Genomic DNA, 122,831 nt, shown 5'->3' on the forward strand with positions numbered 1-122,831 from the left:
TTATTTGAGCCTGTTTGTAGCATGGCTCCACAAATAGTTGTGTCAATGCAGTAAGGGCATATTGTGCTGCTGCTCAGGAGTGGAAATAAGAGGCCAGGAAAGGCACCTATTTAAGCCAGTATTGTCACTAAAGCTTCCATTCCATCAAACCTTGGCCTGAGAATAAAAGAAAATTATTTTACACTATAGCCTACTCCTAGCCAAGATTCAGACACTTCGGAGTGAAAAGTTACGTGTTCCTGCTTCTCATTTCCTCTCTCTCCTTTTATTCAGACATTTATTTATCATCCAAGAACAGAAACCTGAGGATTAACTTATTCCTTACATTGTGTTTTTTCCTTCCAGATCTTCCATACTCCTAGAGGAGAATATTTGTCAGCTATTAATTTGTCCCCATTCTATTTATATTTGCATTCTTCCTGTGATAGCTACTTCACTTCACCCTCATGATATTTTTTTAGTCCAAAATGGGAAACTCTGGCCCCACTGACATCAACAGGACTTTAGCTATTGATTTCACTAAAAATGCAATTTCAAACAGTGACCTGACAGACTGCAAAAAGCTATGCCCAGGCTTTCTGTGTGCAGGGGGCTGTCACCCCCATCACACATCACTTTCGTATTCCTCTTATCCACCTCTAGATCCAGCTCAGAAATTCTCATAAGAATCAGTAACAGACTGGAAAGATGTGAGCCTTGATATTAACTATCTGCTTATATAGTTTCTCTGATGTTGGCTTCAGTTACCCGTAACTGGGGGTCATGCTTTGCTGCCAAGTCACTGAGCAACTTCCTCTGTTTAAATAGAATATATAAGCCTTACTCTTTTCCAGAGTTCATGACTCTTTTGTAGAGTGTTTTATGATACAGTTGTTATAGAATCCACCATCACAGTAACAGCTACAGACAAGGCTTCACTGTGGGTCTGGCTACAAGCCCATTTAATTGAATGGAAGTTTTTCCATTGCTATCAGTGGATACGTACATCAAACTGCACCACACATTCCACTGTAATAACAATGCCACAGTGTTTTAAGGGACGTGTCTGGTCACTGTTTTTCTAGGGAAAAATCAGAGATCATGAAACTAATGCCATGCAGAGGATCCACAAAAGGCTCATGCACCTCTGAGGCCCTTAGAATACATTTTGGGTGCATTTTCAGAGAGTCTTTGTGCTGGTACTCAGCACAGGAGCCGTGTTTAATCATTATGCATTAATTCATACAAAAGGCCCCAATTTCTTCTCTTGCCCTTTGATTTACCATTTTCAGAGACACTGTTCATTTGAAATTCAATACTGAGTGTTCAATATTGAAAGGCGGAGCAAACGTGGAATGTGATACATCTTCTTACCACAGTGTTAGGTCAGGTCAGCTCATTAAGTCATGGCCATGGAGTAGTAAAGTTGGGTGGTGGATTCCAAAGGGCTCAGGACTGCAGGTACTTCTGCCCTTTGAAGTAAGTAGGGGGACACATCCCCAGCATGTCTGTGTCCTAAGGGTGACCATGGGCTTTAGCTGTTGCCTTTCTGCAGAGAAAACATTTCACTGTACTTCATGCTGAAAGAAATACTGTATTTTTGCATGGCATTGGTTTGCATATGCACACCGTTTCCTTTGACATTATGTTGGGTGGCATTTAACTCAGCAAGTGAAGCAACAACTGTGTGCAAGAGCATTTGGGAGATGGTACCATTGGAGGCAAGTAAGGAAAAGACTAAATCAGCACATTGTATCATATTTAGTGATTTCACATTAAAATCACAGTACTTTGTGAGGGATGTTGGAATTCAGAGTAGGGTTTTGCTGTCATATTTTTAAATCTCACAGAATACATTTATTATTAGAGGAAAGCATAATCTTGGTCTTAGATACTTGAGATGACTTAGCTGTTGTGTGACCAGATGAATCAAAGTACATTCATAGTGTTGTTGTGCATGCAGCTTAAGCTGAACACCTACAGGCACTCAGATGAAACTTTTACTGCACTGTAGAGATTACATTTTATAGAAACAATATATCCTCATACTAGCAGAGCTCATTTTCCCATTCCTTAAAGTTCAGATTCATCCTTTGTAGCCTGACTCCAAGAAGTGACCAATGCCAGATGCTGCAGAAAAAGGACTGGACAATTTTAGAGCATGCTGGACAAGACGAAACCTTTTTCCTAGTATTAGTTTGAAGCACCAGTTGGCCTAACTTCTGAAGCATGTGGGGGAAGAAAAGGGGAAAGGCTGCACTTCCATAAATTCCCCTTAATGTAGATCTGAAATGGTGATTTTTGTTTCCCATGTGAGTTATTTTCTCTCCTATTAAAAAATGATCATGAAATAAACATTCTGAACCAAAGGTTTTAGGTCATTAAAAGGGTAGAAAAATCTCTCTTGTGACTGGGGAAACTGGACTGCAGCTTGTGTGGAGTAATCAGTGCCCAGTTACCCTGGTCATCTGCTCTCCTAAAGCTGCTTGGAGTGCTCCTCATATGGGAGTATCTGGTTTTTCAGTGGTAACTGTTTTGCCTGGGCCTGAGGGAGCTTAGCAAATTTATTCAACTGCTCTATTTTATTTGCTCTGTTTCTGTTTTTAAAACAAAACAGCCTGTATTTCAAAATCCCCTCGTAATGGATAAAAAAAGTAGAGTCCCTCGAAGTCCATATTAACATGCCAATTCAATTAGAGCGTAATTAGCCAGAACTGTTACTTGTTGAAATCCTGTCAACAAAAATAACTCACCCTTCCCCTTCAGATTACTCCAGCACCTCCATCTTCTTGACAAGGATTTTGAAAGAGAGACCACCATCCCCCCGCCCCTTTCATGCTGAAGGCAGGGAATGAAACACAGATGTGTTAACCATTATAAAGCAAGACATGGTGGGAAAAAGAGGAGGCCAAAGCTGGCCTGGCCAACCCACAGTTGTTCTTCCAGGGTGGGATGGGACCCTTGGGCAGGCTGGACCCTACTTTCCCTGGTGTAACACTGCAGGCTGCTGCCTCCCTGATTTACACCAGCCCAGACAGACGGAGGCCCACTCCTGGCACGCTTTATCTGCAATTCATTTAGAAAAGAGGCAGGTCCCCCTCCTCTGACCTAATTGAAAACAGGCGGCCTCCTCCTAATTGTGTGCTCTAGCTGGTTTGTGTGCATTAATGGAGGAAATTGGAGAGGAACAGTGTTCTGAGTTGTCATTAATTTCCTGCACTCAAAGGTCCGTATATCGGGAACACCGTCTGTTTATCCATATATTTATCATTCACATTATTCTCCTCCTCTGTGTAGAAACTTGACCTCAAGTAAAATACAAGCATCAGGGTTTTTTTCTGGCCTAATACTAGGCAAGTATGTAGAAGGATACTGATATTCCAAAAGGCACCTCATAACACATTTTTAATTTGTTTGTTTGTTTGTTTTGGTTTCCTTTTTGTTTTGTTTGTTTGCTGTTTTGGTTTGATTTTTAAATATAAAAAACCTCGTGATGCCAAAAGACGACTGCAGAGTTAATGTCGCCATAATGTTGCTCTTTTTCCTCAAAAGACCCTTTCTGTGTTCAGTTCTGTCCACCTGCAAGGAAGTGGTCTGGTTTGGTTAAAACAGTGCAAAGCCAAAGCAGAAAGCGGTTGTTTGGGGGCACAACTTTCTTCCAGGCAGGGTGGCTGAGGACACGTGGAGACCCAGCAAAGTGTCATGGGAGAACCCTGCAGAGACATCCAGTCTCTGGTACAGCGGGGGTCTGCGGTGTTGGGGGGGAGCAGAGCGTCTCGCAGAGCCTGGAAAGCATCTGGCAAGTCACAAAAATCAGATACTGGGAGCAGGAGATGTCCTCACCGTGCCAGTCACCACCCTTGTCTGGGGAAGGTGTTGGTCACTGGTGGCTGTCCCCAAACCTGGGGCAGGTGGTAGGGTTCTATGCATCTCACCGTCTCGCTGTGTCCCAGCAAGCAAATATTTCAGTGGGGCTTCTGCCTTTGTGTCTGTTGGTGGGACCACCCTGCCCATCTCTTGTGCTCCACCGCCAAGGGCTTGCTCAGGCAGCGGCTGCGCTGGCCCCGTGGCAGCTGTCTCAGACAAAGACACCCTGGTGTTTCTGTTGGTGGTCCACTTGGTCACACTTTTAAGGAGAAGAAGGCTTTATTGTCCTTGCACTGTGAAAACACCATCACAGCTTCTCTGCTTTTTTTCTTATTCTCTTTTTTTTTTTTTTTTTTTTTAATATTTTTTTATACTGTTACTCCTTCTTTGTTCAAACTTGGGACACTTGTAACCACTTGAATATGTATGTAAAATGCTGCTCTTCTTAATTTGTCTTGTACCTTCTTTAAAATGAACCCTCTCTTAATTTAAGCCTGGAAGGGGCCTCAAACATTGCTCTGTTTGAACCCGAACTCCACACCATTGGATAACTGGCTCCATTCAAGCCAGAACCTTCAGCTCCTTCAGGACTGAGATGGTCCTGGTGCAGCCCGTCTGGATATGCTCACGGGGAGCCCAGTCCCAGTGGCTCCTGTGCACAGCCCTGCGTCACAGTGTCTGGCGTATGGGATCCATACGGGGTCTGCATGTGTCTCTCTGATAGCAGCCTGTGCCTGCCCCCCCACCACATTTCCCGGTTTTCCACCAAGGAAGGCACCAGAGCTGGGTGCAGCATATGGAGCTAAGCTGTGTTTGTTTATATACCTACGCAATAAAACCCGTGATTTGGAACCCAGCTGTGTCTTTATGATTTCCTCACGCTACTAATGAGAAAGGCTCCTTTAACAGTGTGCTGTTAATCGTTATCAAGGCTGAACAAAAAATAAAGTCACAGGCCATAGATAGACATTACATGCACCTGATTTAAGGAGATGACAACATGTCCCGTCCTTCAGACTTAAATTCACAGCTGAATAAAGATATGTGACTTTATCAAATTCCTCCCAGTCACTGCTAGTATGGAAAAGAAAGGAGGTTGAAGTACGAGAGGTCGGACTGACATGGAAATTTTTCTGCAGTACCTCTAGCCTGAAATTGCATATGCTCATTTTAATAAGTGAATATCCAGTAGAAAAGTTGATTTTAATTTCAGTGAAGCTCTGAATAACTTTGGTCCAGATCTCTTCTGTGTACAAATTAAACACTTCAATAAATAGCCAACAAAATGAGGATGAGAAATCCCCTCTTTAGTCAGCAGCTTCAGGAGGTTTATATCCTACAAAGTCATAAGTGCTCTGAATATAGATTTACATTAAAGTGATACAAAAACAGCAATAAAACTTCCAGACAGTATTTTAAAAGTCTGTGTTTGTATTTTCAGTTTCTGCACCTATACAGGTCTCAGTCGTGGGAACTCTCACACAGTCAAAGAACTTAAGAGTTGTTTGAAAGTCACCATAGGATTTGGAATCTTGATTGTGTATGCCTGGTCATATATTTAATGTGCTTAAGCAGAAATAGAAATTACTTTTAATTGCAATCAGGCGACTTACATACCAAGGTCACCACAATATGCTAAGGAGTATGCTAATGTCCCCCAGCATATGCTGCTGCAGTGACACCAAAATGGAGAAAAAGAGAGAAAGATTATTTGAGTGGGAGGTAAACCACAAAAGATGAAATCCTGAAGTTCACTGAAGGAGCAGAAAGTTAAAATCCAGCTTCTTGCCCAGTCTCGCACTATCTACCATGTAGCATCCAGACCCTGGGAACTGTGGCCATGGTCCCTCTGAAGCTTGCTCACAGCTTTCTGCTGTAAGTGGGGTGTGCAGGAGCTACCAGCTACACGAAAGCTCTGCTACAGCAATGGAGGACATCTCACAGCTCCTCACATGGACTCTGCCATAGTGTCTCTTCTAGGATTTTATCCACCAAACAGGGCCGTTTTGCAATGTGCATACCAAGGCAGAGTCTTTTGGAAAATTGCTGCTTATCAGGTGGCATTTCTGGAAAACAGTGAACCTAGGGGCCTCCCTCCAAGTTTGGCATGGGCCACTGAAGCGGACGACACTTGAATTATTACTTGTGCTCTTTGCAGGTCCACTAATGCATGTGAAAAAGGGAACCTGCCTTCACTGTTATTGTTAACTGTGAAGTTATTGATGGGAATTTTAAAGCTATTTGTCAGGTGGAGGTTTGGGGAACCAAAAGTGGCAAAAGATTTAAAGCAAGTCTGCTGGGTGCTGGCCAGTCATGTAGACCAAGAGTTGAAAGTGGGTGGTCTTGGAAAAGAGCCAGTTGCAATAGGGCCAGGAGATGGTGTCATCCTTGACTCCAACACATTCATATTTTGGCTTTCTAGCAAGGGTTATTTCTGCTCTTTATTCTGCAGTTCAGCACAAGCATCTCTCTCACTTTCTCAAATCTGTAGGATGATGTGTTCCACCTGCCAGGTGCAACACAGAAAAATCACAGCAAATTACTAGAAAGAATAGATTAAGAGCAGGCCTGAGAGAAAGCATCACACCTGCTAAGTCATCCAACTAGGAAAAAACTTGGCATTAGAGTCTCAGAAAGGTGCACAAAAGAATCTTGAAAATTACAAAATAAAGCAGCTGGATGTCAGTAGGACCTGCCTACACACTGAGCTTTGAAAGTTACCTTAAAATATTTGCAGGACTGGTGTATAGTGGGTGTAAGGTTTTAGTACCATCCCCTTAGCTGCCGCCAAAGTTTTAAGCAGAGCAGCCTGACATCTTCCTAGTGGTAAGAGGGATTTTTTAAATTTTAAATTTGTATTTCTTTTTCTTGTTTTCAGTAGGGGTTGGGTAAGTGCATACAGGTTTTGTAGCACTTTTGAACCACTGCCAAAATTTGATGCCAGCTGAATTGAGATGTGCCCTGCATCACCATGTGGCACTGCAGGGCTCTTCCCAGGCCACCGAGTTCCAGATGCGCCTCACACTACTCAATTCTGCCCTGGGTTACAAACACATTTTAAAGATTTTAAATTATGGAGACAATCTAAGCCACACTGTAGTTCTCATAAGCATAGTTGCTTGCTCCGCCTTGCCTGACTTCACTTGGAAATCAGAGTTTTGCATTTCTGGGACTACAATTAACTAACCAAAAGGGCAAGCATATGGCTCTGACCTCACATTTATTCCATAAATGGTCTCATTCTTAACATATGTCACCTTGAAAGTCGCAGTGTTTCATTTATGTTAGAGCATGATGGAAATTTTGATTTGTTCCCATAACTGATGCCACTTCAGTTTTTTGTTATTTTACTACTGCCATGTGACAAAAATTTCGTGGTAGACACCCAGGTTAATTGTAGTGGTGATTTGGATTCCATGTGATCCTTTTGCAGGAAAACATTACACAGTATATTAGATGTTATCTCTGTATCTTTCAGAATGGTGCAGCTACAGCTGTACCACATACAAATAGGCAGAGCTGTCAAAGTCAGAGGTTTTGCAATTAAAGTGTAAATACAATTGAAAGAGAAAAATATTATTTTTCCTTTGTAGTTCTTCAAATTCACCATTAAATGACAAGACTAGATACAGAGCGTTTCAGAAGAGCTTACTGGATGCTGCTTAGAGCTAAGAAAATAAAAGTGATTTTTTCAGTACATCAGCCAAACAAAGCAAATCAGCTCAAAATCCCTCTGGAGTGAACTAAGTTATGAAAGATTTCAAATTCATTTCTTCTGGGAGGAAAAAAAAAATCAAAACAAAAAGAAAGCATTCTTTTCTGCACAAAGTAACCCCTTCAACCTGAACAAAATGCTGATTTCTGGGCTTTCAGGGAAAAAAAAAAAAGCAACTGAAAAGGAAAGATAGGATATTAAAAACTACGAGAAGAAATGTCCCTCTTTTCTCACTGTTTCAGGCTGAAAGAACTCACTCAGATGTGGGTAAATCTCCCAACCTCCAGGCAGTTTTATGAATCTCTTCCCAAAATAAATGTATTTCCAGCCTAGACAGTTCTAAAGCCACTGATGATTCCAGAAAGACCAAGGCCATATTCTTCAATGAATTTACTATCTGTAAATATCTATTCATGGCTCTGTTTCGGTCTAGCACAGAGCCTTATAAATATCACTCATCCAATGTGTTAAATGTCTATTTTTAAGTTGCCTTCCAGTGCTCTAGAGAATGAAAAAGCAAGTAAGTTCAACTGCACTGTGAAGTTGGGTTTAAATTTTCTTTATTTAACCATTGAAGGTTTCCAGTGGGACTGGAAGAGACATGGCCACCTCAGGAGCTCACATGAAAAGTACCAAAGGGGGTCAAATGTCCTGAGGCCACAAAGCATGCAGGCTTCCTCATTGTACTGCTCTGGGAAAGGCAAAAAACCTTCCTGTTCCCTTCCTTGCTTTGCTTGAGGTTTCCATCACACTTGCAGAGGGCAGAGAGCAAGAGGGAAGACATTTGGTAGTCACCCTGCTTCCAACACCAAAATGTCTCCCTGTGGCCCAGGTTTTCAGCAATAAACTCTTGAAATCATTCCTGACGGGACAGAACAACTTCTGCCCAAGCCTGAGCCCAACAAGTCGGTGCATCCAGCTGTGCAGGGATGGGGATGGGCAGTACCCCAGGTACTGGGACAAAACCAAGCACACCCCGTGCAACAGCAAGGGACAACCTACCCAGAGAGAATCGTTCCTCTTGGCTGAGCTGGCTAGCAGTTGACCAAGGTGGCGAATCCTAAATGTTTTGCAGTCTTTACAAAAACCTCTTCCAGCGTAACAGTGGCTATTTTCCACATCTGACCATTTTTAGGCTGATAGTCATACTTGTGGCATTGCGTTCTTTGGCTAAAGTGTGTGTAAATGGGAAAGTATTTCATTTTGCTATCTTAAAAGCTGTGTGATCCTTGTCCAATTGCCTCTTGTTCTTCGGTGACCAAGAACAACACTGCGAGGTCTCTGTGTGTTATGCCCTCATTTTGTGTGCAGCATAGCATACCAGATGGAAGTGATGATAGACTGAAGCCAGTGAGGAGAACAGAGGGTTGGATGGAGAAAATCTTCAATCTCTACCTTCACCTGCCTTGGAGGACCTTTGTCTGACACCTTGGAAGAGCAAGATGGAGCCATGGCTATGTCTGCAAGGCAAGATATTCAGCCCAGAAAACACCAACCAAAGAAAGGACCTGACATTTATGGGCTCCTAGAGGCAAAACACAGACATAAACAGGATCTCCTTTAGCAGAAGAGAAAGCAAAGCCCAGTCTGTGTGAAAAGACAGTTTTAGCTATCGGCAGCTAAATTGGTCCTTAGATGTTGCTGAGGTATTTATAGAGCTTCTGGAAAGGGATTTGAAAATATGCTATAATTAAGCTTTTGAACAGGAATAATGTTATGATAAATGATCATATGGAGGTCCCGAACACCTTAAATAGTCACTCTGTGCTCCTAAAGCAGAATGTTATTGGTTCTGATCTTGATTTAATGTCCTCAAAAGGGGCTTTAAAAACAAACGTGGGACAGAGAAGTCAAGCATCAAGTTTTTCTTTCAGAAGTCAAAAGCCTAATGAAGTAAGGAAGCTATCAAGAGAACTATAAAAAGAAAGGCAAAAGGTTGAACAGTCAACAAACTTAAATAGGAGGTGGTTGCAGATGTGCATGATATACAACACAGGGCAAATGCCAAACTTTTTATTTAAATATTAATCAAATCCTTTCAAAATAGAAGCAAGGAAAAAAGGACAACTCCTTTTCCTGTACTTCATCAGTTTGCAGTGGAGAGCCTGTCAAATGTATAGAGGCTGATGGCTGCTGGGTGCTGGCCTTCTGTTCTGGTAATAAGGATTGGATGAAGAGTGAGCTTTTTACCAAAACAGTTGTATTACTGTCATCCCTAACACAGATGTTGCTGAACAGGCATAAAGGTATCTTTTACCACCAATGCATCAGTCCCTAGTGTACATTTTTCGGTAGCCATAAAATACGTTTTCATCAATATAACTTCAGTCATACTAAGGAGACCATGCCAGTATCCAGACATCTCAGTTCTTAGCTAAACTGAGAGGGCTTTACCACCACAGGAAAACCTTAGAAAAAGCAGCAAAGGTCACTCTGTGAAAACATAGGATGGGAACAATTTCATGAAAGTTTCTCCGAACTGCATTTGGGTCAGATGGCAAAATAGTGGAAATTTCTGGCACATGTCATGCCCTTGAAAATTTCAAAATGCAGAAAGCAAAGGCAGAAACACTCCAGTAGTAACCTGGTGCATCTGAATACTTTACACAGATTCTCATGTGTATGGTCAAAGCAATTTCTGCATTACGTGGCTGTACAAGTACAAACCAGCAAGGTTAGCAAAAATACACCAGTCAGAAGTATGCTAGAGCTACCACTTGAGCCTTGGTCTTTTAGGAAATCCTTCCATAGATATATGTTAACTTTTAGAATGATTGGGCAAGTTTTGGAACAGCAAAGAATCCAAAATGGAACTGGCAATGGACAGTTAAATCTTTAACATTTTGGCACATCCTTACTTGGCATGACTGCTTGTCAGTGCTGAACTACAACAATTTACATCTCCTGAGGGACTTCATAGACATTCCCTCTTTACTGTATGACTATAAATAACACAGCGTTTTGACTTAAACTGTTTTTAGGGTTGGGATAGCTGGCAGGCCTTTTGGAGTCCAATGTGAAGAGTGACAAGAAATGCCATGGTGAAAATGCCAGTGAATTTTCCATGGGCAGCCTTTTCTCTCTTCTTGCCTGCTGACTTTTCTGACAAATTCAGGATGCTATTTTTTGAAGTGTCCTTCGAGTTACAGTTTTTCTCTCTCCATAATAAAAACTGGAGCTCAGGCAGGTTTCTCTGTCCTCCAAAGAGACACTCAAAAGGAAACCAGTTGGTGAATCCAAACAATTCCAATAGCAAGGCATAAGCAATCTGTCTTCCCTCAATAGACATGCCAAACAAATACCTTGACATCATCATCATTCACCACACAAAATCTATAGCAAGTGCAAACACCCTTTTCCTTCCTTTCAGTTCAGCTTTAACTATGCAGAAAGTAACCCTACCTCGCCATAGGAGAGACGATCTCTTTTATTTGTATTTTCCTCTTCCTTTTCTTCTATAAATAAACTTGAGTTTTGCATCATTATCTATTAAACCAACACTGTTTTCTTTAACCTCTTTGACAGAAAAACTGGACAGGATGTAGCATGTGATCATGGGGTGAGCCTGTGACACTGTTATTTACAGGTAAGTCCCAAATTCTACCAGCAAAGTTTTGCTGACTTCAGTGAGTTGAATCCTGGCATGAAGTCTTGAGCTGAGCAAAGGAAGACATCAAAGTGTGGATCCTAAGGAGACCTACACCTTAAGAATATTAATACCCCTGTAAGAATATTAAATCTGAATTCTCCTGACTTCTGTATATAGCATGATTAGTTGGTTTAGCATTACATTCATGGCATTTTCATACTGTCATTCAGATGCATAAACCAAACATGCCAACATGCACATACAAATGTTAAGAGTATTTGAAGATTCTCTAAGACTTTGTAAGCACAAGGGATAAAGCCAAATGGAACAATTACTCTAGCATAGTATAATATACAGTAATGTCCTGAATATTTCCAGATGTATGCTGTCTCAAAGAAGTGAAATCAATCAGTCAAAAGCAATTGGTCCATTGAAATTATGAATGTGTGTGTGGAAATAATAAGACATGAGAGTCTTTGAATACTTCTGTGATTTTTCAAGAGCTGCTAGATGTTCTTTGTTTGGGGTGAGTTGGTCAGTTAGCATTCTGGCTTTGCTTAAACAACCAGAAGACTTCTATGTGAATTAACACATCTTATTGCAAGAAGCTGACACGGCATGTTTTCATTTCCCCTTTATTTGTCTGTGTATATATGCTATATATATATATATATATATATATATGTATCAAATAAATATATACATGTCAAATGAATTTGACTGTTAAATGCCTTCTTGTACAGAGTCATGACTAGGTTTCAGAGCCTGGCAGGGTCTTAATCCAATCTGCAGCACAGCAATGACAGGGTATGCCCTGAGCTGTGGCCCAAAGCAGCTGTGCAGTTCTTCCCCCTCGTACAGAGGGACAAAATTACTTACCTGCATTTCCTAATGGAATCAGTTAAAAGAAAGTTGTGTCCAGCTGAGACCACCACCTCATCTCAGCTCTCTGACGGATGAAAAAGCAGTGAGCTCGGATCTGGTATTGATGTAGCTGCTGCTTTGCTGTTTCTTCTCTCTCCTCTCCTCAAGGCAAAGCGGGTTGCAGGGCCATTGGAGGCTGGTCTTCCCTCCACTCCTGAAAGCTCCTGCACACGCAGTAATTCACCCCAGCCGACCTAACTGTGTGTCTTCTCTCTGCAGCACCAACCCTCAGGGCACAGGAACGTCTCCCTCCCTTCCCTGTCTTCACATCTGCCCGCATGGACGGGGCCTTCATCCCACGCCTTAGTGTCTGCAAGGGACACCAGCCCACTCCATGATGCAGCCAAGCACCTGCAATCACTTAACACTGTGTCATCCCTCACTCTTCTGCCTTGGTACCTCACGCAGGGCCTCCCTCCGGGAGAAAGCTTACAGCCCCCTGACATTTACTTTTTGGAGTCTGCAGTCTCTTTTTTGTGGAGTTGGGTTCAGACCCTCAGCCTGAATAAGAGAACGCCTGTGGAGAGCTCAAGTCCAGATTCACAATGTATGTCTATTTCTTGTTTATGTACAGAGAAGCTGAGAGGACGATTGCCTCTGTAGATACAAATATATTCAGACTCCAGGGAAATTCAGGGTTTAGACTTGCCGCTGGCCTCTCTTTTCTACTGTGAGCCAAAGGGAAAACCACACACCCCACAGAGCAGCTCTGGGTCTTGGTCTGGATCTCACAGCTGGCTGTATTTATAACACGCTTAGGAGTAACTAAATCTCAATCTGTGACTAAGATGGTCATCACGATAACAGGAACGTGCTCCAACTTTCCTGAGCAGTCAAGTTCGTAACTCTGGGTGTCGTGCAGCAGTTGCATGAGAGAAAATACAATTTATGGGTTGTATGTGTGTCATCTACGAGAGTAAGGCTTCATAAATAATTCTAATACTTTAAATCAACAGAATCATGATTTTTCCTTTTAGAGTGAGTAGCTACTTCTTCAGATGGCAATAAACACTGTCTGCACAGTAGACCTTACTAATTAGACAAAGGAGACCCTCAGAGATCATCACCAGTGTGGGGAAACTCTTCTTTGGTTTAACCACCAGGTTCTCAGTTTTACAGTTAACCATAATGTCAGACATTAAAAATTAGCTGGTGAATAAAAGCTTTAACTAAGACTGGCTATGAGCATAATAAAGAAAACAATATTAATCAGGATGAATTATTGCAAATTCACCAGATTTGTTCCACATAATTCTAGGGCTCTCTGAGGACAAAGCTTGAAGTAACTCAATAGCTGTTGGCAAATCTGAACCGCCAGCTTGCTGCAGGTAAGCCATGGCAGCACCCCTCCAGCTTTCGCCTTTGTCTCCCCACCTCTCATGTGAGAGCTTCCTGGCCAAGCTGGCCAACCTTGAGCAATGTGTGGTGCTGCTCCAGGCCCGTACGCTCTGTCTTGGCTGTATCTCATGCTGCCAAAAGGAGCTGGAAAGAGTCCAGCTGCCTCACAAGCTTTCTTCCCTGCAAATTACCGCAGTGTGAGGTTAGTGACGATGCAGCCAGGTGGACAGTATGTTGCTTCTCACTTTTGGAAGACGAGCAAAGGACTTGACTGACTTCCAGCTAGTGCTGCAGCACATAAATTATGTTGGTGTGTGGAGTATTTGGCAGGAGGAATCCCCCATAGCAAGAATACAAATGCATTGGCCCGAAGCCTCAGTATTTATCAGAACCAGAGGAGCCGTTCAGCGCACGCAGGAGCTCCTGCCAGGACAACCCGACTGGAGTAAGCTCAACCTCCAGCCCCTGTGGATGGGCAGCCCTAAGAGGGGCTGGAGTGTGGAGAGGTTAATCCTGCCAGATGGTTTCTAGAAAGACTCACGCATTTTCGGTAGCCTTTAGTCACGGGGGATTATGGTGGACAGGAACAGCATAGGAATGCCGTGGCTGCTATTTAATAAGGAAGGAGATTTTGCTTTTGCTGTGCTTATAAAACTAATCAGAGTGTGTTTGTCTTCGGGTTTCTGTAGCATTTCTGAGGGAGCTGGGCTCCCAGGTGAGGGAACAAGGACTTTGTGTAATTGCACTCTTATCTGCAGTGCTGGGGACGTTTTCTGAGTAAGAATCATGTCCTGCCAGAAGAGGGTAAGGCGATGGCGAAACGGTCGGTGGTAACTTTGGCAGTTGCTGTACCATTCATCTGAGAGATAAGTGGATTTTAGATGCATTGAAAGCTTCCTCTGTATTGTTAATCCTGCCAAACAGTATCTGTGCCAGTGACAATGAGAAGATAATGAACAGTTTTCTGTACTCACTGGGTTACACATCTTCACCTGGGGGTGATTTTTCCCTCCTCTTTAGTGACCTGTTGGAAAAGTGGAAGCATGTTTGTAAGTGAATGAACAGAAGGGAAGGAAAACTGAAAAACCGAAGACCAGCTCTCCCAATGAATTTTCAAGACCAAACAAACCGTGCTAAAACATGAAATTCTTCTCTTTTGATCCCTCCAGGTAGTCCATTGCGTGAACCAGGACTTGGGGGGCAGCAGTGGGTACCAGTGACCTGTGAGGCAGCCTGAGACAGGCCTTGGGAGCTGCAACGGGGCTCCTATGGGCAGGGGAGTGCATAGAGGTCCTGAGCGAGGCTGCTCAGGACCATCTGGGACTGTGCACCCAATGCCCTGATTAAGGCTAAGTTGGCTTTTGTAGCAAGGAAAATCAAAGGCGGGGGGACCAGAGAAGACAGGTTGCAAACATACAACCTGAGCCTCCAAAGGAGGGTCTGCATCTCCGGGAAGGCACTGGGACTGGACCTGAGAGTGGAGATGGACAGCACATCTCGTAGCTCAAGCACATGCTACAGGAGTCCAAAGGCAGAGTTTTCCAGTCCTGTGCTTAGTCTCTGGTGCATTGTGCATGCCTCCACGAAGGCTTCAAAATCTGCCACCTCTCCAGCAGCCCAGGAAGAAGCAGAGGCAACTTGCAGGACCAGTGGGATGGCTGTAGTGGCCAGGGAAAGTCAGAGCTCACCTTTCCTTATGGCAAGCTTTTCTCCTGCTGACATGGGAGAAATTATTTCCATGTAGTTATGCTCTGCAGCTGAGTATTTTAATGGGACTGTCACCATCATCCTGTCTTCATGACCAGATTAAGTTGGTTTTAAGGCATTTTCAAAGCAGCAGCCACAGGATATTTTTAACTGACTTGTGCTTGCAAGAAAAATATAGTCACTTTTATTTAAATACAAGCTGAAATTACTCAGCCCACGTTCACAGGGCATGTCAAGTGGGATGTGTAATGCCAACATGTCCTACAATCATCATGACATAGCTATATACGGTGGAGTATGCATTTTATATAAAAATCCCTGCACTGAGCACAAAGTGAATGGCTTTTCCACACCTGATGCTTAGAGAGGGAACACCATAAAATCAGCTGCTAAAGAGGCTTCTGTTTGTTTTGCTGCCATAACGTGTTGTCCAAAATAACACTCTCCCTCTGCATGCAGCAGTTCAACATCTCCTTGTCATGAAGGTGACGTCTTGCACAACACAGAGGCCCTTCCACTTGGAGGCTTTGGGAAAGAATCCTTTACTAGCATTAACAATTGATAAACAGGGCTGCCTCCACTCAGGCCCTGGTCATCTACACTGAGGCCATCCAAAATTTTATCATTATTGATTTGGCTGTCACTGAAAGTTTTTGCCCTAGTTGCAAGGGTAATGGAGAAGGTGGAGTGCCATTTGGTCTGATGGCAACTCATGTCACTGGTGACAAAGGAGTGACAAACCACCCAGGCCACTGCCCCTGCTCTGAAGTGTTTGACAGGCAAACAGCACTACAAGCAGGGGCAGTAAATTAACTAAGCCTGGCTCACAGGAGCTCAGCCAGACATGTCTCTGTGACCAGACCCCCTCACAGCAATTCATTCTTTATGCTTGTACAGGGAAACCAGCTCTTGTGGGCCAAATAGGAAGAGCAGAGACCCCATAGTCTCAACAAGTAAACACCTTACAGACTGAGGGTTGTCCTAGGACCACCCAGCACTTGGACCATGTTCCTACTCAATGCCAACAATGGTAACTCTGTTGAGGTGGTTTATATCAGCCATGGGGCTGGCCCTCAGTCTTTTCACAAGCCTCGAAGTGATTTTAACTGGATCGTGGCACATGGCATGTGACACATCGAAGGTTTCTCCGTGAAGATTTCACATTATCCACTGTTGACAAATCAGGAAGGCTCCATCCAGTTTAATCACCTCATTGGCACTGAGCTGCTCCACTGACAAAACTGCAAATTAATATGAACGTGGTCTGTAAAAGTAGGACAGTGTAGTATCAGAACCCCGCCTTCATTTATGATAAAAAAAACCCAATGAAACCAACAATGAATTAGAGTAAGCCATTAGAATTGCCATCCTTCCTCTTCCAAAGAAAAAGTTACCATCATAAATAACAATAACCCAACCCATAAATAAATAACCCAACCTGTACAAAGCAATATTGCATCCTCCTGTGAAGTGCAGAATTAACAGAAGATATCATTATGCCTGTGTTATACCTATCAAATTCAGGAAAACAGGAGGATCTGAAACAGAAGTAATAAACAGATAGGAGAAATCAGCCAGGAGCACATACAGACACGATGTATCATGGAGGGATTTCTCAGGCTTTGGTGACAGAAGACATTTGGATTCAGAAGCATTTGCTGGGGGCCATCACTTGCTGGGAAAGCTGAGACGAGGACGCCTTTCAGTTCTCTTTCAAAGCAGCCTGGTGCACATGTGGCCATGCAAGGCTAACACAAGTTAATGAAACAAGTGGCAGCATTTTATAAACGATGCAATCACTGAAATGATTTTTTCAGCATATCCTTTATTGCTGTAGTATTGCTATATGGACTCTTTTGTACTAGGGCAGATCTGGACCTACTGCATCATTATTTACTAAGACAGCACGTTCATCTGATTGTAGGTAATTTTACTGCATGAATGCTCGTTTAATAAATGAATGTTGGTTGATAAAGAAAGAAACCAAGGAGATGGGGAGGAAGAATGGCTCAGTCTTTCGTCAGCTGTGAAGGTTATTGTGGGACAGCGGAGGAACCACGGATGCTGAGCCGTGTGACGTGACAGTCTGCAGAGCCTCTGACAAATGGACTTTGACAAGAGCAATTGACAAAAGCAAGAGACAGTGCCTGAATTTTAAGGACTCTGCTTCTTTTACTTTTTTTTTCTTTCAGGAAGGCTGTTGTCAGACAGCTGTTTGATGCAACGCAGACTGATATATCACAGGGTCCCTGTGGGGATCTGAGGGAGACAAACGTATGGTCCAGCCCACCCTTTGATTGCCCGTCTTCACTGTGTCACACACAAGGTGCCTGGTGGCCCCTACCCAGCCTCCCACCTCACTTCAGTGCTGGTGGGTCATCTCCCACCTCTGAGGGGCCTGTGAGGAGAGCTACCTGCATTGAATTAACAAACAGGCCTTGCCTGATTTCCCCAAGGTACCTGAGGGGAAATTCCCTTCAAGCATCTGTAAAACTAATTTAGACTTCTCCTCCTAACCCACACATAAATGCTCCTGCAAAAAATAGACACGACTTCTGGATATGGATAAGAAAGTTTATCATGCTAGCCAGAATTAACTCCTTGTTATACTGTCCTCCATTTGTTTGCTATACACTGCAGTATCCTTGGGAGAGGAACAATCTTCATTGTGGGTGTTTGCACAGCACTTGGTATAAATTCCTTGCTGGTCCTTCACAAAGTCCTCCAGGCATTCCAGTTACCCACATAATACATTAAAGCAAGAAGCAGCAATCTCATAGGGCTTTGGCTGGGACAGGCATGCATTGTTCCTTCCTCTAAAATCCAGTTCTCTTTGTTTCCTTCTAAATATTTAAACAAACAGCATCTTAACTTCAGGCTCTTTAACTCTTTCCTACACCTTGTGGGATCTTCCCAAAGAAAATTTCCAGGATTCCCAAATCCTGCTGATCCTGGTTAACAGACATGTGCATGTGGAGGACACCCAACCAGAGCTTCATCTGTGCCTCAAGGGCTCTATAAAATCCTACCCCTGCCTCTGTTTTCCCAGTAGATACTTATCTCCTGCCTCTGTTTTCACAGCAGATTCAAGGAACAAGCTTGGAACTCAATCAACACTTGTAGGCTACACTAGCTTCAAGGTTGCTTTACACACATGGAGCTGCATAGAGGAAGAGCTAGTCCTATACTTTCATTTCAGTGGTTTCACCTTAAAATAGAATTTATAGTTTTGCCTTGAAAAATTAGCAACTTCAGAGTGATCTGGTGACTGATACACATTTCAGTCAAAATACTAGAAATGCAGGATGGGAAGGGACAGATTGAGTCAAGGTGCCCAAACCCTGAGTGGTATGGACAAACAAACCCTACCTGAGAGTTCAGAAAGACAGGTAGCTAGTTCAACCTTCATGTGGAACTGTGCTCAACATCTATGAAAAGAAATGAATATCAAGGAGTTAAAAATCCCCAGACCATGACTGCAGTATGCCACAGGGAGAAAACAAGAGTCAGGGAGAAAACCAAGCCCTTAGTAAAGCTGGAGAGACAAAGAAAGCCTGGAGGTGCAGCTGGTGAGAAAGGAAGGGAATTGTGGGCTGCAAAGAGGGCTTGGCTGTGCAGCATCTAGGCTGTGTCTGCAGTGCCTTGCACAAAGCCTGCCCATCAATTATCGTTAGAGTTAGGCTAAGGTTTTGGGTTTAGGAAGGCTGACAGAAAAAGCCTGGAGGTGCGATTAGAGCATGGATGGAAAGGGAAGTGTGGGTTGACAGAAGAGGTTGACTGTGAGATATGTTCAACTTGGGCAAAGCCTTTCTCTAGAGTTTGATTTTCAGTTAGGACTACATTTACAAAAGAAAGAAATCAAGGACTTGCAGTTGGAATTAGGAAAGAAGGGGGCTGGTCATGGATATTATGCATTGCTCAGAGAATTTGGCTATGTGATACGTTTCCTTATGGTAATACCTAGACCACCTTATCTGAAGGTAAATCTTCATGTTACCATTGGGTTGGCCATTAACAGTCCATTGGGTTGGCCACGAACAGTATAGTTGAAAGAGGGAGAGGATCTGGATGTTGAGCTTTCATATGGATGGAAAGGAGCTGCCCAAGGGAACTGATGGCTGCCAAGAGAGCCTGGTTGCAAGATTTTTGGAGGGGTTATGTCTGTGTGACCTGTCCAAAGGTCAGCCTTCACGGAGGGTTACAGTTAGGGTTAAGGTTGAGGGATAAAGGTAGCACAGAACTACAATCATTGTGTGCAACAGGAAAACTGTCTACAAGAGAACTTGGCTATGAAATGCTTTTTGTATGGGATATCTGGAAGGCCATGTCCAAAGGCCTCAAGTAAGGTTAGGGGCAAGGCTAGGGTTAAGGAAGGAAGGCAACCTGGGGTTGCAGTTGACTTGAGTATAGAAAGAGACTGCCCGGAGGAAGTGTGGTGCCAAGAGAACTTGACTGTGAGTTATTTTTCAATGTAGTCTATGTCTATGGTACCTTGTCCAAACATTGATCATCAGTTAGTCTTAGGTTTGAGGTTTGGGTTTGGGTTAAGAAAGTGAGACATCTGGAGTTGCTCTTATCTTGGAATGGAGAAGGCACTTGCAAAAGGGAAGTGTGGGCTACAAAGAGAGCTTGGATGCAAGGTTTTTATTATGAGTAATGCCTTGGGCTCCTTGCCCATAAGTCAATTGTCAGTGTGCATAAGAGTTAGGGCTAAGGGAGACATCATGGAACTGCAATTGACACCAGGATGGAAAGGGAAGTGAGGATTGCTGAGAGAGCTTGGCAGTGAGATATATTTTGTCTGGTTGCCCTCTCCAAAGGCCATTACTGTTTAAGTGAGGTTAGGATTAGGTTTAGGATTCAAAGTGAGCCTGAGGTTACTTTTGGAGAGGGACTTGAAGGATGCCGCCAAAGAGAAGGCTAATCTGTGGAGAGAGAGAGCTTGGCTGTGAAACAGATTTATCCGGGACCTATCTGCAGGCCCTTGTGTAGCTGTCTGCCTTCCACCAGGGCTGTAACTGAGAGGGAAAGCCCAGTGCTGCTTTTTAAAAGGGGCCACCTGAGAAAAGTCTTGGCTGCAAGTCAAAGGCAAATACTTCAGGTCCTCCTTACTCATCTGCAGAAATAGTCCAGACACCTAATTGAGCAACTGGTATAAACCTGGAGCAATTCTGAACAGCAATCTGAGCCTACTGGTTTTTATCCCTATTTGGAGCACAATAGAAAGTAGTAGTATAAGCTTAAGGATATTTTTACTGCTTAACTTCCTCCTAGTGTCCTAAATGTAAATTTGTTCCCCTGTGTTGCACAGACCCCTTATCTGGATTGCAGGGTTGGTTTGAAAATAAGCGTTGTTTCTCTTAGTCATTATTTGGGAGAGAAGGTGTGGGAGTTCTATTATTACGGATTAGCCCAGCTGCCAAGTTTTAAACAATTGTGTCTAAGATCAGCTCGTTCAGCCTCCCTCCTGCTACACATCATTCCTGCATCCAGCCCCTTTGCAGGGCTATTTGGCTGCTTCTGTCCCCTCTGACACCTCACGGGAGAGCTCAGGGGCTGGGCCTGGCCCATGGGACATGGTCATGGAGTCCCAGCACGGAACTGCTGCCGGGGACAAGCATTTCTGGAAAGACTCCCTGAGGAACCTTGCAAGAAGGTATTCTCCCAGCTGCAATCTGAGAGGGAGAAGTGACTGTTCACAGTATCACAGTATCACAGTATGTTCTGGATTGGAAGGGACCTCAAAAGATCATCTAGTCCAATCCCCCTGCTGGAGCAGGAACGCCTAAGTGAGGTTGCACAGGAACATGTCCAGGTGGGTCTTGAATGTCTCCAGAGAAGGAGACTCCACAACCCCCCTGGGCAGCCTGTTCCAGTGCTCTGTCACCCTTACTGAGAAGAAGTTTCTTCTCAAATTTAAGTGGAACCTCTTGTGTTCCAGCTTGATCCCATTGCCCCTTGTCCTATCATTGTTTGCCAACGAGAAGAGCCTGGCTCCATCCTCATGGCACTCACCTTTTATATATTTATAAACATTAATAAGGTCACCCCTCAGTCTCCTCTTCTCCAAACTAAAGAGACCCAGCTCCCTCAGCCTTTCCTCATAAGGGAGGTGCTCCACTCCCTTAATCATCTTGGTTGCCCTACGCTGGACCCTCTCCAGCAGTTCCTTGTCCTTCTTGAACTGAGGGGCCCAGAACTGGACACAATATTCCAGATGGGGTCTCACCAGGGCAGAGTAGAGGGGAAGGAGGACCTCTCTTGATCTACTAACCACCCCCCTTCTAATACATCCCAGGATGCCATTGGCCTTCCTGGCCACAAGGGCACAGTGCTGGCTCATGGTCATCCTGTTGTCCACCAGGATCCCCAGGTCCCTTTCCCCTACACTGCTCTCTAATATGTAATTTCCCAACCGATACTGGAACCTGGGGTTGTTCCTGCCCAGATGCAGGACTCTACACTTTTCCTTGTTAAATTTCATTAGGTTATTCCCCGCCCAACTCTCCAGCCTGTCTAGGTCTCGCTGGATGGCAGCACAGCCTTCTGGCGTGTCAGCCACTCCTCCCAGCTTAGTGTCATCAGCAAACTTGCTGATAGTACACTCTATTCCCTCGTCTAAGTCGTTAATGAATATATTGAATAATACTGGCCCCAGTACTGACCCCTGAGGCACTCCACTAGATACTGGTCTCCAACTAGACTTCGCACCATTGACTACCACTCTCTGGCTTCTCTCCTTAAGCCAGTTTGTAACCCACCTCACTACTCTATTGTCTAGACCACACCTCTGCAACTTAGCAACTAGGATGCTGTGGGAGACTGTGTCAAAGGCTTTACTGAAGTCAAGGTAGACCACATCCACGGCTCTGCCATCATCCATCCACCTTGTAACATTCTCATAAAAGGCTATGAGGTTGGTCAAGCATGACTTACCCTCGGTAAAGCCATGCTGACTGCCCCTAATAACCTTCTTATCCTTGATATGCCTTGAGATAGCACCAAGGATAAGTTGTTCCATTACTTTCCCAGGGACAGAGGTGAGGCTGACCGGTCTATAGTTACCCGGGTCCTCCTTCTTGCCCTTTTTGAAGATTGGAGTGACATTTGCTTTCCTCCAATCCTCGAGCACCTTTCCCGTTTCCCAAGACTTGGCAAAGATGATGGAGAGCGGTCCAGCAATGACCTCAGCCAGCTCCCTCAGCACCCGCGGATGCATCCCATCTGGACCCATGGATTTATGGATGTCCAGTCGATTTAATTGCTCCTTAACCCAGTCCTCATCAACTAAAGCAAGCTCCTCCATTGACCTGGCTTCATCTGGGGTCTCAGGGGTACAGGGCTCCCCAGGACAGCCTCCGGCAGAGTAGACAGAGACAAAGAAGGCATTCAGTAATTCTGCCTTCTCTGTATCTTCCGCCACCAGGGCACCCACCCCATTCATCAGTGGGCCTACATTGCCTCTGGTATTAGTTTTATCCGCTATGTATTTGAAAAAGTTCTTTTTGCTGTTGTATCTCAGCAAATACATTGATTAAAACACTACCTGCTTAAGCCTTGCTGCCGTCATCCTCTCCATTGGGACAGGTCCTTGATGCTTAGGGGAGAAAGAGAGGATGAGGCTCACCAAAGACACTACATCTCTTTGCAGCTGCTCTCTGTTATCACCTGCAGGTGAGCAGCACAGGGGATGTTTCAGAGTTCCCTGGGCAGAGTTAACTTTACCCATCCATCTGGCACCTCCACCTTTTAGAAGGAGTTAATCATGTGCAGAGCTTCCAGACTCCCCTGAAAGCCAGGCTCAAGCATAACATGAAGCCTAAGACCAGCACTTACACTGTGAGGCTGCCAATATGGTTTTCCTTCTCTGGCTTTACCCTGCTCCACTGTTCCTAGTATCCCTGCTTCCCAGTGTGTATACTCACCTTAAAAAAAAAAAAAAAGAAAAAGTGCCAGTTCACATTTCTGGGGTTTTGGTTTTATTTATTCATTTATGTATCTATTTATTTATTTATTTGTTGCCCCGTGTGAAGTGAAAACAGTCCCAATGCAGTAAAGCACACACTAACCTTAAATTCATGTCTCTAACATGTCTTTTTCAGGACTGGGGCTAATGTAGACTTTTTCTTAGCTGCTCAGTGGCAGCCTTACATCCATTAGGAGGATGTAGCAGTCCAGTATGATCTATTTTACAGACATGCCCTGAGGTTTTAAATTGTCTCGGTCTTTTACATAACTTGAACAAAAACCACAAAGCTGCTGTGTGGCTCCTGCACTTCAGTAGTTTTGGGGTTGTGTCCTCCTGTGATGAAATACATGAGACTGAAGAAACTTGCCAAGACTCTAAGAGGTAGGAAAAACAGGAGGGAAGAGTCATTAAAACACTTAGCACCTACTGCAAATGCAATTTGCATCTCTGTTTTATTGTAGAAAAACTAGCTAAATTTTCACAGTGACAGGCAGAGATAAATGAGATGTGTCCCCATTTTACAGGTAAAGAAAAGGAAACAAAGGTTGTAAAAGCCTGGTTTTCATGCCTATGAAGGGCCCAGTGCTCCTCTTAGAGATAGTGGGAGCTGCTGGGTTCGTGCCTTTGGAAGCACCATAGGAAACACCTGGTGGGATATACATTCAGCCCAGACCCTCCAGGGAAAGATGACTCAGAGTAAAACTGCTCATGTAGGCATCCCCGCTGTGTTCCCACCCTGTTGTCCTTGCTAGACTACACCAGCTCATCAAGAAATTGCAGGCTGCTCCTCATCATCATGGAAACTCTGTTCTGCAAATGGAAATCAGAAATGGTATTTTCTGACAAGCGCCAGGATTTAGGCCCGCCTGTGTTTCCCTCACGATCTCTAACAGGAAACAATGACAGAAAAAAATACGCCTGACTCATGCCTTTACTGATTCATGCCTGAGGAGCCCCAGTATTGGGAAGAGCCATGCGGATAGTCAGGGAGAGCTGTTAGTTGGCGGGTTAAGAAACATCAGCATTTCTCTTCACTCAGTCTCTTGGCGTTTCGCAGGCTGCGATGTGTGTAACTGTCCAACGTGAAGTTGTGGAGCACAACTTAGAAGCCCTTCACCCTAAAGTCACACAGCTCCTGTCAGTGAGGAGCTACTTGGGTTTTCCCTGGTCAAAGCATCCAGGAGAAACAGGTGCTTAGCACAACCTGCTGTCATAAGCCAGCGAGCAAGGGACAGCAAGCTAGTACCATCTTACGTGAAGATTTCAGGCCTATCCTGTTTTTGCTCCCCAGTGCAAGAGGGCAGGAAAGTGCCAGGTGTGTAGGACTCCTCACCCTATGTCCCATGCAAAAGCAACCCTGATCTTGGGGCAGCCCAAGAGCTTGGCAGATACCAGACCTGTCACCTGCAGATATCAACCCCCCCATTGTAAAGAAAGCTTGTACCAGAGTAAGGGCCTGTGCCCCAGGCTGCTGCTGCTGGAGCCACAGCCCAAGATCACAGCCCACCCAGGGACACCATGGGAGTCACAATGTAGTCCCATCCCCTATTTCACACCTCTATGTGCAGCTGGGGCCTCTGCTTTCTTCTTGCTCATGCAGACCCCAAACAGCTCAGCTTTTCCTCTGCTCTTTGCAAGCCTTAGTAAGCTACACTCCAGGGCCAGAGGAGCTTGTAACCCAAACAGGATGAGAAATACAAACAAGACAGGAAGATGTCCCCTCAGGAGAGAGGGACAGGGAGGTGATTGATGAGGAGATGGGGGAGGGATTGATTGCAAAGAAAGGTTTTGTGGCAATCATTGGCCTAATAGAACTAGAACAGGACAATTTCTTATTCTGAAATCTGTCAGTGCTGCTTTGGGTGACCTTTGGCAAATCAATTAATCTCTGTCTGTGCCTCTGGTAAATGGGAATAATACAGCCTCGCTGTCTCGATGTCTGGTAATTTTCAGATGAAAGATGCTTTATTGGTACCAGTATCATCCTTTATTGTCATTAGCATGATAACAGATCTATCACCTAGCAACAGAGCAGCGACTTTCCCTGCTCTGGTTGTCCATGTATTTTTCTTCAATTTTGGCTCTCTGGTAGTCTGCTTTTCATTTGGAGAGACTTCACAGCCTGTAACTGTTCTTCCCTTAACATTGCCTGCTATAGACAAGCACAGCTGCTACATCCCAAGTACCCCCACATCTCCTATCATTCACCCCTTTTATCTCTTCCTGGGCCCTGCTGTACATGCAAGTGGTGAGAGAGTATCACCATCGGCTGATACAACAAACAACATTTGCTTCTCTTTGCTAAGGCACCCCAGCAGAAGTATTGAACTTTATAAGTATAAACTTTAAGTAAACTTTAAAATAGAGTTATTTAGCAGATGATTAGCACAAATGACAGGGGGGGGGGGACGGTAATCAGGAAACTTTCTAATCTCTTGCAGAAGCAACCATTTTCACAGATATTTCATGCATCAGTTTTATGGACAAAGATGGTAAGTAACACTAGGCACTGAAGTTCTGGAGTCCTTCCAAGTCCTGTCATACCTTAGATGTGTGACAAGAGCAGTCCTTCCATCCTCCGGTGGACAGACCAACCAAAACCATTAAAACCAAGAAAAGCCATTCTTATTGTTTGTTTAAGCTAGTTTTCACATCATTACTCAAGGGAAACAGCTAAAAAAAACCAAACCAAACCACAACCAAAATCTCCAATGCTTGAACCTGGGTCAGAACCTGAATTTGAGATCAGATCTGTCAGTTCATTACTGTGGCAAGCAGCAAGTTACCTTACCCCCACTGAGTTCAGTGAGACATCACCTATTTCCTTCAGATGGGGATTTGGGCTAAAAATACTTTTATTTATTTTACTACTTTCTCTTTCTCTTTTTTTTTACTTTTTTCTTTTTTTTTAAAGTGCCCATCTCTCTGACTTGAGGGAAGATTGTCATGTAGCCTAAAACATGAAGACACACCAGTTCTGCTTGTACTGCAAGATACTTCAAGGACTGGTATCCCACTGCTCTTTGGGGGTGGAAGATCTGGCAGATTTAGCTCCTCTCCTTGGGAATGGCTGCTATAAAACAGTACTGCCCCCGGGTCATCCGTCTGACACTTCGCAGGAGGATAATGTGCCAGCGGGAGGTTTATTGCCCAGTAAACCCCATGCTGTTCCCTTGGGATGTTGCTGTAAGGCAGAGGGACTGCTGGCATTCAATACAAATGCAGCTCCTCTCTAGGGGAAGGGATGGGGGGAGTCTGGGCTTCAGATGTTTCTGGGCGCCAGTGCTGTGGGAGAACCCCCCCTTTCTGCCTCAGAAGATGCCTATCAGGAGGAGCACAGATGTTCACTCATGGAGCTGACGCATCCATCATCATTAGGTTTCCTTTCAGAGAAAACTCTTTTAGGACCATTGCTTTTTTTCCATAGCATTTGTGCTTTTGAGCGAGTTTATGTGTGTGTGTGTGTGTGTTTCTTTCTTAAAGGCACTCTGGTCTGATGTGTGAAAAGAATTGATGTGTTTGGTGTGTTAGTTGGCTGTCGGGATCCATTTCCCCAGCTTCGGTTTCTCCCAGTCTCTGCAGGTTGCTGCCGACAACAGCCTTTCTGAGTCCTGGCCACCTTCTTCCCTTTCTCTGTTCCCAAAGAAGTGAGGAAAAAAAACCAAACAAACAACACACTAGAAGAAAAGTAACATGGAATTAACAAGAACAACCTCTTTCCACCCCTTCCCGTTGCCCTCTGCTCGAGCACAGCAGCTTTGGAAAGGCTCCTCGCTGGAAGACAGGCTATTTTTGTACTGCTTATGCAGCAGTACATTGAGGAATAAAGGAGGAATAAAGCCACAGGAGGCCAGGCCTGGTGAATGAGAGCCTCAACACACTTGACTCAACTGTCACTAAAGAAGCAGATTTTACCAGGAGCTGCAACTCCTCCAAAGATAAATGCGGAGGCACTCAGCCGCCTCCCTCTGTCAGCAGAGACAGGTCGGTTCCTTCCCAGGGCAAAGGCAGATCATTCAGTCGTGCTCCTCCCTCGGCTGACTCAGAGCAGGAGCCTGACTCTCCCTGGTGCCTGGGAAGGAAGCTCCCCTGCCTAATTTAAGGAGCTGACTGCAGTGCAGGAGTTATGAATGTCTCCCGCAGCCCTTTGCTGGTCAACATCAGCACATGCATCTGAGTTATGGGTCTGATGAGCGACAGAGAAGGCATTAGATAGATTTGATCTTATCTCCCTTCCCGTGGCTGTCAGAAGCATGGCTTTCACTCACTGGAAAACGCACCTCCCTAGGATGCGTTTTATAGCCTCACAGCTATTTGCTCCCCAAGGAAGCTTATACAATAAACACAGACTATGGAGAAATATGGAGAAGTTGTGCACAAGGTTTTTTAGAACCTGAATTAAGAAGAAAAAGGAAAGCCCTTGGTGCTTGCTGGGGATTTGAGAAGGACTGAGATGACAAACTTAATAGTCAGCTGGAAGTAGTTGGCTGCATTTTAAAAGGAGAGAGGGGCATCACTGCATGACAGAAAGAATATTTGAGTGAGCGGAGGGAAAAGGTTCTTCCCCCAGAGGGTGGTGGAGCACTGGAACAGGCTCCCCAGAGAGGTGTCACAGCCCCAAGCCTGACAGTGTTCAATAAGAGACTGGACAACGCTCTCAGACACATGGTGTGAACTGTGGGGTTGTCATATGCAGGGACAGGAGTTGGACTCGATGATCCTTGTGGGTCCCTTCCAACTCAGGACATTCTGTGATTCTACGAGTAATTAAGCCACACCTCCCACACATCAGTCCCATAGCTGAGGTCTGTGGAGCCCATGGAGGACATTGGCTTTGACTGAAGCTTTCCCACAGCTGTGGTGGTGACAGCACCTATGCCCTGAGCAGGAACTCCCTGGCTTCTGTTGCAAGTTAGGTTCAGTCCATCCTCTATGGAAGTACAAGCTCTACCTTCTCTATCTCTCTATGTATTTTCATGAAACTTCTAGGAGCAATGTGATTTCTGCCACTGCTGCATCTCTGTGAACTGCAGCTGAGCTTGGGCAATAGTGCAGAAATGACTGGGGAAGACAGACATAGACACTGAGGGACAGAAAACGGCTAATAATGTTGTGAGCCTGCCTGCTCCCACTTACCTTGTGTGTGAATTAGATAGCAGACACTCATCTGTCAGTTATATGTTCATGTACAATAATACATCTGTATAGTAAAAATGCATGAATATGTGACTGTATTCCCCAGCTTATATTACTAGTTATTAAAAAATATGGTGTAGTCAGTAGCTCTTTAAAACTCTGAAGGCACAGCAGCCACATCGATGTATCAATAGCTTTTCCTTTCAAGGATGAAAAAAACCCCACACAGCTGTATCAAGTTTCCAGGTCAGATCTGGGCCTAAGCAGTGCTGTCATCATGGTGCTGCCTGGGACTGAGACCAAGAATGACAAGGGTAATTGCCAGCAATTTGCCTTTCTTGTCCTTAATCACCTGAGCACAAAATACAAAATTCAATGGTTTTAAGAAACTGAATTTTAAGATTTAATTTTACATGCCTGAAAGCATTTGAGGTGAGGATGCTCAGTGTAAAATGCTTGTAAAAATTGTTTCCAAGGTGTCAGCATCCCTTTAAATAGGCTGAGTCTGATCCTCTATAATTGCCATGTAATCCTATCCTTCTAACATGGGATGCACAGGTAACTAATCGCTTTTCTAATCTGGCTGCAAGCTAGGGATTTGGTGTCTTCATTCAAAGAGGATTGCAGGTAACTGAATAAAGATGAGACAGGACTCCCTAAAGATGACACTGTCCATGCAACCTGCTTTCTCAGCAACCACAATTTGTGAAGCAGAAAATATCCAGAGAAGAGGATGAGCTGTAAAGAGGAGCAGTTGCCCGAGTACACAGATGCTAGGGTCTCCCAGAATGCACCTGCAAAGGCAGAAAAAGTGGAGGATATTTGCCTCATGACAAATGTTTTTCCCCTGTAATGTTTGACCATCCTTAAATCATTCTCGTAAGAATTTTGCCCAACCGTCCCACAGACCAGGCAGTGAGTGGGCTCAGGTGGATGCCACATCCCCATTTCATGGAAGGATCATTCAGCACACGCATCAGTGAACACCACGAGTATTTTCAATCTCCGGCACTGTCAGCCTGTGCCTTCTCATTGTGCATTTGGATCAGGTGCGGTAGGCAGAAAAGTCTCATCTTCCATGAAACCGCTTGTTTGGGTTACAGGGGGAATTCCCCATCTCTGCCTCAGCCCCGTGCTGCCATCTGAGCATCTTCTACAGACCTGGAGGGGCTGGGGAATGGCAGCGGTAACACACAGCAGGTCTGCTGAACCAAATGTGTCTCTCCCCATTTTTTTACAAGCAAGGAGGCCTCCTGCTCTGCATTCGATTTCTCCTGCCAAGTCACGATGCCCTGTCTGTGAAGTTACAATTAATCACTATGGAGACTGTTGCAAAGTCACCAATTTGGGCTTAGTGTTTCAGCTGAGCACTAAGCAACAGGTCCTGGGCAGCTTTTTGGAAAGTGGGGGTTTTTCACACTGCGGTGCAGTGCCTGAAGGCAAAAAGAGGTTTTTCCCCTCCCAGCTATCAGTAGGTGCACTGGCCAGGTGCTTAGGTGGGATTTCCCCTCATGCTAAGGGAGGGTTTTAACCTCACAGAAAACTCTGCACTGTATGTAAAGCCTTGCAACGGCTCAAAAGGCAGAGAAATCAGTGGGAGCTGCAGGTATGCAGGTTCTCAAGGTGGATCTATGGGGACGGACGCAGGCAAACCTCAAGTCAGGTCTCCCAGTTGTGTCTGGACCAGAGGCCAGATGGCTCTAATAGCCCAGGAATATAAAACTTGCTGAGGGAAACTGCGCCTTTCAGCAGCTGCAGCGTGCCTGGATGTGCAGCCCTTGGGAAGCAGCACGTCCCCCTTGATCCCAGCACACAGTCTGAAATGCAAGAACATGACCCAGGAAAATCTTGAGCAGAGGGCTCGGGGGGAGGGAGCATTTAGCTGTCACTTACAGACACGGTAAGTGTGTTACATGCTTTAATCACAGCCCCAGGCCATCTGCCAGCCCAGCTCCTCTCTCAGAGGCTGGTACAGGAGCATCTCTCAGCACCTCTCATAGCTCTACCTGTCGCTGCAGGCAGGAGTGGTACACGGTCAAACACTACTCTGCCAGGCCCTGCACGGACACGTCTTAAAGCTGAGACTAGCACATACCTTAGACACCTGAGTCCTTTCCTGGTGCCTCAGCACAGGCAAACTGGGAGACTGCACTCAGCTGTAGGGAGTTTAAAGCATCCTTCTGGAGAGCAGACCTAAATATGTAATCTTTTCCATTTGGAAAAGAAAGCACATCTCTGACAAGAAGAAAATTTGGAGCATCCACGGGATTTGCCAGATTAGAGACAAACTGCACTAAAACACTGACGGTTCCTTGCTGAATTTGCACAGGCAGCCCTGCCCTGTCTCTACCCCCTCAGCAAGTCCACCTGACATCAGACCCGGAGAAGAAGGGGAAGGGCAACTGTGGCTAACAACTGCACGGATTTATGCATTGACTGCTCTGTGCATTTCAGCAGCCTTGGAGCAGATGAATCTACAACCTGACAGGCACTCTGCGAAATAGCAGTGATGAATAACTGCGTCCAGAGGCACCCCGGGATAGCAAGGCAAGCATTTTTTAATCAGGTGCTGCTGATGCAGAGCCATCAGCACAGCTCCACGTGGAAGTCCCAGCACAACTGAAGGTTCACGCCCTCATCCAGCCGCTGGGAAAGGACGGAGGGGTCACATCCAGATGCATCCATGGATAAAATATTTAAATGAAATGCTGTGAAAAGGGCTCTTGGGGCATGGTAATATATTGTCCTTGTAATGCACAAGACAACTTGCCCTACTCCAGGCCTCTACTTTGCCCCAGTTCCGTTACTGTAGACATACAGTAAAGACGGCTGATGTAGACCCTGAATAATTGCCCCCCTTCCCTTTCCCAGTGGCTCCTTGATGGGACAGACACACTGAAATACCTGTCCACAGTGCAGTTTTGGCTTTAAGGTGTACTGAATACTTCACAAATGAGATGCTGCAGAGCCCACCCTCTCCTGCTTACACCCAGAGGCACCTAAGCCTTTAAGGACACACATGTCTACATGTGATTTAAAGCAGCTCTGCAGCAGCTCTCCCTGGGCTAGGCCTGAGTCAGTCTCCAGGCAGCCCTGCCTGGCAAAAACCCTCCATTTCAGCTTCCAGTCCATCCTTCCAGATGTTGCACCAGCCACCAAAACTGCAATGGAGAAACTCCAGCTGAACTGAGCATTGTGGAGCAAGTACTGAAAGGTTTGCTGGTTCAGCAGAGAAACCCAAAATACAGCTGCTGGAAAGGATAAGGCACACTTTTAAAAGCATCAGTTCCAGCTATTTTCCAGGCTCAGGAAGCGGAAAGGTTAGAACTTATTTCAGTTTGTGGAAAAGCACCAGATTCTCATTTTATCTCAATCCATGTTCTCAGACTTGGGCCATATGTCACCAATGCTGTGGTAGCCCCAGAAGATCACGGGTTTTTGCCCTGCTACATGTCCCTTCAAAATAAATAAGTTATTTAGTCATCAACAATGGCCTAACAGAGGTCTGGGACAGTAAGAGCCACTGGTGAGGCAGGAGTTGTCTTTCTTTAATGCTGCAATCAGCAACCCCCCCCTAGTTTCCCCTATTTCCATGCAGTTCATACTCAGCTTGCATTGCTTTATTATGAGGAAAAATAGTAATTGTTATTATTTAGCCCTATTCCTGCACATGAAATTCTCTTAGGTATGGAGCATCATTTTGTTTTGTCAGTTTCATATTCCTAAACGCTCTCACTGGCCCAGCATCAACATTTTTTACCTGGGGCTTTGAATCCATCTGCCCAGCCTAGCTGCAGTGTAGCCTCTGGCCGTCTCAAGGCTGCAGGAGGGTGGTGGGCACGAGAAGAAAGGGGTGGATGGTCCAGCCACAGCCTTGGTTTTGTGAGGTTCCAGCTGCAGGAGAGCTGCCCTTCATCTGCTCCTTCCGTCTGCCTGCCCTCTGGTTTTATTTGTCTGAGTTAATAATTGGTGTGTTGACTCCCAGAGAAAGCAACTCATGTCTGTCTTTGCTGAGATGGTTTCTGCCATGCTTTTGCTGCACATAGCCACGAGCATGGGACTTATCCATGAACATCAGTACACAGCAGAGTACAGGCTAAAGTGAGATTTTTCCCTCCTAACACACAAAATAAGGCCAAATGAGCTCACAGAGCTCAACCTGGCTCTGTGCTGATAAAGTGGGGATCCAGCAGATTTTTATCCTGAAGTGACTTGTGCTCTGCTGTAAATGAAATCTTTCCCGCTTCCTCTTCAGTACACCTGGCTCCAAGGGAGGTGTTACTTGCTAACATTTCCTTTGGGATTTCACAGTCTCTGTTCACCTCTGGTTCCCTCAAGGCAGCATCAATCGGCTCCACATCCCATTTAAGCCCGGCTGAGCTGCTTGCACACCCCGTGTATGCCCATGCTGCTCTGGACATCAGCTGGCACCAGCAGCACCTTTTCTCTGAGGAGATACCCTACCTTGAGCAAGCCAAGTCATGCTGATCTTGGTGGCCTAAGTCGCTGCTGTGTTTTTTCCCATTAAACTTGCAAGTCACACTTGCTGAAGCGTATCACACATGTCACCTCGTTTGTAGGCTCAGGCCGGTAACTGTGAGAAGGAAACTCCTCACAGGTAAGGCATGAATTTTGTGTCCAGTTCTGGGCCCCTCAGTTCAAGAAGGACAGGGAACTGCTGATGCTCTCTGGACCAGCTTCCTGCAGCTGCTGGTGTCACTTATCTGTGCCATGACAGAGATGCACAGGCAGCTCTGCCTGCCATCCAGGTGTTACCTTGCAGCTTCCCTCAGTTCCAGAAGGACAGGGAACTGCTGGAGAGAGTCCAGCACAGTGCAACAAAGATGATTGAGGGAGTGGAACATCTCCTCTATGAGGAAAGGCTGAGGGAGCTGGGTGTCTTTAGTTTGGAGAAGAGGAGGCTGAGGGGTGACCTTATTAATGTTTACAAATATATAAAGGGTGAGTGTCATGAGGATGGAGCCAGGATCTTCTCAGTGACAACCAAATACAAGTCAAGGGGCAAAGGGTATAAACTGGAACACAGGAGATTCCACTTAAATACGAGAAAAAACTTGGGGGATTGTGGAGTCTCCTTCTCTGGAGACATTCAAAACCCGCCTGGACGCCTTCCTGTGTAACCTCATCTGGGTGTTCCTGCTTCGGCGAGGTGATTGGACTAGATGATCTTTCAAGGTCCCTTCCAATCCCTAACATTCTGTGATTCTATGATGAGCTGCGTGGAGGGAAAGGGAAGCCCCATGGAGCTCTCGTTAACTGCTCTACAGGAACAGTGTGTTTTGGTGTCCTGCTTGCTCCAAGGACTATTTTAGCTGTGGCAAAGAGCAGGAGAGTCCCATCAGCTGCCCCACTGGGATCTTGCTGTCAGCCTGCTCCCCCGGACAGGTCTCCTCCACCTTCTCCCTTGCCCTCAGCCGGTGTCCAGAGCTGGCACCTGAAGGACCCAGCCCAAAGGCCACCTTCTCCTGCAGCAACTACCTGCTGAGCAGCAGGATGGAGGCTTGTTCTCTTTCCTTTCACTCCTCTTCACCGGTGTTTGACAAAACAGCTGTGTGCGTTAAAATGTTGGCTGCAACTCCTGCTACGCTGTTGTTTTCATAAATAAGGACTGGCTTTGTAACTCGCAATTTTGCTGCGTGCTCAAGTAACTAAATAAGAAGGTTTGCTTTGTGTGTGGTTGTTAGGAAGGTACGCCTTAAACCCATCAGTAAAAAGCCTGAAGTTTTTATCAATAGCCCTGGGGTTCAAAGTAAAATCAAATTAATCCATAAACCATCACAAATTGGCGGCCTCTGCAGCGACTGGAGAGTTAAGCACCGACTTAAGACATTTTCTGTTGGGATAGCTAACTCCTCCATTCAGAAGGCATACTGTGAAAATGGACTTTTTCACCCCGCTAAAACTGTTTTGCACTAACCTTTTACTTAATTGCTCTTTGGAAAGTGATAATCAATAAAGTGAAAGAGGAACTTTTGCTGGGGAAGTTATGGTCAATGCCCTGATTAAAATGTTAGGGCAGAAGATTCTCCCAGTTTTACAGATGTTGTCTGTGGGGGAGCTTCTGCTCTGTGTTGCCTTTGAGGGCGGCTTCCTGCTTCCCTGTGCAGGTGCTTGTGAGGTGCGATCTGATGGAGGCAGCACTCCCAAACTATGATGGTGGCCTTTCTGAGGATGAGCCTCAAGGCCTGCGGACACTGCTTGGAAGACTTCCCATGCTGATCACATGCAGCAAGATCACACCAGAAACTTGCCTAGTCCTTCACAACCTTCAGCAGCTCCATGTCCCATCTCCAGCTTTCACTTAGATGTTGTAGGCAGGTGGCTCTGCTGCCTGCCCGCCCCCTCCCTTAATTCCTTGCTCTTGTAGTGCCAAGGTCTTCAGGGCAGGGTCTTTGGGGAATCAATCTGCTAAAACAACCCAGCCTTGCCACAAAAATCTGCCCACCACCATTCTTCAAAGACTGATCTGATGTGAGTTGCTCCCATGGAGATGGGCCTATCACTCTCCAGCACTAAGCCCACCTGAAGGCTTTCTGGAGAAGGGTTTGTACTCTGAGAGCTGCTCAAAGACAGAAGCTGCAAGAGCTTGTGAGCCTGGCAAGTGCGAATCTGTATTTCCACTTCCAAACCCTGTCCTCTGAAGGGACAGAAACATTTTGCTTAATTAAAACAGTGTCTAAAAAGTGAAGCTACCAAAAAAATCCCAGTAATTTCAAATGGCCGGCCTGCCTGATAGTTGGGCATGTGGATGTCAGTTTGCTGTATGAGTGTGCTCAAGTAATATCTGCTGTCGGGTAAGTACCTCATGCATTGGATATAAGCACGTATCAGATACTCCCCTCAGTAACACTTGGGATGATGTAAGGTGAAAAAGATATTTTTTCTGTGGATCACAGATCAGTCTGCCCATCTCTTTGTCAGCCTCCTGAACAACATCTGAGGGCACCTGGCTGCTTTCAACAAAAGGAGGCCTCTGAAATCCAAAGTTTTCACAGATTTCATGAAGACTGGAGACTGGGTAGAGAAGGAGACTCAGATCAGCTGAGTGGGGTGCACAAGAAACATGAGTCCAAGTCTACACACAGGCAAGTCAGAAACAAATTGTCTGGGGGTAGGTAGAGATTAGAGGAAAAAACCTGGTTTTATCTAACAGCCATCCCTATGCTATAAGCACAGGACAATGCTTCTGTTTCCTCAGGTGAAACGGAAAAAGGGAAGCTATTTGAAATAAAGCCTCTGATGGCTTTTCTTTGTTTTAGTTTGAGTTTGTTTTTTCTGGTTGTAGGAGATACAAAGAACTGGGAGATTTTTACATTTATAGGCGGAAGAGTGCTATACATACAAACATTAATAAATATATTTCTTTATGATCTATTCCGCAAAAATGCACTAGTGCTGTTTTTAATTAAAATGTTATAACAAGTTTAGTACTTCACCCTTAATTAATAAACCGCTTCTGTTTTCTTCTCTCTTGGGCTTTCCACTGGTCTGGCATCAGCAGGCAGACAGCAGAGACGCTCAGGTGAACACCAAATCCCGCTCCAGGCTCTATCCTGACATCCTTTATTTCTAACAACAACTAATTGCCTGTACTCAGAAAGCATCAAATTACAGGCTTCTTTTGATATTAAATTTTGAAAGGACTCAAAATTATTTCACCTGTCTTCCACCCCCCCACATCCACCTGCAAGCCATCTTTGTGAAAGACAATTACACGCAATTCAAACATGCCCCAGGAAACACATGCCAATGTACGTGGTTTAGGAATCAATGCTCAAGCAGCTCCCTTAACAGAAAACCTGCTGCAAATGAGACACTCGCTCACTTCTGATGGAGCACATTTCTCTCAATGAGAAGCGATGACATGAAGTTGAAGCCTCTCCTGGTATTCCCCCATGCTACTCCTGCTTGAGACTGCCTCTGATGTAAAAAAGTCGTGTAAGCAGGAGGCAGGGAGCATGCTGAAGGACCATACAGTCACACCGAGTAATGAATTTGCCACACGGCTGTATTTCTGCACGTGAATGATTTGTAGGTCTCAGTCCACAGAGCTATTGCAACTTTTTAATATGAAAAACAGGCCCCAGCGCTATACCCAGCAGTTTTGTTTTGCTCCAGGGAAGGTATGTGGAGGGGGAAACAAAAGAGAAAATGGACAGTTTGTGACCACTGAGTACTAAAAAAGCAGGTAAGAGGCAGGCAAACTCCAAACTACTGCACACTGCAAGAGCATCCGTGAAACTTCTGCTCACTTATTGATAGGCGAGGCCTTTATGAGCTTGGCGTGCTTCAAACAGCAAAGTTTAAAACTTAATCACAAATGAGCAAATAAAAGGTCAGCTTCCCCTTGGTTTGGAGGTTTTTGTCACACCAGCTGTGGAGGGGGTTTGTCCGTGCCACCCTAAAACTCCTTTACCACTTGCAGCAGCCCAAGACCCACCAACAGGCTGAATCTACCCACCAGCCTCACACTCTACCATTGATACTCAGTCTGCCTGGCAGATGTACAGCAAAGCTATACTGACCACTGAGTCTTTCTCCACCCTCCTTCTTCCGTACATTAGCCACATCGCTGGCCTGGGCACATCCGTGCTGGGCTGTCTCAAGGGGGTGGCTGACAAACCATCTCACTGGTGCATTAGAGACTGAAAAGTCTCCTGCAAACCCAACCCAACCTTTTTGCAGCTGCACACTAAGGGATTTTGTTGCAAAGATCAAGTGAGGTCAAGTGAAAAAGTATGAAAGTAACTGTTATTTATTTTTAGGATTTGTAAACCTAGATACTTGGGAATTTTCATATTTGTAAGCCCATTTACCGCAGAAATACGAAGGCAAACACTTTTAACAGATACTGATATTTGGTTTTTGCCTTGCTGAATAAATTCAACACCTATTTTTCCAGGCAGAGGAGCCTGAATAAAATAACTTTTATCACTATGGATCCTGATCCAGAGATCAGTTAGTTTGCAAAACCTCTTTAAGTGCTTCACAGCTGCTCCATTGACTTCTGCACATGAACACTACCTGAAAAAGGCCCCAGAAAGCCATGGTGCCTCCACCTTGCATCCAAAGTTTGGCAGTGCTCTTTTTCCCAGTGCACGACCTGAAGTCAAAAGTGTATATTCACATCTAGCAAACAGGTTCATTACAGGCTCAGTGCCAAGCCTATTGCAAACACCAGAAAAAGACCAAAGCCGAGGTCTTTGGATCAGCTGTTGTAGGAAACACATCATTAAAATGGTAGGAGGATGAAGAAACAGTACTTAGAAGATCTGTGGGATCAAGGACAGAAATGTTCCAGCTGAAGCTGCAAGGCTGTTTGCCAGTTTGCATGATGGTGCTAAGCTTAGCAAAGATAGGACTAACCCCTACAACTTGAAGACACTACATCCAGAAGTGCAGAAAGCTGATCAGTAAATGCTTTTGTTTATATTGGCGTGATTTCTCTTGGCTGTCTAAAAGCTGGGTTCTCATCCAAACTGGCCAACCTGATTCCCTCCCTCATATCTGGGAACAGCTACATGCTGCTGAGGAGCAATTCATTCCCACCATTTTGGACCTCTGTTTTAAGGTGGAAAGAACTGGAGATACCTACCAGTCTTCACTGGTGACAAACAGAGTTTGGATGATGACTGGAGACCAGACGCACAACTTGCAGACGACTAGTATTAAGCACGGGAAATCCTACCTTGTGCCTTTTAGATCACTTGGGGTTTATAAACAAGTCAGCAGCCAGATAGTCTTTGATGGGTGAAGGTAAAGCTGCTGGCAATCCTCTTGTCACCTCACCATGTTGCTGGTTGTTTTTGTACTTAGATAATCCTTGCTACATTGTAACCTGGCAAACAAAGTCAGTAGTCCATGGCAATCTTGTTCAAAAAGTACATATATTTAATAATTATAATACATTTTTCCCCCTGGAATTTCCTCTACTGTATTTCAGTAAGTCCCTTCTATGGTCACTGAAGTTTGACTGTACATAGCTACTGTCTACGGTAGATACATGGGCACGTTTTAGCAGTGTAATACGCATATATTCTCTATAAATATAATAAAAGATTTAACATTTCTGTTTCCATTCTGATTCTTACACATATTTACTGGGTTTTCACAAAAATACGTCTCTTTACTGCCTCTCCCAACCTTATATTGGGTTGCAAATAAACCTGAGTTTGTAATTCAAGTCAGTATCTGCCATCTGTTCAGGTATGCAAGTCCAATGCACGCAAAAGATGGGATTTCAGTGGTCCCCGCTTGCCAGCTTTGCAGTGCAAACATGTTCTTAGCATGAAGAAAAGGAAAATGCTTTGATGTTTTTAAATGAAAAGAAGAGCTAAAATACACCCCGTGGATGCACAGGTGCTCTGTACAAACAGCAGATGACATTTTTCAATCTGAAAATGAGTAATATTATTTCAGGGTTGTTTCTTATCATATCAGGATTTTTATGTATACTATTTTCCAGGTAACTTAGCTACCTCAGAGGTGAGTGTCCTCACTACACCGAAGAGTAAAAGACTCATAGGGATTCCCTCATACTTAACTGATGGGCAGCTTCAGTGCCAAGATGAAGGTCCCATCTGCGGAGATAAGGTCGCTTTGGGCATTCACACTCTGCTGTTTTTTCCAGCAAGCATTCAAAATACTGAACTTTACCTATTCTGTCAGTATTTGGATTAACATCCAATTTTTCTATTTCAGATTTTGGTGTTAGACTGAGAATCTGGAACAAGCGTTCAGCTATGAGCTCTGCTGAGGACTTTCTCCCCTGCCTCTGCTGGCCCTCCCTCTCCATCAGTCCCTGTGTATCTCTCACATGAAACTGGAAGGAAACCTTTTGAAATGGGAAACTCTCAGCGTTTGCCCAGATACAAAAGCAATGGGGATACAAAAGCATTTGCAAAAATATTGATAAAAATAGGGCTTGGATTCCTACTGATGGTCTCGAGGTAAATCTCTGTCTTCCAGCAACAACCCCAAGAAGAAAACAAAGCCTCTGCTGCCTGGGTTTTGAAATGACATTGAGTGGGCAGCAGTGGGGCATACGTGGGCCAGGGCTGCCCGCTTGGGAACCATGCTGGAACAAGCTTTGTTGACATATCCCATACACACAAACACATATGCAAGCACGGTACAGATGAAAGAAAAGAGTAGTCTTTGGCTAAACCTTCTAATTTATAGGAAATGGTTTGAAGATAAAAACAGAACCAAAAAAACGCCACCAACCTCTCAGATGTATCATTTACTTAGAAAAACAAGACTGGTACACAGAACATGGTGCCTTTTAAGAAAGTTACCTTCACCACTCGTAACAATACCTAATTTTTGGTAACCACTGCATTACCAATCTTGCAGTATAAAATGGCATTGGTACAGGCTCATGTGTCCTTTATTAGTCTTTATTATTCACTGCAGCCTCTCAGAAAAGCCCTCAGGTGTGTCCAACGCTGCCTTGCTGTAACAGGGGCTCACGCAGCCCTGCACGTAGGTGTGCTCTGGAGCTAGTACGACTACAAAAATCAGAGGTGAATGGATTGTTTAAACACAGTGTGTTGCAATCTGGATTACTGTTTGAAGCATCTGCTTGCAGACCCATCATATGAAAGGAACGGGCCTCTAGTGCAGTGAATTTCCATGTGATGAAACTTGTTTTTAAAGAATAATGTTTCTTCTGAATGACATCATTAAATCACCATTTTATTTAGGAAAAAAATGATTCCATTATTAGCTACTCTATGTAATTAACAGTAAAATCTGCTTTGACTTCCAATACTCTCACTTCTGAATATTTAGATCACTTGTGCCTTTATTCAAGCTTCATCTTCTTGGCAGTACTTGTTAGCAAGTTGACTTTGGACACAGAATCTTGAGTTTTCCCATTTGTTTAGCCATGTGAAGAATACCTGTAGCGGTACCATGTACCATGTGGAACAGGCAGATGAAGCACAGCCAGTCTTACTACAGATCCTGAATGGGACTGGCAATCATGGCACCACGCAGCTTACCGTGGCGAATCAAACCATTAATGTTCACTGCTCTTCCAGTCAACCTTACTAGATGTGAGCAGTGAAAATACATATTCATGTAGCTCTTTCAAGACATGTTTTACAGTACAGTCAGATGCCAAATGCTAGTATTTAACAGCACAAGCAGAACCCTTTTCCTTCAACTTTATTAGGTAGGACAACACCTTCCTTTCAAGCAGACCTCTGATTTTCTACATTGGACCACTGTAGTGACAGTAACACGCCTGTGGCTTTCCCTTCTTGTTAAAAGTAAAAAAAAAAGGTCCCAGAGGACAGCAGTGCAAATCCTGGGATGTCACACTAACACTGGCCACTGACAGCATCTGCCGCATTGAAGGAAATCTGCGTGGGGCTCATCTGCTGCAGCTGAGGCATCCTCGCTTCCAGCGGCTTGTCTGTCGCCGACTGCATCGTCTGGTTCCGCTTCCGCAGCATCTGTCCAATCCCCATCATGGGGAATCTGCCTCTGCTTTTAACGCAGTTAGGGCTGCCCAAGGGGTTGTTGGAAACCAGCTGAGTAGGAGACACTGTTTCTTCCTTTGCTGGATACGCTTTTTCTTCGTATGTGAAAGAGACTTGGGTGGGGTGGACGGGAGATGTACTCCCCGGCTGAAACAGCGGGGACAGTGTCCTTTCACTTGAGCTTTTGTAAGGGAAATTCATCGGCGAGCCTAAAATCCTGTACTGATGAGAGGGGGAAACCTGGTCTATTTGGTCCTCTCTGTCAACCGACTCGAAGGAGTGCACGATATTCAGGATGAGAGGAGAGTCCTTTGCCCGGCCCCCGATCCGGGCTGGCTCCTGCTGCGGGGACTCCTGCCTCTTGAGGAGCCGAGGGGTTCTGGGGGGCGGCTGCTGGACTTCCAAGTACTCCAGGGAGTTGGAAGTGACGCAGCCCGTCTTGGTTGCCAGGGGTTCGTGGAAAGGGCTTACCCCACCGCTGGAGTCTGCAAAGCAATCAGAAAAGGAACCAGAAGACCAGATTGCATTTAATAGCACTGACTTCTCTGCCTTAGGGCAGACAGTGTCCGGCATCACCTTTAACAAATTTTAGATGAGCGTGACAAATGCACTAGCTAAAGCAAATGGTCTTATGGATACACCCAGGACCTAATTCCCTTACTTTCATTTGATACTTACATTGTTGTTTCATGGGTAATTTATCTGCCACTTTCCTCAAAGGCAGGAACAGTGCTTAAATTGAGCAAGGCAAGGACATGAAATAGAACCTCACAGATGTCTTCAGCTGTTTGTATTAATTATATCCTCTAAGGCCATGTCTGAGAAATCTCACATTTCTCCTTTCTTAGCACAACTTTGCATGGTTTTAACTGGGTCTGTGTACCGTATTCACCAACATACCTAGCGACATAGGGGACAAGAGTCTTCACTTGCACTTTGGAGGAAAATCTGTTCTTGGTTTCACACATGTAAATATGGAGTAGCTGCACTGGCCAGATTCAGGCTGTTACAGTTGGAACAGATTTACTGCATTGACTTCAGCAAGAATCATCCCCCAGCAAGGACCAAATATAAATGGAACAATCTTTGCAGGATTTAGCCCAGTAAAACGAAACAGCTCATAGAGAAGATCTGCTCAGTTTCTATCAGGATGCTGGCACTCACTTATGCCAAGTTAGTTGCAATAAAACATGTTTTGCTGTGTTTATGGAAAGCTGTCCAATAAGCCTGCTTTGCTAGGTTCCCCCTAATTGAAAGAACAGTGGACCACCAGTTAATCACTGTCCATACGTTCCCTGGGTCTCAAACCATCTAAAAGGGATATAAAATAATTCAGGTCTGTCAGGCCTCAGGACACAGCCACAAATCTCATGTATATTTCTTTTGAAAGGGTTGATCTTGGCAGGGGTTGAGACCTGCATGGATGTAGGGGATGAAATCACTCACAATGAGTTGGTTGGGCAAAGCAGACCAGGCTTAATCTGACTAGTTTCTTACCAAAACTAGTAAAAATTATTTGACCACTTCATTTAAGAGGTGTCAAAACATGGTTTCCATAAGCAGAGAAATGCTTTAGCTGAGATCTGAATGATTTTCAGGTTTCAGCTCAAAAAAGCAGGGAGAAACCTAAAGAGGAAAAAAAATGTCCCTCCCTCCCAGAAGAAATGATGAATTCTGAACAAAACAAGCATTTTAAAATATTTTTTACATTTTTCACAATAAGTATGCCCCATTTCTGACCAACTCTGTGGAGTACTGCTACCTTGCAGTAGAGGTGCCTGTGCTGCCTGCTGAACACTATTTCGACTTTTTATTAGGTAGAAAACATCAAACAATAAATTACCAAGTCACTAGAAAGAGTATAAAAACACCATAAGCCACCACTCTAAATAACCCCTTGATGCCATAGTCTATCTTTTACATCACCCTATTTCCCTCCTCTGCTCTGTAGTGACCTGCCCTTGTTTAATTCCCTCATCTAACAGCTGGCTACTTCGCCTTCCTGCTCCTCAGTGTCTCCCAGACAGGTGTGCACCACTGACACCCCGTTTTCCTTCTCCTCCACTCATTTATTCTGCCACCTTTTGCAAGCAGCTCTCACCCATCCCTCCCAGGCTGCCTCCTACCCTGTGTGACTACTGCTCTGCTCTCCTCTGGCTGTCTCCTCTTTTCCCACCTGCAGTCCTGCATCCAGCTTTGGGGTCACCAGCACAGGAAAGACATGGAGCTGTTCGAGAAGGTCCAGAGGAGGCCACAAAAATGATCAGAGGGCTGGAGCACTGCCCCTATGAGGACAGGCTGAGAGAGCTGGGGCTGTTCAGCCTGGAGAAGGCCCCAGGGAGACCTTATTGTGGCCTTTCAGTTCTTAAAAGGGGCTTATAAGAAAGATGGGGACAGACCCTTTAGCCCAGCCTGTTGCGACAGGACAAGGGGTGATAGTTTTAAACTAAAGGAGGGGAGAGTCAGGCTAGACATGAGGAAGAATTTTTCTATAATGAGTGGGGTAAAGCACTGGCCCAGGTTGCCCAGAGACGTGGTAGATGCCCCACCCCTGGAAACATTCCAGGCCAGGCTGGATGGGGCTCTGAGCACTCTGATCTAATTGAAGATGTTCCTGCTCAGTGCAGAGGGGTTGGATTAGATGACCTTTGAAGGTCCCTTCCAACCCAAACTGTTGTATGATTCTATTCTATTCTATTCTATTCTATTCTATTCTATTCTATTCTATTCTATTCTATTCTATTCTATTCTATTCTATTCCTTTCCTCATTAATGCTTTTCACCCTTTCTGCTGCCTGAAATTTACTGGGTTGGCAGTTCCACCTGCGTTTCCTCTCAGCTCCCTGTTTCCCCTTCCACCACCACCAGCTGCTTCTCACTACTTCTCCAGTCAGGGTTGTTTTCCTGTGCTGCCCCTTTTAGCCCTCTTAGCAAAAACACATTCACTCATAGGAAGAAGGGTTTCTGCCAGCTTTTGTTTGATAGTGGTCTGGGGTGAGCGTTGATGCTTTCAAAGCACCAGTGTGAAGCACAGATGAATTTGTATAAGTATGTATAACTAGAGAAAGAAAAGTTTTTAAAAAAAAACACTGTGGGAAATCTGTCAAATAAAAAGAGAAGTAAAAGTGAGGACTCATGACTGTTGAACATCATCACGGTTTGCTGAGGATGTTTTGTTCAATGTTTGATTGCATTATCCACATACCTCTTTCACATACCGGCTGTGGAGCAGACAGCAAATGCAAGACCACAACTGTTTACTACCAATTTACTAACAAACACACAACACAAGACACTCATTAATACCACACATGCCCATGCATGCACATGCACACAGGGACACACCACTGGTTTTTCTCCCACTGACCTTTCTCCGGACCTCCAGCCTTGGTGACTTTCCAGTCCTTTGGCAGAGCCTTGGTGTTCTGTATCTGTGAGATAAGACAGGAAGAAGGCTGTCTATATGAAACTGGACTTTTCTCAGTTTTCTTTGGGAGCTGACGGTGAAGAATCTCCCCTTTCTTTTCTTGTTCTTTGAGTTTTTTGTCCTTTAAGTTGTAAAACAAACAAGAACAATTTGGTTTACTTAAGGGAAGTTTAAATGATCCCCAGACTTATAACTACACCACTTACTGCAGCTGATTTAAAAACTATACATTTACAAGGAACTTATCCTGGCTACTCAAAATAACTAAATCTTCCATGTCTCATTTTCCTCTGATCTGTTTGACACGGATTTCATGGTTCCCATCTGCTCTGACACTCATGAAATGTGAAAGTCAGTTTTGGAAAACTAAAGGAAAATGAAAGCTTTCTCTTCAGAGGCCACTTGTCCTAGGAGACCTCGTTGAAGTAAGCAGATAGAAGTTTGCACTCCTCTATACCTAAAATTTGCCTCCCTATTTAAGCATCGAAGAAAGGTCTTTGATTTCACTCTATTGCACTTCCTCTGGCATTTGAAAAGCTAAGCTGCAAAGTTTTAAAGACTCTTTGAGTCACTTATCTTCTGTCCAAACAAGATCTGGAGGAACACGGTCCTTGCTTTTACAGCAACTCTGCAACTGCATAAGACATGGAGGGGGAGAAAATTACCAACCCAACCTTTCACTGAACCCTAACTCCTTTTTGTGACAGAGAAGGCAGGGATTGCAAGCGCATACATCCTAAAAGGTAGGTTTGACCTCCAGTGACGACAGAGGAAAAACAGAACCTGGGAGTGGGACTCTGAAGAGGAATCCAATTTTCAAAGTCCTATTTTACAGTGAAAATTCATTTTATCTTTTTTCAACAGGAATCACTAGATTCTGCAAGCTGTGCAACACTGTTTGCCTGCCACCAGTTCCTGGGAGAGCCAAAAGTCTTATTTCACTTCTAAAAATCAGGCGTCACATTTGTGGCCCATATTTTGCTATCCCTCAAAGACTTCAAGTATGTCTTGCCTTTCTGGAACAAATCTGTGTGGTTTGGTTTTAGATGTCAATCTCAAAGAAGTGGGGCTTTTGTTTTGGGGTTGTTTCTTTAGAGGAGCATCTACAGCACATTCTTTGTGTGGCTGTAATTCTCATTTAAGCAACATATTTCACTATGTCTTATTCAAAAGTCACTGTAACTACAAGTCTTTTTTAAAAAATGCAGGAAAGTTCCTTCACCTAATTATGTGCTGAGGCCTGTATTTTGTCTGATAATTATGCACTGCCAAAGGGCTGGCTCTCTTGATGATTTTCTTTTGAAAGTTCATTGCCATGCAGTCTATTGAAACCCTCAAATACAAAGTGATGTCCATACATGTGAGAGAGGTGAAAGAAAGACACAGAAGACAATTTAGGTTCTCTTGGGCCACTAAACAGCTCTGGAAACATATTAAGATACATAAGAGGAAAATAACCGTATTGCACCTGTTGTGATCATTCTCAGCTTAGACAGAGCCCAGCTCCCTGCACAGACAGTGTCTGGGCACCACTGGGCTAATTAACCTTCGAATTTTCAGAAGTTAACAGAGTTGGAAGGAAGAGCTTCAGTGAATCACAAAAAAGTTTTTGGTTTCATTACAGAAGTGGTTAAGTGACTTGGGAGAGCAAGAACCAGAGACTTTCTGGGAACTCCTCACTGTTTCCACCTCAGTCTGCCTTCACACACACGTGTTTTGTCCCCAGCCTTCTCTCCATCTGTCCCTTATCTCCTCCAATTTCTTTCCCTTCAGCTAGCTAAAGCTGGCTAACCCTTTCACATAAACAAACCGATGCATGATGGAGCCATCATCAATTTGCTTGCGTGATACCTCTTTGTCCACCTGATGTTTTTCCCCTTGCCTTTAGGGGCTTTGACACCTCTGGCACAAAGCATTTATTCCTCCCTGCCCATGCTGTGCTTGGAACAACACAATGTCTGCAATCAGACATAGTATCCCAGGCACTACCTTGGCAAGCAGTCACTACTGATGAAATTAAGTAATAACAACAATAGCAATAATTAATAATAATGCTGTGTGAATAACACAATAGAGCCAGTGGGAGCTGTACAGTTAATTCTGAGCCCACCACACTATTTTTCCTCTCAAGGCTCTGAAACTCTGCAGCCAAGTTCAGCAGAGACTGGGCTCTACAGAACATCTTTTTTTAAAGGTACTTGTGAGGATGAGACCAAGTGGTGACTATATTAAGCCTAAAAGAGCCAATCAAGATTGTTAGCAGCTTTCTGCTATTTTGGATAGGTGAGGAAAGAATCTGCATGTTGGTTGCTGCAGCATCTGTTAGAATGCAGGACGGTTTGGTGCTGCAATATTTTTAGCCTAATGGTGCAAGAGCCAAGCCACAGCTCCTCACCTGCCAAGTGCGCCTGAATTTGTCTTCACACTGCTGTTATGTGTTCTAAGCAGCAGTAACACAGTAATGCCATACAATTAAAGCACTTCCGAAAAAGAAAATGCACATACCCGGTGTTAGCAATTAATTAGTTTACCCTTGATGAAAGTTGTTACAAATAGTCTTATAAGTATTTTTAAAACTTACTAACATTGTTTCTCTTAGACGATGGTTGTGAGAGGGGAAATGACCAAAATCCTAAACTCCCAAAGTGCCGCATATTATTACATTTTAAAAGGAGAGGAAGATTTCTTTCAGGGGAGTTATGAAAGTTTGCTCTTCACTGTACCGTGCACAGCCGTGCAGTGGCATGCTGTTGCACAATGCAGGAGTTGTACCGGTATGTTATACTTGAATAGGTTTGGCATTACATCATGCTCTGCTATTTCCTGTCCTGACCTCGACCTGAAAACCTACTCTAGTCCCAGCAATAGAATCTACAGGATGATAAAGGGTATTTGCGTTGGCCATGTCTGAAATGGTGACAGGGAAATGACACAAGCTCTTAAAAATTGCAAATTCCTGGAGTCTGAGCCCACTAGCTACCCTGCAGCAGGCAGGTATGCTCAGCACTCGTTCCCTTGATTCGCTGGAGGGATGGCTGCCCATTACCTGGGGCCTCTCCAACAAGGAGAGATGGAGAGAGACAGCTTGCTGCCTCCCTCCTTCCCTCCCTCTCTCCCTCCTCCCTGCGCTGCTTGTCTGCCCTGAGCACTCCCATGCAACCAGCCTGACACATAGCCAGCTTACTGAGCTCCAACAGCAGCTCTCAGACCTGGTGCTGGTCTCAGCAGCCCAGACTGGGAAACCTCAAGGAGAAGAGGGGCTGGACACGACCACTGCCCACCTGCCCTTCTGCCCACCCCGGCAACCTGCGGTGCTGCTGGCTGGCAGCCTTCACCCGCGGCAAAGTCCTTATTCCGCATGGCTGGCGTGATGGGGAAGAAATTCAGTCGGCGGCTGAAGCTGAAGCTGACCAGCTCTCCCCTTCTATTCCCATGGCAACACATAGCTTACGCTCTCCTTGCAGTGCCTGCTGAGGGACCAGTGCCTCCTGGCTCCCCTCTGGAAATGGGAGGTGATAAGGGGACTCTATGTGCAGCTCATGAACCTGCCTGAGCTTACAGAATCCCTAGCCCTGAGTCCCAGTGGCACCCACTGATCCCAGTGGCACGAACGAGACACTACCAGGGCTGTGTTCCTGTCCACATGAAGACATTTTAGAATCACAGAATCATTTTGTTTGGAAGAGATGCTTAAGATCATCGAGTCCAACTCTAGCATTAAACCATGTCCCTAAGAGCCTCATCTACACATCTTTTAAACCCCTCCAGAGATGGTGACTCCACCGCTTAGGAGAGATGTCTGCCGTAGTTACAAACAGCAGTAGCCTCCCAGGGTCTGTATTCATTCAGCTGTGCTGCTGTAACTGTCCTGGTACAGTAAGGTTAACACAATCCCCTTGTGTAAATACAGCTAAAGCGATATAAACCATGCTTTATGCTCTCCTATACCCAAGCAGAAACAGAATATATGGTATTATTATCCCAGTGTCTGCACTGTGATTGCATCAAGGTAACTATTTCAAGGAAGAAATGACACCCCCTCATCCCTAAATAGCTACGCTGGGACTAACTCTGAATGCAGGAGAGGCTTTGGAGGGAGCCTTTATCTCTAAGCATGCCTGCAAACCAAACGGGGGTCATACAGTGGCACTACCATTAGTTTTTAATTATCCTTAAGGAAGTCAAACATCAGTTCCCCTCTAGAGGCACAGAGATTTCAGGGTCACCAAAAAAACAGACCATGCACTTCTCTATGGCAGACCTTGTTGCAGGCTCCCCTGCATGGGGCAGGTAGGCAGAAGCTGCAAGGTAATGCCCGGATGGCAGGCAGAGCTACTTGTGCGTCTCTGTCATGGCACAGATAAGTGACACCAGCAGCTGCAGGAAGCTGGTCCAGTGAGCATCAGGATGTACCATGTGAGATCTGCAGCATTCACCTCCAAGTACCTGCCTGTGTTTCCAGGGGAAGGTTGCCCTGCAACAGCTTGAAGTAAGCTGTCAAAGAGCATTTTGAAAGATTACATTCATTGAGTCTACCCACTGTTGATACATTTGAAGTAAGGTGGTTTTTGATTTATGTAAGGGAAGAATGATAAGTACTTTGCCCTAATATTTCCATCTGGCTCGCAGTTCAACCTGTCTTGAAAGCAGTCTTTAAAATAAACAAAACCAGCCATGGTACAAATCTCCTGCAATTAGATCATCAATCTGGCACTCAAAAGTAGCTTTTGAAATAGGTAGGCTCTTCAAGAATACTGCCCTTTGTGTTGGTAGGTAAGACTTGCACAGCTCTCATTACTCTTGTAATATTAATGCTTGGCAAAGAATCAATCAGGGAAGAAAAATCCAGCTGTGAGAGAAGGCTATTATCTGATGTGTAGTCTTTTAATATAAACTATTTTCCCTGTTTGCAGGCAAAAAGGCTGGAGACTGACAGAGCAAAAGGTGACCTGGTTAAATCTTTTCTCTGGCCAAGGGAAGCGTCTCATGATGAATTTTGCTAGTTCATGCATCACTTCTGCTAAGAAGCAAAAAATACTAACCTGGTCAGAGTTTTGTGCAAAAACAGTTTTATCATTTCTTGTAGACAACCCAGGCCTGGGCCAGGACACCAGGAACACCAGATGACTGGGGAGGGTCACCCTGGCTGTCACTCAGCTCTCTGCCCTACACCACCAAGGTCTTGAGACTCAAGGCAACATGGTTATGGTCTTCTTACAACACCAGCAACTTGCACCCCAGAATGAAACTACAGAGCCCCTTGAAGAAGTTTGCATTACTTTGCTAAACAGAGCATTTAAAACTTTTATTTTCTTCATAAAAGCTGAAAGTCACCCTTACACTTCAACCCTAGGTGGTTGTTATTTGTTCCTTCAAAAAGAAATTGAAGGAATTATTTGTCCTGCACAGGCAAGACCACAAGTCTCTTTTTCTCCACAGGTCCAGAAACCCAACATGTTCATCACAATCACCGAGGTTTCTCAAATTCAGTCTGTTTTCAAAGTACCTTAACAAGCTTTAATGAGCTTTACCTCATAGGAGTCTTTATTTGCCTTGTATTTTTCTATCTGGTATAGTTGGTTCTTGTGGCAGATATTGTCCTGGCCTTCAGACTTCTGGGGAGAGAGAAGCACAGAAAAGTAAAGTATGTAAGATAATTACAGAAAACTAATGTTCAATTAATGTTTAATGGATAATATCCATTCTTGGCTTTCAGTGGAGGAGCATCATCTTACAGAGAAGCCAAATTTAGTCCATTACATTTTAAATATCATTGATGGCACCATCATTAAAACAAGCCTGCTAAAAGAACAGAGAAAAGAAAAAACACTAAGAAGCTGTTGTCAGATAAGAAGGGCGTTGGGGATAATTTCTCTAAGAAGCAAACACATTATGACAAAAACACCATACAACCCACCCTCCTGCCTGTGCAGTCACGTAGGAGGTTTTAAACTAAAAGAGGGGAGAGTCAGGCCAGACATGAGGAAGAAGTTTTTTGCAATGAGGGTGGTGAAACACTGGCCCAGGTTGCCCAGAGAGGTGGTAGATGCCTCATCCCTGGAGACATTCCAGGCCAGGCTGGACAGGGCTCTGAGCAACCTGATCTAGTTGAAGATGTCCCTGCTCACTGCAGGGGGTTGGACTAGATGGGCTTTGAAAGTCTCTTCCAACCCAAACCATTCTATGATTCTATGGTTCTAAAAGGAAAGATGACATGTGGCAGCAGGCTCCTGCCCTAGAGAAAGCTGCCGTGCAAACCCACCAGCAGTGTTTCTGGCCCCTAAGCCATACTCAGGGGCCAGAAAGGTTGGCAAGAGGTTAGACTTTATATTCATATTCTTCCTCATGTAACACTTCCAGCTAAGCTTTCCCTTAAAAACTAAATAAAACATTAATCACTCTTAAGCTTCCCCTTGATTTCCTGAATCAAATTACATTGTGTTATTGATATTTCAAGTGCCAGAATGATCTCAACATATAGACAACGGTACGCCACAAGTCACAAGTAAGGCTCTGCATGGCAACAGTTTGCTCTCTATAGGGTAACTGCTTAGCTGGAGGGGATCTCCTATGGAAACAGGGACTCATGAGACATAAAGCCTATCAGCAAGTATCTCTGCAACCTGGGGAATTGAATTCTTATCTGAATTAACGTTATCAGTTTGCAAGGAGTACTTCCCCTTCATAGTTACTGCTACAAAATTAGAAAAACAAACACCCAAACAAACAAACAAACTTGGGTAAAGTCTTGAGATAAAATTCCAGCAAGCAGGGAAACTTTTAGCACTTTTTTTACCTTCCTCATCCACTTATCCAAAGACTTGGCATCAAGTGGTACTTACCCTGAGGCTTGCCAAGTAGCGCTCCAGCTTCTTATTGAGCAGAAAGTAGATGGCAAGCGTGTGACTTGCCCTGTTTGAGAGCACAGTGTTGATGACATCGCTGTTCTTGTAGCCGAGCTTCTCAGTCATGTGGAGCAGCACGCTTTGGCTGAGGTCTTCCAGGTGAATCCTACACAGAGAGAGAGGCAGAGCATGCCATTTGTATCGTTCTCCAAGCCACAAAGCCTTGCCAGACATGGGGGACGTGGCAGGGCGTAAAGAATGGGCCTGATAGGCTCAGTGACATGGGAGTAATGAGTTCTCTCCTCCTGTGAGCACACAGGAAAAAGGGAGACTATTCAGGCACCACAGGAAGCTGTAATGGATGAACAAACAGCATTGTCCCCACCATGTCCTACCCTGATGCACAACAGCACGATGATGCTCAGGATGCCACCATTTTTTATCCTACATCTGAACAGGGAAGACTGTCAAGATCATCTGGCTGGGTTTGAAGGAAAAGAGGCAAAATCCAACTCAGGTAGCTATATTTGGCTTTCTGAAATGACCCTTACCTGTGGCACAATATTAATGCACGAAGCAGGTAGGGAATTTCACGCCAGAGAAATGGGTTGTACAGGGATGGTAATTATAGCAGCTCTCAGAATGGTAAAACTGCTGCTTTACTCATGTTAGTTAAAAGCACAAGTACAAGACGTGTTTATGTACATGCTCTCCTATAATGTCAATGACAGACTCAGCCAAGGCGATAAATGGAGAACAGCAGCCCTGTGGAAATGGCAAAGCATCTTCTCAGACTAAGTTAAAACCAGATTTTCCAAAGAACTCTGCTCCTATTTAGATCTCTAAATGTGCTGGCCAGTTTCCCAGATGTACCTGTCAGTTCCCATTCATCTCCAAAGAAATGCTGGGTTTCATTTGGTTTCTAAAGGATATCATCCCTTGTTCATAATATCAAGTCAAGTATCTGGCTAAGGCAGCTTAAGAGAGCTTAGGTTGTGGGCTTTTTTACAACCTGCCTTCCCCCTTCAAAAGGACCATTCTCCCCACCTTTCCCACTCCTGCCTTGCTGTCCCACTGTCCTGTGCACCTGTGATGTGAGGAATCCCCAGACAGAAGTCTAGGTCTGATGTAGAAGACTTAAGACAAGATGCTAAACACAGTCTGGAAAATATCAAATAACTCTTTTCCTTTTTTCAGCATGCTTATGAACATTCGTTCTGCAGCTAAGGAATGCTTGGGGTTGTTTTTTTTAAAGTTCAAAAGAAAAACTTATCTTGGCCATTGCACATTAAAGCATCTGGACAGCAAAAGAAATTCAAGCAATTTCTATTTGAAGTGCTCAGTAAAATGGGAAATTCTTGCTTGCCTTCAGGGAATTTCCTTAATATAAGCAAGCTTATAAAAAGCCTGGGAGAATATTCTTCTGAAAGTGCAGTTTCTGCCGTTCTTCTGCATGCTCTCCCTTTTCCTACCAAGTTCTTGTGTTGGGAACAACAGATGTTACACCTAAAATGGTGGAAGAGCACTGCAAGAACACAACACAGCTTCTTGCTTGTGTTATAAAAAGCATGACTGAGAGAGGAAGTGATTCCTTGCAAATTCAGTAGTGGGTTTTTCAAAACTATTTCAATGCACCTTACCCACACCTGCTCGCTAACAAAAACTTGGAGAAACTCTGTCAAAGCTGACTGTAGTGGTACTTTCTGAGGCAAGCTCAAAAGGAGCCTAGCCATGCCTTCCAGTATCACAAACTTAAAGAGTATTTTCCCTATAAGGTTCCAGCATTCTACATAGGTCAAGCTTGGGGCATCAATTAAACTAAAGAAATACTATCCAAGAAATGAAGTGAAAGAAAGAATATGTATGGCTTTTATCCTTTACAGCTTCACATAAAATGTGGGTTCAGACAGAAGGAATATCTGCTTTTATCTTGTTTTCAGATCAAATTAAGATAAAGGCTGTGCAATGCGAAAGAAAGAAAAAACATATTAATAACTGGTTTTTTAATAGCAAAGCATGGCATTTGCCATTGATGTTCCCTTTAAAAGTGCTTATAACAGGAAAGGTTTAGGATCATCACCATATATACATCTATGCATGAGCAAACATATGCTCTCTCTATAGTTCAGCACTGCATCTTCTTTGCATTCGATTTGCTTGTCTTTAAAAGAGAATGATTAATAGGCACTCCATAAATAAAGAGCATTGCACAGCTATTCTGTTTAATAGAGGCCAGTCTCTTCTGTAAGTCACCTACCTAACTGCACCAATGAGCAGACCCTAGAAGGGACGCTTCCACCACAACCTGACTGACTAAAGCCTGAGAACTGCAAGCTTGGAAGTCAAAAATAGAGGCATGAAAATGTACCTACAAATGCAGAAGAATTGTGAAACCACATTCAAACTCTATTTCTGTCATTTTTCCTCTTTTCTACAAATCAGACACACACAGCAAGAGAATTAAATTAACCATACAGTTCTCAGTTACACTTACATTCACTTAACAGATGCCACATTTAGTAGATTGATTAGACTCATTATGACAGTGATTTCATTAGCTTAATGACTCATTCAGTTTACACGTGTTTTCCCTTTCTTTACCATACAATATTCGTATGTACCATACTTTAGTACAGTCCAATGCACCATGGAAACTTGGATTTCTTTTGTTGGACAGCATACTACTCAACTCAAGTGCACTTAAATTTGAGGCAGGAATATCGAGATAATGTGTCTGCCTGTTCTCACTCTTATTCTTTGTGAAACAATTGTTCATAGGGACCATCTTTATATTTGTCCATGTAAGTCTGGGGATTGCAGAGAGCTAGCCTCACATTTGCCCCCCCCATTTCAGTGGCTAGCTCTAATGATGCCTCCAGGCATCCAAGCTGCTCAACATCTACTCAACCATCCTTGGAGAGCAGAAGATCTGTTACTCTCCACAGATCAAAGAAAGGCATAGTCACAGTGATTCTCCACCACGCAGTACTTGAAAGTTAAGACCCTGCCTCTGTAAGGGAAATGCTTGCTGCTAAATCAGGGCACCTCTGTTCCCTGTCAATGCAGAGGGAAAAGGGAGATGACTCACATAGGAGCCTGGACCATGCAAGCTGCAACATGTAAGCCAGTCAACTGCAACATCAAAGGGAAAATAAAAGGCCTCCAAAAATTCGTAAAGGCTCTCCCAGGATTCAGGGCTCAAACTGATTTCCTGTGCCCTGGTTGCAGCTTGATCAAACAGTGGGAGCAGTTGTCACCTGTTTCAGCACTAAGAAGGGTGCTGCAGGTGCCCCTCAGCCCCACAGGGGTTGGGACCCATGGCTCTGAAACACACCCTGTTCATCTGGCAAGTGGTGAAGCAGAGGGGAAGATGGGTGGGAGGCACTCTTACAAGCAAAGCTGTGACCTGGGTTGAACACTGAAGGCTGGCTGTATGCATGGCTTGAGCATGCCTATGGGATCGAGTCCTTCAGGGCACCAACATAAAAAGATGGCCTGGTTGGCCAACACCAAGTCATTTTTGGGTGGAGGACAGTGGTTCAGCTGTTCAGACAAAAGTAAATCATCACACTGCTAGGCATACACTACATCTGGTATTTGGCAACTGAGTAAACTGTAGGGGGAAGGGGATCTTCACTTAGGAACACTCCTCTTAGCAAGTTAGGCCAGAAATTTAGGGGCGCTATCAAATTTTAAGCAGCAAAATTAGGCTTTAAGTTGCTGTCTTTGCCTCAGTGTTACTTAGGATCTTGGTCTGCAAGCTACTAACTCCTACAGTGAATCCTCTGCAGGTACTAGATTGTGTATGAGACGTAGCTGGAGGGCTTTGATACAGGAATAAGGTTTTATCTGATCAAATATAGACATATATTTCTATGTGAGCTGCGTAGGGCTCCATTTGCAGTCACTGGAGAGGAGCTCGGATCTCCTGGGCACAAAGTTATCCTATTACAGAATCAAAAAGAAGACAGATGAATGATTCTGTAAAAAGTGCCCTTATTTCTCTCCATTGCCTGTAATGAGAGTCCAGGCTGGCTGGCTCATGTGTCAACTCTACACTGCAGAAGTTCAAAATCAAGTAAGATTATTTCTAATCAAAGTGGACCACAAGTATCTTTATTTTTTGGATGCTTGACTGGCCATGAGATCTGACTGCTGTTTACATTTAGCCATGCATTCAGCATTGCACAGGTATTCAAGATCAACAACCAACAAAGCAAGATCATCTAACTCTGACTTTTCTCACTACCTTTTACCTAATCCACAGAACCTCATGTATGTACCACAAACAGGCAGAGCCTCTACTGGAAAAGTAGCTTGGCTCTTACAGACAACCAAGGGGAAGATCAGAGCCGATGAGCTACTTGTCACTCAAGCAACACATATTCAGTGTCCAATCCCAACAACTTTTAGGACAGAGTCACAAAAGCAATTCCAGAAAATGCAGTGGGATGCTGTCACACAAGGAATGAAAACTTTAGAGCCAAAGTAATCAATATTTTAATGCACATACACCCTGGCAGGCTTTCACCATTCTTTCACACAGTACCTGTTTGGATATGTGACATTAGGCGGAGCTCTCCCAGGGTAATTCTCATTAAGCCATCGATTTGCAAGTGCCTGTTGGATGTTTGGTCTCTTTGCAGGATCTGGCTCTAGTAGAGATCGTAGAAAGTTTATGGCCGCTGTGAAGAAATCAAGAAAAACAACAGATATGTCATATCTTTATGACTTAACACGGTAGTTGAGTTACTACAGGTGTGGAGGCTGACCAAGAGTATACTAAAAATGAACGTTTTCCTTACAGCATGCTCTAATGTCCTTGAGAAAAAGGGAAAACCCGATAAGGGATTAGTAAGTAAAATAAACAATGATTTACAGTCACAATGATTTACAGAGTCATAAAGGAGAGGAGAAAAAGCACCTTTTGTTTCACAGCTGGTTTGAAGTTTCTACACAGGTTAGCCAAAACTTAATTTTTGTGTGAGGACAAGAGGCTGGAATCAGGTCAGGGGCAAATCACTCCATTTGTGTTTAAAGTAGAAAGAGATGGACAGGGGGTGAGTGGAGGGGTAGGATACAGAGCTGGGAGGGAAGACATGGAGAATGGGGCTCCCTTTGACATTATGAGGACAAATTTAAAAAGTACAGTAAAATCAATGGGCTTCATTCTGTTTTCAGATACTAAACCTTCAACTTTCCATGACACGCAACCATCTCTCAGGAGTTTCTTGCAAAACTCCTCAAAAGTACTTTTCTAGTATGTTTAAGTCATGTGCTTCTTATGCGGTTAGGAGGAATGAAATATTTTCATAAAGACTCACAAGAAGTGCAGATCTGAGCCTAAAATAAACTCTGTTTTAACTAGGTCTGGTCTTCGTTCCTCAAATTATCACGGCTAGACTTAGTTTATCAGCTGCAAGATAGTAAAGAGTTAACTATCTCCTCTCTAATTCCCTGCATGAAAGACAACGAAACCTCATTCTGGGAAAACCAAGGTCAGAATGATTTTGTAGAGGAGATACAGCCAAGTGAGATAAAGCCAGATGCGTCTCGAATTAAGCCAATGGCAAGCAAGAGGCAGAAGTGATGTCTGCGGCACAGTTTTTTCCAGGTCAGATGGGCAGGACCTTGGGGGCTTTTTTCCACCTTCTCCCACAGCAGAGCTCTGGGCCTCCTCCTACACTCTCCTGAGTGTGTCCTGTCTATTCGTCTCCTGACCAGGTGGCCTGAGCAGCAGTGGGACAGGACTACTCCGGCACGGAATGGTGTCCTCTGAGATGTACCTTCTTGGTAAGCTGCAGTATAGCCTTGCCAACATGGCTACTGCAGCTCAGGGCAGGCAAACCAAACCCCTTTAAAGGCTTGTGTTGCAAAGCAGATCAAACTGTATGTGCTAATGCTTCAGTGCCAGAAAACTGCGAAATTATGAGCCAGTCCTCCCATTCGGCTTTTCAGGCATGGGGTCTCACCACCACAGCATGCTCTACTGGCACCACACCATCCTCTATTCTGAAGCAGAGCGGCCACAACATGTCTTCTCTACTAGCAATACAGCGAAAACCTCGTGAACCCGCATTCCCACATCCAACTTCAGGAGAACTATATGCCTTCTCACGAGTCCTCATCTGAAAAGGCCATAAAAGTTTACCTAGGCACAGTGCTGCTGCCCGTCACAGATTCTCCTCAATGAGGCTGTTGTCCTCCTTCACATTCACCTGGCCATCCCCCTGAGCATTTTTATTTCCCCAACCCCTCCGTATCACCCCCCACCCACAGTCTAGGATGCGACAGCTGGGCTGATGTACCAGGGAAGGGCAGTGGACAAGGCAGGGAGGGTTTATCCTCAAATAAATTAGGGTTAGACCCGATGGGTGCTGACCCCTAACAACTTGGATAAGCTCGGTGTTCAACATCCTGCAAAAATCTAGTATCAGCTGGAGAGGGCCCTGAGAGCCCATCCATTTCAATACATCAATAAGTTTATATGTGGAAGAGAGACAGTTTTAGTTATGTATTTACTGGTTCAGATAAGCATCAGCTGGGTTTTTTCTAAGCTCTGTCTTCACAAATCACTGATTTATGTGAGGTACTTCGAGCCTTTCCCAACATTTTAAATCGTTTTTTTGCTTTTGTTTTTCCTATGGCAGTAATATTGTGGCAATTGCAGGAAAAGCCCATATCCCAGTTCATAAACCTGCTGGAAGCTGATGCTATGACTGCTCTCTGCATGCTCTGAGTGCCTCCCTTCCATGCCTCTTGGGGACAGACCTCCTCATTAAGACAAACAACAAACCCCTTGTTCTTCCATTTGATCTCCTCTCCAGCACTTCCCCTGTCTCAGAAACCACATGCATCCCACGGGTTCAGAGCAAAGTAAATAACTCTTTCCCAAACCAACATCTCTCCCTCCCATCACAACCACCCTCAGTCCCCAAATGAGCTAACATCTTAAAAAATGTTTTTTGCTTTGTTTTGTTTTGTTTTCCCTATCTGGGCAAAAGGCAAGCTAATTAATAAGGCTTGTGAAGCACCACAAAGATCAGTGGATCCAGACTGGGAGAAACTAATTCTGGAGAGAAGATGCCCCCTGGGAGGCTCCCTAGCAGGCCAGACCTGGGTGACATGGAGGAGATGAGTAACAGCACCTTGGCCAATTTGAGCTGTCAGATGGTACGAGGAGGAGAGAAACCTTTTCCAGTTAGCCCCATGGCTGTGAGACAGCAAAATTCATCCCCCAGGAAGCAAACATGAAGCTGCCCAATTGATTTTTGGACCTTCTGCACCTGAAGCCGTTTTCCCTGCTGCACCAAGTGAGCTGGTGAGCAAAGAGGGCTGTGAACCACCCTGCCAGGGCTTTATTATGTGAGGCCTCATTTATCACGAGCTCAGGCCAGCACTAACCTAATTCTTGGTGGAATTCTGTTCCCATGGTGTAATTTTGGGGCAAACTTTGATTTTTGTCAAATAAGATAGCAGCATCATGAGAAACTACATTTCTCTCTTAACTTCCTTGAGCATCATGAGCTCAGTGATGATGAGAAATGGAGAGTGCTTCAGTGGGGACTACAAGACGTCTGCTGTGTTCATGTTCCTTGTCATGAACGAAACCAACTTACTGTCTTGCTCACACTGTCAGGGTGTGTGCCCGGTTAAAATGAGGCGTACAGGTGCTGCTTACAAAACTGGATGGAGAAAATGAAATTAGGTCATTTCACAAGCCATGAGCAAGGTCCACCTAATCAAATCCTTCCTCCAAACTACATGCATGGATAGATGATGACTCTTCTTATTATCTGTACTGCCTTTCTCTGCTCCAGAAGGAAGACCATGAACACACAGAAGCGGTAAATTGAGGATAAAAAAGGAATGTGTGCTAAATATATACCAACTTCCTGAACAACTGAACTCTGCTACTTAAAATCAATAATCAGATAGCTCTGTTGTTTAAGAAGCTTAATGGAAAATGGTTTCCTAATTGGGAAAATCAAACACTAATTCCAGACTTCCCCTGTTGCTACACAGTTGCGTTGGGTACTCAGGGTTACCCAACATTTTAACTAATACAAATAAAGCATACTCTTGCTTAGTGACAAGACTGGCTACCTTAATGGGACCATGTGTTCAGTAACGGTGAAATGAAATATTGAAAGACAACGTACTGAACAAGCAAAACAGAATCCTGAAAAAAAAAAAAATCTCTACTATATATGTGAATTTACAGACCAAAAAAAAAAAAAAAAAGATAAAAAGATCCATAAACCTAAGAAGTTAACAAACACAACAATTGGCAGAGCAGAGGACCAGAGCTTCTACCTACTGACCGAAAGCCTAAACGTGGCAAGCACAAATGCCATCTTAAATCACAGTTTGCCATGTCAGTGAATGAGCAAGGCTGCTGACTTAGATCAAGAACTGATGCGTACCTTTGTTCACAGTGAGTAAAGGTTAACACGTTTAAATCTATTTCATTAATTTGCCATCATCTCTGAAAGTTCAAGCTGCTATAGTTCTCACAGGATAAACAATACTATTTTCACTGGAGACCATTGTGTCAGTGAGCTACAAATGCTACAGACATGCTTTTGCGAGAAAATCTGATCTCCGTTATAAAATGGTAGGATTAATGAAAAAGTAAAATTAAACCTGTTTAAAAGTAATGTTATCTTTTTTGCTACCCAGGTCTGGTCTTCTACAGACCTTTTGTGGGTGATTCAGCCTTCAATACATTAGTTGTCCCACTGAAGTCAGTAAAATCTCCCATTTAGAGATGACTGAAAGAAAACAATGATCAGGCAAACAGTCCATTGATTCAAAGACACTACACAGACATCTTATAACTGCTCTCTATTGGTAAAAGCCTCACTCTGGGAGGTAAGTTTGGTAAATGTTTTGCGACACTTGGAAAATGTTTACTATGACATGCAAGTCCCTGACTACAGGAGTGAATTTGCAACTGATGAAGGATTTGGCATCTAGATCAGTACAGCACAAAGCAGTCAGTAGAACCTTTCTTTTAATTTACTCAGTGGGACTTTAGAGCGTGTGCTAGAACACTAAAATAACTGTTTTGTGCAACTGAATCCTAACAGGATGTCTCCAGAATGGAAATACCAAACACTCTAATTGCATCAAATAGATGGCAAGACTCGTAGCATCCCAACTCACTTGTAAACCCGCCACTTTACAACATGCCAGCAATATGAACTGTAGGCACGGAAAGCATACTTCATACAGATGCTGAGTGAACAAGGAACAACATACTCCATTTGAGCCACAGAAAATCTGTGTGAGAAAACCCTTAACTACCTACTTCTTCCATATGTAGGTAAATCTATACTTGGGAGAATTCATCTTGTGACACAGTTTCCAGAGGCTTTCTCTTATCTCCCATGACAATGGTTGCTGGCCTCAGTGTGAAGTAAAAATGTGTGCTCTGTTACCCTTTTTCTACATGCAATCTCTGAATTTTTTTGATTGTCCCCTGTAAACAGGCTGCCAGATATGGAGAACAGAAGCTCTCTATGAACAACAAATGTAGCACACAAAAATAAAACCCAACTACAAAACAGAGTTTGTTCCAAATGCTGACAACAGTCCTGCTATAAGATGAAAAATTATTCTGTTGCCTAGTGACATGGCTTTGAAGCAGGAATTAATACTTCTAATACTAATACATCAACAATTCTGCATTTTGTGAACACACAAAGGTTACCACAGGCCACTGTCCCAAAATAGCTTTCTGTGTGCACATCATTATTCCACAATAAATGTGAGGTCATTCAAGGTAGGTTATCACTCAGCCTTAGTCAGTCATGATAATGCCTAGGAATTTGTTATTCCAAAGTAATGTGTTCCTGCATCCATGCTCTATGCTAAAATCTTCTGAACGTGCAAAACTGACCAACTACTCTACAAAAGCAACTTCACAGATTTTCACAGATCTGTTCCTCTTTGTGATCAGCACGACCTGGCACTTCTCCAGCTTAAATACAGAAGTCAAAGCAAAAGGAGTTATGTTACATCAACTCCTGCAGATCTTTTGCAGGCTAAAATGACTAAAAAAAAAGTATTTTTCTCAATTGGTGTGCCATGTCGGCAGCATGACTCACAATCCAGAATTCAATGCAGTGGTTCTGACCGACTGGATCTGAACAGGTCCCAGCACACCCCCTTGATTACCTGCAGAGAGCTGAGTGGGAAAAGGGTTCATTTCTTTGTCCACCATTTTCTGGTATAAAGCTCTCAAGCTGAATGGCTCCACGGTAAAAGGTAATGTTCCAGTCAACATTGCGTACATGTTCACCCCACTAAAAGAAAACACAGAGAAAAAGAAACCAAAATGTTCAGGAACAAGGAAAAAATTTAGCTTAGGTTTTAGTGACTGTACTTCATCTTTAACGTCTGACATTAACCAGGCTCTCTCTTCTGTCGCACCCAATAATTTGGGCAAGAATTCCCAGAGTTTTGCTCGTGGAGGGTCACACAATGTGTATGACATCAGTTGGAAGCCACAGAACTGAGCCCAGATCTTGGGCAACTCCTGGGCTAAATGCCACCCCACAAGTGAGTCTCTCCTCAGGCTGCACGAACACACGGTGTTTGGAGGCCTCATCCTGGTGCTGCCCCGGCTGTGGAACAGCTGCCTGCACCAACGGGAACATGGCAGGTCCTGCTGTAGAGCCCAGAGGTGACCTCCACCATCTCTGGTGCAGCCCAAAGATCAGGTGCAGAACAATTACATTTTTCAGAGTAGAAAACTTACTGCTTGTTTATGCCCAGCCAAGTTAGGGATGAAAAGCGTGTTGGGCATTCTTGTTCTTTTTCCTTTTAAAAGGGCTTTAAATTCAATTTGAGTGGAATTCCTCCCTTTTGGGAATTTGTTTCCCCAGTCTGCTGAATACACATATGTGAACAAAAAGAAACCAAACCGGTGTGCTATCATGAACTGTGATCACAGACACCATTTGTTCAGCTATGAGGAAGGGTAAGAGTTAACCGTATTTTCTTTTTTTAAAAAACAATTATTTTTAAAAAGAGGAGGTCTTTATTACTGGATAAATTTAAATGGTTTACAAGAATGACTGTGCTCTGTTTGCCCATGTTCTTCAGGGCTGGTACCCTCACCCTGGATGTGGACGGATGGCCCACTGCTGGAGTGAGAAGTTCAGAAGCCATACAATGATTGAGCTGTCGGTCTTCTAGGAGGGCAGACTGCAAATTAGGCTTCAGCCGGGGAAGTTCTAAAGAGCCTTGAAGTGCAACAGGGAACTCACCTGGTCAAACTGAGAGATTAATTTGACCCAGGTCCTAGTCTGATACATAAACTCTGGCCAACCTTTCTTAGCAGTAGTAGTGTTTTTCCAGCACTTCACATTTTCCAAGCAGTACTGTAATTCTGTTATTTCATTGAAATTTATACAAATGTTTATATCCCCACTTGGTGAGGGAAAATCTGTCAACATTAAAGCAAAAGCTAAAACTCGACTTATTTCAGCTAATGCCTCTCCAGGACTGACAAGGATGACTGACATGTCCATGGCCAATAGGAGGGTAGTGGGAGATGCACAGTCTACAGCAGCACTGCAGACAAATTAATTGTCTCCACAACATCTCTGTAGCTTCTCCTGCCTCTGGCACCAGGGACTTCTGTCTGTTCTTTTGCCTGAACACTAATAAGCTCACAAAAGCTTACATGTTTTCTGGCCATTTTTATTTCCCCTTTAAAAACCATGCTTTAAAAGTGATGACTTGACTTCATATTGCATTTCTTGTCAGACTTGACTGTGGATAACACCCAGAGCCCACGTGAATGCTTGAGGATCCTTTGGAGAAAACAAAAAAAGCTGTTGGCCCTCTTGTGCCAAAGCCATGTCTTCTACTGTGTCTGAACATGATTGATCAACAGCTGTGCTTTACTGCAATCTCTTTATGCTATATGTTCTAGCAAGCTATATATAGGTACATAAAAGATCTATTTCAGAACACAATATCTGTGCAGCTTAGTTCAGAGAGTCATGCTAATGAAACAGATTTTCTTGCTCAGAGTAGCCAAGTACATGAATAATGTTTCTCATTTGAGCAATGGGTTATGATGACAGTAATAACAATTATAAACTAGAGAAGTAACTCACATGGACCAAACGTCTATTTTGGGCCCGTATTTTTTCCTTGCCAGAAGTTCAGGGGCTGCATATGCTGGGCTCCCACACTGGGTGCTGAATGGATCAGAATAACCCAAGATGCCTGCACAGTTGCTCAATCCAAAGTCTGTGAAAGGCACAGAGACAGAGTTATGAAAGAGACAGATACAGCAAAACCGCGCTAGAACACAAGGAAAAAAAGCACATTTTTTCCCAAAAGCTAAGCAACGAACTGCCTAAGAGAAAAATCATGCACATGCAAAAATTCTATAAAATTTGTTTCTCTGAGGTGCTAAATAACCAGAGATTTCCCCAAAAAATAGAAAAGACTTAGAATATGTACAATTATCAATTTTATACACAAAGCAACTACATTTCCCTTGGAACTGAATGGCAACAACTGGAACTGAGATTGTCCTGGGCACTACATGATGTGGATGAGAAAGAAAGCCACTTCAGGCTGTCATGGATCCCATAGTATTGTAGTATGTTATGTAGAGGCCAAAGTTGGGACTTCTTCAATGTTTTCCTCTAAATTGTGTAAATGAGCCATCAGATATAAGATGAGGTGGGGAGGGGGTTGCTTTCTGGGTCTACTGTGGTAATGCACAGACGCAGAGGGTTGCAGAATCAACATTTCAGCTCCGAAACAACACAGGGACATATTGGAGCAAGAAGAATATGTTGATTTGGCTCCCCCCTCTCTGACTTCTGCCTTGAATTACTGTATTTCTGGTCCCTGGGTGTATCTGACATTCTTTTGCTGGCAATAACAATGAGGGACCGGCAAAGCCTGGCACCATGAGCTGATGGGAGCCAAGAGGCAGCCTCTCCGCACCGAAGGAGGCTGTGGTTTCCCAAGTGCTCTCAGCAAACCCAAGCCCAGGCTGGCGCCGAGAAGGGTGTTCCCAAAATCTCCCCTGTCTGTTCCAGCGCTGGTATGGCTGCAGGCTCAGCTGGGTTTAGGGAAGAATCTTAAAATTTAAACCACTAAGCAAGGAAAGAAAGGCAGGCAGAGTCTCACCAGTGGCAGAAGCAGCTGGAGGCAACATGTGCAGCCAGAGGAGCACAAGCCCACCCTGCCTCGTGGTAGTCCATGGTTGGCTTGGGAGAAAGCAATTATGAAACCACAGCTGACATGGAATGTGAGGAGAGGTTGCAAAGGGTCTTCAAAGTAAAGTCGAACAACTTGATGTGATAAGGGGAAGAAGCAAGACAAGCTCACAAGGAGGGGGATGACACAGGCAAAGCTGACAGGCTGGGAGAACAGCCTTTGCTGCAGGGCAGCACATGCAGAAGTAGTGGATCTAGGGAAGTCGCTATCAAAGATGTTCACATTTATTAATAACTTGTTATTGATGGCAGCTGCAACAACAAAAATACTGCTATTAAGAACACCGACATCTAATTCCTTGCTTTTTTTTTTTTTTGATCCAGTCTTCTAAAAAAATCCCAGAATGCATGTGTTTAAAAAGAAAACGGACTTATACAGAAATGAGGCAGTGAGGAGAAGCAGAACACTGAATCCTCTTCCTATAGAGCGGTGTCTTGCATCCATGCGTCTCGTAAACCTGCATATTTCTGGGTGTTCCACCCACCTGCCTGGATGGGCTAAACCCAACACATCTTGCAGGTCAAATGTAGCAGGCAACTGTTGAGCCCATAAAAACTCTCCCTCCACAGAGTCATTAATTTTAATCTCTCTCCCTTATTTGCCTACTTATTTGCATAAGACTTGAAGTAATGGCGTGCCCTTTAGCTTTTACCCCCATATGAAATTTGGCTGAAATCAGACAGGAGTTCTGCAAGGTATCAGAAGTGCCCTGCCAGAGTGGTCACATCAACCTTGTTCCCTTATAAAACCAGGTGAAAAAATTATAATGCTTTAAAAAAAAGCAATTATAAAGATGACTATGTGAGTTGGAGTGCCCAAATGACTTCACAGAGCTTTCCACTTGACTGGCTGCATCTCCAAGAGCGAGACAAGCACAAGAGAGGCAAGAATCACTATATTTAAATATCCAAAGAGGCTCAAAGGGGGTTTGCTGGAGAATATTGTCAAAGCGGAAGGAAGGATCGAGACAATTTCCTTGCCTCTGATGGGAAACAATTGTCTCTGGACACTGCTTAATCATCTCTGCTAGATATGTATTATCTCTGGGGCTTATACAAATACTTCTGAGAATCCCTTTACTTCATTAATGTATTTACTAGCTATGGCCCGAGATAGGTTATGTCAGCTGTAAAAGACTTTTTAAAACTTCTAGAAATAACATCTCCACACAGTATTATCCATGGTGTTCACCCTGCTATGTCATACCACCTCAAGATTACTTGACTGTAATATAATCCTTTTTAATCAAATTATATAAGGGCTATATTCTGAGATAGTGTAAATCACCATCCTTTTATCATTATCAATGAAGGTATACTCTAGTGGAGGTTTTCACTATCTTATTTGCTTAAACTATAAACATCTTATTCACTTTTTTCAGCTCATGCCTTTAATCTAGGCTGGTATACTCATTTTTTCTAGTGCTCGTTGAAATGCAGAATGCATGCAAATACATGCATATTGGGGACAGGGATTTTGTTGTGAAAGAAATGGGAATGTTGTTATTAACACTGTGGCAGCACATTGTGATCGCAGTGTGACTTTTGCTAAGGATGCACTGCTGATCTTGATAAGAATGATATTACCACCAGCTCTGATAATTTCACTGCCATTCCTGCCTCTGTCTCGGGCTTCCTCTCAATAAGCCAAGCTAATTACAGAATTCAGATCAAAGGCCACACGTGGTTTTCCAAAGTAAATATTATGACATGGAAACTCCACCACCCCCACTGCTCATACTGTGCGTACTCTCGAAGTATCGCATTACACCACTACTCTTTAACGCCTCCAGGAAATCAACATTAAGCTATGGATATATGGCTATCTCCAAAGCTGTGACAGTTAGAATAGGGACAGAGTTATTAAATAGCAGAAGCCTTAGCACCAACCTCATGGACAAGTTTGAGCACCAGAGATCCACAGTGCTCAGCAGAGCTATGTACGTATTGGCAGGGTCCTTTTGGTGGTATCGGTCCTTGAGCAGGATGCCAACGACTTGGTGTGGCCCATGAGTGGCTTTTCATAGCATCTTTATCAGACACCTACCACCATGGGTTGGTAGATGAAGAGAAGTGAAGCATTTCCAGCATTTCCTATCCTGATGTTCTTAGATTTGAGACTTAACAGACAGCTAAGAATAAGGCCACTTAACACAGCAAATGAATTTTTCTAATAATACTATCTAAGAACAAATTATAAACCACCTTGTCACAAAATTCTTTATCAGATATTGTCACGTAGCTAAGAAGTGTAACAAAAGCAAGGTGCTATTAAGCAGCTGGGTGAAAAAAAGGACTCAAGTGATTCAATTCCCATTGAAATCCATGAAAGTAGGGACTTTCAATGTCACTTCCTTCATTTCACCTTCTCTTTTTTGGGCCCGGGTTTTTTTTGCGGTGGGTTTTTTCTCTTTTTTGCGGTGGGTTTTCTTCATTTCACACTTATTACAAGAGCAACATTTCTATTAGGTACTCATGTGTTTGCAGCTGCACAAGACACGGAGACCAAGCTCCCACCCCAAAGCAGTTAATGTGAGCTGTTTTTGTAGCTTCAAGTCTCTTCTCCCAAGTAGCAAGTGATAGGACAAGAAGAAATGGCCTCAAGTTGTTCCAGGGAAGATTCAGGTTGGATATTAGGAAAAAATTCTCCACAGGAAGGGTCGTCAGGCACTGGAACAGGTTGCCCAAGGAAGTGGTGGAGTCACCATCCCTGGGGGTGTTTAAAAGGTGTTTAGACGAGGTTCTTAGGGACATGATTTAGTGCTAGTAGGACTATGCAATAACACAACAGACCCATCAGGTTTCTAGAAAAACAGCTACATAAATATTGTACTAAGTGCTGAAAGAGCTGAGTGAGGGAACAGGCAGGGAGGAGAAAGGAATAAATTATCTGGCCCATTCTACCAGCCACAGACAGGTGCTAGAATATTGTCCTTGTTCTGGGAAACCCTGGTGGTAAGGTAAAGCTGCTTGACAACTCCAGCACTACTGCGACCACCCGGAAAAGAGGTGTTGGTGAGGAGAGGTTGCCCAGGGACCTGAGGCTGGGTTTGGTGGCCCCCGCTCCAGCGTTCCCCACAAGCACAGCAGGCAGAGCACGAAGAACAGAGGCACTGCTTCTTCAGGGTGAGCAACCAGAGGTCACCAGCATTGCTGTCGAGATACAGCATGAGCTGGCTGATATTAAATCTGTTTTTACTTACAGCAAAATTATTACTAATAAAGCAATCTTTATTTTTCTATAACATACCCAGCTGGATGGTGGGATTTAATTGCTTTGTTTTAAAATACATACTGTGTACAATCTGCTTTGCTTAAAACATCAGGCTGCAGACCTGAGGACAATTTATTTCAATGCTAGCAAGGCTACAGAAGATAGAACTGTCTCTTTTCTCTATTCTTCCCACACCACCCACTGCGAGGAGACCTTTCTATGCAACCGAAGCAAATGAAACTGCAGGAACAGTTCTGAAGTCATTTTTTTCATGTGAGTTTTAATTGTACATGTATCATGTGATTAGGTCTGGGTTTGGATGTCAAGTTCACATACTGTTGCGTAATCAAACACCCAATAACAGGAAAGTTATAGAAATCCTTTATCAGATGTTCGGATAGAACTGTTGCAAACCATCTGGTCTCACTTATCTGCTAAATCAAGATAATGGGTGGTATCCATCATTACTAATGAATGATTCATGGTAACATATCGGTATCCTCTTGACCCATAGCTGAGGTAATGCAGAGTTCTCTTTTGCTATTATTTTCCCAGAGTCGGCTGGTTCGCTGCAAAATAATGACTAAAAGTTGTGGTAGTATTTCCGAAGACTGAATTCCCTAGGTAAATTTTTAGTATTTCAGATTTCATTAACAATCCTCCTCTTGTTTGTCTGGATATGTATGTGCTTTATACATTACAGTGAGTGCTCATTTGACCTGAAAGCTGTGTTTTTCATCACTTTTCCAATTATGAAACCTTTTGAAGAAAGTCAGTTGAGTTTTTAAGTCTGCAACCACAGACACTGCTGTTGGCAAAAGTGTAGGCATGGAGATAAATACAAACAGATGTTTCGGGGTTTTTTTATGAAGGGCATGATTTCTTTTCAATGCCCACATTAGCATTAATGGGCGTTACGCAAAGGCAGTGAGAGACTATACCCACCGATGATTAATCTAAAATGTCTGCACAAGTTGAATGAATAGAGCACTGCGTACAACTGATACCCAAATACAATTAAGAGTCTAACATTGATTTTTTTTTATTTTTTAACGGCCCTCTAAACCAATTTTGTATTGGCTGCTGGAAGCAAATTTAAGAATATAAATATAGGACTAAATTTTGCCAGCTGCTAAAAATGTGTGTAACTCCCACAGACTTCAGCGGAAGCATATGCATATGGGGGCAGAATCCTACCCTTAGTAAATAAGAAATTATCAGGATAATAAAATAAATGACTTCTGTGGTGTCAATCCTTTAATTCTTTACAAAGTTCCCAGTTTGAATATGAAACCTGTTGGTTAAAAGATGAAGGATTATGCCCATACCCAGATAAAGCTGAATTATTTGGAACATTTTTTTCACAAGAAGCTGTCAGGAACAGCTTGATTGCTATCTATGCTCTCCCAGCTCCTCTTCGCAGCAACATTAGCAGTTGTCACATGGAGGATTATGAAGTCTCAGAAACTCTCTGTATATAACTACCAATTTTAATTACTGGAATTGCCAAACTGGTTTCATACCAATAAGCTTGATATTGTTGTCTTCATCTAGCAACAGATTTTCTATCTTCAAGTCTCTGAAAGAAATAAAATATTTTGAGTGAGCCTCCAAAATAATGAAGCCACTTACCGTCACTCTCATCAGTGTATTTACAAGATTCATATATAATAACACATATAATGAAAGCAGCACACACAGTTCCACATCCAGAGCAGAAAGCCCCATACATTGTTTCCTCTCCAGAATTACCAGTGCTTTCATACACAGTTTCACACCTATTCTTCAGGCACAAAATAACTTTATAAACATTTGTCAGTACATCCTGTACTTAATCAGGTTCTTCAAATTTCTCCCGTACTTAAAAATTTGCAGAAATGTTATACATTGGAAATATTTCAAATATGGTTTTGGAACTGGAGATCACTTTCTCATCACTCTTCAAAACCAAAGGCTCTTCACTGGCTGCAGCTGAAGAATAAACCTTCTTCTGTAGAGATCTGAGGACTCAAACATCTGGTTGTTGTCTACAAGGGAGACCAGACTCAGCCCTCCCTGGTGACGAGGCACCCAAACTCCCTACAGAGGTGGTCAGCACTGGTACTCTCACATGCTAGAGGGGAAAAATGAGGCTGCAGGATTGAAATGACTTGCCCGATGCCATCCAGAAGGCCAGTAACAAAGGCAAGAGAAGACATCACACGCGTTTTCTGAGTGCCATGTTAGTACTTTCTCCACTGTGCCATGCTGCCCAGCCCCACAGAACCACTGCACGGAGCGGGGCTGGGACCAGTTTTGGGGGAGAGAGGATAAAATTGTGGTGTCCCCCTACAAGATGGCCAACCCTCCTTCTGACAAGCATGTCAACACATTGTTCACTTCACATGTGCCCTTTCATCATTAAACAATGTGGTCGTGCTTTCCTAAATCATGTTCTACCCAAGAAAAATATCCCAGAGGTTATGCCTCCACACCAAACAAAAACACCCCCGAACTCCAAACTGTACAGACCAAGCATTAAACAGAACATGAAGAAATCATTTAGGTTGCTACATTACTTGTCTGTGACTTCCGGCAGTTGGCTGTGTCTTTATCACAATAATTATTTTCCCTATCCAGAAATAAAATATTTCTAACAAATAGCATGCTGGGATTGCAATAGCTCAGACGGGCAGCAATGCTTCTCCCAGCATGCCTCAGAAAAATCTGGATAATATAGCCATCAGCTATAATTATGGGAAGTCGGTGACATCCATGGTATTTCGCCTTTGTAAGGCAAAAGGAGTAATGAAGGATGTCTCTATTACAGATGAAAATATAAGGCTTAATAAAATAAGACAGGCCAACCAACCAAACCAAACAAAGCACTTTCACAAGAAAGGATCTGGGAAAGAAAGCAAAACAGCTGTGACCAACTCTAAGCCTTTCTTAAATGCTCCCCTCCATTGCATTTTATGCCCATGCTGTGTTTCAAATCAACCTGTGGCAAAAGACTGCTTGCAGGTAAGACACCACTTGCTTCATCAATACAACCACAAGCACCTTCTTGGAATTGAACAGATGTTTCTGCATCCCTCTGAGCAATTCTTGAAGATTTTCTTTCCTCCACATGTAAAAAGAAATAGAAGAAATACTACATAAATCTACTAAAGGAGAGTATTTTGCAAATTTGAGGTGTTCAGGGGAGATATCCAGCTTTCTTTGAGTGTCCAGCCAAATAGCAGGCTTCCTAAGGCAAGGACTGTGTTCTGTGCTCAGTGGTGAAACACATCAGCAACCGTCCCCTTCACAGAGAGGTAACGTAACTCAGTCAATAAAGCGAGAGACAGGAGGAGGGGGTTATATTCCCTCCTCTGGCAATAACCCAGTGTGATGACTTGAGCAAACCAGCCACCTTGAAAGTGTCAGCCAGTTTCAAATATCACGACAGAGATGGAACCACGCTCGGCTGCATTATGACCAAGATCCAGCCTACAAAGAGCCTGCTTTCCAGCCCTGTTCCTGCAACAAGCACTGGCTCCAGACCATGCACCCCATGAGCCCAGCTGGAATCCACAGCACCCCTTCTCCTCATCCACAGGAGACTCCATGTGTCATGACAGGGCTGCAGACCCACCACCCAGTGTCCTCCAAAGGGAGGTTCTCTTGCAGGACGACCGCTGCCACTGAGAAATGGCCTGATACAAGGAGGATATGCCCTGATGATGGATCCAGACCAACCCACTTCTGCTTCCCTCTACTGCCAAAAAAGGGCTTATTTCTTCAAGTCTCGTGCCTTTATTGCTTGCAGGTGAAGGTTTTCACAGATAGTATGGGAAAGAGGGAAAAAAACATAAATAAAAAAACTAAACTAAACTGAAATCAACACATGGAGCTTCAGCCCATACATCACAATGCTCAGTATGATGTCTCAAAGCAAGAAAAAGGACCATTTGGAAGCTCTGAGTATATTAAACATTATCTAAGAAGAGGCAAGACTTTAAAAACAAAGGCAAGGGAATGGAAAGATGAAAGCTGTAAGTTGAGGAGAAAAGACACACAGACAATAGGAATAATAAATGAGTGATAGAAGGGCTAAAAATAAACATAAGATATTTAAAAGGATCCAAAGTTAAAAAAAAGAACCACTAAAGGTAAATGTTACAGGACATTTTAAAGCTATCAGAGGGATAAAAAAAGTTTAAATATAGGCTCAGTATTGACTGCAATCAGACCTGGTTAATGAAAGATGTTTACCTGTATGCTTATTGCAGATTTGCCAGTAAGTGGTAACTGATAGAATAGTCCATATGCACCACAGTTTTGTCAACCCATGTCAATAATAAAACACTTCTTTTCAGTGTGACACTGGGAGCTGGGACAACAGGCTTTTACTCCTTGATACAACCTAATAAGAAGCTTCCCCATGGACCAGCCTTAGAAACACAAAGCAAAAGCTGTACGAAACCAAACTAAAAATCCCCAGACTAAGCCATAGCTGGAGAACTGCTACTAAACAGATGTGGACCCTTGGGTGGGCACTGGGCAGGACCCCTGGGCTGCCCCATCCCCTGCAGCTGGCTGGCAGTGGGGCAGAGACCACAGGTACCTGCAGTCAGGAAGGACAGCAAAGGTGCAAATAGCATCTTCCTGTCTGGGCAAGACCTGTGGCCATCAGGACAGAAAGGTTATTCAGTAAGTACTTCAGGCAACTTTAACAACGCACCAAATTACCCTCTTTTTAACAAAAAGTGTAGTGGCATAACTCAATTGTATATCTGCTCATCCTACTGAGAGACAGGATCAACTTCCCCAAAGTTCCTAAATGCTTTATTATGTCAGCTCTATCCAATTCAAACTTTAATTATTTTTTACAAAGAGGGGCTTATCTGAGTTGCTGCTTTGTTTGAATGTATGCATTAATTCATTGCAATGGAAAAACTAGCACCATTGCACCTGAAAGCATTAGGGAACCCTGAATTTCACGCACGATATTATAAATGGTTTAACAAATCAAAGCAAACATACCACTTTATTTATTTTAGTCAGCAGAGGGTTTTGCATGTTTTTAATTGCTGCATGCTGCAAGAGAGAATGTGAGTTACCACGTATGACACACACAGCAATTGAAGTCCTTGCTGAAGTCAATGGGAAGACCCAGAGCACTGAACATCAATTGAACATCAGGAACACATGCTGGTCACTGTAGACTCAAAGGCCCTCACAGTTTTGCATGTGGTGTGCACTTCTTGGTGCGTTCCTGGAGCTGGACACAGCTGCTTTGTGACTGGAGGGGCTGGGAAGAACTCCCTTATGCCAGCAGCACATGCTGCTGTGTGGCCTTGGGGCGGGCAGAAGAAATGCAGTTGCTGGACACCTTCAGTTTCCCTCCTTGAAGTAAATCTGATCTTGTTCCTCACTGTCACAGCTCCTCAAACAACAGGACTAAAGGATTTTTTTTCCTCCCCTTAAGCAAATTTCTGGCATTCATTGCCAAAAAAACTTTAAAATATGCTTAGTGATTACATACTAAAGAAACAACAAATTCTACCTTTTCCTGAGGGGTTAGTTCTGTGATGCTGAGAGTTTCTAACTATGGTACAAGTTAGTCAAATCTATGAATAATGAAGACAGTCAAGAAAGATCAAGCTGCCTTTCCACAATGTGGAGAATCAGCATATATTTATGCCTTGTCAGCTAGTGAAGCTAGCAGCATGCAGTTAGCGTTCCCTGTATTGGAAAATAGGCCTTCTTCATGGGATGGTTTACAGAACCACAGAATGGTTGGGGTTGGAAGGGACCTCTGTAGATCATCTAGTCCAGCCCACCTCCTAAAGCAGGTTCACCCAAGAGCAGATTGCACAGGAATGTGTCCAGGCGGGTTTTGAATGTCTCCAGAGAAGGAGACTCCACAACCTCTCTGGGCAGCCTGTTCCAGTGCTCTGGCACCCTCAAAGTAAAGAATTTTCTCCTCATGTTTAGACAGAACCTCCTGTGCTTCAGTCTGTGCCCATTGCTCCTCATCCTATTGTTGGGCACCACTGAAAGGAGTCTGGTCCCATCCTCTTGACATCCACCCTTGAGATATTTGTAAACATTGATGAGATCCCCTCTCAGCCTTCTCTTCTCCAGGCTTGTTGGGGAGTTTGTTTTGCTGTAGGCGGGGCTGATTTGTCTCTGGCTTTGCTTAGAGCTTCCCAGACCACTTTGGAAACCCTGACTCCAGCCAGTGACACTCACAAGCAACACAAGCCTGCTCCACCGAGAGAGCTACCCCAGGCTTCAGCTGTTAGCTCGGCCTGCTTTTGAAAGCAGCTTATTCAGTGCCATTGCAGGCATCAGACAGCAAAACTGAAGTTCTTGCATTTCACACTTTATGTCTTGTCTGGGGGAGGAGGGATGAGAAGGAAGGTTTTACCAGCAAGCAGCTGCAAAGCAGCAGTGGTTGGCTCCTGTCTCCTGCATCTGATTTGTAATCAGAGCAGCATAATGAAAAAAAATCACTCCTTGACTACCAGCCCACTTTCTAGCCCCATGCAAGAGCCGGGGGTGAGCTGAAAAGGTTGCAGAGATTTGGGTTCATCATCTCGTCAATACACATTTTGAAGGCTTTGTTATCAAAATATTATTTATTGAGGCTGATTCTTCTATCAGTCACATCACTGAATTCAATGTGGCTGCCTCTGTAAAAGAGGAATTCAGTCTATTGTCTTCACTAAAACAATGTTTAGTTTGTTTACAGCAGAGTACTCCAAGAGAGAATGCCCAAAGGTAATTTTAAAATCTGACATAAAATAGAAAGACAAACCAGCTTTGCACTTCAAAAGAAGAATTTGGTCTGTAGTGCAGGATCTGTCATAAATATTGCATCAGCAGCCAGACTACTGGCACTTAAAATTAATAGGATGGAAGTTATCAAAGCCAACATGTCGAAAGTAGCAGGTACCACGGCAGGAATCCTGTAGCACCCTGAGCAACTGGATCATATGGCACCACCTTACACTGCTAGGGAAAGAGATTGTGGAAAAATATATAAACTCTGCTCAAAACCTCAGGTCTTTCAAGCTCCTGATCTGCTTTTAATTACAAAATGGCAGTGGAAGGTACAAATATGCTGCCACGAAGACAGAAAAAGGGGGAATACAGAAAGCTATCTTTGCAACCAATACATTATTAAATTCTTTTCTGACATTCTGACAGTAATTGCACTGAATGGGATTGAATTTTGTTAAAATTACTTTAAAAGGGTTGTTGAGAATTTCCTGTGGGATGCAGTGGCAAGCACCAAGGCTTTCACTTCATTTTCCCTGTTGTCCTTATGCTCCCCAGGGACTTATTGTTCATCCTGCTTTTTGACAGCGTGAAGGCCTATGTAAACACCCTCTGAAAAGAGAAAGCTTCACCAGATACTGCCATTTGGTTTTGTTTTCCTCTGTCAGAGGGAAAGATAAATATTCCTACCTGATTCACAGCTGAGCTTGTTGCAAGTATATTTTTAGCCACCAACCATCTCTTCTGATAGAGAGAATGAAACAAATGATTATGTGCAATTATATGAAGAATAGTGGCATTTCTTTTTCCAGTGAGCGGCCAAGGAGTCCTGAAACCTGGACACTCCTCACCAAAGATGCAGCTCCTGTACTCAGGAACGTGCAGTCTTCATCCATCATAGCAGATGAAATGTTTATAATTCGATATACACCTACACAGTCAAACCTGAGTATTTTTTGTTTTAACTTCTCTAAATAAATGAGGTTTCTTGAAGTTTTTTAATTTTAGGCTGTTTGCACATTGGTGTCCCTTAAAAGAGGCATTTCCATTGAGTTCAGGGTCCCACCTCTTGTCCAGAGTGTTCTTCTGCCATGACAAGTAAGTCATGACAGTAAGTCATGAAGTTTAAAGAATAATATTAATCAAATAATGTAATCAGATTTCATGCAACTTATTTAATCTGGCTTTTTTTCATCCTGAGTTATGGAACAGGACAAGTATTGTTCCCTGAATGATGCAGACAAAACTGCTGGTGACTCACAATAAAATAGCCAGTGAACACTTCCAATGTGAATGATGAAAGCATTTGGAGAGAGAAACAGCAGACTGCCTTCTGGCCTAGGATGCCATGTTTTGTTTCACACACAGTGAATGTGAACACCCACAGATCACCACGTAGATGAAAGTGCTGTTATTTTTACCTGTTTTAAAAATAACAACAATAACAACAACAGAACATTGCCATTTTATCCAGGGTGAGAATGAATCAGATTTCTGCACTATTTTTCCCCCTCTTCAGGTGCCGCACGAGTAGTCTTTTTAGAGTTGCCACAGTCAAAAGCCTGAGATGCTGAAGGACATCTCCTGGGGTAACTATTATTCTTCCTTCCTCTCTTGCTTGCAGAGAGTCAGAAGAATAAATCTGGATCACTCCAGCAGTGTTTTTCCTGCATCTCTAACACTGTTCTATAGACTTTGTTTGCAGAATAAGTCAAGACATTGAATGGTTAAGCTAGAGAAAATACTTCCAGATATACTTACTGCCTGTGATTCTGACAAATTTTAACAGTTTAAGCAGAACTGGACATGCTCATTATCTGGATGAAAGAATCCCAAGGATGAGCGCTGCACTGTGCTGCGATTTGAGAAATGGAGTGGATGGAGTACACTGCTGTTGGGGTAAGGATTAATCCAACACCATGGGGCTGGACGGAGAGAACTCAGCTGCCAGATGCAGCAGAGCATATCAGTTATTTCCAGGGCTGCTTCCTCCCTCTGCTCATGAAGGTCCCTGGGCTGCACTTATGTTTGCAGAGGCAGCAGCGAGAAGAGGGGGTGAGGGCCAAAATGGCCTCGAGCACACAAGCATCCATACAGGAACTCATCCTCACCTTCTCTCTGGATCCCAAAGCCTTGCCTTCTTCCCACCACAGTAGCCTGTTGATTCTAGTTTGTACCAAAAGAGCTATTTTAGTACAAAATATGGGGTTGAATCCTCTCTGAAAAAACACAGGGAATCAAAGCCAAATCTATCAACCCTCATAAGTGCTTCGGCCACTATGCAGAAGGCAAATTTTTCAGGGAGAGGAACTGCTGCTGAACTCAATACTGGCTCTCAAAAACCAAATGCATTCATCTTGTTCCTGTCTGGTTTTCTTCTGCCCACCTCAGAAACTTTGACCTTTTTCCTTCCTCTCTCTGTACGTACCGGATATCAATTGATCCCTTAAGGCAAAAAATAGACTTTTTCCTTTTCCACGCTCCAAATCGTGGGGTTAATAATTTAAAGAGGTCAGCAGTTAAGCTGTTGATAGAGAACCTGCAGAATAGATCTGGTGGCTGCTCAAATATTTATATTGCAGTGGTACCATAAATTTAGCTCAAGATAAGACCTCAGTACATCCGAGGTTGTGTGCGCACGTAGCACCTATCCCTAATGGATCACAGGGAACACGCAGAGAGATTCAGGACAAAAAACCACAGTTTTCAGAGCACATGGAGTTCCACCAAGCCAGAGGCACCCAACAGCGTTACACAGCAGTAGGCAGTTCAGCACACAGCTGGGCACAGCTGGAGGAGCTGGCTGTGCGCTGCCTTCATGCAGTTTGCCAGCTGCATAGCAGACCTGTGCATGGGTGTGAACCACAGCTCTCCATCAGAGTCATACACAGTCAGTGCAGCCAAGGAAGTTAAGATCCAGATCCTCAAAAGCGTTCAGGTGTCTAGATCCTACCATGTGCCTGGGTAACCTAAGAGGATGGGACCTACACAACTTGCTCAGCATCATATGGGAAGTATGTGGGAGTCCAGACTTAACACCAGTTGGCCCAAATTTAGAAAGCAGAGCCTCCTTCTTAGACAAGACCCTATAAATACACCGAAGAACGGAAAAAGAGACATAGTGGCTCAGACCAAAGGTCTACCCAGCCCACCATCCCCCCTGTCTCCATAGCAGCCAAGAACACATAAGTGGAGAAAGGAACAGGGATATGCAATTCCATGTGGCACCTCCACCTGTACTCTCCTAGCCTCTACCACTTGCTGCTCAGGGACTTCAGGCAGAGGTAGTTACTCCTTATTCAGCAACCCTCTGTAGACTTCTCTCTGATGAACTTGTTTCTCCTTGAGCCCAGGTAAACTTCACAGCATCTTCCTCCTGCAAGGAGATCCACATCCTGCCTATACACTGATTGAACAAAGGTCCTGAAGGAAGAATGCGATGTATCACAACATTCTGCATCTCTCCTGAGAAGACACTGTGAGATGAGCAGCTGCATACTCTGCATTGTCCTGCACAGTAATCAAACTTGTGAGGTCCTGTGGGGGCAATATAAGCAACAGAAAGAGCACAGAAGTAGAAGTAAGTGACTTCTGTGGTCCCATTCAGGCTTTGTCCCAGCTGTGTCACTGCGAGGCTTTGGGCAAATCAGTTCATCTCCCCATACTGCTGTATTTCAACCAGCAAAACAACAGACACAACCACCTCCTCAAAGAAATAGTATAATGATTCATTAGTTAATGCCGGTACAGCGCTTTGAAGAGGCAAAATAGTGCTACTTGCAGGAAAAGAGTCCTAGTTTTGGAAAGCACAGGCTTATCTTTAAGAACATGGAGTCAGCACAGCTCCTGTGTGCTCACCTGGAGCTTTCTGACCTTCTGACATCTACAACACGATCACCTAAACAACATAATGAAGATTAGCCGAAAAAGCTGTCGGGAACATGTTTTAATAAGGAACACTCCTTAACATACAAATAAATGCCAACATACCACTTAGAGGCTCTGAGACAAACTTTACCCAGAGAGGGTTTTTAAGATTACCTGTGAACTACTCCTGCCCGGTGAAGATGTTCAACTGCCAGGATAAGCTGCCGGATATATTTGCGCGCTTCGTGTTCCTCAAGCCTTTTTTTCTCGTAGATCTTGTGCATCAAGTTGCCACCAGGGCACAGCTCCATGACAAGGTAGTAGCTGTTTTCAGTTTCGAGTATATCCAGCAGCTGAGCAATATTTGGGTGGCGGATCATTTGCTGGATCTGCCCTTCCCGTCGCAGATTCTTGGTGACATAAGTGTCCTTTTTGGCTCTTTTCTTGTCAATTACTTTCACTGCCACCTAATAAAAAAACCAGAGGAGAGGGGATTGTTAGCAGTCACACTGATGATTTACTTCTCTAACCTTGTATAAATAACATTTTAAAAAAAGAATCAAAAATATGTCAGTCTCAACAGATACACCATGGTTTCAGGCACAATGGCCCAGGTCAGTGAGACAGCATTTTTCCAGAATCACTGACAATTTCTCTCTTTATTCTCTCGTATGATGACAGACAAAAGTTATTGCAAGGAAACAGGTAACAAAGGAGAGGAGACAAACACATTAACCATACCCAAACAGCACACTTCATACTGGGAATTTATTTTATCTATTTTCCCAGAAAGTCTTCAAGCTGGTGTTTACAAGTTTTAAGCGTAATTTTTGGCTTTTCCTAGTGTTGGATATATGACTTGAGATTATATGCTTCCATGACAAGTTTCTTAAAATATAGCCAAGTGTTAGTTTTGCATGATTAAACAGAATAAAAACATACTACGAAAAACAAAATAATTTTTGTACCACTCTCCTGGCACATTTCTTTTTTCTCTTTTAAAATCTACATGAAAGATGATCTCCTTGTGACGTCTAGAACCGAGCAACTCTGCAAAACCCACAAAGGCTAAACTTTCTTTAATGCGAGTTGTCAGTGGCACACCTGCTCACAGCTGTCCAAGTCAAATGAAGCCCGTCATGAAAGTGCATAATAAAACTAAGGGAACTCTGTACCACAATCTACAACACAGCACATGCTAGTGCCTATCCAAGTGCTTTCTATCTCCTTGTTCTTGCAGAATGCCACATGAGAACAAAAGGATGGGACTGGCTGCAATATCACTCTGTTCTACACTTAAAAAATCTGGTTCCTATTATTGTTTTAATGGATTGACTAAATCAGGGGCGTCAAACTCATTTTTATCAGGGGCCACATCAGCATCACGGTTGCCTTCAAAGGGACGAAAGTAATTTTAGGACTGGATAAATATAACTACTCCTACATTTATGAATAGGAGTATAATATACATATAAGATACGATAAAAGTACCTGCCTTTTTCTGCATGAAATTTATAGACATTTATTGAGATTTCTTATTTAGATTGGGTGCGGCAGACAGACTGGGTGCCCCAGACAAAGATTTAACAGCTTGTGCCAGGCTGAGCAACAAAAGGCTCCATGAAATCCTCCTCCCGGGCTCCTCATTTCCTCAGAGCTCTGCAACAAAGGGAGTTCTTCACCACACACACCCAGACCCCACTGCTCCCCCATCGTTATCCAAGTGACAGCTGCTTGTTTGTCAGGATTAGAGTGGGGGAAAAGTGGTGCTTGGCATTCCTGCCTGACGCTGAATATTACATGATGTGAATGAGTCTTCTTTGCATGGGTACAGTCCCAACAAAACCACAGAAAATGCCACATCTGCCCCCCTAGACAGAGGCACAAAGATGCTGCACCCACATCTTTGCTGTCTGCCTTGATTTGGCCTTGGAGGAACTCCCACATTACCTTACTCATACAACGAGAAGAAATAACAAATGTGGGGAAAACCTCAGAGTTTTATTTACCCCAGCCTTAACACTCAGACAACAGAACAAGCCCAAGAGGCTTCCCTCCACCTCCAGCTTGTACACCATTCCCCTCATGGCTGATGAACTAGCTACTCACAGCAAACTCACTTGCAACTATGGCAAACCCTACTGTGACAATCCACAGCACTGCGGGCTGGTGGCCTTTGGAAACAGGGAGACAAACTTAGTCAAAATGTTTCTGGCTGCCTTCCTGGCTTGAGAAAGTGCCAAGCACACAACAGCCCCCGGCCTGACTAGCCTTACCTATCTTTTTTTCTGCAAGCAAAGGTTAAATTAGTGAATATTTTTGTTTTCCTTTAGAGAACAAAAACCACAAAAAATACGATCTGGAAATATGATAACAAAAATAGATCCATACCCTTTGACATGAATGCCCTGGAATCAAAGTCAAGTTTCATCAGCAGAGGAATTGAAGAATAAAACCACAGGAGTTGGGGCTTCATAGTCTGTGCTAAGAGCCAGAAGTCAGTTATCACTGGGCATGTTATTAACTAGATATATTTCTGCTGCTAAAAGATCATTCTGATTAAATACCCTTGATAAAGAGATAAGGCTGAACACCACACACAAGACAGCCACCTGGGTGAAGCCCTGAGCAGCATCAGACCATAAACGCCTGGAAGCTGCATTCCTGACTAGTCACATTAAAGAAAGATCATTTAGTCATAAGATAAAACAACAGGTAAATTGGAGCTTAACTTCACCATTTTTGAAAGCCCCAGGTGATTCACCAAGGAAACAGTCTTAAATTAGTATGTTCTTCTATATAATAAGGTAGAACTGAGAACATATAGGCTTGCATGGATTATTTAGGCAGAAAACCACAGAAGTCATTCTGGTGAGGACAAACAAATTCATGGGTTACAGAAACATGAGATGCCAGATTGTTTGCTGGCAGCACCACACAATCTCTCCAAAGAATTTTTCAAAAAACCAAAAGAAAAAAAGCTGATACTTTCCACAGCTGCAGGATACAAAACATGGAGTATTAACAGTATGGTGCAGTAATCTGTTACCCATATTGATAAGTCATCCCCAATTCATTGACCAAAAAAAGCACTTTACTACACATGTACACATCTGCTGCCCAGGCTGAGCACAGCTGTGGAGATGGGGCAGTCAACTGAACCAAAAAGACAGAGCCAACTACGTGACTACCTGATAACTTTTTTACTGTCACAAAGAATTAGCTTTCTGTGCCTTAGGGACAAATTTTCTCCTTGATTTTGACAGATACTTGGTCAGGTATCCTACCTATCCCACAAGACTAGCGAAGCTGCTTTCAGAGCCACCCCTGACTCCAAGCTACCTTGCTCCCTTCAAGGCCTCTTGCATCGGGTCTGGAGAGATCCACCAGCACAGCTGACAGAGCTGACAGAAGCGGAAACAACAGTTTTGTTTTGGCAACAGCCTTACATAGGGGAAAAGAGAAGACTGAAAGACCAGGCAAGGCTAGGACAGACTTGCACGTCCCACAGTAGGTAGGAAACCAGCTTCATGTGATATTGCTTGCTCCTGGGACAGATACACATGGGACTTGGCATCCTCTCCCAGGTCTGTCCTGCAGCACAGGGCACCCCGGAGAGATCACAGAGAGATGCCCACCCACTCTCCATCTCAGGAACTATTGAAGAGCCAGGGTCTTTAAAGAAACCCCTCTGTATCTATCTATCTACCTCCTTGTACTCAGTGCTGGTGAGGCTGCACCTTGAATACTGTGTTCAGTTTCGGGCCCCTCACTACAGGAAAGACACTGAGGTGCTGGAGAGAGTGCAGAAGAGGGCAACGAAGCTGGGAAAGGCTCTATGTATGCATACACGTGAAAGTTTCTATTCCTTCAGAAGGAAAATGCATTCAGCAGAGAAAACACTAGATGTTAGATAACCATAAAATAAACGCATTTGAGCTTTCACAGCCTGCCCAAGACATGCCAGTTATTTAGTCTTCCTCTCCCAAGTTTCAAGCACAGGCTCTTTGTCTCTGCATCATGCTTATCTCCTGACTTGCATTCTTGGCCTATATTGGCACAGAAATAAAAAAATAAAGGATAAAACAAGTAATTACTCTGTGAATATGTTGCGACAGTGGCTCTTGACACTCAACACTTTGCTTTTGGCTAAACCTTTGCTGTGTAAATAAATGAATGGTTTAGGTTATTCTGTGTTATGAGATACAAAGATGAGTAATAGGACATATTTTTGGTTCCTGAGTCCTAGAATTATACTGTTGGAATGAATTACTTTCCTGAAGTTTATGGTGTGACACATCATATGAGCAATTGCTGCTTTTCTCGATCGTTGCACTAAAATAGTTCAAGTTGGGCTAAAGCACACTGAAGCAGAGGTGAGGGGGAAGCACAAGCACCCCTCTTCTCCCCAGATCCTTGGAGGAGACAGTGACATTGGTTACTGAACCAAGCGGCTAAAATACCATCAGCAAATACAGGCACGTGTCATCACCCAAACAAAGGCATACATTTGACACACACGGGCGGAGGATTTTTGCCAGCTGGTGTCTTAGGAGGGTTTGTGAATCTGCAAGAGAGAGAGGCGGAGGGGTGGAGCTGACTGGCACCAAACTGCACAAAAGCAGTCACAGCAAGGCCCTGGGAAAAAGCAAGAAGAGACAGTTTAAAGGACCAAACGTTGCCTGGAGAAGTCTGGGAGCCAGGACTTCGGTTGCTAGATCGCTGCTGCATCCAGAGAAAACACATTTGCATCCTCCTTGTAAACAGTCACGCCTCGATGTATGAAATTGCAACAAAGCATGGCAAGTGGCTCACACACATCCTAAGGATGTCCCAGCATAGCATTCATGTGCCCATGCAAGAGGCACATTTCATGGTGGACAGCTTCCCAGATCTGTACCCCGACAGCAGGCCAAGCCCACGGCAGGTCTCCCTCTACCTAGCTCTCCCTGGTGAATCTCAACCTTCAACCAGTTCAGATTCCATCTGAATAAAAACCATGTAATAACCACATGTCCAGCAGCGACTTCAGTCACACGATATGTTAGCACTCAGGGAACCCAGGTCCGAGTTCAGCTTCGGGTTTCTTGCTCACCAGATCTGGATGTCTTTGCACAGGCTGTCTCCTGGCAGAAGAAAACACCTCAATGGCAGCAAGCCCTCCTGATTGCCAGAAAATGGGTTTTTGCAATGGCCTGTTTGCCAAGTCGAAGTTAAGATGTTTTGAACAATACATCAGATGCTTGCAATAACATCTGGAAGAATAACTTCATAGCAATGGCCCTGCCTGGCAAATAATGTCATAACACGTTTAACTTTACAGAGAACAGAAGACTGCACGTGACCTTGCAAAATCAGGGTATGACATTTTGAGGACTTTTTAAGAGTTTTCTCCACTTACCCAACCACCTGAATTGTTTCCTTCTGCAAATTCTTTCCTAACTTTAAATAAGAGGAAGGCAGCTCCTGCAGAGCTCTGCCAAAGGGAGCTCCAGCTGAACTGAGAGGAAACGGGATTGAATAAGAATCCAGCAAGCACTGTGGGATTTGGCCAGGAGAACAACATAGCACAAGAGAAGTCACTTCAATTACTGAAGGGATTATTCAACTATTGGAAGGACAACCCCCCTGCCTTTTTTTTTTCTTTTTAATTCTCCTCCTCTTTTTGTTTTTGCCAGAGTCTACTTCTGGCAGATCTGCTGGAGATGATGCCAAGCCAGGCAGCAGTGCTGACTCCCAGCACTGCCCTGGGCCATGGGAGCCCTGGTGCACCCTGAACATTCAGATGAAGTTCAGAGCTGCGGGCTACAAGGTGCAGCTCGGGGGACGTCAGTGGAAAAGCCTGAGACTTGGATTTCTGCACCTAACTTTGCTGTCTGGTTTAAGCCTAGCCAGGAGAATGAGACGAAGAGCCAGACCAAGTATGCAGTTTATAGCCATCATTAGTGCAAGCCTATCTCTAGCTCTTTTTTAAGTGCCCAGGATGACTTACTCAATGAATTCATTTTCTTTTCTTCTTTTCAGTGTCTGGCATCACTTGTAGCTTGCTTTGTATTTACCACTGTTCTCACCACAAAAATCTGAGCTTAGTTTTCAAAACTGGCTGGCCATTTCGGGTGGCCAATTCAAATCATATTAAACAGACCTAACTTTGAAGCCTGTAGAGTTGTCAGCACAGTTCTGAAAGCAATCCCTTCAAAGGTATCTTAGTTTGGGCAACCAACCAGCTTTTCACCACTGAATCCAAGGATTAGAAAATGCCAGCTTCATTCACTGGGTAGCATTTATTCTTTCCTTTAGCTGTTACAGCTTTGCAATTTTTTACAGTAGAGCAAAGAAATACCTTTTTATATAGCAAGTTCCAATATTTTAAGAAATGAAGCATTAAAAAAGGATCACCCAAGCAAATGCATATCAGAAAACAATAAACTGTATGCCTCCAGAAAGAACTACACATGTCCCACTCAGGACAGAGAGAAATCACAGCTCTTCTGTTAGGTCCATCAGATATAGATGAATCAAGACACCATCACAGTAAAAGAAACTTAACTTTCACCATGGGACTAAACACTATGAAACTGTTAAGAAAGGTAAGATGCTTGATGTTAGGCATTTGCCAAATTATCTTGTAGCCGATAACCACCCAATTCAGAGAAAGCCTGAAGAGGCTTCCAGGTCAGCATTTTTGGTGGGACTCCCTTTGGCAATCCTGCTTGGATTCCCAGTTCTCTAACAAATGTAAGCATCCTATTTACCTTTCAGGAACAGCTTTCAAAGAAAACCACAGAGTACTTCTGAAAGTATCACAAGAAGGTAACCACTTGCTAACCCTTCTTACAGTTTAGCCATTTACTTCAAGGAAGCCAGCAATCCTCAGTTCAAGAAGGGCCCCTCAGTTCAAGAAGGACAGGGAACTGCTGGAGAGGGTCCAGTGTAGGGCAACAAAGATGATTAAGAGAGTGGAGTATCTCCCTTATGAAGAAAGGCTGAGGGAGCTGGGTCTCTTCAGTTTGAAGAAGAGGAGACTGAGGGGTGACCTTATTAATGCGTATAAATATATAAGGGGTGAGTGCCAAGAGGACGGAGCCAGGCTCTTCTCAGTGGCAAACAATGATAGGACAAGGGGTAATGGGATCAAGCTGGAACACAAGAGGTTCCACTTAAATTTAAGAAAAAACTTCTTCTCAGTGAGGGTGACAGACACTGGAACAGGCTGCCCAGGGGGGTTGTGGAGTCTCCTACTCTGGAGACATTCAAAACCCGCCTGGACATGTTCCTGTGTGACCTCACCTAGGTGTTCCTGCTCCAGCAGGGGGATTGGACTAGATGATCTTTTGAGGTCCCTTCCAATCCCAAACATACTGTGATACTGTAATCCTCCAAACCCACAGCAATGTGCAAAGGCAGACTCCTCCACAAGAATAACACCTGTCCTACTTATCAAGGAGAGAAAACAACCACCATTCAGTGATGGCCATCTGATACCTTTTATATTTACCTTGTGTGCTTGCTACAAATGGAATAGGGGGGACAGAGGTTGACTTAAACATGCGCATGCATGTGCACATACATGCACTGTGAAAAGGCTGCTCAGTAGCTATACAATTAGAGATGCATTGAGGTTTTATGTTAAAAGAAGCAGTACCATCTCTTTGCTTCACACTGGAGTGGCGATGTTCGGTCTGATAGTTTTTGTATCTGCTCTTTGTAAGACAGCTGAATATATAGTTTTTCTTTTGGATTTGCCCTGACATAAGTGAAATCAACAATGAAAAAAGGTAGAGAGGAGGCACTTCTGCTAAAGGATTCTCTTTTTTTCTGAGTCTCTGACAGTGTAAGCCAAGAGTTTTGAGCTTAGTAATACATAAAACCAGTTGCCGTAGACAAGTACAGGATAAATGTCTGAGTAGGCAGGAGGCCACTCTCTGTTAGCAGGCTAGACAGAGTCAGGAAAGCTTCAGTGCCTGAAGGAATGTGAACTCTTCTAAGTAAGAAAGTAGTTCTGAGTAAACTCACTCGTATACTTCAGATTCAAGGTGGCTTGAAAAGAAGGAATTAAATCGTTAGGGGATAAAAAATATATATATAAAAAAATAAAAATCTTAACTTACCTACAACCCAAAGACAACAGTATCCAGCAATGCAGAAAAGCATTCAGGAGCACTTTAGATAAGCAAATGAACATAAGCTCTCTTGATGCCACAGCCAACTTAAACATAATCCCTAAAAGCATAAGCAGGATGTATTTGTTAAAGTAAGAAAAGGTATTAATTACACCTGTCCAAGGCACTGGGAACTATTATTAGATTACTGTATCCAGTTCTGGTGCCAGGAATTAAAAAATAATGTTAAAAATTTGGAATGAGTTCTCAACAAAACTTCAGGAACAGTTTGAGGTCCAAGAACTCTTTGTCGTAGCAACTGACTGAAGCTCAAAATACTTAATTAGGAGAATGTTAAGTACTAACTTGATCATTTTCTGCAAGTACCTACATGAGGAAAAGATCTCTGATAACAGAAAGATCTCTAATCTAGCCAAATAAAAATTAACTTTGCAAAAGGTAGATTGGGCAAACTCAGGCTATAACCATGACACATGTTTTTTAGGTGTGGTGAAGTAATGATAGAAACATCTTATCTTACTGAGATGAACGTAGGTCTTGAAATTTCCCCCCCTCTCTGAAAAGTAGGCAATAGATCAACACAACATTGATACAGATACTCCTGAAGAGAATACCAGGGCTCATCTTCTATAGGAAGTCAGGCCTTATGATTGCTGTGATCCCTTTGGGCTTCAGTGCCTGTGTACACATGCGAAGGGTCTCTGGCCCTGGCAGAGAGTGGGGGGACAAGACATGACACAGAATGGTGGGGTTTGACCTTGGCAAGACACTCTGGGAGACATCAGCAGTCACATCAAGGGATGTAAATTTTACAGGCTCTCTCTGACATCCTTTATGGAGCTCCTCAGCACAGAAGACAAAGTGTCACAGAGAGACATGCAAACATTGATGCTGCTGCAGACAGTCCAGCTCACTCACGAATCTGCTGCCTGCTGTATCAGCACAGTCAAATTAGTGCTTCCACAAGGAGACAGAGTTTTATGTGTCGAGGCACTGGTGTTTGTAAGGACACACTATGGAGTTGCTCCCGCTACTCTAAGAGCAAAGACAGACCACACAAAGGTTTTAAGGCTGTCAGTATTGCAAGACTCTGTGCACAGACTCCTCAGGGCTTCCTCACACTCTGCCTTAGTGCCCTTCCACATGGTATGGCATCCTCTGTATTTCCGCAGCTCTTCCTTCCTTTCCCTCTTACTTCAGTCAGGAAGGAAGGAAACAAAGCGGAGCCAATTGCTGATTTAACACATGACTAATGCCTTGTCTGATGTGGTCCATTTCCACAGAGCAGCTCAGCTTCACTGGAGAAAAGCTGTTCTTGGCCAGATTTCTCTTCAATGTGCTTTTTACTTCACATCATATTTATGGGTAACTTCACACCATACTTCATGGGCAACTATTGTTACACTCTCCTGGACACGCTTCTAGACTGCTGCTTCCATAAAGCCAGCTGCGCCCTCACTCTCATCTTCTGTTTCACTCCGTTTTCAAGAAACTGAAAGAAAAACATATTCTTACCTGCTAGTGTCTCTGCCACCTGAAATGGCCAGACCTTCAGAGCACAGGGACCAGCAGGAGATGGTTTTGAGGCAAGGAAGATGCCATAATTCTGGCCCTACCCAGCTGCTCTGAACAGAAACACCCACGAATCACATTTTCCCTTGGTGCTGTACGTCCCAAGCAGCAGAATTTTTACATCGTGTGGATGCCACAGGGTCAGAGCACAGCCCAGCAGCCTGAGAAGCAGGAACCTGTGCAGCTACAGCACAGCCCCATCCACAGGAAGGAACCCATGGCTCGTCCTGAGTGGGTCATAGAGGGGATCTATCTTACCTTTGTCTCTGGCAGAAAGAAACCAATTTCAGTGACCTTCCAGCACTCTCTTGGCCAACTAACTAAGAGGGCAGCCATAATGGCATCTCCTGAGGGACGGGAGCATATTTTTACCTCCCCGGCCTCTAAATTTATCTACACAAGTCAAGAGAGATTATACAGAGACTGATGGAAGCAGTGGCGGCAGAAAGCCAGACACAGAGATACGTGAGGATGCACTAAAGAAGTTCCAAAAGAAATCGTTACAAGCTTGTCAAAACCAGCCTCCAGGCCAGAGACATCCCCTGCAAGGAGAAAGCGTGTTTACCTTGCCATTTGCATGTGAAATATTCATCAGCTATCACTTTCCAAATATGAGCTGTTTTTCAGAAAGGGGCTGTTCATAAGGCAAGACTGACATGCTGAAATACCGCCCAGTACTTAATGTGAAAACTCTTTGAGTTCACGGTACAACCAGCTAACGTGACAGACACTTTTCAGGGCCTGTCACACAGGGGCATGGGGATCCTGACATGTAGTCACTGCAGCAGATGGAGAGCAGCAAGGTCCTTACTTCACATCGATGGAAGTTGATGGCTGCTCACAACCCCTCACAGAGAAGGCTGGCATGAGAACTGCTGGAAAACAGAGGTCTTCTCCACTCCCAACATGGCCCTGGTGAGCTGTCAGGACAAGAAGCAGCCACCAGAGCTGAAGTACGGTTGATGGCTTGGTCGCAAACAAACTGTATCCCATCTAGCTGTTTCTGATAAACCATAACTTGCCTTCCGAATGCTGAAAATGTCTTCTGTCACAGTGAGAGGGATGAAGATCTCAGGTTACGCGTGGGGAAGCAAAAGCAGAGGAGCGAGACCAAAAGACATTCCTCCAACACTGATCCCTATGGGAGAAACCCAGCAGCTCATGCCGCTTCCCATTTTCCTGATCTCGGATTCATAATGTGTTTCATATTAAATAGTCCCCGTTTCACATTTTAGTGATCAAATGCAGAACCAGACTTAGGAAAGACTAAGTGTCCCTGATTTAAAGTGCTTTAATATCAATACAGCTGTATGGCTTTAAGGAGTAAAAAAAACAACAAACAAAAAGCAAACAAAAAACCCAAAACCAACAAAGGAAAACAACAACAAAAACCCAAGAGCCACTGCTTTTCAGGCCCAGGTAATACCCTCTCCTTTGTAGTGATTTAAAACACAGTCAATAAAACATTTACAACTGTTGGGAGTCAAGAGAAGGGTGTCTCCTAAAATATGTCCTCTCCCTTAGCTTTGTGGACATTAGTCACAGAAAATAAATTTATTCTCTGTAAAAAAAAAATGTTTCCATGACAATCTTCCACAACAGGCAGAGAGCAAAGGAACTTCATTATATATAACTTATCTTTTTTTAGTTCTCTTTGTTGCAATGATTTTTTTCATAGCACTAGTAGCACTAATCTTGCACTGCAAATGAGAAGAGCCCTGTTGGACTTAGCATTAAAGGTACTGGACCTAAAGCTCAGCAGTGCCATAGCGGAGCAAAGCACTGACAGAAAATGAAACTTTGGTCAGGGCAGCACCAGTTCTCTGTTCTGTTTTTGCAGGTGGTCTCCTTGGGAGGCCATGGTAACTCCTCCTAGACTTTTTCTGTGAGGATGAGGTTTGATCCTGCTCCCTGCAAGCACCGATCCTAAATGCAGATCAACAGACAGGTTTTGCAGGGATTCACTTTATCAGCTTAGAAACAGGTACCTCCACCCTGGCGTGGGCCCCACAGCCATGCTTGTTATGGTGGCCTCTCTTTTACTCCTGTAAGGCTTACTGGAAAAATCTACCTGGTTTTCTTCATCAGCATGACTTCCATTAGCCCACCAAGAACAATGGCACCACTAAGTTCATACCCTCAAGATTGGCCAACAGAAACCCATCAGGGAAGCACAGCAGAATTGAGAGGTTTGAGTTTTTTGCTCTTCAGCTTATCTGAAAATAACAGCTAAACCAATCTGGAGTTGAAATTATGCAAAGTGTGGCTAGATGCCAAGCAGAAAAGTACTTGAGATGGTCTGAATCTAGACAGTACTGGTTTGCTTTGGTTTGGTTGTATCCCAGGCTGCTAGGTGAGCACCAACACTGCAATCCACCTAACTCTTCTTCTGGCTGGTATCTACCTAATCATTCGCTTGGGACAGTTTTAGAATCTTCTCCATAACCTTAAAGAGTACCATAGTCAGCATGTAAACTCTCAGCTCATTTTTCTATTGTTCATACAACACAACAGCTCTGGGTTTAGGCAGACTATCAAAATTCAGTTGCCAGAAGGTTTACCACACCATCTCACGACTGCTTTTCTTCTGGGGTTATATCCTTGTGACAAATCAGTGCTGCTCACTAATAACATCCATTTTCCCAAATGCAGGCTAACAAATAACTCACAAGGGCGGATGGGCAAAGATGTCTAATGTGTTATGTCCACTGAAAAGCATGAAGCTATGGTAGCATTCTCCACCTCACTGGCGGAAAAGGAGACATGGCAAACTGCAAGATGTAGGAACATGACATAGTTTAATTACCAAGACATTTATAGGTAACACATGCCTACAAAAACAGGCATACAGCTTTACGTATCATTAAATATGTTAAAAATACAAAACTTGCAAGAACAAATATAAGGATCCAGATGTGAGCACCGCATAAGAACTACACCTGGTATCAATTCAGCCTAAACACTTGGTTCCCTCAATCCTGCATATGCCACTAAAACTACATCAGTCTATATGAAAAGCAGCACATTGCTGACATGCACTGTTAGTGACGTTCTTAAAACTGCTGAATGTAAACTTTAAAGCAGATTATCTCAAGAGGATAAGCAACTGCCACATGTGCATCAATTCATCTCATTGCAGAACAAGTTGCAAGCTACAGCTGAAAAATATTAAAGCAATCTTCCTGGAAGACAGACTGCACTAATGAACAGGCTTTCTTGTCTATTAAAGCCTATTCCCACTTACGCCAAGTATGCAAGATAGAAAAGGGTTGGAGGGAAGAGTGTGGCTTTATAACAAGTGCCTGATGCAACCAGTCATTCTCCAGATGAACAAACTGTTAACAGGTGATCATATAGCAAACTGAGCAGGTAGGTGCACATCAGCAGTTTGGTGTTTATTCTGCCTTGTGCTCAAGTCCTTGCACGCTTCATATAACGTATGGGGGAACACTGTACTGACACAGCAAGCAACCTTCTGGTCCTGCTTCCAGCCAAGTCCTCGCTAATGGAATTGCAACCATGACACTGTCCTTCAAATCATTTTCTGAAATATCGTATGTTAACAAAAGCATATGCTTAGCAGCTTCAATAAAAATTATGCATCTGCACACACACACAAACCTCTGTGAAAAGAAGAGTGTCAAAGCTGTGAAAGCAAACACTTAGAAGCAAGGAAATGTCAAAATTCAGGCTCCAGAAACACCCTCATTTTATTCCCTCGGTGCATATAATTAAGAGTGGCATATCATCCAGGTGCAACAGTTGGCAGCTGTTAATAAAAGTGAAAAGCATGCTGGGAGAAAGCCACCATGCAGATTTGTAGTAAGCACTTTTCAAAACAAGGGTTTTTTTTATAGTGATAAAATTTGAAAATATGTAGAGAAACGGGTAAAAAGAGAAGTACTAATTAAATACTTAGCGTGAGGCAACAAATGCATCTAGGAAACTCATATACAAGTGTCACTGGAGGAAGAATGTAAAATAACAGATCAAATTTAAAATTAAAATCCTGTGGTTTTACCCTCTGAGCCACTGAAAGCAATGAAGACATTCCAAGTTTCACAGTTTCACCTGCAACCTCACAATATTTGTAGGGGTGGGAGGAGAAGGAAAGGGTTCAAATGAAAGACCAGCAACCACCTTAGAAACTCAACTTCTGTTTGCAATGAAGTAACTTCCCGGCCCATTTGGTTAGCAAGAAGGTTTGTAAGTGAAAGTGACCCCACACACACACTCACAGCCCCCAAAGCTCAGAAATCAGATAGAGGTAAAGTCATAGAACTACATATGAGCATACACCAAATTTCGCAGCTTTTAAGTCAGTACTACCACTTGAGCAACCCTGGATCTTGAGATACGGACAAGGTTGACAAAGCCTAGTCCTGGTGCAGACACCCTCAATGGGAAGCCCCCACCAGCCTTGGTTTCCCAGTTGAAGAGCAGCAATGTCGCTGGGAAAGGCATGGTTACCAAGGGCATTAACACGGCAAGATCTCACTTGCCAACACACCAAAAGGCCTTTGGCCATCAAGTCTCCATTCCCTGAGGACTATGGTGGAAGACACAGGAAAACGGCGCATTTAGTCAAGGCAAAATTAACACCATGACATGAGAAAGGATACACAGCATTGTAACAGTTGCTCTTGTCTACTGGCACCACTTGTTTCCATTTTTCTCAGTGTCCATTTGCCTATATTCTCTTAAACTGTGGCTACAAGACAGAAACTGTGCAAAACAAGTAGCCCCAACCTTTGCTTTGGGTAACAAAGCCCCTGACAGGAAGGGGATGGAGGGGTCTGCAGCGGCAGGGGGCTTGCAATGGGAATGGGGGTGTGCAGGGCCAGGGATCGACACTGCCGCATATGGACTTCTCTATAGCCTCACGTACATAAACACTGCTTAACCAGACAGCCTGTGCCTGGTCACGGGAAGCATTTTAGGAGGCTTGGCTGATGTAAAGCAGGCACATAACCTTCCTGACCACCTCTCCACCTCCTCTGGGCTCCCTGGCAGCAGCTCCAGCCCCAGCTGCTCCACATCTATTGAAAACGCTGGTAGCCGCACCGCTCCCACCGAGCCCACTGAAAAGAGCATCAGGAGGCAAAAGCAGGGCAGGAAGCTCACACAGAAACGCTCCTGCTATGCCAGTGTATAATTTTGCACAACGCAGGCAGTGCAACGTGCCGCTAGCAGGTGCCCTTTGGAAACGCCTCCCTCCTCCGAGCAGAGCCTGCCAGGGCCAAAAGAGGCATTTCCAGCTCCCTGCAGGGAGGTTGCTCTGCCCACCTACCTACCCCAGCACTTCTAGGATGCTCAAATACACCTCTTCTGTTCTGTTGTTGGGGTTTTTTTGCCTCTTTAATACTGAAACACATTCTGAACACAAAACTATTTTGTGAAAAGGCCACTGTTAATATTAATTGCTTTGGCTCCATAGAAGAAACTGGTAAATTGTATTTTTAGACGCTGCTTCCCACTGTTGCAGAAAGGCCCTTGACTAACTGTACCTAAAAATGTTCCTTTCCTGAGCTTAACAATAGAGCTAAAGAAAACGACAAACAAATCTTTTGGTGAATGAGAAATCAAATGATTCAATTTGCTTCAATGACTCTTTTTTTGTAGTGCTAAAGATTACACTTCAAAGTAGTTAAATGTAATCTCGGTTCAAGTTTGTTTGTAAGAACTTTGGCTCAATGTATTGTCCTTACATTGTCACTGCAACACTATATGGAGTTATTTGGACATTTCACCAGGGTCCACAGCATGTAACACCATCTATTCAGTCCACTAACAGAGCCTCATACGACCTCCACCACATGGCAACATAATCTCAGCTATCTAAAAATGCAACAAAATCATTATCTTGCAATATCTGCCTTTGCCCGACTCCCATCACCCAGCGGTTGACCCTTCTGAGCCCCAAGTAGAAGGCTCGAAACAATCCCAGAATATATTGTGCACAGGCTCCCAAAGTTAGCTGAATACAGCTAACTCAGCGGGGTTTCAGAGCCGCAATTTAAAGCTAAATTGGCTTGCTCTTCATAGAGGAACTGTGTTTCCTTAAGATTAGCAACAAAGACTGCCTGAGCCGATCTGACAAATCAGCCTTTTACCCAAAAATGTCAGATTATAGGCTGCGATATTGTTATTCAAAAGCAATGGAAAGAAGAATCTGTTCAACATTCTCCTGCGCTCAGCTAAAATACACATAATTGCATCAGGCACTACCAAACATTTTTCAAGCCCAGAAAATAGTAGCATGCCTGCCATTATGGCAACATAAACCGCAAGAAATACTGTAAAAGATTTGAATTAAAGTCCAATGCTAAAGACATTCATAGAGAAAGTTTGAAAATCTCACCTCAGTTCACCCTCTCGTGCTTAGGTGCTTATAGGAGCTGCTGATTCGCATCCCACACAGGTCACTCAAAATGCATCATCCATCAAACTGTCCGCGAAGCAGCTGGTAAAGTTAACTAGAATTTGGCCCCAAGTATATAACATCCCATGCTCTCTTGAAGACCTCTTTAGCTCCTAGCAATTTCAGAGTGAGGTAATGGCAGATTTTTGGCATCCACTCCACATTGCCTTGATTCTGTACAATGCATTGTGTCAGTGCGATGGATCCAAGCCTAGCTGGGGACTCACTAATCCACAGATTTCATTTGTAAACATACAATTTTCTGAAACAATAATGCACATTAACTCTTCCAGAGTTGCTAAGGTCTGCTGCAAATCAAAACCTGTTTGGGTCTCCCTTGCTGAAGTTGGGATATTTTGGTGACCATAATGGCCCAGATCCTGCCAAAATAGCTACCAGACATTAGTAATAAAACCCCTACTTTACACTATTATGGCAATTTTATTGAAATCTAGGCAATACCCTTGTTCAACAACAGCTTTACCAGACAAAAATCAGTTGTTTTTTTTTTTCTTTCAAAATACATGTAGGCACTAATCCTGGAATAATAGGCTCATAAAGCATCAGCTTAGAAGAATGCAGCAATTACACTGATCCAGCAAGCTGTCCACGAGAGACGGCTTTGTTTCCACATTTTGCTTCGCTGAACTCCACTTGTGAGCACATTAAGCATACACTCCTGCAGATAAACCTCTCCTCTGCAAGTGAACAGACCAGAAGACTGTACATGGGCAATTTCTGTCTCACCCTATGGAAGGAGAGACAGCACCAGGCCCTATCAGAGTGATCTTCTCTTCCAGCCTCTGGAGGAGCATGGTGTCACTTTTGGGAGATTCTCCTCCAACACAAGTTTAGGGGTGGAGGTGGGTAGGGAGAGATGACAGAAGGGAACCACCACGTGCAGCTACTGATGCCATGTCTCAGACCCCTTAACTCCAGCCTTACTTTGGCCACTTGATGTCTGGAGGAGGAGGTCAGTGCTGAGCATCACAAAATAGTTTGGGTTGGAAGGGACCTTCAAAGCTCATCTAGTCCAAGCCCCTGTACTGAGCAGGGACATCTGCAAATAGATCAGGTTGCTCAGAGCCCCGTCCAGCCTGACCTTGAATGTCTCCAGGGATGGGGCATCTACCACCTCTCTGGGCAACCTGTGCCAGTGTTTCACCACCCTCATTGGAAAAAATTTCTTCCTCATGTCTAGCCTGAATCCCCCCTCCTCTAGTTTAAAAACATTACCCCTTGTCCTGTCATAACAGGCCCTGCTAAAAAGTCTGTCCCCATTGGTGTCACCTGGGCTCAGATGCTGGCATTGTCATACCTAACTCTCCAGAGCCTGGTCCGCTGTTCACTGAGATTTCTCTAAAGGCACAAATGTAGCATAATCAATGGATCTGGCCCTTCATGTATCAGGATGCTCTTCTGGAAGCACTTTGCCATGGAGATAAACCATTTCTTATGTAAAATGTCCTATTCCCACAGAGCCTCCTCCCCTGTGGTGGCTCACCACCCCCACTCCACCTCATGCTTTTGCTCCGGATCCTATTCCCACCCTTGCCAGCCTCAGCCTCCTCTTCGCCACAGTTTTGCACTCTGAAAGAAAGGAGCCTGGGTAAGCAGATGTTGTTCTTCTTTCCCTTATATCGCAGGCAGAGCTTAGTCGCCCATGCTGGGCTCCATGTAGGCAGAGCTGCCAGCAGCTGTGAGGCACAGCCAGTTTGGGCACGTTTCAGCTGCCTTTGGCTGGAGGACACGTGAAAGCTCAGCCGAGTGTCCATCAGCTCTCTGCGCAGGGCAAAATTCTCACGTGGGGCAGAAAGCATTCACCCCTCTGGTTAGAGGGAGGAACCTTGCTGAGATAGAACCTTACCTTAAGCAAATCATTAATTGCTCTTGTCTCCTATGTATTAACTCAACTTGCTTATCCATAAATACCTGGAATTTATAATGTAGATTTTCTGGGAAGATGGACCTTTGATTAGTCAATTTGAAACTATGCAACTTATCTTTCACCAACTGAAGTCGACAGCAAGTGCTTCCTTTGATCCCATGGTACAAGATCAGATCAGACGGAGCTCAGAGATCATTGTGCCTGTCCACAATGATGGGCACAGTGGCTCAGCAGGAAGGAAGTGTCATTCTCACGGAGTTTCTGCTTGTCACTTTGTCACAGTGTGTGTTGTTCAAGACATTGGGGGGGGGGGGGGGAAAGGCAGCAGGCCTGGGAGCTGAGACAGAGGAGTGTGTGGTGAGTCTTTTTATTTTTTCCCCTCTTAGCAGACAGAGATAAATGTAGCAATCCAAAAACGAGGAGGTGGGAAGAGCGTGTATGTGCATGTGCCTTTTATCAACTGGAGGATCATTGGATGTATCTGTTACCAAGGAGAAGCACATGCTTGGTAACAGAAGAGAGCAAAATTTTTCTTTTTGCATTCCGATATGATAATAATCACTAACCTTATCATTTTTCTCATGATGAAATTCAGAGCCCTATGTTAAATTTCACTCTGTGACAAATTTACTGGAACGAAAAAAAGAAAATACAAATATCCAAGAATGCAGGAATGCAAACTACCAAGGTGCAATCGTAACAGCAGCACATTTACAGTGATGCCAGAGATGGAGGAAACTACACTGTACTTAGCCCCACTGGTCCAAGGAGCTTTCAGTAACAACAAGGCATCCTGCCTTTTGTAGCCCTCTGTTAAGGATCTGATAAAACAGAGCCGAAGTCATATAGCTCAAACAACTCTCCATCTGCGAGCCCTAGGAGGCTTGTCCTTGTTCTGTTTACCACCCAACCAAGCCCCTACAACTCTTTATAGCATTGTGACATATCCTGATTGATGGGTAAAAGCCTCAACTGCAAGATTCCAGATAAACAAAAAGCAGACACCCTGCACAGACTTTTCTTACCAGCACTCTGGGAAAAAAGAAATCCAGAGTGCATCTCGCATCTTTTTCCATGCGGTGATACCAACAACTTTTAATCACGGAACTGTACACCCTCCTCCAAACACACGCAGCATCTCCTATGGCTTTGATGATCAAGAAGTACCTGTATGTATCCACACATTAAACGTCGCAACTGGGCTGCACACTGTGACTGCTCCTCAGCAATACAAGTATTAACATTAAAAACACATTTCTGACCAAAAAAAAAAAAAAAAGGAAGCAAACAGAATAAAGAAGGAAGGCAGCTGAAGGCAACAGAAGTATTTCAAGAGAAAAGCAAAATTACAGCCAGGGAAAACTCGGTATGCGAAGCGGAAGCGCCGTTTTCACGCCCGCAGCGTGAGGCAGTGCCGCGGGGAAGTTGGAGCCGGGCGCCGAGGGGACCCCCGCGCCTCCCCCGCCTCGGCGCCCCCCGGGGTGAGTCTCCGCCGGGGGGCTCATCCTCCCGGCCGGCAGAGACCCAGCACACTCATCTCACACACCGCCCCCTCCCCACTTCCTGGGGTGCCGGCAGCCACCCGAGGGGTGCCGGCCGTCCCGGTCCGGGCGCGGTACCTTCTCTCCGGTGAGCACATGCAGCCCCTCCCGGACCTTGGCGAAGGAGCCCTCTCCCAGCTTCCTGCCGATCAGGTAGTTGCCGACCCGCTTGGTGTGCTGGAAGTCGCGGAGCCGCTCCCGCGGCGCCGCCGCGCTCAGCCAGGCGGCCAGGAAACTGCCCTCCGCACCCGCCGCCGCCTTCCGCGCCTCCCCGCCGCCGCCGCCGCTGCCCGCCACCGCCGGCGGCTCGCTCAGGAGCCCGTCGCCCGCCGCCGCCGGCATGCCCGACCCTGCCGCTACCGCTGCTGCCGATGCTGCTGCCCCCGGCCCGCGGGGCGGTCACCGGGCGGGTAGGAAAGTTGCTCGGGGGAGAGCGTCGCCGGCCAGGCTGGGGCGGAGGGGCCGGGGGGCGGAGCGGGGCTGGCGGGGGGCCGGGGCTGGGGCGAGCCGGCGGTGCGGTGCTCCGGGCTGCCGCCCCTCATTGGATCCGGCGCCTCTCCTCCTCCTCCTCCTCCTGCCCGCCGCTGCTCTGCCCCGCGCCGGCAGCGGCTGCGGGCGTGAGGTTGCCGCGCCGAGCGGGGAGGAGGGGACCAGGGGAGGGAGGGACCGGCGGAGGGAGGGGGAAAGGGCTCATTCAGTTTGAATTTGCGGTAATTTAATCCGCTCGCACGCGGCGGGAGCAGATGCGATCCAAACCCGGCAGCCTGGGTATGTTCAAATTCGGCTGGCCCCTCCTTCCACTCCTCCACCCCCGGCATCCCAAATCGGGGGTGGCAGCGCATCCCTCTCTGGAATGGAACCAGGAGTCCCGGCTGCTGGGCAGCGCCGTGACTCTGCGTGTGGCTTTGTTTTATTGCTGCCAGAGAATATCTTTTGTGTTGCTCTTCACCACCTTCCTTCCCGAGCTCGTCTGAGTCCTTCTCACTCCCGTGTCCGGGAAACGTGCTACCGCGACGCGATCGTGACCGCCCCGCCCGCCCGCTGCTCTGGCGGCGCCGACGGGCTGCGCTCCCCGTCTCGTTCACCACCCGCTTCTCCATCTTATCCCTCCCGGCGCTCGGCTCTCCTCTGCCGGCCGTCCTCCTCCTGTTTGGCAGAGCGGGGTTCCTGGCTGAGTGTCTCCTCCCGCAGTCTGCATTCCCCAGATGTTCTCCGGGGCCCGGTGGAGCGGGAGAGAGGAGGCGACCTGGGCACCCATCCTCCGCGGGCTGCGTCCAGGGGACACCCATTTCCCTATCGATCTTCCCCATCGCGTGGAGAGGGAGAAGAAACGGGTATACTGCCATTTTTCACTGCCCTTCCACCTCGCTGGAGGCAGCGCTGGGAGACAGGAGGCACCCGGAGAGGGAGAGCAGGGACGGGAGATGAGCCAGAGCCAGTAGAGCTACCGCGCCTTGAGTTTCCGATGGTCAGTGATGCCAGCAACCTTCAGCTCATGCTGTGGACGATCTATTGAAACGATTAATTAATTGAAATGCCTCCGAGATCCTAAGGATTTTAGCCTAAAACCTATCTTCGGGATGGTATCAGCAAAGAAAGTAAACAAGGACCCTTATTTATGTTCAAGCTTAATATACTTTCAAGTTTTGCCTGCGTGGCTGTGTGTTAGTTAACAATTTGAAAAAAGAAATCACTCGCACCCTAGGAGGTGCAAGCTATGTCAGCAAAACCTCCTGTAAAGATGCAGCTGTACCTGATAAAAACTGGTTTAGAGCTCTGCTGCAATCGCGCCGCCACTCCATGTGAAGCTGTTTTTTCCCCTAGAGGGCTGGCTAGCACAACTCTTCCTCTGCACACTCTGCCACCTCTTTTTAACCTCTTCTTTTACTCCTTAAAAACGTCAAACCAATTGTACACCACGCTGCTGTGCATTAGCCTTCGCTTCTATCTCAACTCCACTTCTATCACTTCACTGGGACACCTGTACCCCTCTGGTCCCTTCTGCTGGAGTTGTCTGCCTGCATCGCTAATTGGATTTTGTCTGGCACGAGTGTTGATGTGCTCCTTCCACACTACCTTTCTTGACATCACTGCTTTGGTAAAACTTTGGTAAACTTCCTAATTTAAAACAGAGCTGAGCAACATCATGACAGGCTAGACATGAGGAAGAAATTTTTAACAATGAGGGAGGTGAAACACTGACACAGGTTGCCTAGAGAAGTGGTAGATGCCCCATCCCTGGAGACATTCACAGCCAGGCTGAATGGGGCTCTGAGCAACCTGATCTGGCTGAAGATGTCCCTGCTCAGTGCAGGGGTTTGGAATAGATGAGTTTTGAAGGTCCCTTCCAACCCAAATTATTATATGATTTATGGTGCCAAATGTAATGAATAACAATTCATAGTCTCCTCTGTGTCAGTTCAGGCTTCCCAGGTGACTGATACTCAGATTCAAACATACCCAGGTCTGGCTTTAGGCAAGAGGTGGGCAGCTGCCCAGAGAGGCTGGTTGTGAAGAGCTCTGGGCTGCCTGCACTGGAAGAAGTGTTGCTGCCGCCTGTGCTGAGAGCTGCCACCTCCTGATGACCCCACGGCTGGGGCTGGTTGGGGTGCAGCTGGACTATGAGTCCTCTTCACCCACCTTGCCAGCCCTCTGGGCCCAGCCATGTCAGGACTCATGACCGTCTCCTCCCACACTTTGGAGCTGTCCTTACATAGACCCCTTCTCTTTTCTTGCAGGGGTAGGAAAGCATCTCGTCTGCTGGGAAGAGGAGATGGAGGGAATGGGTGTCCATGCTGCGTGGAGGTGGTGGTAGATAGCTGTGTGGGATGAAGGCCCTTACTGCAAGGCAGAATATGGGAAAGGAACTGGGGAAGCACTACAGATTTCTGGAGCTCAGCTGGCCATCTTCCATCATCCAACTTCATGTTCCCTGAAACTTACATTGATCCCTCAAGAATGTATTTGCTATGTCTAAATATAGAGCAGTTCCATTGCTGAGAACCCTGGGACCAGCTCCACACTACCACACTCACATTACAGATGTTTTCAGGTGAAATTTCAAACAAAACAGAAATCCAGCACTGTCCCAGCAGGCAGAAACTGGAGAAGGGAAAGCTCCAAAGCCAATAATATTTTGTTTTTAAAATACACACACATTCCATGCTCTGTATGCCTTTACAAATATTACAGTACACCTAAAACAAGATTCTGTGTGTTCTCCAACCTGCCACTATCCCAGGAGCAGTCTGGGCCCCTGTGGGAAGTTGTAGGGACGCAGGGCCATGACACACTGTCTGAGCTGATGGCTGCTCCTGAGCTGAAATTGTGCTCCTCATAGCTGGGGTGCACTTTGACACAACATGTCCCTAACAGTAAAACTGGTCCTGCCCCGGCTGTCCCTGATGTGTCAGCATGTTTGTGCTGCTGTGCTATAAACAGGGTTGGTGAGGTGATTCAGTCTCTTTAAAAGTGCCAGGAAGTTTCAAACAACTCCTCTACTGACCTGGCCACCAGAGAAATAGAAGTGGAAGCACACAGTGAGGCAGCGCAGGTACCCCTGTACTACACTGTGCCATGACAATGTCATCCTCAGATTATGCAATTATCAGACCTTCCTTGTCCTCCTGAATCGACTGGGATTGATAAAACTGGCTGCCATCAAAACCGAATCATTCAGGAGAGGACTTTTTTGGTGTTTCCTAAATCAAAGCTGGAAGTGGGAAGGTGCAAGGAGCATCCCGGTGTGTTTGCAGGGAAGGTGACACAATCTTTGCACAGGCCAGGACAGTGGCAAGCTGAGATCATTCAGTGGTGAGCCCAGGTCTGTTTCAAAGACTTCTCTTGTCAATGTGAGACTTTTAATAATACTGTCGGGGAGTTGGGAAGGTGAGAAAAGCTGTACTGCAGACAGTTACATTGGAAGAATAAAAAGTACGTATTGTTTTCCAGTTGTAGAGAGGCTATCTTCCCATATTATTTAAAGATATGACTATGCTAAGAGATTTTGCAACTACATCTGCTATATAGCTGTTCTTGTAATGGACCCAATACATTTCAGACAGACAATGCAAGAATTCCCATGTGTCTCCTATGCAAGGAACTGGAACAAGGAAATCGGAAACGTGGCTGCCCAAGAAAATGCTGGAAGACACGCCTGGATGCAGCTTCTGGCTAATCCTTATAGGCAGCGATGGAGCGCAGAGGAAAGGCGTAGCCCTGCTTCAACGGGGACAGCACGCCCTTGAGCGGGAAGAGCTGGAAGGTAAAGAAAGCGTTAGTTAGCAGCAGGAGACCAGCTCATTGTTTAAATGGCAATATGCCATTTTCTGCTTGAGTTTGAGGGAAGAATCTCTCTGGGAGAGGAGGGGTTGGTAGCCGGCAAAGCCTCCTGCACTCATGTTTGTGCACTTCCCTGGGGATGGACAGAAGAAGAGGATTGTTTAGCTGGGGTCCAAATTGACCTCTCAGGTAAGGAAAAAGGGTGCGGGGTTTCTCCTTGCCAGGGGCGCTGGGGTATTTTCTCTGAAATATGTTGTTCCCAGCAACCTGGCTTGTATCAGCACTAGTGTGACCCACAGCACCAGGGCAGTGACCATTCCCCTCTACTCAGCACTGGTGAGGCCCCATCTTGAATCCTGTGTTCAGTTTTGGCCCCTCACTACAAGAAAGACATTGAGGTGCCAGAGCAAGTTCAGAGAAGGGCAACGAAGCTGGTGAGGGGTCTGGAGCACAAGTCTGATGAGGAGCAGCTGAGGGAACTGGGGCTGTTCAGCCTGGAGAAAAGGAGGCTGAGGGGAAACCTTATCACTGTCTACAACTACCTGTAGCATGGAGGGTGTTTGTCTCTTCTCCCAGGTAGCAACAGGATGAGAAGAAATGGCCTCAAGTTGTGCCAGGAGAGGTTTAGATTGGATATCAGGAAAGATTTCTTCACAGAAAGAGTTGTCAGGCATTGGAACAGGCTGCCCAGGGAAGTGGTGGAGTCACCATCCCTGGAGGTGTTTAAAAAATGCATAGATGAGGTTCTGAGGGACATGGTTTAGTAGTGGACTTGGCAGTGTTGGGTTAACAGTTGGACTGGATGATCTTAAATGTCTTTTCCAACCAAAACAATTCTATGAGTCTACCTGCTATGCAGCAAGGAGATACTTCAGCATGCACAGGCCTGTATGGCTTGTTCCTTGGCTACAGAGCTTGTCTCAGCCACTCCATGCCAGCCTCAGCATCTGTAGGCATGGATGCCCAAAAACGGGTGCACATCAGTGTCCGTACATCCTTCCCGGCACAGGAGAGGTGAGCTGAGACCACACACCTCCATTATCTGCTTCACTGCTGGTACCACATGCGGATGGGGGGACCTCACCCGCAGCAAAACAAACCAGACCCTTCCCTTGCTCAAAGGAATACGCTTTCAGACAGACAGACAGACGGAGTCAGAGGTATATGCCTTTGCTTAGGCTCATGGCTCCCACTTGGCTAACAGAAACATGGGTTTGGCCACTGTGATGATTGAACAGGAGTTAATGGTATGTTTTTAAGTCAAACACCTGAAAAACAACCTCTTTTAAAAATAAAACTGGCAAGAAACGGCCATTGCAGCAAATATTAGGAGAGCTCTGAAAGAACCTAGTGAATATTTTTTTTAAATTGACTCAACTTGAGGACTTAATGAGTTGACAGTATCCTTTTAAACAGGCAAGACTGCTGCCTTCTCATGATTTCTATCCTGTCCAGCTGTGCCCATCAGGGTGCAGTCTGGATGGAAGGGGGATCAAAGGCTGCATTCACTTGTGTCCATGCTTTAATTTAAATTTAACTCCAATGTGCTTTATATTGAGCCACAGTGCTTCTAGGTAATGACATTTTCTGATTAACTGTTGAAATTACTAATTAATTAAAGGCAGTAGTCTGTCTTCAGGTTGCAAAAGCTGTAATAGCAAGTTACTAAAAATAAATTAGAGCCTGATTTAAACCCACGAAAGTGAAGAAATTTAGAGTTACCTGGACCGTATTGTCCTTTGCCATCCTCAGCACTTGAAAATATTGTAGTAAAATGTATTATCAGCTTGCAGACTGGGAGTTTTGCAGACATGAGGAAGATGGAGGCCCCCACACCCAATCCCCAATGCCAAGGTCTACCTGGGCTGAATCCTTCAGAGGGTCAAACCCTACAGCCGAGTTCCCAGGCTACAGTACCCCATCCAAGGAGGCTGTGGCTGGGGAGAGAAATGGAAAACGCTGGTCCAGCAGCAGAACATGGTGCTGCAAGGGAAATGTTTGTGAGCCTGAGAGCCCATCAGCAAATTGCTTCACCTTACAGTGCTGTTGCGTCTTCTGGTGGCAGGTGGTGGTGGCAGCTTTCCAAGCACTCCTCAGGGAAGCACGGGGCTGTCGCCTGGGGTGCTCGAATCCTCCTTATGCCTCACCTGCCTCTACGATTCACATTAATTGCTCTCATTCTTCCGAAGAGACTCAAGGTCCTTGAGTGAAGGAATGATGGAAATCTCATCTCTTTTCAACAGTACGATGGTAAAGGAAGAAGCAAGTAAGCTCATAATTATGCTGTACAAGAGCAACATGTAAATTCTGTTCTTGTCAAATTAAAAGTGAGTAATTTACTATTTACCTGCCACATCACCAGGCCTTTTGAAGTCAATGGTTAACTGCTGACTTCCGTCAGGTTATAGGAGAAACCTTAACTTAGTCCTGATAACTTAGGTTAAAAAAATAAAAATCATCCTGTTGTCACTTATGTTTTCTTTGGTGTTTCATTCTGCTTTAAAATAACTGAGTTTTTTTTTGTTTTGGGTTGTGGTGGTTTTTTTTTTTTGACACCTGTCTACTTTTGTAATATTTAGGTTTCAGATATTACAGGAATATTAATTTAAACTGGTTGATTTTATTATATTTTTTTGGAAGTGAGAATGTATTCATATTTGTTCTTAAAGAATTTACAAGACATGTTTTTTACAGCATTTAAATCTCTGTCAGAGTTCAGACTGTCAAGAACCCATGTTTACAGGCATTTCCACAATGACACATTATGTACCTGGTTCGGCCCCTTTCTCCCCTATACTGCAACATGGATAGCAGTGAAGAAGACAACTCTTTCAGTAGGACAGTGATGTCCAGGATCAGCTGATGATATGACTTAGGTGCCTACATATGGGTACTGCAGATACCATTCAGCTGACAGTGACAGCGGTATTTCTAAATCCATGTAGTCTGATAATCGTAGAGATGGATGTACTTCACCCTTCAATGGGCGCAGGAAGAGGACTTCTATGGCTAAGCTTTCATAAGCTTTAAACTTATGTTTGAAAAATATTGAAAAAAATTTGTCCTCAAAAATATTCAGAAAAAAATGCAAAAGTACCTGGGTAAGCATTGAAACTGTTTGATAACTTTCACAGAAATATGTTGGCAATGAGGTTATCTGTCACTGTCTGAGCATCAAAAGCTCCACTTTTCCTGTGCTCCCACCAAAATCTCCAATTTTCTCTCTGCCCTGTGGCTTCTGTAATATAGTTCTCTGCAGTCAATATAAACACTGAGAGCATGTGATGACTTGGAGGTACCGTAAACCAAATTGAATTTAATATCAAAGTAAACAGCAGGCGGATGCTGTATTAACGTCGTTATTCTTTTTCACGTTTCATTAATTAAGAAGTTCAATTTTTTTAACTTAAACTGCTGTGAAACCATCCTTGCAGTGCATGGTGTCATAAAATTTAGGACCTTGAATTTAAGTTTCATTTACAAATGAGAGAACAGAGGAGTTTGTATAATTATGCCTATGTGAAATGCTCTGTATTTGCAAAAGCCTTTAGATATCAGTGATGGATGACATGTAAAGAAAAAGGAAATCAGACTTTTGTGAATCCCTGGAATTAGTGTATCATGCAGAAAAAAGGTACGAGTTATTACAAATTCTGACAAAGTCCCTGTAGTGGAATTCCTGGGTCACTCCACAGTGCCACATTGACACACTGTTATTGTGCTCTAAGAGCAATTTAAATGCATAATGAGAATGAAGATGAGTGTGTATTTGAAATGAAGTTTTGCATGCGGGTAGGGACAGATGCTAATCCAAACAATCCTGCCAGTGTTATGCCATGCCAACATTCAAGCAAATAACCTGCCACAATGGAAATTCAGAATCAAGACACCCTCAAGCCTTAAGATTGTACGTCCTTATCTTTTTTCTTGGCAATAAGTCAGAATATATTCCAGTACCACAGAGGATAACATAGGACTGGTGGTTTTCTCATTGTTGCTGCAGGCTGAGCACCATCAGCCTGTGTCTGCTCTGTGCTTGCATCTTTAGTAAATGTTTTTTCAGTTGAAGAAAGTCAGCTTATTTAAATGCTTTCTTGCAAGAAATGTTCCAAACACGTTGTTTACATCCATGCTAAAATGTGAACAAACCAGTGATTCACTCCTGAACTAAGATTTCTCTATTTTGCTTAAGCCTGAAGTAATTTTTGACGTCTGAATGAACTGTTGGAAGGCAGAGTTGTACAGCGGTAAAAGTACACGTTACCACAAAACTGTTGCAGGTATGTACTCTATACTCATGGGCTACAGGAAGACGACTACTTAGGTGTAGAGCGAGATAAGGACTAAGCAAAACAAGTCAATTCAATGTGAATCACGCTAAGCCATTTATTACAGAAACAAGTCTCCTTATATACGTAACTATATTCTAATCACGCGTCCACTCTCCAAGCATGGATTCGTTAAATGAGTATCGTGGGCTGTCCGTGCTCTGGAGTCTCACTGATGATACGTCCGATGATTCATGCCACGCCAGGACCCCGGTGATTGAGGAATGCCCCTCTTTCTCACAGCAGACTCTGTTCTCAAAGTGGCCTTGAGATACCTTTGAGCCTGACTAATTCAGCAACAGATCTTTATCTATCAAGACCCGTCCACACTTAGGGACCGGATCACAGAATCACAGAATGTTAGGGATTGGAAGGGACCTCGAAAGATCATCTAGCCCAATCCCTCTGCCAGAGCAGGAACACTTAGATAAGGCTACACAGGAAGGTGTCCATTTGAATGTCTCCAGAGTAGGATCTGCAACGCCTGCGTCAAACTGCTCCCCGTCTTCGCTACCTCTGCTCTCATCCACACGCGGGGACTAATTCAGCTATGTTCCTTCCCACTCCTACCCAACAGCCCCTGCTCCTTCCTATAAGGTGCGTAAAGACCTGCTGCACAGAGGTGTACAGCAGGAGCGGACACGCTTGCAGTTCCACTCAGGCTGGCTTTAGTGTGAGTTACCTGGATGTTACGTAGAGCAGCTCCACTCATCTCGGCTCTGGCCCAGGCTTCCTCGGTTCTTGATAGCTGCAGAGTAACAATGCTGTGCTGTCAATAAACAGGTTCCCATAGGCTCCTAATGTACTAGAAATGTAGTCGGTTAACTTGAGCAATGCTTCACCTATATGCAGTGTGTGGCAAGGAAAAACAATGAAGAAGTTCAGCCAGCCATCATTCTGACTGTTGCACACAAATTCCATCGTGAAACAGCTACAAATACAAGTCGTGTTGTATATTTATTTTTAATTCGAATTTGAGAACCCTTAAACATTTAATCAGATTAAAAATCTCAAAATGAATACAGTCTTGTACTAAGCTATGAAAATTAATCTTGGTGCTTTGCAACCAAAAAACATTAATTTTCCAAGTGTCTTCCTTTGTATATGGATAGATTTGCTACATGACTATTGCAAATCTCATTTGGAAATCATAGTTAACTTGCTGCAGTCACGTCTCTGTATGCAACTTCCCTAACTATTGAAACCACATCAAAAATTCAATGCTGGAAAACCCAATTATGAAGTGCACATTTTTTTACAGGTGAATACTCTGGCATACATTCAGGACCTGGCATAGTCCTCCAACATTTCTTAAGTGACATTAGCCTAATAATAAATGAATTAAATTTTAAATTATCAAACTTGTTTTTGTGATTTTTCCTAAATCGGACTTGGTATCCGAAATCTCTAACAATTCACAATTAGCATAAAAATCTATATGGGACTATTCTTAACTCACAAAAAGAAAGGGGTGCACAGCCTTCTGCAAACATGAAAATAAGTGTGGGACCAATTCCCAGTTTCTTTATTTATGAGATTCACATTTTAATAGGACAGCCCATGCAAGTGAAAAGGCAAAGATGTGGCTTTTGATCCTTGGTTCCAGAGCTCTGCAAACGCCAAAAGGCCAAAGCAGGTGCAGAGGATGAGCGGTGGAAGCAGAAACAACATGCGGAAGGATGTGATGCTGCTGCAGGGGAAGCAGGCGGCCACGCTGAGCGTAGGAGAATGGAGGGATGATTTGCAGGATCGCATCCAGTTTCAAGTGGAAACAGATGATTCTGCAGAGTCAGAGCTTTTCGCTTGGAACACAGTATGATCTCTTTGTGATCTAGGCTACTTTCTAACAAGTTTTTGACATCTGATTCCCACCAGACTTTGCATCTATGGCAAAAGCCACCATGAGTTAATTAGTACTTGTTTCCCACCCACCGTTTAGTCTACTGATACTTCAATCAACAGGTATTTCAGCTTGATGCCAGGCTTGCAGATTTTTTCCTTTGTGTGCCTAAAAGAAGCACTAATTGGACTGAACTCAAAAAAAAGGGGGGGGAGGGAAAGAAATGCGTTTGTTACCTTGAAATTCTTTTAGTGTTAATGAGGACTTTCTGTCACATGGGCCTCTCCTATTTTCTGATGCAGTGTTGATTTAATCCTGAGCATATATGTGTCAGTCTGTTGTCATGGAGGTAGTTGTGATATACTTTCTTTGCAGGATCAAGAACAGATGGCCTGGGAGAGATCAATTTCTCACTCAAGCATGAAGAACCTTCATAGCACAGTTACCAAAATCTGAGGGATTTATTTATTTCAGTAAATTTATTTATTGTAAAACGCCTGTAAGGTAAAAAGATTTTGTTTAATTTCCCTGTAAAAGTCTGGACGCATGTATATTGTTTAAAAACCCAGATACATACGAGGCTGTCCACTGTTCATCTCGCACAGACTCCCATAGGACAAGTTAACCATGAGCCTCCCTGACAGAATCTCAGGCAAAAATTTGGGAAAACAGATGTGCCTTACATTGTGCCCTGAAGGTCAATGGACATTGGCTCTGCTCGGCCACTGGGAGAAGTAAATTCCTGAGCTGAGGACGTTTCACAAAGAAAGCAGAGCTTACACTCTCCAGATGTTCAAATTCAGGGTGTGTCAGCAAAAGCTCTCTGGCTGGTCTCAGCTGTCAAGATAGTGCTTAGAGCAGGAGAAGAGGAAATTCCTCAGGCAGCCTCAGTCCAAGCTACGCTGTTTTACTGCTCCAGACTGGTGGTCTTTGGATTCACAGCATCAGAATCGATGCAGGAACCAATGCCTGGAAACAAACACAGTATGCAAGGACTCTGTATTTCAGAAGAAACCTCCCTCTCAATAGTGCAGCTCATACACGATTTTCTTGTATAAGTATTTAATAAATTACCTGAAAGTTTCCTGCAGTATGAATTTTTTTTTAATCTCTTTTGGTCAACCATACTGTTTTGGTTTTCCTTCCAAAAGCTTGGGGATGCACTGTGCAAAGCCTTCCTTCCAAAGCTTGTTGGCATCCCACTTGTGTTTTAGTCCACAGCCGAATCTCTCAACGTTGCACGGTTCCCTTTCTGCACAGCTACATATCGACCTCAAATCCCAGCTTCTGGCTCGGGCGTCTGAGACTGCCACGCTGTGGCCGCAAGCAGCAGCTCCTCCAGAAGCCATCACCAACTTCCTCATGGGGAACTTGGCCAAAACCAGCCTATCTGAATGATGCTCACTGCATATTCAAAGAGACATCTGATCCCCTTCTTTTGTTTTTCTCCAGGTTATTTTTGCTTGCTTGCTTATTTTTCAGTTTCATCAGTATTACTGATGGTTTAAACTATTTGCCCATATCTCCAACTCCCACCCCCCCCCCCCCCCCCCAAAAAAAAAAAAAAAAAGATGGTGAAATAATCTTTTCCACAGAATTTTGTTGTCCTTTCTCTTACTGGTGCTTGCAGTACTGAGATGCGTCTCTTGCCCTCAGCTCCCACTTGGGCTGCTGCTTTGGTCATTCAGGCTCTGGCTTCAGTGATGGCAGGGGAGGATTTGCTTCAAGCACTTAGGGAGAGAGATTATAGGGGTTGGCCAGCATTAGCAGAAGGAAAGTTGCCCAAACTGTTGAAGCAGCTTGGCAGGCTACCAAGCTCGGCAGAAAACAGCTTCAGCAGTGGCCTGCCTGGCAGCCATCACTGTAGCTGCTTCAGCAACATACGGTGCTCAGCAGCTGGTACTGCACAACGCTCCCCTGCTGCAACAATGGCATCTGGATAAAGCCCCTAAGGTGCCCTGGATCTTGCACCACCACCAGATGCATTTTTCATACCCCTCGAAAACAGGCAGCCGGCTCCACCACCAGATGAGGGATGTCCAAACCATCTTCATAATCCCGGGCACCCCTGCTGAGGTCCTGAGCTCTTGAATCTCAAGTGTACTGAGACAAAAGCCCTGAACATCGAGTGTACTGAGACAAGAATTTTGGAGAGGGTTTTGTATGGCCTCCAGCCTTGTCTCCACATGAAGATCCTGAAGCTGCAGACTAAATCCAGCCTCCCAACACCACCGGGAAGGCTGGCATTTGCACTCCTGTCTGATTCTTTAGCCAGCTCACCTGCAGAGCCAGCAATAGGGAGGCCCTCATTCAGTAAAGCTCATTCAAGCATCCAAAACGTCATTACTCACAACTACAAAAATCATGAAGCCGCCTTGAAAATAAGTTTTAGCTCTTTTCGTCTTCCCCTTCTGGTTTCTGTTTCGTTTTTGTTGTTTTTGTTTTGTTTTGTTTTTTATTTTAACTTAGCATTGTACAGGTCATTTAGTGTAACCCTAAGCATATGTGATCCCTCAAACCTTTGTTTACACAGGTAAATCATGCCCAAATGAGCACTTCTGTTTAACAAAATCAGACTAGTCCTAGTGAGGAAGTTTTACAAATTAGGCCTTAAATGTGTACAGAACAACCAAATCAATTTTGGGTGTAGAAAGTGTTATTTACAAATTTTCTGCACAGAGCTTCCAGTCAAGATGTTCTCGTAAGTCCTTCAATGGAATACTGGAAGCCAGTTCCTGCTAGGTCCAAATAAAGGTTTTAATTTTTTATTAGTAGACTTTCTAGAGAAACTGAAAAAACAAAAGTAAATATAAAAAAATAACCAAAACCAACCCGCCCCAAAAACCCCAAACAAACAAACAAAACAACAAACCACACAGTTCTGGGTTTGTGTATTTACATCATTACAGCATCACTCAGAGATGTGATTGAATATCAGCATAACATGTTGATTATTACAAAACCCAATAGGTTAGTCTCTTCTGCACCTGTTTCTATGTCAAACACATACTTTCTCCCTTGAATCAGCACAGATTTATCCACCTAGCTGATGAATGCTAAGTATCCTGAAAGATTTGGCAGGGAAGGGGAATTATTCATAAAAACTTTGGTATCACTTTCAGACCCTATTACTCCCTGTTTTTAACTTAAATGGCCGAAAGAGATAATGTGACTGAGTCACTGGGTGGGTATTTCTGCCTATCAAAAATAACATTTAGTCCACCTAAAATGTGGTCCATCAATACACACACAAAGGAAAAATAACAAGGAGTAAAGAAAAACACCTGCTAAATTATCAGAGTAGTCTGCGCTCCTGTAACCCCATCTGGAAAACTGCATCTGGTTCTGCTCTCCACAATTCAAGGAGTAAGTTGGTAAACCAGGGGAAACTCAGAAAAGAGATATGAAAGTGAAGGAAGACCTAAATAATACACTTTACAGTGGAAGAAATCGGTTCTTTTAAGACTAGCAAAGGGAGTGGGGTGATTGTTCATAGTCTGTTTGTCTAAGTATGCACTCAGGCTCACAGACAAAGCTATAATGAGATCCAGTGGTTGAGAGCTGAATCTAGACAAATTCAAGCTATAATATAAGACACATATTTTTAACAGTGAGGATAATTAAGCACCACAGCAACCCAGCAAGCCATTATGGCAAAGTCTCCTTCTTTGGAATTCTTTAAATCAAAATCAGATGTTTTTCTAAAAGACATTGTATTTCAAACAGGAAGAAGCCTGATGCTGTGTGTCAAACAGGAAGGCAGGCTGGAGCATCGCAGTAGCCCATCTGGCAATATGAACCATAAACTAGAATTATTCTTTTGTAATGAATCAGATCCTCCAAGGAGAATCAGGAAAAAGTTTTACCATCAGAAATGGAAGCTACATTGCTAGAACAGGGAGACTGGAAGGGTGAAGCAAAGCATCATTTATAAAGAGAGACATTATTTTTTATTCAATCAACTGATACAGTGATCAGCTTTCACTAGCTTGTCTGGAGTTTTTTCCAGCTATATCCATTCTCACCTAATAAAATGTTTTATCTCCTGATAAACCCAGCTTCACTCATCATGGAAGATGACTGAAGGACTAGTCACAAGACTGCCATTAGGAAATTCAAAGGGAGTGAGAAGCAGACTTACAGTGAAGATGAGAAGAAGGTGTAAGACATGGAAGGGTGAAGGGCAAATGGGATAAAGTTGTGTTTATGCAATGAATCCAGGGCCATATTAAATACCTACTGACTAGGTATGTAGTCAAAATGCAGAAATTCTTGGTTAACTCATGACAAAGGTACTGATCTTCTGAGTGCATGTGGAATTTTGCACAAATATTAGAAAAATGACAATGGCACCATATCTCCATCTTCCTTTCAGTCTGGGATATTTATGACATTTATGAAAATAAGAAATCTAATCTCTGATGACCTTGTGCCCTTCTTCTCTTCTGTATATTTCGTATGGAGTCAGGAGGGGCCTGGCAAATCGGCTGCTCACTCTCTCTGTCAAGTAACTGAAAATTCACAAATCCTTAGACACAGTGACCTCCATAATACAAACCCTCAAAGCATGGAAAAGCGTTAGCTGAGCAGGCAACAAAGTGATACACGATTTACAAAGAGAAAACTAGGATGGCTCCATCCAACATAAGGCACATCCTGTTTTTCCAAGGCAGACCTTTCCCACACCTGCATTATATTGTGCGAAATTCTTCCCCCTTCAGAAAAGAGGCTATCATGGTTTAAAATTGCTGCTTTGGCACGAGCCATCAATAACAAGCTTGATTTGCAGGAAACGTTCAATTGCAGGAGTCAGGGCACTTCCAGCTGCTTGATGGCCCCTGAAGGACCAGAGATGGAGCAGGATACTCCTCATCATCAGCTTGCTTCTGATGCCAGTAATCCTGCAAGTCCCTGACATAAATAGCGAAGTGTTTTACTGTGCCAGACAATCAAAGTGGGTATGGAAAACCAATCAACTAACTGACAGACAGTGAAGATTATGTGGCAAGAAGATTATAATGAAATACCTGGTTATTGAGTGAACTGCAGCATTATGAATCACTTACAGTTATAAGTACTCCTTTAGTCTGTCCCCTAAAATACAGTAATATAGGATAAGAAATAAGACAGATGGAAAAAATAGATCATTATCTCGAAACAAACAGAAGAATAAGCAGTTTTAAGTCAATCAAAGTCATACATAAACATATTTAAAGCATAATATTAAAAATGAATCCATTCTTACCAAAGTTTATTTTTAGAAGTAACCCTATTGACATGACAGGACAATTTTTATATATATATGAAGATTACTACTTGAGGGGGTTAAAGGTTTTGACTCTGAATAGTCAAGGTTTTACCCAATCAGTTAAGCAATAATAACAAATATAAATATGTCATCCTGTGATGACATGGTCTCTCAAAAACCCCAAAATGTGTGCAAAAAGCATAATTACATGAGCTTCATTTTCTTCGTATGCTAAATAAAATGCTAACAAACCTCATGGTCGTTCAACACATAATGCATACATCTTCAGCATACATGCCAAATGTATCTCATTTCCAGTTGGTTGATTTTAAAATAGTGTAATATCAAAAACACAGAACAGTTCTAAGAATCTTTCCAAAATGTCAGAAATAGTTACTTCTACAGTATATCTCAATCACTATATTCAAGTAAAAGATCTAAAGAAAATCTTATTTAGAACTACTTGTGTTCAACATTAATATGTTTCCAACTATATCTGTATGCTTATGACATGGTATTTTTCCTAGAATCCACTATAAACTTACTTATATTTTTATAACATCTCTCATATTTGTGGATGTAGATTAATTACAGGAAAACAGACTGAACTAATAAATATATAGGAAAATACCTTTGCAATGCATGTTCCTCATCACACATAAATCCCCAGGCATGCAAACATTAGTAAAATTGAATACAGGCATACATGCTAATGAAGACATCAGGGCTGCACTTAACATATCAGTAAAGACCTCACAAAAATACTAAGATTAAAAGACAGAGTTATCGATTTATACTGGTTTAACTTTAGGATAAAATGTTTTATATTATGCTTCTATTTATATACCCACTTACATGGTATGTCAACAGAAAACAATGCACGGATCTCGAATCAATTATTCACTTCAGCTAATACATTAAAAATGCTCCTTACAGAAACCCCTTAGTCATACTCCAGAGTACAAATGGCATCTCTAGAAGTACAAAGGATATGGAGAATGGCAAGAAAAAAGATGCCACAAGCCAGAGCCTGCCTGGAAATGCCAGCCAAAAGGTTCTGCTGGAGGATATGTGTGGCAGTGCTGTGGAGGGAAGGCAGCTTGGCCGTGAGGCAAACTAGTGCTTTCAACAACACTGTTCTGGTTTGAGGAAAAAACAAACAAAACAAAAAAGCAAACAATGAAACAAAACAACAACAAACAGAAACACCAAAATCCCTCTGCTATGAAAGGGCTTTTCAAATGCAGGTACAACCATCAGGTACTAAATTTTCATTGTCAGTCAGTAGGAATCAATGGCCTATGTGCTGCTGCTGCCTCTGAAAATCCATCCTGAGGATTGTGATACTACCAAAAGTATGGCTGGAGAGCTTAACCTTTCCCTGGAAGGCTTCCTTACATGCCACAAAACCACTTAGATTTCACAAGTGTTTGAATTGCCAATGCAGTATCCCAAAGATTTATTTTTTTTTGTAGTCTTCTAACTGTCAGTTGTGTACAGAGACTCATCACACAAATCTTTGGCCACACTCTTACTTTCTGTCCTTGAGTGTTTTTATGCTTTCAGTAAGTGAGGATGACCTCGTGACACTTACACTCTGTTTCATAGAATAATTTTGGTTGGAAGAGACACTCAAGATCATCAAGTCCAACTGTTAACCTAACACTGGCACTAAACCATGTCCCTAAGAAACTCATCTACACATCTTTAAACACCTCCAGGGATGGTGACTCCACCACTTCCCTGGGCAGCCTGTTCCAATGCCTGACAACCCTTTCCGTGAACAAATATTTTCCTAATATCCAATCTAAAGCTCCCGTGGCGCAACTTGAGGCCATTTCCTCTCGTCCTGTCACTTGCTACTTGGGAGCAATTTAAAAAAAACCAAAAAAGTTTCTGTCAATATTCAGTTCTTACATGTTTCCCAATACCAAACCACATACAGTAACTTGGTTGAAGCAACACCAGAGGCAAGAGGTAGGCAAGCAGAAAGTTGGTTGGAAACCATCATATCACCAGCTACAGCTGGCACTAATTCCTGCATATTAATATCATCTGAAGAAATGGTCATGCAAATTGCTGTTGGTGGTTCGTTGCATAGCAACAGCAAAGCGAGCTCAGAAACCCAAATATTGCCAGTACAGAGAGCCATGGCAAGCTCTCTGAAGATAGCACAAATACATAATTAGTCTGCAGAGAAACAGGACAAAATAGAGGAATGCTGCTCTTTTAATAGGAATTTAAAGACGAAAATCCAGAAAAACCCAAACGGCTTCCCTGCTTCCATGATATGTGGGAAGGTTTATGACTAAACATCACATGCACTTGCAACTGTGGACGAACTGGGCTACACCCATCATCCAGGAGGGCGATGGAGGGACTCTGCAGCCACTCTCCGACTCCCACACTGCACATGGAGCTGTGGGTGATATTACCAGGTGGGTGGCACTGGGACATCTGACAAGGATCCCTCCCCCAGATGCCCATCTTGCCTCCTCCATACAGAGACCTGGGTGCAGACACAGCACACCATGCAGCCATCTAGTTCCTGTGGCGTCTGTGGGATGCAGCCTTCTGAGAGCTTTCATGGCTTTGGGAAATGCATTTGTAAGTCTCTGCAGCTTTTTGAAGAGAGCTTTGAGGTCACCTTCAAAATAAAGTTTGCCATCCTTGTGAAGAGCAACTGCAGCTGATATGCATCCTCCAGAGTTTCTAGCACCCTTCAGGTGTTATGATGCTCGAGAGCCCAATTTAGCACACTGAGACAAGATATTGTTTATTACAGAGTTGTACAACTCTGGATGCTGCAGTAAGGCCAGCATGCTAGAAAAGAAAGCATCCCTACATTCACACCCTACAGAGCATACTGGTTACATAATCATTTTAGTGTACAATAAGCAATGTTCAGCTAAGGACACTTTACCCAACCATCTTGAGATATGTGTTAAAGCAGGACTCAACTGATTGTGAGGCTCCAAAATATCTAAAGCTGCAAGGTCAGTAGTCTCCGTAGTTTCTCATCAGGTGTTTTGCAAGTCATTCTTTGTCAGAGGAGCAGACTGGCCTAAAACTGAAAGGATTTACATATCTTTAGGTTAACAATTGCCTACAGGATTAACACTTTTAAGTGATAATGACTACACCTCCACAAAGTAACCAAGGATCACTCTCGGTTCACAGTAGGCTTTCAAGAGTCCTCTTCAACTATTTTAGGTACTTCAGCAACCAATAAACCACCTTTCTAACTAGAACATTCTGGTTGTCCCAGCCAAGGACAAAGGCTGGATTTCCACCTCAGCCATGGTGACAGGACACCTTGGTGCGCTATGTGACACACTGGAAGGCATTTATGCTGACATCAAACAGTCTACTGCTTTTCTGCAGAAAAATACAGGGCTTCCATCTGCAAACCTGATTGATGAGCACCCTGCATGAGTGAGCACCAACTTTACATGAACACAATGGGAGTTTTTGTAAGTTAAAACAACCTACATATGTTTTGTAGGAGGCTATGTAATTAGCTGAAAATTTCACCTCAACAGTATATTGCTATTTTGATAGACTTAATTTCAGTTAATGGGTTCAGAAGCCATTTTTCTCTACCTGATGAAATGCAAACATACCTCATGAGATACTAGGCAGAGTCAAATGCAAGCTGATATATATTGATGTTTCACATCCTCTTGTTTTGCAATGGACAGGCTCTCTAACCTTCACTTGGCTCATAAGCTTTAATCCACCTGGGATCCCAAAGTGAGCCATGAGTTCTCCTGAGAGAAACCACCACCCACATCTGACAGGAGTGCCAGGGCCAAGTAGCTGAGCAGCAACACAAGGATGTTGCAGGACAGCTACAAGAAGCAGCCAGGTCTCCCAACTCCCATAGTACATTAGGTCCAGATCTCAGTTACGTGCAACTCCAGCTCTTACAACACTCCTCTCTTCATAGTACTTGAGTTTTTTACAGTAGCACATGAATCAACACACCCATCATATAACTAGTTTTCTCTCTTTAAGTAGGGGAAGATTCACACATGTAGAGTAACATTTATTTTGGCAGGGTCTGTTTTGCTAATTATTTATGTTTGAAATGACTGTGTTTCTACTTTGCCAAAAATCCCCAGTGTGTTTTGCAGATGAAGCATGTAACAGTTCAGCTAACAGTTCATCGTCAAAGAAGGCCTGGTATTACACATGCATTTAGTAGCAGGTACACACACGCTGCCAAGAGCTGCTTGAAGCCTATGACCCACACAGTCGGATAGTGCAGAACAGCAGCAGAAGGCATAAATCTCACTGCCAAGCACCTGCAGCCATCCACTCAAAGAACTACTGAGACCTGGTTTACAAACAAACAAACAAAAAAGAGATCATGTAGTCTGGATAGAAACTGTGCCTCATTTCAACTAAGACCCTGTTCTGAATCCTTGACAAGCCAGGACTCCAGCACTTAAACTGTAACCTTCCCAAGGCCAGTTTGGACACAGCCAGTGCACCCCTAGTGCTCCTTGCAGTCCTTCCTCCTTTCACAGCTCACAGTCTTTTATCTCCTGCCAGTGGTCAAGTATTTGACATTGGCACGCAATCGACACCAGAGGTATTTTCCAACTGCTTTCCCTTTCCAGACTATCAATTGCAGTCTTAAGACTTCATAAGGCCCAGGAGCCCTCTCAATTGCTTATAGGCTTAGCACTTGGACATGGATCTTCAAAGATTGGGCTAGGGTTTCATAAGGCTTAATGTGGTCTCGGATCACAAAAATTATCACCAGAGCCAGGAGATGAACAACAATCCTTCTGCATGCAACACAGAAAATAATCTGGTTGTTAGCAGTCATGGTGCAGTATACGTGTGTGTGTGTGTGTATATGTAAAAGACATACATATAATGATTTTCCTACCAAGAAACATCCGATGAGAATGGCAAATGAGATATGTTTTCAAGTTGTTCTCACACTTAGTTTTCTGGCTGAAACAGAACTTGTGAGCTGGGAAAGTTTGGATGCAAGCTGGCACTCTCCACTACAATGCTGACTGCTGTTAGAGAGAGAAAAACAAAAGATCTAGAAGTAAATCCCCAGAATAAATTAGTGATCAAAATGGTAGTGGGAGGAAGGCTGTGGGCAACAGCAGGTGAAAGGGACAGAAGGTCATGAAGGGTCAGTGACTCCAGCTGTTGGTGTGATGAACTGATGTCATCAGACCCTGATAAAAAGTTTATTTGAAGAGCCAGGCTATAGGGAGGCTGGATCTCAACCCTGTGAGAGTGCCACAGGCACGAGTCCAGAGATTTTAGGCAACACTATCCCATGCACAACAGGCCATTCAAACCACTCTAGTTTCTGCACTGATTTAGATGGGCCCCATGATTTGGCACAAAATACACTGACAGTCTCGGGAAGTTGCCTGAATGAACTGCAGCCACTTTATATCCTCCTCTCACCATCTCCTATGTGCAAATTCAGTGCCCCATACCTTTGAACATGGCTGCAAAGAAGAGCTGTATTGTTGTAAAAAAGGCTAGTTCAGAGCAATATCCCTGATGCTTGTCAAAGTTATACTGGGATAAAAAGGTTCATGTTGGGATGGCTTATCACAAATGGGTATGAGAAGTCAGTTATGCTGGAGAACAGTACAACTCAGTCTCCATGAAGGATATAAACCCATAATTTGAGAAAGAAGGCCAAGTAGAAGTACAAAAAACATAACTGATAAAGCTATTTCAGTGCAATATCATCTGTAGACCAGGCCTTAACATGTAGCACAAAATCTCAGTTGGAATAGGAAAAAAGGGCTAAAAACTGCTTTTAGATTATTTTGCTTAAAAAACCCTAAAAAATCAACACACAGGACTTTTCTTTCCTGGTTGCTTTCTGAGTTCAGGAGCATATCACATTACTGAATAAGGAAATAAAGAGTTTCTATGTGGAATAAGAAGTTCCTGGACTTTGTTCTTGAATCTGTGCCACTCATGTGCCACGAGATCAAAGTGATCTTTTATCCTGGGAGTTATCATCTGCCCAAGATATTTACTGCCATTCCACAAACACAATTTCAGCAAAGATAAGTGATATTATATGAGCCTCTTTTACTCCTCCTTATTGTGTACATAAGTGCCACCTTCTGGCCAGAACAAGGACTGCAAGAAAAGCAGCAAAGTAATATTTTTTTAAGTCTAAGGAGTAAAGCCTGTGAAAAACTGTTTTCTCTAGAGATAGTAATGGACAAAGAACAAATGCCTATAGATTTAATGTGAAGAAATTTCATCAGGAAGGTGAAAGCTTCTTCCTGAAGTTCAGAGCTCTCTCATTTGCAAACATCTTTCTAATGTTGGTAGAGCGGGGAAGGATAGACACAAAGCTCTGCTTTTAGGTGTATCTTCATTTGATAATGTCATTTGCCACAGTTGGCAGCAGCTGCAGCCAGTGGCCCAGAAAGTCCTTCTTATCCTATGTTACAAAAAATCAACACACTGAAACCTGAAAAGCCACATAGATGCCACAAACAAGGACTGTGCCACTGGTATTTCTCAATAGTGCCAAGGAAAAGTGCTCAAATCTCTCTAAGGGCATTTCAATTGAATTTCAGAGAACCTAACATTTGTCACCCCTGGACTGTGTTGCTGGGCTGCAGCAGCAACACAGAACCCTACTGAATCAAGTGAACCTCAGCAATCTGTCCATGCATCTCCCATGAAGACTGACATACCTGTTGCCACAGTTTATAAGTTTAGGCCTAAGAATTGTTATCTCTTGCACAGGATTTCTTTCTCCTCCCTCAAGCATAATCTGAGTAGAATTTTTAGCAGTATACTGCAAAAACAAAAATGCTTAAAAGTTAATGAGTTACACATTCCTTCTTAAACACTTTATGGTTACATCCCATTGTAAATCAAGCATCACTGCTAGTACTCAGAATTTTACTGCACCCCATGACACTCAGCTGCCTTGAAATCTCATCTTCAGAAGCAGTGACTACATCATGACTACTTGAACATCTTGATGTTAACAAACAAACAAACCTTCTCATCAGTGTGAGGAAGAAATTAAAAAAAAAAAAAACAAAACCCAATTTCCAATTATTACATTATTAATTACAAAATATGTATCTACTGTTCTTGGTGATTTTTAAGTCTCACTCCTTATGGGAGAAGAAAAAAGGCCTGAACGTGTTTTTTGAATGCCTGACACAAGCAATATAAAATAAGACACTTTAACACAGGTTCAATAGAATGAGTTACTGTAAACATAAATGATACAATATACGGCAAACAAATTACACAGAAATAGAAATAACTTTAAAACCCAGAACCTCTTTTGTTCTAGATAATATGGAGAGGGGAGAAACTAAAACAAACAAGAGGGAGCTAATTATTGTTTCTGCACAACATGTTTGACACAAACTCTTTTAAGGTCTAAGGTGAGTTTGATGGGGTTTGTGAGAATCACGAAGGACAAAGCCCCCAGTGCTTCTTACCTACTGATGCCAGTAGGAGGTTAAGCACAGAGTAAGGGAACTGAGGCCTTCAATAATGTATCACCAAAACTCACTGAAACCTGTGGAAGATTTATCTTGGTGAACTTGCGAAGCATAAAACTTAAATAAGGACAACTCGGTTTGATCCTATTTAGAAATGATTTTGCAAAATAGGTATCAGTGAATGTTCCCAGGTTTCACTCACAAGAAATACAGTAAGCTGAAAGCTGGTTCCTTGAAGACAGTATTTTCTGCTTCTGTTGACTGTGTAATCTGATTTTTCTTCTCCTAAATAAACAAGAAAATACACACAATTCCTATCCAGTTGGACACAAACAGTTTTTTGCTGCTTCTCTTACAGAGAGTGCCGCTGAACTTAAGGAGAGGCTGGGAATAACCCTTAGAAGTCAAATTTAATTGAATCCAAAATTAAATACTTTGTTTTAAAATACATAACAAGAAAGAGGATAAAGAATTAGGACCACAAAGTTACTGGAAAGAGACAAAGGGTATAAAAGTGGTGAACAGTTTCACATTTCTAAAATTTTTATTGTGCTTGGCTTACATACATGCCTAGAAATTAACACGAACTCAGAATAGTGGCTGCCTTAGAATGCAGGCTTTATTCAAATAAATGATTCACTACAAAACTTCTATTTGTGATTGCTAATTTAAAAAAAATCCAACTTCCTTCCTATTGTGCAGGTTTTCTAAAGCACTAATTAATTTTAATGTGATGATATGAACACATTTGTTGCAGTTGTTCTTATAAACCCCATATTGTGCTAAATGGACTATCAACCATCACATACAATATACCTATTTCTGTATCTGTTTCCTTGCCCTGTGTCCCAAATTCCATATGTTCACATAATCTCTCAAGCCACAGTTTAAACATGACTTTTTCAAAATAATTAATTAGTCTTTGTGTAATGGCTGTTAGCTCTAATCAGTCTCTGTGCCTTCAATGGACAGCAGGAACAGTAGTACCACAGTGTTACCAGAGGAGGAAGTAATTTCTGACATACTTTGATCTTCAGTTTTGCACCTACAATAAAACCTTGTCTAGTCTCATGATCTTGCCAGCCTCCACATGAAATCAAAGTGGTTGGTGAGATAACTATGAAGGAGCAAAGAGGTAAGTCGGTTCTCACATGTCTACTGGCAAAATGTAGTCTAGATTGCACAGAAAACCTGAACAGCCCCTTGTCTTCTACCAAGTTAATATTCTATCCCATAAGCTTTCAAGTGCAAAACCTCCATTCACTTAATAAGGATTTGCACAGAGATGTTGCAAAGTGAGCTCCTTATTATAATATTACCTTGCTGTATGATTTGGAATCTCTGTAAACACTGGAGTAATACTCTAGATCCACTGGAGGCAGGGGATTAGTGGGCAGTCCCATTTCCATAAGGTTATCCAAGATATTTTGTTAAAGGCAGAGGCTTCCTCCTATCCACTAAATGTTAAAATAAATGGTTATACTAAGCATCAGATATAGACAACTCACACCCTCAGTGGTTAGCTATCCAACAACAGCAGTTTTAGATATGGTGTCATCAGAAATAGAAGGAAAAAAAAAGTACTTTTTTAACACTAAAGCCAAGTCTACAGCAGTAACATCATGGCAGAGCATGAAAATCTAAATGCTCACAAGAGACAAAAAGCATAAATTTTCCCTCTTCTACCTTGCCTCAATAAGTAGTTCAAAAGCAGCCCCTGGGCCAGAAAAAAGTATTTTACATCAGGCTCAAATTTTGGTATTCACTGAGAATACAAGACTGTCCACATCAGAAGGCTGCTTGCAGAATCACCTTGTTTTACTTTAGTCACTGTGCTGGTTTGACTGAAAAAAGTTGATTTTTATCAGGCAGTTAGAAACTCTTCTTTTTTGTAGCTAGCATAGTCATTGTTTGGATTTAGTTCGAAAACAATAAGGCAACACTCCAGGATAGAAACCATGTTTTTCTTCCAAGTAACTTGCTAGTGGTTATGAGTTGGAACAAAGAGAATGTAAGAAC

At 43.8% G+C, this 122,831-nt stretch overlaps 1 protein-coding gene across 1 annotated transcript; it reads right to left on the reverse strand.

The window, feature by feature from the left end:
* Positions 1–40,571: 40,571 nt before the first annotated feature.
* Positions 40,572–98,094, reverse strand: HUNK (hormonally up-regulated Neu-associated kinase; the record flags this gene model as incomplete). Its single annotated transcript, XM_080353577.1, has 10 exons — positions 97,716–98,094; positions 78,267–78,559; positions 68,999–69,054; positions 63,140–63,275; positions 61,188–61,315; positions 55,555–55,690; positions 51,003–51,171; positions 49,692–49,775; positions 44,101–44,281; positions 40,572–41,218 (listed from the first exon to the last, which is right to left on the reverse strand). The coding sequence occupies exons 1-10, from the start codon at positions 97,977–97,979 to the stop codon at positions 40,572–40,574; spliced, it is 2,094 nt and encodes a 697-aa protein (XP_080209703.1). The 5' UTR covers positions 97,980–98,094.
* Between the last annotated feature and the right edge of the window lie 24,737 nt (positions 98,095–122,831).

Source organism: Nesoenas mayeri (genome assembly GCF_963082525.1).
Source record: "Nesoenas mayeri genome assembly, chromosome: 1".
NCBI lineage: Eukaryota > Metazoa > Chordata > Aves > Columbiformes > Columbidae > Nesoenas > Nesoenas mayeri.